This window comes from Elaeis guineensis, chromosome 5 (assembly GCF_000442705.2).
Source record: "Elaeis guineensis isolate ETL-2024a chromosome 5, EG11, whole genome shotgun sequence".
NCBI lineage: Eukaryota > Viridiplantae > Streptophyta > Magnoliopsida > Arecales > Arecaceae > Elaeis > Elaeis guineensis.
The window spans coordinates 45,036,157-45,166,729 of NC_025997.2; the positions used below are offsets into that span (position 1 = coordinate 45,036,157).

Here is a 130,573-nt window from a genome sequence, read left to right on the forward strand (position 1 = left end):
AATCAGAGTTTGTAGGGTTGACTTGTATCTGAAAAATAAATTTCTAATTTGGATAAGCTAGGGTCAGAGACATCATACGTTGTATTTATTTGAATATATTTAGTGGATTAAAATTTCTAAGTATAAGCTTGGGGAGTGGATGTAAGTGCAAGGTTGGCACCGAACCATTATAAACCCTCTTGTTTGTGTTGCTTGCTCTTTCTTTATTTGCTCTATAGTGTTGTCTCTTTTCTTTTTAATTAAGCTCTTACATATTACTTGCTTCACCCACTCCACTTCATTTAAAATATCAAGAACACATCTTGTAACTCTAACTTTTTTTCACTTATAAATTTTTAAAAATCTAATTCACCCCCCCACTTGGGTTGCATAGCTGGGTAAGACTAATCAACCTTTAAAGTTGGTTCTGTAATGACTTAATACGTTAGGTTAGATGGCCAAATGGGCTATTGAACTTAGTGAGTTTGACATCCATTACCAACCTCGATTTTTACTAAAAGCTCAAATATTAGCTGACTTCATTATGAAATGTACCATCCCTGATGAAGAGCCAATCTCAGAAAGTCCAAAAGAGATAATTAAAGATTTTTATTGGGTATTACATGTTGATGAAGCCTCAAATTCTAAAGAAAGCAGAGCCGATTTAATTTTAGTCAATCCTGAAGGTGTTGTCACTAAATATGTTCGAATATTCAATTTCAATACTTCAAACAATGGTGCTGAATATATGAAGCAATAACTGTCGGACTCAAAATGATAAAAGAACTTGAAATAAAAAGACTCAAAGTTTTAAGCGACTCGCAACTTATCATCGAACAAGAATGAGGTCAATTTAAAGCTAAAGATTTTATAATATCTCAATATTTATAGAATATAAAAGAATTATCAAAAGACTTTGAAGACTTGGAGGTTATACAAATTTCAAGATAAAAAAATATCCGATCTGATGCTTTATCTCATCTAGCCACATTGGGTTTTTTCAAACTTAGATTCTTATCAACTATCTCGAAAAACCTAGCATCGAAGCTCTCCTAATCATGCAAATTAACTATGAGCCTAGCTGGATTGATCCATTGATTGATTATATTACCAAAAGAATTCTATTGATAGATCCTATTGAAGCAAGGAGAATTAAGAGCAAGCTCCATGGTATATTTTATAGAGAGATCAATTCTATTGATAGATCCTATTGTTGGGTAGTAAGAGGTCACATTCATTTCCTCTACTTTAGTGTTTATGACCATCAGAAGCTGACTATGCTCTTCGAGAAGCCCATGAAGAAATTTATGGTAATCACTTGGGGGCAAGTCATTTATATACAAAGTCATCCAACAAGGCTATTACTGCCCAACAATCCAAAAAGATGTAACTGATTTTGTTAATAAATGTGATTAATGCCAGATGTACGCCAATATTCAATATCGGCCTACAGCCAAACTCATTCCCATTATTGCACCTTAGCCTTTTGCTATATGCATGGGGAATGGATATTCTTGGATCTTTTCCAATGACGACATGATAAAAAAACTTTTTAGTGGTAGTCATTGATTATTTTACTAAATGGATAGAAGCAAAACCTTCGGTATAAATCGTCAAAAAGAAGATGCAAGACTTTATCTGGAAATCAATTATTTGTCGCTTTAGTTTATCTCGGATCATTATCACTAATAATGGGCAATAATTTGACAATATGAAGTTCAAAGAATTCTATTTCGAGCTTCATATAGACCATAGCTTATCTCAGTGGGACATCCATAGTCAAATGGAGAAGTCAGAGTTACTAATCGGACCATCCTTCAAGATCTAAAAAAAAGCTCATTGAAGCAAAAGAACTTTGGGTAGATAAACTCTATAGTGTTCTCTAGGCTTATAGAACTACACCTCGAGAGTCAACAGGGGAAACACCTTTCAAACTCACTTTTAGGGCAGAAACTATAATTCTTGTTGAGATTGACCTACCATCAACTAGAGTGGAGAATTTTTACAAGGAAAGTAACTCAGGTTGTCTAAGAACTAATCTAAATTTATTTGAAGAAATTCGAGAAAAAGCTTGGATCCACATGGCAACTTAAACAAAGGATGGCCAGATATTATAATACTCTGATAAAACTAAAGCTTTTGCATAAAGGAGACCTTGTTCTCTGTCGAGCTAAAGTTTCAAAGCCTGTAGAACATGGGAAGCTTGCTCCCAATTGAAAAGGATCCTACTGAGTTACTGAAATAGTCCATCTAGGAGCATATAGAATTGAGAACTTGGATGAATCAATTATGCCATGCACTTGGAATGCCAAAAATTTCAAATTGTATTATAAATGAGTCTGTAATGAAGCCTTCAATCTTGGCCTAAAGGAGGCTAAATTCTTACGATCAAATTAGGGCATCCAAAAGAATAATCCTTCATCCAAATGAGGATGATATGAAGATCTCATCCAAATGAGATCGATTAAAAGCAATCAAACAAGGATGATATGAAGATCTCATCCAAAGGAGATCGATATAAACCGATCAAACAAGGTTGATATGAAAGATTTCATCCAAATGAGATCAGTGAAAATCGATGAAACGAGGATGATGATATGAAGAACTTTATCCAAACAAGATGCAAAAAAATCAATCAAATGAGAATAATATATATAATATATCCATCTAAATGAGATCATGCTGTTTGGCCAAACGAGAATAGTATAAAAAAAATCTATCCAAACAAGATCACGCTGTCTGACCAAATAAGGATGGTATAAAAAATTTCATCCAAACGAGGTTATGATGTCTGATCAAACGAAGATGAAATGATGACAACTTGTCTAAACGAGGTAATGAAGTCCTGCCAAATGAGGACAAGAAAGTTTATCCAAATGAGGTCAGAAAAAATCTGGCTTTGGCTAGAAAAATCCCAACCAAACCAAAACAACTCAATATGAGACACCCGATCTCTAGATTGGACCTCACAGATACTCAATATGAGACATCTGATCTTTATACTGGATCTCATGATGTGAGACACATGATCTCTAAATTAGATCTCATGGATACTCAATGTGAGACATCGAATGTTCGGATTGGACCTCATGACATGAGACACCCGATCTTCAGATTGGACCACATGGATACTCAATGAGAGATATCCAATCTCCGGATTGGACCTCATAATATGAGATACCTGATCTCTAGATTGGACTTTACAGTTATTTAATGTAAGATATCCAATCTTTGGATTGGATCTCATGGATCTTTAATATGAAATGCCTGATCTGCAGGCTGAACCTTACAAAACATCAAATTGATGAGTTTTGGCTTAAATTCTTAGACAATATACCCTTAAAAAGGAAGAAGATGAGACATTGCATATTGAAATTGCATCTGATTCAAAAAAAGATCGATCTACACATTTCAACATCGAGCAAGGGGTACTTCTTAAACCTCTACTATAAATACTTGATTTGTTGATATTGGTTTATTACTAATCAATTTAATTCCCAAAGTTAGATCATCTTGTGTTCTAATATTTGCTTATTACACTAAGCCACATCAGCTTTATGATTGACCCGACGAAGGTCAAATGATATTCATTATGTATACAACTTGAAAATTTTTCAAGTCTTATATAGGACAATTAATCCAGATCAAGTTGGGCAAGATCAAATAAAAAAAAAGAAGAAAGAAAGAAAAAAAAACACATGTAATTGGAAAAAAAAATTATTAATAATGAAGTGTATTACAGAAAGCCCACATCAGGTTGATACATAAATTCACAAAAAAAAAGAGGAGATACAAAATTCAGGCATTAGCCTGCGGACCATTGGAAAGAGGAGTTGGATCCTTGGAAGCCTTGGCTGAAGGGGACTCGATCAAAATAATTTCAACCACAAAGACCTCGGTAGCTACTTGATAGGCCACTTCGGTCAGCAATTGAGGAGCCACTTCGGTCAGCAGGCTGAGGAGCTATCTTAGCAATAGTAACTTTATCTTTTTTCTGATCTAATTTTGAATCAAAATTTTTGATATGATAAATCTTATTTTGATATGATATTCTCTATATTTTTTTGATCTGGTTTTGATTAGATTATCAGATCGAAATCAACCCCTAAAAATGATCTATTAAAAATCTATTTTAACAGAATTTTCTATGCAGATTTTTGTTCTGATTTAAAATATGATTATGCATAGATTTAAATCTATTTTGATAGATTTTTCTAGATGTATTTTAATTAAAGAATTATTGTTTGAATCAAGCTCAGATCTGAATATATTTGATAGAGTTTCAGATCTAATTTGAGTAAAGTATCTGCATATATTTGATTATATCTCAAACCAAAATTTTTTTATACAATCATACATATATTTTGAATAGATTTATTTATTTTTTTAGATCTAAAATTAATGATTCATGTAATGATATGATTAAAGTTCAGATCTAAAAATTTAATATTATAGTAATGATCTAATTAGATTAGATAAAAATTCTGCATGTTATCATACTATGAATATGATATGAACCAAAATTTTTCTTTTACATATGTAATATGTAGTATTGAATTGTTCTTAGTAGTCAAGTACTCGAAATTGAGTTGATCACCATGACTATCCAGTCATAAGAAGAAGTGGGGATTAATTTTTTTTTCTTATCCAATGAACGAATTTTTCTTATGACGTATAGGGGTGCCTATGTGATATATCTCATGTAGGAGAAAGGCAAAAAGAAACTCTAAAATTATTCTAATCATAAATAATTTTAGATTAGATTTAAAAGTTTTATAATTTATTTTTGTTAATTTATGCAAAATACTTAGATCTGAAAATTAGTTTCATAATCTAAAATTAATGACATATGATGTAAAGTTTTGCATGAAAACTTTTGTAAAATAGTTTTACAAGTTGAAATTATTTCAATACCAAATTTTATATACTTAATTATGAATTAAGATATAATAATAAAAAAATTTAGATTTAAAAATTGAAGATCTTAAGATACCTCATAAATTAAGAGACTATGGGTTAGCTTGAATTAGGTCATCTAACTAGATTAGACCTAAGGTTTGTAACAAATATGGATCAAATAGAGAAATTGATTAAATCTAATCAATAGTTGAATTAGATTAGGTTAAGATTTTTTTAGATCAACCTCAATAGTTATAGCTTGATCAAGTCTATATTTTTAACCATACCAAATAGACCTGATTGTGGCTCAATGGTCGAGCTTGAGTCTTTTGACTGATCAAATCGAAACTAATCGATCAATTAATATCTAAGTTAAGTTTGACAGTTCGATCGATAATTTTTAATTGGGGGCATGCTTATCTGGCCTATATGATGTCTAAAAAAAGCATTGACTATCCTCTCATCGATCTCACTTATCTGACCAATTTGGTAGATTATGTTAAGATTAAGTCACTAAATGATTCGAGTTGGCCCATGCCATTAAGGTTAATCAATGTAACTGATTCAAGTATTCTTGAGCTAGCTTGTTTCTAATCCTCTTTGATGACTTAATGAAGTTAGTGGAAGAATCATTGAAATGGTGGTTAACCTCTTCACTTTATTCTTAAACCAATTAATTAAATTTTCTAAATTATTAGGTCCATAAAATGACACAGTTATAGGGATAACTAGTTCATAGCCTTCTATTAAGGTACATGATAATGGGTCTAGTATTCTAAATAAACATTGAAGGTGCAAATATTTGATGTTTATTGAGTATTGAAATTATTATTCACCATATGACGGCCTTATTTTATTTTTTAGGTCAATGGTCAGGTTAGCTGAGCAAACTCGGGTTTGGGCATTTATTTTTTAGATGCACTGGGTATGGTCATACTAATGGTTCGACCTAATCAAAATTTTCAGTGGAGGCACAAATACCCGCTGAAGAGATGCCTGGGGTAAAATATATTACTAAAAATTATTTTAAAAAATAATTGGTTAAAAATCTATCCATAGATACACAGGAGTTGGCCAAACAAACTCAGACCCATGTGCAGTCTATGTGGATTCTAGTATCTACTAAAGAATTAATATAATTCTTCAAATTAGAGGTGAAGGCTACTAATTTGTATAAAATAGTGGAAGAATCTTTAGACTAAAGTCTAGATCTTTGGAATTAAATAATTCATATACTAATAGATCTTCTATTTTTTTTCACAAATGGCTACCACTTTATCGCTCCGCTTACTATGGGACAGTGACAAGCTCATCGGACCTAATTTCGATAGTTGGTATCGAAAGCTCAAGATTGTCTTGGAGCACGAAAGGATCTTGTATGCACTTATAAATCTGACATCTGAGGAGCCTGTCCTGAACACTCATGATGTAGTTAGAGATACTTATCAGAAGTGACTCAATGACTAAATCATGATGCATTGCATCAAGCGGGCAGCTATGAACAATGAGTTCAGTTATAAATTTGAGGATGCTCAGTCAGAGAAAGTTCTTCAAATATTGAATGAGTCCTTTGGTACTCCTGATGATGTTAAGAGGCACAAAATATCTTGTGCTATCCTTAACGTATTGATGAGGGAAGGAGCGCCAGTCACTGATTATGTATTGTATATGATCGAGTAGATCGAGCGCCTGAGCAAACTTAGATTTTTCTTACATGAGCAGCTAGAGAAAGATACGATCCTGAATTCTTTACCCAAGATCTATCTACCCTTTCTTAGTCATTATAGAATGACTAAGCTGACAGTAAACTACCATAGTTTGCTAGGATTACTGCAGACCTTTGAGAAGGATAACCAGCTTCAAAAGGAGCTGATGAATATGTTGGGTGGTTCTTCTTCTGGGTGTCATCCCTTTAAGAAAGGAAAGAAGAAGAACACGAAGAAGATGCAGTGTGTTGGGGCTCCAAAGTCTAGTCAGAACAAGAAGTCAAAGGTTGACAAGAGCTAGGCAGAGTGCTTCTTCTGTAAGAAGTTGAGGCACTGGAAGAGAAATTATCCTCAGTATATAGCCTCCCTTGATCCCAACAAGCCGAATAAGAGAAAGCAGTAATCTATTGCAGGACAAGATACTTATATGATAACTTCTTATAATTTCTCTGTGTGTGATACTACTATCTAGATATTAGATATCGAAAGTCCAATTAACATTTGTAATTCATTGTAGAGACTTCAGGTAAGTAGAAAATTCAGAGATGATGAACGGTTCCTGAATATTGGAGATGGGAGCCTTGTTCCAATTCTTGCTCTAAAAACTATTCAACTTATTTTTGAGTCTAGGGTTATCATATTAGATGATTGCCATTATTGTCCTTCTTTTTTGATGAATGTCATCTCTATAGGCCCTTTGGCCAAAGTTGGTTTCAACTTTTTAATAAAGGATGAATTTTGTGATATCATTTTGAATGGTACTATAATTTTGTGTGGACAATTAAAATATGGTATATACCCACTATCACAGCCTGTTAGTATAATGTACACATCTAATAAATATCCTAAAGTAGATAATGTTAGCGATGCTTATCTTTAGCATTGTAGGCTAGGTCATGTGGATAAGAACAGGGTGGACAGGTTAACTAAAGAGAGAATCTTCGATATTGATGATTGTGAATTGTTCCCAACCTGTGAATCTTATCTTCTTGGTAAGATGACAAAGTCACCTTTTAAAGAAAAAATTGAGCGAGCTGCTAATATTCTAAGTCTAGTATATAGTGATGTATGTGGATCCATGAGCATAAATGCCAGAGATGGGTATAATTACTTCATTACTTTCACTGACGATCTATCTAGATATGGGTACATCTATCTTATGAAGCATAAATCTGAATTATTTGAAGTGTTCAAATGATTCTGTAATAAAGTAGAAAAATAAACTAGAAAGAGTATTAAAACTCTTCAGTCAGACCGAGGAAGTGAATACCTTTTCAATGAATTTCTGACATATCTAGAAGAGAATGAGATTCTCTCACAATGGACTCTTTTAGGGATATCACAAATAATGGGGTGTCAAAAAAGAAAAATTGAATACTATTAGACATGATTCGATCTATGATGGGCTTTGAGGCTATACCAATCCCCTTTTGGGGATACACTTTAGAAACTGCATGCTATATACTGAATAGGGTTCCAAGCAAGTCTATAAATAAAACTCTATATGAGATATGGATAAAATGTAAGCCAACACTCTCACACCTTAGGGTTTGGGGATGTCCAGCTTATGTCAAATATTTAAAGATAGATATGCTTGGACCCAGATCCGATAAGTATTTATTTATAGGGTATCCAAAGGAACTAAAAGGGCACTATTTCTACTCCGCTGAAGAAAAAAGGTGTACGTCAGTAATAGGGCAGTCTTTTTAGAAAGAGAGTTCCTTAGAGAAGGAATTAATGCCACTAAGATCGAATTTGGTAAAGTTCATTAGGTAAAAAATCAGACACCTCTGAGTAAGAATACAATACCAAATTTGATTGAGGAATCAAATTCGGAGCCTATCATAGAGGCACCATTAAGGAGAGTCGATAGAATACCACATCAACTAGATAGATACAATGATTTTTTGATCTGAGATAGTGATCCTGTCAAATTAGATAAGAATGATGAGGATCCGATCACCTATATGGATGCCATGAAGAGGTCTGATTCTGAGAAATGGCTAAAAGCTATGAAATCTGAAATGGAGTCTATGGAGATCAATGATGTATAGACACTTGTTGATCCATCTGAAGAGATTAAACTCATAGGTTGTAAATGGATCTTCGAAAAGAAAAGAGAAGCGAACAGAAAGATAGAGACTTATAAAGCCTATCTAGTTGTCAAGGGATATCATCAATATTATGGTATTAACTATGATGAGATATTTTTTTCTGTTACAATATTCAAATCTATTCAGGTTATGCTCGCTATAGTGGCATACCTAGATTATGAGATCTGATAAATAGATGTCAAAACTGCTTTTCTTAATGGAGAGTTGGAAGAAAAAATGTATATGATATAACTTGAATGGTTTGAAAGGAAAATGGATAGTTCAAAGTATGTATTTTTAAAATTTTACAGTAAAATATAAAAAATTAAACACTTTAATCTTCTAAACATACCTTGAATCAGATTTAAATAATCAATTAAGGATCTATGATATAAAAAAATTATATATAAAATATAATATAAAATAGAAAACTGCATCGATCACATCGATGCCTTGAATATGATCTAACCTTTAGATAATATCGATTGAGTTCAGAACTCATCACCTTTTCATAGATCAATAATCTCCACTACTTGTAGACATGGTATGAAGCTCTCACTGATGTCAAGTAGCCACACAGATCGTCCGACCCCTACAGATCATCCACTCGAAGCCCTTATCGGATCTTCCGTCATAGGAGTGCTAGCTCGCGTCGAAGGCTCTAGATGGCTGATTCAAGCTCCTTCCTTCGGATCTATTGGACTCTTTTGAATCAGAAGATGAAGCTTTACAAGGAGGTAGTGGTGTGGGAGATTGAACAAGACTCACTCTTGTATTTTTTTTTCTTACAAAATCTAGAGTTGAAACCCTAGGCCCTACACCTCACACCTGAGAAGAAGAACACTTCCTCTGCTTCTCATGCATGGAAGTCCAACCCAGTCTCAACTTTCACACCCCAACTCTCAGGTTTCTCACACTAAAAATCACTTCTAATCTCACATAAAACTGATCCCTTCTTAAGGGTGGCGTGCTATGGAAGATAAGGATAAAGAAAAGATAGTTCCGATTTAATTTCAAACATTGGTTGATCCTTATCATCAATTCAAATCAAATTTAAATTAAATTTTGAACTAAACTTTATCCTCATCTTATGAACTTAGAGAGAGGTTGACCAATATTAAAATGGTATAAAAAATCTCATGCAAAAATACTTTATGCATGGAGAAAAGTGATGGCGTGAAGAGAAGAGTCCAACTCAATTTGAACTTTAGGTTTTCATTCAAATTCAAATCTATTTGAACTCAAATTTAAACCAACCAATTTTTAATTCTAAAAGAATCAGATGTAGATGTAGAAAAGCTTCCAAGCATAAGAAAAGTTTACATAAAAAAATTTTCTTGCATGAAGAATATGAGGGCACAGAGAAAGGAGGCACAAGGGATTTAAATTCGAATTATTTTCTCATCTAATTAGATTCTTAACCCAACCAAATTAGGTTAGATCCAATTAGATCACTAAACCTAATATAATTAGATAGTAAATAGTCTCAATTAAATTATAATCAAATCAAAAATTAATCAAGCTCAAGTTCTGATCAAATCAATAATTGAACATCCTTAGCGATTAGATCATCTCATAACCTAATCGGGTCAAATCAAATTGAATCCAATTTAATTAGATTTATTCCAAACCTCAATGCTCAATCAAATTGAGCTAATTAGTAATCCAATTACTAATCAATCCTCTTATAATTTATCAATAACTAATGAATTGATTTATTATAACTTTTTTACAGGATTAATCATCAATCGAATTGATTGTTTTATCCTAGAATGATTCTTAATCATCGATCAACTATATGATCAGTCAGAAATTTTTTTTGAGTATGACCCCATAGGTTTGAACCTAAGTCGATAGTATAGGAACAATCTTCCTATACCAATCAAAGTGACCATCTAGCAATGATACTCGACGTCCGGATAGGTCAAAAGATTGCGAAGCATCATTCAAGAACCTATTGGCATATGGTTACCGTATAATTTATTGTTTTGACCCAAATGCTCAAGATGACCTAGAATTTAACTGTCAATCCTGATATGATCATCCATATTATATTTTAATTTTCAAAATTTATCATAAGGATTACCATGATCGAAGTTTTATTGAATTGAAACACACTGATATATTAACTCCTACTTATTCGGAGGGGTCAATTCCATCTTGACTCACACATCGACTTCTCAAGTACTTGACTGTGCTCAGAAATCTTTCATCACTGAATTAAAAATTTGAGTAGTTTGACATCAAAACATAGTGAGTTGCTTGCAAGTCACTATGGTGATCTCAGGTCGGAGAGATACTTATACTCATATCCTTCGTGAGCTACTCTTGATAGTAGAGTGCTCAGTAGTTAGACACGTTTAGTAAAATGTACTCCTATATCTCACTTGCATGCCATGTCAGTGTCTCCACACTTCTTGATTAAAAGAATAACCAATGTACATGGCACAATGACCTTTACTTGATATAGCTATCATCTTAATAATAGTATATTATTTGATCATGAACTTAAGGTTTAAGAACTAAACGTATATCCTCCTATATCAAATCAAATAGTCTTAAAGATTTCATCACATTATAGGGTTCAAAATAAAATATACACAACGATGCAAAAATCAAATAATATTTATTAATTTAATAATTTATATACAATTACAATAATAAGCTCAACCATCAACAGACTGACGATTAGCTTTGGGATATAATTTTCAATAGCTCTCACTTGGACTAAAGCCAATCAGTATAGTATTGTATACCTATCTTTGATTTATAGTCTTCGAACTCTTTGACATCGAGGGTTTTAGTAAATGGATCGATCAGGTTCTCCTTTTCATCGATCTTCTGAAGCTCGATGTCACCTCGATCCATGTTGCCCAGCTATGCTACCCAAGAGAGGGGGTGAATTGGGTTTCTAAAAATTTAAACTTAACTTACAACTTATGAAGAATATTTAACAATAGCAAGATAAGTAAGGAGAGTGTAATTGATGCACGGGTAATGGTTGGATGCAAGAATGTAAGAGAATAAAGAAGTTTAAAAGGAGAGCAATTAAGCACAACACAAATAAGAGGATTTATAGTGGTTCGGTGCCAACCTTGCTCCTACATCCACTCTCCAAGCTCTTACTTGAGAATTCCAATCCACTAAACTATATTCAACCTGAATACACTCATCGAAACCTCCGACTCTAGCTATTCCAAGCTAGAACACTTGTTTTCCGAGTACAAGCCAATCCAATACAATCCGATTCAAGGTTCGGATCAACCTTTCCACGTTTTGAAACCCTTCCAAAACAAAAAATAATGACTCAAAAAGAGTATTACAGTTAACAGTACAGAAATACAAATGAAGCTCCTTTAATGAGCAAATAATGCTTTAAATACACTTTACACAATTAGAAGGAAGCTCTTCTTGATTTCCTCAAGGTGGTTGGAGACTTTAATGAACTCTTGAGGAGTTGGTGAACTTGAAATAAAAACTTCTTGAACTCTTTTTTTTTTGTGGGCTCTTGCTTAGGGTTGACAAGAATGCTTGAAGAACCTTTTTCAAAATCTTTCTCTCTATCTCTCCTTTTGATTCTCTCCTTTAAGTCCCTTTATATAACTTCAAATAATGGTGGAGAGTAATCTGGGCTGAAATAGAGCCGTTGGAGCACATTAAATGAGCATTAAATGCAATTGAAACAGGTTAAAAACTAGCCGTTGCGAAACTTTTCCATCACAGGGGTCGACTCATAGGGTCAACTCATGCTCATGGGTCGACTCATAGGGTCGACCTCTGTGGAACAGAACAGAAAATGACTGTTCTGTAATTTTGGCCTACGAAGCAGCAAAGGTCGACTCATAGGGTCGACTCATGCCAAGGGATCGACCCATGGGGTCGACTCACAGAGAGTGCTAGCCAAAATTTTAGCGTACCGTTCAGCCCTTTAAGCTATGAGTCGACTCAAAAATAAAAATCTGATTTTCTTACAAAATACACTTTCAAAAATATTGAAATTTCTTCCAATAGATTGTACGTCTTCAGTTCTTGCTCTTGAGGCTTCTGAATCAGGTCTTGACAAAATTATGATTTTATCCCTAAAATGTAATAACTCTTTTTTCAAGTCAAAATCATTAGTAATCTCCTCAAATACTTTGTAATCATCAAAATCAATTCAAGAAGCAATAATCTTCTCCTTTTTGATGATGATAAAATATTTGAGCAAAAGCATATAGAAATCATTGAACATGAATTTCAAATTTATAAAGATGCATCACTTAGTTATTATAGCCAAGTATTGGAACGAAATGCATCATAATCAGTTTAAAGAGAAATTTAAAATTTGCTTATAAGTGCATTTGCTTGGAAAGAAAGAACAAAAAAAAGCATGTGACATATGTACCCATTTGCTTAACAATTTACTTAATGTTCAATCTTTATTGCTCTTATTGCTCAACCTCAATCTCGATGCTCTACTCTCCCTTTTTGATGGCATCAATTGAGATTCTTTGCTTTCCCCTTTTTTTGAATATATTTTCTCTATTCCTTCCTTTTGATGGGATCAATTTTACATCTTTAGCTTCCTTCTTTGTTGTTTGTTTCTTTATTGCTTATTGTTTTACTCTCCCTCAATATAGCAATCGTAAAAGATATATCACTTTGCTCATTGAAAAGATATTGCCATTCAAGTATTTCAAAATTTAAAAGTAACTCCATTTGATCAGAGATATTCATTGAAAGTTAAAGTATATATATATATATATATCCAAAAGATGAGTGAGTACAAAGATGTTTCAATACATAAATGTTGACTTAGAGTACAAAAGACATGGATAGAAACTATCCAAGACTCAATCAGTCAATATTGCATTACATGGCCTACAAGATAGATCCTAGACAAAAACTAAAGAAAAGACAACTACACTAGATCTAATAGATATCATGACTGGATGGATCGGAGTCTGATGAATCAGAGATGGGGTGAGGAGATGAAGGATCATATCCATGAGCTCGACCTCGACCACGTCTGCCTCTACCACGGGAAGAGGTGCCAGCACGAGTGGAGGGGTGAGAAGATCCTGAAGGCTGAGAAGCAAAGGACTGAGCTACAAGAGAGAGTCTGATGGTGTCCAGAAGGTTCAAAGCTGTCGAAATAGATTGTAGCAGTGCAGTGAACTGAGTGGAAGCATGCTCACTAGAGCCCCTGATCTCTCTCCTCAGAAAGTCAAAACCACTCTCTAAGACTCCTCACAGTCTGGCTGCCTCCGCAGATAGGTCTGAGCATCAGTGATGTCCTCATGTGGCTGTGGATGGGCTAGAGCTAGCACTTGCCTCTGCAAGTCAAATACTCTGCCAGTCAGTCTCACTATACAACCCTCAAGCTGCTCGATGCATACTGACTGATCAAAAATCATCTGGAACATAGTGGAGATGTGGGGGATCAGTGTCTGATCAGATACATCATGAGATGTCGATCTCTAAGCAAAAACTGAAGTACCCAACTGACGTGAAAGTATGGAGGCTACATGCTGAGATATCATCTCTATCTGATCATTGGCCAATCTGATCTCTGAAGGATGTGCTCTACTGTCCGACTGCTGAACTAAAGTGTGCCTCCTCACAGACTCTAATGACCCAGCCTCGTGGTCAGAAACAAACTGAATATCTGGAGATACAGCCCTGTAATTACGGAGAGGTGATGATGGTCCTTCCTCCTCTGCTCTATCCTCAACTCTCTCTTCCACACCTTTTGTCCAACCACCATCAGTCTTGAAAAATCTCATGTGGTGCAGAGTATGGAGGTTGATAGTGTCGGAGTGAGATAGCCTAGCTACTGCCTCCCCCTCAAAGCTAACTCCAAACCTCCTAAATACTAAAGTGAGAGCCATACCGAAAGGCAAATGTGCCTTGGACCTATTCAAGGTCTCTCTCATAGCCTCAATCATCAATGTCGGGAGGTTCAAGGGGGTTTGAGTAATAATATGATACATAATGCAGATGTCCCGACCAGAGAGGAGATCATGTCTACCACTTCTAGGAAAAAATAACTTAGTTACCATTTGGTGTAGCAGCCTCATCTCAATGGAAAGAATCTTAGCTTCTAATTTGTTTAGGCTTCCAGTGAAGGTTCTTCCTAGAATAACATTTATTCCCTCCTCTTTAATTGGGAGTTCCATGTTTGTGTATCCCTCACAGGGTAAGTGAAGAATTTCCCCCAAGAGCATAGGATCTAGGCTAATTTCTATACCCTTTACTGTAGATTTTATTATTTCATTGCTGTATCCCAAATTCAGATAAAATTCTCTAACAAGATCCACATAGGTATTTTCTTTTAGGGAGCAGTAGAATTTCCAAACTTGGTCCTTAATTTTTGATCTGATAGAAAACTCTTCCTTTTCAAAAAATCTAAAATCAATATTTTTGTCGGGCTCTACCTTCCTATCGGAAAGGGGCACCTTACTGGGGCTGATTGGAGACTGAGTTATAGCTGGAGCAGATGCAGGAGCAGGGTTTGAAGCAGAAGTGATCTCGGTTGCTTGTCTCTTCCGACGCACACTTTCTTCCAACCCGCGAACTGATTTCCTCCTCTGTGGAAGCTTCATCTTCGGAGCCATTTGCATAAGCAGAGCTAGCAAGGAACTTAGGAGAGCAAATGTAGGAAGAGATAAAGGGTTTTTAGGGGAAGGATAAGGATTTTGGAGAAGAGGAGTGTCGATTTGGAGAAGATGGGTAGAGTCTAGGGTAAGCTCGACTTGCTCCAAATAGAGAAGGAGAAAAGGGAGGAGCTTGGTTCCAAAAGGATGATTTAGAGGGTGAGAGATGGTGGGAGAAGAGTTTTGGGAAAAAACTTGGGTTTGAGAAAGAAGAGAGGGAGTCTTTTGGCTTGGTGGAAGGAAGAAGATGAAGAGTTGGGTCGGCTCAAGGGAGGTTTTCCAACAAAAAGAAAGCGCCCGAAGGATTTAGTCAATATTACAAGTTTACCTTAGGATCGACCCTGAGGGTCGACTCATGGCATAGAGAAATTTAGAAAAATGATGAAACAGTTTTGAAAAAATTTGAAATATTAAGAGAAGGATGTTTATCCAAAAATTGATCATGAGAATATTTATTTTAGACTTTTGAGCTCAAAAGAAAAGATGAGAATTAAGCTAAAAGAATTTTTGGCATTGATATCTTGGAATTAGAGAGACACCTAAGCAGATGGATCAAGGATTCTTAGTTCTCTCCTAATTTCACAAAATCTATCTTTAATTAAGGTCTTGATAAAGATGTCAGCTAATTATTTTTCAGTACAAACATAGTCAAGAATTATATCTTTATTTTGGACATATTCTCTTATGAAATGATGCCTGATTTCAATATGTTTTGACCTAGAATGTTAAATTGGATTTTTAGTGAGATTTATAGCACTAGTGTTATCACATCTTATGGGAGGTTCATTAAGTTTGATACCAAAATCTTCGAGTTGTTGCTTAATCCATAAGATTTGAGCACAACAACTTCTGGCTGCAATGTATTCAGCCTCGACTGTAGACAGAGCTACCGAATTTTATTTCTTGCTAAACCAAGAGATTAGGTTAACTCCAAGAAATTGGTTTCGTTAGTACTTTTTCTATCTAATTTACATCCAGTAAAATCGGCATTTGAATATCCTATTAAGTCAATTAATGAGTTCTTAGAATACCATAATCCTAGAGTTTGTGTACCATTTAAATATCTAAGGATTCTTTTAACTGCATTCAAGTGTGATTCTTTTGGATTTGATTGAAAACGAGCACATAGGCAAACACTAAATATAATATCAGGTTTACTAGCAGTTAAATATAATAGAGAACCAATCATGTCTCTATAAAATTTTAAGTCTATACTTTTACCTTCTTCGTCCTTGTCAAGCTTACATGATGAGCTCATGGGTGTGCCAATTACTTTGGAGTTCTCCATTCCAAATTTTTTGAGTAATTCTCTTGTGTACTTGGTTTGAGTGATGGAGATTCCTTCCTTCATTTGTTTGATTTGAAGTCCAAGAAAGAATGTGAGTTCTCCCATCATGCTCATCTCGAACTCTCTCTGTATGAGCTTTGCAAAATCTTGACAAAGAGTTTCATTAGTAGACCCAAAAATAATGTCATCGACATATATTTGTATAACTAATATATCATCTTGATTTTTTTTAATGAAAAGAGTTGTATCTACATTTTCTCTTGAAAAACTATTATTGAGTAAAAATTTGCTTAGCCTTTCATACCGAGCCCTGGGTGCTTGTTTCAAACCATATAAAGCTTTATTTAATTTAAAAACATGATTAGGAAAAGCATGATTTTCAAAACCTGAGAGTTGTTCTACATAAACTTCTTCAACAATATATCCATTCAAAAAGGCACTTTTGACATCCATTTAGAATAATTTAAATTTCATAAAGCAAGCATAAGCAAGTAGAAGTCTAATTGCCTCTAATCTAGCAACAGGTGCAAAAGTCTCATCAAAATCAATTCTTTCTTCTTGATTATAACCTTTTGCAACTAATCTTGCTTTATTTCTTATTACATTTTCATGTTCATCCAATTTATTCCTATATACCCATTTTGTGTCAATTATTGAGTAGTTTTTAGGTCTTAATACTAAGATCCATACATTATTTTTTTCAAATTGATTAAGTTCTTCTTACATTGCATTAATCCAATTATAATCTTTTTCAGCTTCGTCTATAGTTTTAGGTTCAAGATGAGAGATAAAAGCAAAATGATTGAGTGCATCTTTAAGTGAGGAACGAGTTCTTACACCATGTGTAGGATCACCAATGATTAGTTTCTTGGGGTGATTGTGATCATACCTCCATTCCTTGGGTAGATTATTGGTACCTTGAGGTTGTTCTTGTCGTTCTTCACCTTCCTCATTTTGTTTGTCTTCAAGTTTTTCATCATCTTGAATTGTTGAATCTTTTAGATTGATCTCCTTTATTCCTTCTATAAGAGGATCTGCATCATCAAAACCTTCATTCTTTCTTGAAGAAAAATCGTTAGTTTCATCAAAGACAACATGAATTGACTCCTCTACTACTAAGGTTCTTTTGTTGAAAACTCTAAAAGCTTTACTAGAAGAGGAGTAACCAAGAAAAATTGCTTTATCAGATTTTGTATCAAATTTTTTTAGTCTTTCTTTACCGTTATTTAACACAAAGTGTCGGCATCTAAAAATATGAAAATATGCAATATTTAGTTTTCTTTCTTTCCAAAGCTCATAGAGAGTTTTCTTTAAAATTTATCTAATTAAAGCATGATTTAATATGTAGCATGCTGTGTTAATTACTTCCGTCCAAAAGTATCTTGGAAGGTTGCTTTCACATAGCATGGTACGGACCATTTCTTCAAAGGTTCTATTTTTTCTTTCTACTACCCCATTTTGTTGGGATGTCCTAGGTGCCGAAAAATTATGGCCAATTCCTTTTTTATTATAAAATTTTTCAAAATCTTGATTTTTAAATTTGGTTCCATGATCACTTCGAATATTTTGAATTGAAAAACCTTTCTTATTTGTGACTTTTCGATAAAATTTAGATAAAACTTGAAAAATTTTATCCTTGTGTGCCAAAAAAAAAACCCATATAAAATGAGAGAAATCATCAATAATTATAAAATCATATCATTTTCCTCCTAGACTAGTAGTTCTAATAGGTCCAAATAAATCCATATGCAATAATTTTAATGGCCTAGTAGTTGAAACAATATTTTTAGATTTGAATGAAACTCTTATTTGTTTATCTAGTTGGCATGCATCACAAATTCTATCCTTTTCAAAGTTTAATTTGTGTAAACCAATAACTAATTATTTCTTAATGAGTTTTGAAAGTGAATGCATGCTAACATGTGTAAGCCTACGATGCCAAAGCCAACTAGTCTCATTAATCTTGGCATTTAAGGATACTAGACATTGCATGTTTATTTTGGATAGATCATTCAAATCTACCATATAAACATTGCCATGTCTATGCCCAACAAATTTAATGCCTTCATTAACAGGACTAGTTATAATGCAAACAGAAGATTCAAAAATAACTTTGTATCATTTATCACAAAATTGACTGATGCTTAATAAATTATATTTTAAACCATCTACTAATAAAATATTTTTAATATACTTGGAGGGAGTGATACCAATGTTATCTATACCGATGATCTTTCCTTTGCCATTGTCTCCAAAGGTGACCATCCCTCCATTTTTAGCATCAAGTGTGATGAATTGAGATTCATCACTAGTCATGTGTCTCGAGCATCCGCTATCAAGATACCATTTTCGGTTTGCTCCTTGGGATGCTAGACACACTTGCAAGCAAAAGTCAAGTTTTTACTTTAGGTACCCAAGCTTTCTTGGGTCCTTTTTGGTTAGTCACAATGGTTCCTTTTGGAACCCATATTTTTTTTGCATTAGAATTTAAAAATTTGTTAGAGAGACAAGTGTATGACTTGTGACCTATTTTACCACATTTAAAGCAAGTAATATTTGAGAACTTATTGTTTGAAGAGTTTACATAGATATTTTTTAAAAACTTTTGTTTCTTCAAGAGGTTGTAACCAAGACTAGCCTTATCATAAACAGCCTTTTGATTTTCAAGAATCATATTCAGTTTATTAGAACTTAAGGTAAATTTTTCAACTATTGATTTTAACTGGGCAATTTCATTCTTTAAGTTCAAATTTTTTGGAAGCAAGATAGATTTTTCATTTGAAATGTTCTCATTTTGTGTTAGTAAAGATTGATTCTTTGATTTTAACTCTTTATTCTTTACCCCTAGCTTCTTTAGTTCATCAATTAAATCATAAAAAGCTTCATGAAGTTCTTCAAAGGTAAAGTCAAGAGGAGTATCAGAATTTATCTCATTTTCATGTGCCATAAGGCACAAGTTGGCTTGTTCATTTGAGTCTTCTTCTTCGAAGCTTGACTCATCACTTCCACTCCAAGTAGCCATCATGGCCTTCTTCTTGTACTTCTTGGGACCCTTCTTCAATTATGAGCATTCAGACTTAAAATATCCCAATTTTTTATATTCGTAGCAAATAAGGAGTTGGTCTTTGTCCTTTTCTTTGCTATATTCTCCTTTTGTGGGTGGCCTCTTCCTCATTCCTTATTTTCTTTTCTTCAAAAATTTCTTAAACCTTCTAGTAATGAGAGCCATTTCTTCATCTTGCTTTTCATTTTTCGTATCATCAGTTTTTTCATCAAGTTGAGCCGTGGATTTGAGGATGATTATCCTCTTCTTTTTGACTTCTTCTTCTTGATGTTGTTTCATGCTCAGCTCATATGTCATCAGTGATCCTAGAAGCTCTTTCAAGGATAGGATGTTTAGATCCTTGGCTTCTTGGATAGCGGTCACTTTGGCTTCTCAAGTTCTTGGTAAGGACCTAAGAATCTTCCTCACGAGGTCACTGTTAGAATAAGACTTATCAAGACTTTTTAAATTATTTATAATATCAGTAAAGCGAGTAAATATTTCAGTTATAGATTCATCATGCTTCATTTTAAAAAGTTTATATTTATACACGAGCATGTTAATTTTGGATTCTTTCACTTGATTAGTTCCTTCATGAGTTACTTCTAATCTATCTCATATTTTCTTAGCAGACATGCAAGTTGAAATATGATTGAATTCATTAGCATCTAGGGCACAATACAAGACATTCATGGCTTTAGCATTTAGTTGAGCCATTTTCTTATCAACCTCATCCCATTCTTTTTCGGATTTGGTTGATTCCATACCGTCAATAATTTTAGTGGGTGTGTGTAGTCTGTTTACTATGATACTCCACATATCATAGTCAAGTGCTTGAATGAAGATTTTCATCCGAGCTTTTCAATAGGTATAGTTTGACCCATTGAAAAGTGAAGATCGGTTAGTGGACTACCCCTTGACTAGAGAAGTGCCAACTTGAGTTGCCATAGATCTTTAGCTCTTTGATTGGTTAAATAAAAGTAGGGCTAGAGCATCGGGCTCTGATACCACTTGTTGCCCAGCTATGCAACCCAAGAGGGGGGGATGAATTGGGTTTCTAAAAATTTAAACTTAACTTACAACTTATGAAGAATATTTAACAATAGCAAGATAAGTAAGGAGAGTGTAATTGATGCACGGGTAACGGTTGGATGCAAGAATGCAAGAGAATAAAGAAGTTTAAAAGGAGAGCAATTAAGCACAATACAAACAAGAAGATTTATAGTGGTTCGGTGCCAACCTTGTACCTACATCCACTCTCCAAGCTTCTACTTGAGAATTTCAATCCATTAAACTGTATTCAACCTGAATACACTCGTCGGAACCTCCGACTCTAGCTATTCCAAGCTAGAATATTTATTTCTCGGATACAAACCAACCCAATACAATCCAATTCAAGGTTTGGATCAACCTTCTCACATTTTGGAACCCTTCCAAAATAAAAAATAATGAATCAAAAAGAGTATTACAGTTAACAGCACAGAAATACAAATGAAGCTCTTTTAATGAGCAAATAATATTTTAAATACACTTTACACAATTAGAAGGAAGCTCTTCTTGATTTCCTCAAGGTGGTTGGAGACTTTAATGAACTCTTGAGGAGTTGGTGAACTTGAAATAAAAGCTTCTTGAACTACTTTTTTTTTGTGGGCTCTTGCTTAGGGTTGACAAGAATGCTTGAAGAACCTTTTTCAAAATCTTTCTCTCTATCTCTCCTTTTGATTCCCTCCTTTAAGTCCCTTTATATAACTTCAAATAATGGTGGAGAGTAATCTGGGCTGAAATAGAGCCATTAGAGCATATTAAATGAGCATTAAATACAATTGAAACGGGTTAAAAACTAACCGTTACGAAACTTTTCCGTCATAGGGGTCGACTCATAGGGTTGACTCATGCTCATGGGTCGACTCATAGGGTCGACCTCTGTGAAACAGAACAGAAAATGACTGTTCTGTAATTTTAGCCTGCGAAGCAGCAGAGGTCGACTCATAGGGTCGACTCATGCCAAGGGGTCGACCCATGGGGTCGACTCATAGAGAGTGCCAGCCAAAATTTTAGCGTACCGTTCAGCCCTTTAAGCCATGGGTCGACTCATGAGGTCGACTCAAATTGATGGAAAGAAGAGATGGCACCATCCTCTCTTTTTGGAAGGTCCAAGGCACGCCAACCTCTTGGAATGGAATGAGGAACAGTAAGGGGCCCACCCCTTCTTCTTGGTTTGGCATGGAAGGAGAGAGAGAGAGAGGGGCCATGCCCCTCTTTTTTACATGAAAACCCTAGAAAGGGTGCCAAGGGTTGGTGCCCCAACTACCTACCTCTCTTAATGAGGGGCTCCCACTCAGTCTGCCTATTTTGACTGGGGTGCCCCATGTGCTTGCCAAAATAGGTGAAGATTCTATCAATTAAGTCTGATTTTAATGAAAAATAATCAAATTAAAAAGATAGAAATCTTTATGAGATAAGGACTAGTCTTTTTAGGTTGATTGGTTCTTGATTTGGAATCAGAAAAGGGTTTATATAAAGAGATAGTCTCTTAGGGTTTGTAAGAATTATTTTTATTGATTAAAAATCAGATATCTCTTCCTTTCCATGCCTCACCCTCTCTCCCTCTTCTCTTTTCCATGCCCAAAGGTTGGGCGTCCATCATCCACATGCTTGAGTTGAGAAGAGTCTCTTCTACAGTAAGGAATGAGGAGAAAAAGGCTGCAGTTCAAGGGTTGAGGTTGCAGTCAAGGTATTATTGATCAAGGTTCAAAGAGGCAAAGATCTTACTTGGAGAAAAATGATCTACCATAAGAAGAAGGATTCAAAGTTGATCCCAGTGGATACCTGTAGAGGTCGGTGTGTGGCTCAAGGACCTTCGGATCTAAGATCATCGATAGCGATGAATTTTAACCCATGTAAAGATATTGATATTTGATCTCATCTTTATTTTTATTTTTAAATTATATGCATGTCTTTATCCCTGGGCTCAGGTAGGATTAGATATAATCTAATGCATGTGGGGTTAAAGGGTTTAATCCAGTTCTTTTCCACTACTATTCAAAAATTTTTGAAACTTATGCATGAATCCTACCTGATTTTCTAATAGTTCTATAGAGTAGTAGTTGATTAATTTATTTTCTTTGATTGCTCTCACGACAGGAGCACATCAGTCTTTCTCCCTCAAGCTACAATGGGAAGGTGACTAATTGAGGGGTGAGGCAAGGGCAGGGTGGAGGGTACGTCGAGAAGTTGACTCTGAGCTCCTGGGGCACGACCGATGACTATGTCAAAAGGAAACCATCCAAGGTGGTAGCTTTGGGGATTAAGGCCACTCTGCCACTTGCTGGAGTTGCTGCACCATGCAGGTCAACATTTGGATCTACTCTAATGGTTGGGGATCAATCGTGGCATGAGGTTGCTGTTGTCTAGAAAGATAACAATCCAAGAAGGAGGATGAATTGGATTGATTAAAAATCTTAACTAAATTATGAAATCTAAAATAAATTTTTATTTTGAATTAATGTAACTTATGTGATTGTAAAGTGAATGCAAAGTACTACAGCTGAATCAAGATATTAAAACAACAAAGCAAGAACTAAAGAAAGCAAGACAATAAAGCAAGGAAGAAACAAAACACAATACAAATATAAGATAATTTATAGTGGTTTGGTCAAACCCCACACCTACGTCCACTCTCCAAGAGCACCTTGAAAATTCCATAATAATCTTCCTGATTACAGTATATTTATTTTATCCAGGATCACAAACAAATTCAGTTGATTTTTTGAGATCATCAACTAAAATCTATACACCGATTATTTTCTGGATCCAGTTGGTTTTACAGACTTACCAACCAAAACCTATAATATCCAATTTTGGATTTGGATGGACCCTCAAAGAAAATTATAAAAAAATAAAAAATACAAGATATAGAATTTTAGTGCAAAAGAAAATAAAAATTTTGAACTCTTTTTGGCTCAAAGAAAGTCGATGAAGAGTTGCTTTTTTGAGGCTTGACTTCTCTTTTTTAATACTTGAGATGATATAGTTAAAGATGGAGAAGATTAATCTTGAAAGCTTGCTGAATTCTGTACACAAATTTCATTCTTTTTCCTCTCCTCAAATGTATTCAATGATGCTCACTCAAAAGAATATTTTTTCCTATTTAATCTCCTTTAATCTCCCTTCTCAAATATTTCTTTAGCCTTTAATAGTCTTGGAGTTGGCTAGAGAAGTAGTTTTGATCGTTAGAGCACTTCGAATAGCCGTTAGAAGTGTATAGAAAATGAGCCGTTAGTGCTGTCAGAGATCCTTGAGTCAACTCGAGCAGTTCTTGAGTTAACTCGAGATTGAGTCGACTCGAAGTTTTCTTGAGTCGACTAAAGATCAATGCCAAAATCTAAATTTATGTCAAAATTGACTCAACTCCTCCTGGAGTCGACTCAAAACCTTTCAACTTCATTTTTTTCATATTTTTACCTCTCAAACTTAAATTTTTTGACTCCAATACTTTCAAATGATATTTGCTTCTTTCAATTTTATTTTTTGCATAATGAGCCATCCAAATTTATGAGAATATATTTTTTTAGGTGCTTTGGCTTAGCATCTTGAGAGGATTTCTTTTATAGATAATTTTTTTATTATGAATATCTAATAAATTCTATATCCATCCTTAAAATATATTATTAGTAGCATAATTACTCAACCATTTGTAATCATCAAAATCAATCATAGAATCAATAATCTCTCCCTTTTTTTTGATGATAAAATTTTGAGTATATGTGCAATAAAATATATAATATATTTCAAATAAATTATCAATATAAATTATGAAGTAGATAAATAAATAGTTGTAGACATAAACTTTATGAAAGTTTTAGTTCATCTTAAATTTAGATTTTAATTATTTGATACATGATGCATCCAAAATATACACTCATTTCATGTGATTGTCTTAATGCAAACAAATGAGCATTTCAAGCATGTAATCAACTCAAGCATATACTCAACATAACTTTTTCCCTTTTTGATAGCATTAAAAAGCACATAGAGGGGTTTTAAAGCGAATCATCAACATCAAGTAGAAAGCCAATTAAATTCAAAAAAATTGCATCAAATTCAGATTTTGTAACTTCATTTTTTGTTTGAACAAAATATACTCAAAACACTTCTCCTCTTTTTGAAATTTAACTTAAACTTACCTTTCAAATTCAATTTAAGGCTTCTCCCCTTTTTTGAAAGAATTAAAGGTTTGTATTAGATTGTGATTAAGGAAAATAATTCAAATCAAGCTTGGCCATTTTCAAAAAATACAATTTCTATAATGCATTTTTCTTTTCTCAAAACCATAGATTTAAAAATACTTCTCAAATTCAGTTAAAAAATATATTTGAGCTTAAGAAAAATTCAAGAGAGATTGATCTTTGCAAGCATTAAATATATGTAAAAGACATGCTTAGTTTTTTTTTTTTTTACATTCATTTCTTTCTTTGCTTGAAAAGCATCAATCATTTCAATTTTGAAAGGGGATTAATTTTTGTTGTTTGTCTCAAATGATATTATATCAAGAATGTATCAAAGCAAAATATGGTATAAAAAAAAATAAATTTGAGATAAAATATTCTTTTTTTGTCAAAAGATAAAGTAATAGAGTACAAAGCAATAATATGTTGTCTAATACTACTTATAAAAATTATGATACCAATTAATTATGATGGTACAATCAAATCATGCAAAGTATAAATAAAAAGTCACATAAATGCTCAAATCGAAGATGGATAAATCAAGTAATATATAAGCAATTTCTCTTCAAGTTTAAAAAGAGTTTCTCCTCCTGATTTAAATAGTTATTGTCAGAAAATTTATTTTTCTTAATTCTTTTCTTTTTTTCTTTCAAATTGTGCACATTCATTAAAAAAATAAGCATTACAAGACAATATGTTTCTTCCCCTTAGTTTTATGGACAAGGCACATATTCCATCAAACAAGTATTCAAGTGTAAACATCAAATAGAAAATCACACGTTGAATTTTCACAAAGATCAACTTTTTACTAATTTTCATAATATGATTATAAGAAGTGATTAATACATCAGTATATTCAAAATGCATGAGGGCTACAAGTACCAGAAAGATGGATTGCTAAGGATACTAATACTCTATGAAAAGAGAACTATTTTTTCTATAGAAATCACAAATCGTCTCTCCAGATCTAAGAGTCAACTCTTCAATATAGAAATAGTTCAAGGAGTTTTGATCCAAGAAAAATTGGCTCAAAAAGAATGGGATCAATGGCAAATTAAATTAATAATCAAAATTGGTATTTAAATCAGAATAAGTGAATCAATTTGGAGGATCAAGAATTAATTAGTTGGGGGTATGATAATCAATCAAATCAAATAAGATTAAGTCAAGGAGAAACTAGATGAAGGCTCTAAAATTTAGATTTAACTAGGAGATTTTCAAATCCTTAAAAGTCAAGCTACAATGCAATGCAAGTCTATAACATTAAGCATGCAATCTTTTTATGAATTGATGACTTATCTTGATGTTCCTTGAATCAAGCTATTTTTTAGATATTTTAATTATTACATGTCTTATGAAAATGTAAAAAAAATTACAAGATTTGCACCCACATGATTTCATATGTCATCAAGCTCATTTTAATTTTAGTTTCTCTAGTAACATCATGATATGAGGAGCATGCAGAATTTAAAATAAAACATATGCTCATAATAATCCATATGATACTAGGATTAAGAGAACATATGTATCAATATATTCAAACAAATAATGAAAATCATCACAATATCACACATATATACAAAGCATCAAAATCAATCATTCCAGCAAAATAAATTCAGCAAACAATGATGGTATGGTATAAGAAAGATTTAGCTTTTACCAAGCATCATCACCTATCCACTTTAAGTCCTAAGCATCCCTTTTTAAGAATTTACTTCTTTTATACCTTTGGATGCTTGGCATACCTACAAAATCACTTCTTAATTTTTGGTATCTAAACCATCTTGGGTCCAATAGAGTTAGTACACATAGTTTCTTTCAGAACTTAAATTTATCTAATCAAAGTATGATCATGTCTTTTAATACTACATTATGAATTTTATGGTCTATTTTGTTACATTTGAAATAAACTATAGAGTGATTTTCATGTGAAGCTCTTGTAAACATATTTTTAATAAGTTGCTATTTTCTTGAAAAATTAAAACCAATCCCTGCTTTATTCAAAACAGTCTTTTGATTATTCAGTATTAATTAAAAATTTTGAGAACTAAGGATAAACTTTTCAACTATAGATTTTAAAACTTCAATTTTTTTTCTTAATCTTTTATTTTCTTCAACTAAGAAATTTTCAGATTTTACATAATTTTCTTTTTCATCAGTCAAAGATTTTTTTTTCTTCAAAAGTTCATCTTTTTCTATTACGAGTTACTCTTTTCTTTAGCTAAAAATTGATTTAACTTTTTAAACTCTTTATTTTTTAATATTATCTTTTTGTATTCATCCATTAACTCATTGAAGGCTTCAAATAATTTTTCAAATATAAAGTTAGAAGAGTTTTTAATGTTTACCTCATCGTTGTGAGCCATGGGATAAGAATTTATAATACATTCTTTCTCTTTCTCATTTTTCTTTTCTTTACCTTGCTCTCCCTTAATCAATGCTTTCTTTCTTCTTTATTTCTTCTTCTTCTTTTCATCCTCATAAGCTATGAGGAATAAGTTGGAGAGAGCTTCCTTATCTTCTTCTTAATTTTTTTTTTGGTTTGCTCCCTCATAGTTGCTTCTAATTTTTTTCAAATTTATTTTGCTGAAATGCAAGAAAAAGTTATGTTAAATTTATTTATATCCAAAAAGCAATAAAGCAAATTCATGACCTTAGCATTCAAATAGATTATTTCTTTATCATCAATCAATGCATTAGATATGTGTGAGCCATTGATTATAATCTTTCATAAATTATAATCATGTACTTGTATAAAAATCTTCATTCTAGCTTTTTAATAGATATAATTAGAATCATTAAAAAATAAAAGTTTATCCATAGAATGACCTTTAATATGAAAAGGTTTAATTTTGATTGTCATGATCTTTAACTCAAGACGGCTAGAACAAGAAATAATATTAGAGCATCCGTTCTGATACCAATTGTTGCTTAGAAAGATAGCAACCCAAGATGAAGAGTGAATTAGGTTGATTAAAAATTTTAACTAAATTTTAAAATCTAAAATAATTTTATTCTTTGAATTAATGTAACTTATATGATTGTGAAATGAATGAAAAATGCTACAACGGAATCAAAATATTGTAGTAACAAAGCAAGAACTAAAAGTAAGTATAGAAAGTAAGACAACAAAATAAGGAAGAAACAAAGCACAACACAAATGTAAGATAATTTATAGTGATTCGGTACAATCCCATATCTATGTCCACTCTTTAAAAGTTTTTTGAGAATTTCACTATAATCTCTCCGATTACAGCATGTTTGTTTTATCCAAAATCACAAACAAACTCAGTTGATTTTTCAAAATCACCAACTAAAACTTATATACCGATTATTTTTCAAGATCATAACAATCCGGTTGGTTTTATAGGCTTACAACCAAAATTTATAATATCCAATTTCGAGTTTGGACGGACATAACTCTAAGTCTCTTTTATCCCAAAGAAACTTGTAAAAAAAATAAAAAATACAAGATGTCAGCACAAAAAAAAAAAAATAAAACTCTTTTTGACTCGAAGAAAGTCAATGAAGAGTTGCTCTTTTAAGACTTAACTTCTTTTTTTTGATACTTGAGAGGATGTGGTAGATGATGGAGAAGATTGATCTTGAAAGCTTGTTGAATTCTGTGCATAAATTTTTCTCTTTTTTCTCTTCTCAAAGGTATTCAATGATGCTCACTTAAAAGAATATTTTTTTCTCTTTCATTCTCTTTAATCTTGCTTCCCAAATATTTTTCTAGGCTTTAATAGTCTTAGAGTTGGCTAGAGAAAGAGTTTTAACCGTTGGAGCACTTGGAATAGCTATTAGATCCAAAAACTAGCCGTTAGAAGTGTATAAAAAACTAGCCGTTAGTACTGTCAGGGACCTTTGAGTCGACTCAAGCAGTTCTTGAGTCGACTCAAGATTTTTTTAAGTTAACCAAGATTTTCTTGTGTCAACTCAAGATCTATGTCAAAATCTAAATTTATGCCAGAGTTGATTCAACTCCTCCTAGAGTCGACTCAAGACCTTCTAACTTCATTTTTTTTAATATTTTTATCTTTTAAATTAAAATTTTTTGGTTCCAATACTTTCAAATAATATTTGCTTCTTACAAGGCTATTTTCTTCATGGTGAGCCATCCAAATTTGTGAGAACTTATTCTTTTAAGTGCTTTGACATGACATCTCGAGAAGATTTCTTTCATGCATAATTTTTTCATTGTGAGTATCTAAAAAATTCTATATTCATCCTTGAAACATATGATTAGTAATATAATTACTCAATATTTTATAATCATAAAAATCAATCATAGGGTTAACAGTTGCGCAATGGCAGGTTCTCAGGCAGTGCCACTTTGGGTGTGGCGAGGATCATCGGTGGGAAGTGACGGAGTTGTGTGCTCTTGTTCTCGCCATGCTCTCTTTTCTCTTTGATTAGATTGGTGGTCTTTCTTCTAGCACCAATCTGTTGCTGCAAGACTCCAGTTCAATGCTGATGTGGCTAGGGTTGGGCATTGTTTGGAGATCGAGACACCAAACAGGGAACCTACAAGAGAAGTCTGGTCTCGTCAGTGTTTCTCTGATAGAAAAATCCATCGATGCTTAAGTCAATCAGAACTTGAGACTAGTAGAGAAAAGAGAGTGTGAAAAGGAGAGGGAGTGAGAGCACATCAGACATTCTCTAGAGTTGAGCTCACTTGAGGGTCCCCTTATTATCTCTTTTTATATGAAGGCAATGCGATAAGTTGTCACACCTAAATTCAATAAGCCATTCAATTCCTAATCCTCTAGGTTGCTAGGCCATGATCTGATAGGACATTGGGTGAGAAATCTGCCCATTAACTTGAGGGATAGGTTGTTGGTCATAGGTATCAATAGTGAGTTGTGTCTATGAATAAAGTTTGCTAGTCGTGGATGCTAGTCACAGGTTATACCCACATTCTACAAGTTTTTGAGAGATTTCAGGACTCATTGACATGGCCAAATAGGTCGACGGCCCAAGGTTGGGGGAGAACCAAGGCTCTACCTTGAGTGTATTAGCATCGCATGGTTTGTTGAGCACCATTCCTTATCGTCGAATGAGTCCCAACCTTGAGGTCAGTAAATGTCCGATCTGGAGATCAAGCGAATGTCAATGACGTATGGTGGCTTCATTATGATTTCTTGGATCTTCTTTCGATCTTTGAGGCTGCCCTATTTGAGGTGAGTGCTCAATTATAATCCAACAAGAGGATGTTGGGTTGGGCAATGGATAACCTCCAAACAATTATGTATATGAATATTTGAAAGATATTGAGGGCTTATATTTTGAAAATGAATTGATTATGTTTTTATATTGATTGATGGTAAATTATATTTTAATAGTTATATTCTATATTATCACATGAATTATCTAATCAATATATTCATTACTTACTAAACTGCCAAACTCGTTATTCTCTCTTTCCTTTTTAGATTCAGATATTTAGTTGTGGATATGGATACTGCTTTGGGAGTGAGATTAGAAATGAGATTTGATGATATCAATATAATTTATATTTATATTTATTACTTTATTTTATAGGACTATTATTTTAGGTTTAATGGATATAAGACTTCTAAATTTTATTTATCAATTGAATTTGTTGGTTAATTAAATTTTGGCATTTAGTTATATAAATTCTCTGTTGTTTGTTGGTGATATCATGATGAGATATATTACATGCTTGTGGAGAGAGTTTTTCATGAATATACGGTGGTTGTTGTGACCCCTAGCTCACGATCTCAAATCAGAGGTATGATAATTAATATAGTTTCAGAGCATAAATGAAAAAATTATGATATATAGAATCAGACTTGAGTGTAAGTGGTAGACATTAGAGATATTAAATGATAATTTATATTGATTGTGATATAATTTAAAAAATTTATATTTGACACCAGTGTGTTGATAGATTTGAATCAACGTGTGCAGCGATACACTAAGAGTCTGAATTATTTTCAAACTAATCAAAATAACAATTTGATTTAAAAGATATTATAATGAGAGACTTGATTACGAAATTAGATGATGACTATAACTTGAGAAAATAGTCTTAAATTTTTGAAGATTTGTGTAAGAAAAGATTTTCGAGATGAAATTCTTTTTGTAGAAGAGAGGATGTGATTTGGGCAAGCTACTACCGTCGCGACAATACATCACTAGAGGCAAGGGGTGTGGTCGTCTTGATAAGAAGATTTCTAAAGTGGGATATTGCAATATGACCTATAAATTTTGAGTAGAAATTTTTAAAATTATTTAGATTAATTGGAGTATATGCAAGATAAGTAATGAATGATTCACCTTCTCTATATTTTTTTATTTATATAATTTTACTTTGAATATCAAACAAATTATTAGTTGATTTATATAATTAATGAATTTTATGAAAATATATTTTGAATAAAATTTGATATGAAATTTTGAAGTAATATTTTTTAGACTATTACTATAATTATTTACTGATCTGATGTCGTTTATGCATATTTTGATTTAATTATAAAATATATATTACTCTGCGAAAAATATTTTAATACGAATCGGATTTGGACTCTCAACCGACTATATTTTAAATCCGCTAATTGGGAGTTATACATTGGCACTCTGATTATTACTGAGCTTATGATTTTATTTCTAGCTCGACCACGAGCGTAATTATGGTATTTCGATCCAACCACAAGATATAAATATAGTATTTTGGTCTGACCTCATGATATAAGTGGGATATTCTAGCCCGGTCACAAAGTATAAGTGTGGCATTCCGACCCAATGTGGCCATAGTTAAAAGATTGATGAGTTGGATGGAATTTATTTTGAATTAGATTATTAATATATGATTAATTTTTGAATAAAAATTATGATTATATATGAATATTTGAAAGATATTGGGATTACTGGACTTATGTTTTCAAAATGAATTGATTATGCTTCTACACTGATTAATGATGAACTATATTCTGACTATTGTGTCCTATATTATCACATGAATTATTTAGTCAATATATTTATTATTTACTGGACTATTAAGCTCATTATTTTTTCATTTTCAGATTCAAATACTTAGTTATAGATATAGATTCTACTTTAGGAGTGAGGTTATAAGCGAGATTTTATGGTATCAATATAACTTATATTGGATTTATTATTCTATTTTATGGGACTATTATTTGAGGTTCAATGGATATAAGACTTTGGAATTTTATTTATGAGATGGATTTGTTAGTTAATAGAATTTTAGCTTTAGTTATTTAAATTATTTCCACTATTTGCTTGGTGATATCACAATGAAATGTCTTGCATGCTTGTAGGGACAGTTCTCCATAAGCCTATGACAGTTGCCGCAACACCTAGCTTACGATCCATGACAGTCAAGCATTGTTGATCCCCTCCATGGAAGGAGGAAGTTGACAGTTAATCAGTGGGCATTTTCCATGCAAGGTCACCAGGACCGATTTAGTGGCATTATTGTTGTAACAGCTGGATTTTAGCTTCCACATGTTTCAGTTCTCATAGCACAGCTGAAAGAAGCTTGGAAATGAATCATGTTGGCGACTGTGGTCGATAATGCCACACACAGCTACTTTAGATTGAAGGAGGTTCTTCCATGGTTGCTCAAACCATACAAAAGGTTCTCACCGTCCATGTCTACTAGATGTTTGGCAGATCACGGGTTCTCTGATGACTTCCACTGCTTGACATATTCTACACGAAGTTAATAAGGCAACAATTTGGCTCGTTCACAAAGCAATGAGCAATTATGACAATTTTATAGATTCGGACAGAGAGGGTTAGTCTGATATAAGCGATGCCTAAATAGCCCAACCCATGAATCCAGCAGACAATTCACCCTTGGATTTTCCCAAAAGCCCTTGGGGCCTATTTGAAAGTTGGGCCCAAAATCTTATGAAATTCATAGCCCAGCCACCCAAATAGAGAATCATCTTTGAATGGGCTGACCCAAATCCTATATGGTAAAAAAAATGATCGACCATGATATGTTGAGATCATTTTTTTTTTCTCCAATGAAATTCAGACCAACCCACTCAAAAAGATAGTCCTGGATAATTATTAAATAGGCCGAGACTAGCCTATAAGTCTGAATTTTTGATAGTTAGGCCACAAATCCTATAAGATTTTGAGCCTAATCATTCAATCTGAATTTTTGATAGTTAGGCCACAAATCTTATAAGATTTTAAGCCTAATCATTCAAACTAACCCTTACGGCCTCTTTGGATGATTGGATCAAAAATTCTATGAAATTCGTGACCAATCATAAAAAATATTGGATTATAAATAAACTAGACCCTATATTTATAAGCATTTCAGATCATTTTTAAGTAGACTGATCCGAATTCTAGGAAAAAAAATAAAGAACTTGCTGGATACTTGTAAACAAATAGCCTAACCTACTTATAGTCCATTATTTTTTATGCTTGAATCATGAATTCCATATCATCTTGAGCCCTATCGTCTTGAGCCCAACCTATCATCTTGAGCCCAACCATCCAAACAGATCCTTGAAACTTATTTGGATGGTTGGACCCAAAATTCTATGAGATTCATGATCTAACCATAAAAAATTTCAAATTATAAGTAGACCAAATCCTATATTTATAAATACCTAGAATCATTTTTGAACGAGCTAACCGAATCCTATAGAAAGAAAAAATGATCTACTTATAAACAAATAATCCATTCAAAAAATGATTCTGCATACTTATAAACAAATAGCCTAACCTACTTATAGTCCATTATTTTTTATGCTTGGATTACGAATCCTATAAAATTTTAGATCCAATCATCCAAACATGTCCTTAGAGAGATAGTTTCTCCGTAGTTTTCTAGTTTTCAAGATTACTAGGTCTGATGTAATAGTCGCTTTACCTGAGATATTCCCCTTAGCTTTTCATTAATCAGAATGGAATGTTTATTACGTTTCTTCTTACTTCCCCTCCATACCATTGGAGCTTCTAGCTAGTGAAATGAACCTCTTAACATTGTTGCCTTAGTGTTAAAAATTGAATCAAGAACTTCATTCCAACAATCATGATGATAGTTGGAATTTGACAATTACAATGGTGAGAAGCATAGCTATGACATTAGAAGCTCCAATTGTCCAAGAGTAAGGAGAAATCAGAAGCAATGCAATAAATAGTGGTATATTAAAGGAAAGCTGAGATCCTGTTTTAAAAACATTTATCTTTATATGCAATTGAGCTATAAAGAAAGGGGCTACACGCAGTCCAGATAATAATAATAATAATAACTTTTATAAAATATATCATATTTTCCGATAGCAATCTCTGGATCTTTGTCCTGACAACGCTTTCCGCGAATCATTAAGAGACAAAGCATTATCACCTTCTAGGGAACGAGATCACTACCAAACTAGTTCTTGCACATGCATTGTCTATCTGCTATTGTCACAGCTACAACTGGCATTTCCCGACAGTCACGATTGAGAGCCGAGAGCGACCACTACCAAAATTTAGTCAAGTGTACATTTTATCAAGCATTTTTTTTTTTTCGTTTCAAAATATGCCTGTATGAACTTGTCAGACACCAGCAGGAAAAACGGCCTATAGCACTACAAATTTTCCGATGTTTTCAATATTCAAATTGGAAATCTGGTTGGTCGCACATCCTACATCTCCAAATGGTCCCAATCAAGTTGTCTGTCCTCAAAAGTATCTTCTGGTTGTTGAAGCCGGTTACGAGCCAATCTGCTCATCACTGCAAGACCTGAAAGTAACAAACATCGCATGAAAAATGCCAGTAACTGTAGTATCTAACATGTATCACAATCCACCAAGTGGACCGGTTAATGTTTCGCTTCAATTAGTAATATATATAGTGCGTCTGAAAGGATGGTTCAAACATGATTGACATGTATCCCACAGATGCTGCAAACTTTAACAGAAATGTTGCAGTCCTCTATGAATTTCCACATGAAACCTACTTGTGTGAGCTTACATGAATATTCATGCACACGGACATACTTAAAAGTAATCTACACATCAACCAGACCTGGTATCAGGTCTAATGGAGTGATGTTGAATATAATGCAGGCTTACAGATAAGTCATAAAAAAATGGGCTGCTATTTAGATCTGGTTCATGCAAATGTCTCCCTAACAAGTGCAGTAATTGAGAAAATTTACCTTCAACCATTTTGTAGAGAGATGACCACCATCTTTCTTTAGGGATCTCGTAGTGATCCAATGTCTCTTCAATTTCGTTATTATGCTTCCCTTCCAAAACACTCTGGAGTGTGACAACAGCTTCTCTTGTTCTCCTAAGTATGCTGTTCTCATCATCAGTCTGTAGTTGTTGAAGGTCATTTTGTGAAGATGTGAGGCTGACCGCAAGTGCAAATTGTGCTGCAGCTGCCCAGCGGGAAGAAGCCAACCATCTCCTTAGACCTTCCTGCTTCTGGGTATCCTCCCTCCTCGATCTGTTCTCAGCATCCGCAAATACTAAACTCTGTTGATTTTTTTTCCAATGAAGAGAATAGATACAGATTAGAATATGCAATAAATAAGCAAAACAATTGAAAATATGAAGGCAGAAACCTTACAATAAATGCTTCATTAACATAGATACAGAAGATAATAATGAAAATTACCAAACTCAGTTAATTATAATTTCTCAGGCATTAGAATACATGCTAACAGTTATTTAAATATATGATAAAATCAAAATGGTTCAGTGGCATCAAATAAGAGAATAAGTAAAGTCAGCCCTGCTTGCTCTCTCCATCTCTCTGTGTATGTGCATGCACGTGCTCACGGAAGAGCATGCATGCGTGCTGTGTCATGTGTGTGTTGGAGAGAGACATCTTAACAAGGTGAAAGCGGGCAAGTTGTTTACTTTTAGTCTTAAAAGGTACCATTCTAATAATATCTTTTTTAAGAATTTGCCTTTAGTTGTAACAACTACATAAAAGTTGGAACATGACACCAAGAAAGCACCAAATGCCTAATAGCAATAATGGAGACCTAGCCCCTCAAAGGAATCACCTAAGCCCAAACTTTAATGAGACTAGGCTGCACATCTCGTTCAATGTCGATGTGCATGAGACTTTTTTAGTGTTGTTTGGGATGGGGGTTCATGTTCAATGGTGGTATGTGTTTCTTTTTTTCGTTAATCTGTCAAGTTATTGGTCTAAAGGTAACATTAATAAGAGGAAAAAGTCCATTAAAGATAAGTCCAACAAGATTTATGCCAGAATATTGTGATAAGTAAAATTGCTTCAGGTGAATAGGAAAAACCCGTGTATTACACAAGCAGACATGTTATGCATTATGTGTATGTGATCAGAGAATGGAGATAGCATGCATGAATCTTGTTGATGATGAGAACTAGTGGACCAAATGCTAACCAGACACCTGAATGATTGAAAGAGTGGATCAGAAATCCAGATATCATGAGTAGATATCCTTCAACAAGATAACTAGTACAAGATGAGATAAGGTATGTATCTGTTATGGTAGTTTGCCATTGTAAGAAGTTCAACAACCATCTTCGTGAGCTTAAGTAGAGTTTTTGGACAATTATGTCATAGCTAATCAGTTTTACAGTTTTCACTAAATGGCATTTTAATGAGGTTGCAAAAATGACAGTGCTCATTATCAAAATTGCATTCTATTATCTAACTTTTTCTAGTATAAGCCTAGAATAATTTGTATACATAAAAATATTTGTTATTTGCCTTACTCGGCACACTAAATTTCTCGAATGTGATATTTTACACAAATAAGAAGAATTTGATACAAAACAGAGTTACTTCAAACTGTCTCCAGGAAACCATCATTTCATGCTAAAAACTGCAAAGCCTAGGGTTGTGAGTTTCGAAACATTATGAACTTTCAGATGTCCTTCTAATGCTGGATACAATGCCTAAAAAATGACAAATGGCCATATGAAGGACTTAGAATAGCTGTTTAGGAGTACTTTCTGACCTACCCTTCCAGCTCTACTATTCTGGTGCATTGTTTCAGTAGGTTACATGATACAGCCAAAGCTGTTGGAACCTAGGAAATATTTCAGACCTTGCATGAGCTTCAACTGGAATCAGATGAAACCCAATAAATACAACAGGGCCTTGGTTCATATGGAAGAATCTAGAAAAGCTATTAGAATTAGAATTTTAAGGGAAGATGTAATGAGATTTTTCTTCACTTTTTAGGTTGTGCTTTCTGATAAGTAGCTAATTACTCCATCCTCCAAAATGGAGATAATAATGCTCAATAAAAGGGGATTTTTAAGTTGGAAGAAAATGTTATAGATTTACTTTATCTTCCTCTTCCTCTCTTTGCTCTCTAACTTCAATATTTTTAATTTGGAAGAGGATGTTATTTAAGTTGGAATATGTTGTTTAGTGTTATTCTTCTTCTTTGCTTTTCATATTTCCCTCCAACGCTGCCAGCATAACCAAGCCAGCTGACTGCACAAATCTTTCAATGATCAGTCATCAGATTCAGAGTAGTCATGATACCAGCAAAATTGGCCATTGGAGTAATTAAAAAGGGATACTGTGAATGGCAGATTCCTACTTCTTAACATCTAGACTCTCATGCCCTTTAATAGCTATTTCCCTTTTGTTTCACTTTCCAGGATGCATCAAAACTGTTACCAGATCTGACAGATTTTTTGGCTAAAATCAGTGCAAATGGCCCTAATAGCCACCTCTTTCTCTCATTACAATCCCCATGAATAAATTTCCCAGTTATCTTCAACCATAGGAAGTCCAGATATCCTGTTATTTCACTCCTTTTCTCACTTCTATCCTTGCTGTCCCAAAGAAGCGCAAGTTCATATGATTTAATCGTTCAAGCAATGCCTCCTTTTCACCTATAACATTAAACTGCAGTTTTAGAGACCACATTATTATTTGGATATAGGTCAGAAGTACAACAATGGCTTAATGTTAATAAAGTTGAATAATAGGAAAATACCTATAAACATGATAAAATATGGGGGACTTAATATAGACCTGTAATAATTTTATGACATCATTTACTGCAAATAATGATGAATTCTCAATTTGGTATGTTGCTATTATTATAAAAAGTTTTACTCATTAAAATTTATACATCGATCGTCAATTTAATAACAACATTTGAAGTTAAGAGTATAAATATAAAATTTTGGAAAATAGCTAACAAAACACACCAAGTTATAAACTATGAGATGTATGATGTAGGTACTTTTTTATGCTTAATATAAATCAAGTATTCTTAACAAAGCATGCTTAAGGAAAAGAAATACATTTCATCCAACACACTTGGAACGAGCATAACTAGTATTTATTTTCCAGCTTCTTATTTCATTTTTCGTAGAGAATTGAACACTTCTAAATTGCCAAATTTTCAAACTTTGGTTACGCATAATGGATCATACGTACATGCGCACATGCAAACACAGACATACATGCATTGCATATGCATATGTAAATGTATGTGTATAAGTAACCTACAACAATAGACAGATTTCAATTTGTTATGAAGTCACTCCTTAGAATCCAAATAATCGAACTAGTCAGTGGAAATCAATAATCTGTACCTCTGCAGTTTAATTTAGGGTTTGGAATTAACGGGTCTGTGAATAAACAAATGAAACAAACAATTTTTGTAGCATGCAGGTCAGCCATGCTATGTTATTTGGAGAACAAACAGTAACAAGGGATCCTCCACCCACATTTTTTGACAAAAACATTTCTTTTCTATTTCATTACTGAAGGGGCATCACCGTGTAATGTAACCAAAATTTTATTTTATTTTCTTCCTTCAATCTATATTTTGAGTAAGAACAGATATAAAAAGGGGGCCCAGTGCACAAGGCTCCCTTCATTGTGACGCCTGGGGAGGGTCAGAGTATGCAGCCTTACCCCAGCATGCCGAGAGGGTATTTTCATGTTTCAAGCCCATGATTTCCAGTTCACATTGTAGCAAACTTACCATCGCACTATGGCACCATCGTGAATAAGAACAGATGTGAACTAGTAAAATGAAAGAAATCAAAAAAAATAAATAAATAAACAAACAAAAGAAAACTATAATTTAAGGCAAAAATTATTATGTTAGAAAGGAGTAAGAAAGAAGATTAGTCTCCTAAGCTGCTACTTAAATCATATATCTAGTAAATCATGGAAAATTAGGTATAAAACCATGTATGGAGAAGATATCAGTATCCAAAAATATCATTTTTCAGAAAATAATAAAGGAATATAAAGGAAATGCATTCTGATGGTACCCGTAAATATTGAGCATTGGCAGCTCCAGTACTTTGAACCATCTTGGAGAAAGCACTATTCTCATTTAATAGAAGTCTCTCTGGAGTGTCAAATTCCGATACCTGCAGAAATAGTCAATGAATATGGAAAAATATGCCAAATCATAATCTTTAAAAAATTTTACTCTTGAGTAAACAAAACCAGACTCATGAAAACTCATGCACCAAACAAGGAAACTCATTTACATGTTAACAAGCAAATATAGTTACAGACCTACAGGTTTCATACACATAATAGGCAAGCACAATGAGTACACAAAACAACGCATTCTATTGGGAAAGTTATCAAGCAGATCTGACCTGATGACATTCAGCATTTTAATGTGTATTCTTGAAATTTGATTGCATGTGGCTTCATTATTTCCTCATAAGGACAGAATTCATAGTTAACTATTTAGCATTTTTTAACAAGTGACTAAAAGAAAAGGGCATCCAGTGCCAAACGCTCCAAGCAAACAGTCAAATGTACCCAGCCTTAACCCTTCATACAGCAATGCTCTTTCCGTGTTTCAAACCCATGACACCCAGGTCACAATTAAGCAACCTTACCATTGCACCATGGCCTGCCCTCTTATCACAAACAACTTGTTCAAACAAATAATCGCTTCACATACTTGCCAACAAGATAATAGATAAAAAAACAAGTTTGTGTATCAAATTTTCACAATTTTGTAAGTGGAAGCTTTAAGGCGTATGATTTTTCCTGAAAAACAATCAGCAATATTAGGACTTGATATTCATGTTGCTTAGTACGTACAGATGATGTATCACCTTTGGACACCAGTTAGAACCATAGACTGTCATTGGATGACCAAACCAGTTCTTAAGAAGAAAGGTTGTTCCAGAAAAGCATGGACATGAAAATACTAAGGTTAAAATATAATAAAACAAGCTATGATATGGTCAAACAGCATGGTGTCATGGATATAGGAATTCTGATTTGCACAAAAACGCCTACCCAAACTTTTCATTAAGAAACACAAAAGTGGGATTTTCGATGCTCCAAGTTTAAAATAACCAGACAAAATAACAGGTGTACACATCAACATACATGAATATGCATGTAGTATATATAGAATCATGAGAGCATTCTGATGCCACGAGACGACATAGTTCATGCTACAAACACATCAGACATTACAACATAGATTTGCATGTCCAATAAGTCAACCACAAGGGTTAAAGTCAAGTACATTAGAGAAAGGTTGAGAATTGCACTCATGGAGAATTAATACATTCATACCGTCCAAGATGGTATGTGCAGGTGCAATGATGAAAGGCGGCCCTCATTAGGAGAACAATTTGAAGCAGTTTCAAGGATAAAAAAATGTGAAGAGAGGGCCTCATATGAATGAACTCATGAGGAAGGATTTGGAAAAGCTAACAATGTCAAAGTATGCGCTGGTGGAATAAATGGTGAAGAAGAATCTACATAGCCAACCTCAAAGAGTTGGGCATTAATCCGTCTGGTATGGCTGACATAATCCAAATAAAGCAATAATGCCCTTTGTACAAGATTCTGTGTGTGTGCGCGTGCATGCATGTGTGTATGTTTGGTGTCTAGACAGCATATACTTACACATCTCCCACATGGCTTAGACCTAGCTTTCTAAGCCTGAGGTGTCTATAAGCCCACCAACTCCATTGTTTGCCAAAAAATAAATGTCAACCCCTGGTCTACCAAAGTATCCAAGTCTCAGTTTATATAGACGCTACAGAGCATCGCAAAAAGAGTTATAAAGTCAATTTTGTAGTCCTAAACGAGGAAACTACTCAAAAGCATGTTAAATTGCCCCAAGCACACAATATAAACATATGCAACTAATATGTCCAACCCAAAAGAAAGAGAACTTGGATGGAGACATGCCGTTACTACAGCTAAATGATTACATAGCAAAAAACTGTAATTTAAGTAATACCTGACCGGCATTAAGGAGTAGAAGACGGTCGCAATCAATGATAGTATTCAAACGGTGTGCTATGATGAGCATTGTACAAGACTTGAATTCCTCTCTGATTGTCTTTTGGATAAGTGCATCAGTTCTAACATCCACAGCTGCTGTTGCTTCATCGAGAACAAGAATTTTTGATCTCCGCAGCAATGCACGAGCAAGACTTAGCAGTTGCCTTTGTCCGACGCTAAAATTTTCCCCTGCCTCAGAAACCTTGGGAAATTGGAAGGTCCAAGAATTAAGTCAATACCTTATTTACAATTAACTTGATGAACAAAGAAGAAACTCAATTATCTGTATCAATGCATATTAAGCATGTCAATCTATCTTTAAAGATATAATTGACTAAAACAAATAGACTTCAGAAAGAGCCTAATTACTTAATCACCAACAAAAAAGAAAAAAATATTATAATTAGCAAATGAATGTATTCTGCATTTTTTTTATCGTCCAATAGGCACCAGCAGAATAAAATCAAAACAATATAATTCAAATATTTACATGTTAAACCAATAAAGGTTCTGACATCATTAAATATTGTATGTTGTCCTTATATTGTAAAAATATACATTTTGCTTTATGATTCCACAACTTCATATAATAAATAGCTTAGTGAACAATTGAAAGCTTTTTTTGCTTTCTTTTTATGCCAAAATTTCCACATCACATCAACAAAAAAAATTGCAATATTCATGCCACATAAAGATGTGCATTACCATATCGGACATAATTTATGAAAAGATGTGAAGGAAAAAGAAAGAGGGATAATGAAGCCAACGCAAATGTATGTTATTCAACCAGATAAAAGACTGCTAAAACAACAAAAGCTGGCATTTCAATACCTCCGCATCAAGCCCCAGTGGATTCCTCCGGATGACATCTTTTAAATGTGCCCTCTCCAAGGCCTCCCAAAGATCTGCATCATTGTGCTCACTGAAAGGATCCAGATTAAATCGCACAGTTCCTGGAAACATATGTGGGCAACAGAATGAAAATTTGGAAAGGTAGGCCTAAAGAATACAATAAGGAACACTGATGGAACTCAAGTGTTCCCCATTTGTTCTTTAAAAAATGGGTTAACTTTGCATCTGACCGTCTAGCAAACTAGAGGTGACAGGAACTTAAGAATCGGCAGCATCATCCAGAGCAATTTACCCATAACTTCCAACAGCTATTATAAAAGTGTACTTTTAGGTTGACATAAACAACTATCTTATGTTTTTTCATAGTGACTGATGATCCAAATAGCCAATCATATCCAAAAACAAAAATCATTAGGCTATTTAAGTCAACAGGCTTGGAATATCAAAAACCCAAAGTGATCTGCCATATGAACAATTCAGTAATCTTTCCTTGAAAAAACATTTCTACAGTGTGCAGTCTGTAGAAATGGGGGGAACAAAATATTATTTTCCTATAATTTTGCATATGTAATTTAGAAATACATGAGTTTCTGTGTCCCAGCAGTTAAAATAGATGTTGTGCTCTGGATATATGAGATAATAGTGGAAACATCTTGGTTTTATTAATCCAAAAATGCAGATAAAAAAACCAACTTGGAAGAACTAACCAGCCTCACTTTAACTTCACAATCACCTAAGAACTTTCATAGCGATAGTTAAGTTTAACAACACAAAGACAAATCAAGTAACCTAACATATCTGTGATGTTTAGAAGAAACAAGGTATCACTACTCTCACAGGATATCCAGAACTTTTCTTATTCTATGCAAATAGAGCATATCAGAAACTATATGTTCTGTAGAAGAAGTCAAAATCATATGTAAAAGTCTCCCAAATAAAAAGGTAGACATAGCTAGACAAGACAATGATGCACTGGTTCTTTCAGTATGAAAAATAATGTTCAGAACTTTCCTATTACAACATCTTAACAAGAAGTGCTATTTGTCTTCAACTCGATATGCTATATGGATACTGGAAATAACATACCTGAAAATAGAACAGGCACCTGCGGTATTATCCCTAGGACTTTCCGCAAATCCCAAAGACCAAATTTTGAAACATCACAATCATCAACGAATATTTTTCCTCCTTCCAACTCCACCATCCGAAACAAGGCATTAATCATGCTAGACTTTCCAGCCCCAGTCCTACCAACTATTCCAACCTTCTCACTTGCTTCAATCGTGAATGATATGCCATGAAGGACAGGAGGAAGTTCTGGGCGGTACCGAAGAACGACATCTTGAAATTTTATAGTTCCAGATGATGGCCAACCCGGAGGTGGTCTATTGTTTTCAATAATAGTAGGAGCTTCAGAAGGCAATTCTATATATGTTCCAACTCGCTCGACGGCATTTAAACTATTTTCAGCAAGACTTGCAAGTCGCAGAACAGCAGTCAGTAGGTTGGTAATATTCAAAGCATAAGTAAGGAGCAGACCCATTGTTGATGCAAAAGCCTTCTGATTTTCTGCACGTTGGTTTTGCATAACAGCAAAGGTTGCTGTAAACCAGATCATGATGCCTCCCAGTGTTTCTAAACGAATGGCAAGCCATCGGTTTGCGCTCATATTCACAAGAGTAAATCTAACATTGTTGTCCATTGATTTACCATTAATGTTGGCCATTCTATCATATGCTTTATATGCACGGATAGTTGAAAGACCATTCAATGCTTCTCCAAATTGGGCATAGACAGGAGATCTGGTTATGGAATCCAAACGCTTAACTTCACGGGCAGTACTCTGCAAAAGCAAAACCACCACTGTCAACTTCTAGAAACAAAGTAAACTGCAACTATGTAGAATTGACCAAATTGGCTACGTCTGGCGATTAAACATTTACATGAGATGTCAAAGTAGTCAGTATGCAATAGAACTATTCTATCTTCCTGTATAAAGGTTCTAAATACCAGTGGGACAACAGGGTGGCCCACCATCGCTAAGTGTCAGGATGGGGCATCTTCCAAAATATTGGGGCAGGACAAGTGGGGAAATAGACCAAGATGGGATGGGCCAATTCACCATCCCGAATGTTGGGATAAAGGGCAGGCACCTTCCCCAGTGTGGGCACAGGGTGAACCAGGAAATGGACCAGGATGGAATGAGGGCATTCACCATCCCGAATGTTGGGATAAAAGGTCATCTTGCATCAATGCATTCCATGGAAAAACAGGGATGGTCCTCTCCCATGGTAATGCCTGTAGAATACTGTAATTTGAGGCTGGTTACCGCCATGATATAAACCAATATACAAAGTCATCAAAATAACAAATTAACAATCAATATTAACTGTCTTTACAAAACATAAGAAGTAAGGACTAAGTAAAATAAACATAAACTGAAAAATGTAGACAAGAGTAAACACCCACTAGTGATTAGTGATCTGAATTCCCAATACTAAGCTTTGCTGTGGCATATGTAAGAAGATTGCCTTCTACTTGGGCTCCACATTGAAAGATAAAGGTCTATCTCAGTACACATCCATTCTATGTGATGCATCATGCAAATCATAAGGTGGTAAAGTTTTTGAATTTGCCCAAATTTTTAGTTGGAGATTTCAAGAAGCCCAAGATAAAATAAATCCAAATGTTTTTACATTAATAAAATCATTCAACTGTTGCAAGTAGACTGAAGGATTCATAGCACAAAGTACTATAATTTCAGATTCCATAAAGTTCAAGACTGGGAATATGCAGAAACTAAACCTTTTATTTTTTTTATTAATCACCACACTCAACTGTTGCAAGGAGACCAAAGGATTCATATGGTAAAGTACCTTTCTTATGATCATTATGCTTTCTAAACTCTTAAAACAATATATGACAGGTAATAAACATTTTCTGTTAATATTGTGAGTCAGTCCCACTAGACATATGATATTCTTCGCACCAAATAGAACACCAAGCTCACAAGTGGAGCGCAATTAGGTTCATGACATGATAGGTCAACTCCCTCCGCTGACCAAGGGGCCCCTATCATCGACTAATTTGTTAGAGAACCACAATTTGCAGCTCCATTGCCTCCATAAATTCACAAATTCTAGAAAAAGCAGGTTGGTTCTCATTCAAACAATGAGTTTTCCTACCAAATAGAGAGAAATTTCTGGTACTTTATGTGTAGGAATGATGAAAAATACCAGATAAAATGATAAACCTCCATTCCAAGGAAGGGTTAAAAGGAGAGGATAGTTGGCACTCGGTAAGAATAAACCACACAGCAAGTCCACACTCTACTATAAGGAGTTGCTTATGACGGACAACAACAACATGCAAAAGGGAGCTCGCGCTCTCTCACTTCCTAGCTAATGTTGTTAAAGGTGTTACAGGTACTCACCTACATGCTCAGGCAACGTAAGAAAGCCCTGGAATGCCTCAAAAATCCCTAGGCAATGCAAGTTTAATAAGACAACACTCAAGCACTTGAGTTGAGACAAAGCAAGAGGCATTCGTACAAGTGCCTCTGCAATGTCTAGCATTATTTTTCCTATCTTGTTTTCTTTTAGAACTTTGTTAGTTTAAGGGTTATTTGAGTCTTATCAATGAAGGACTACTTTTGGATGTCCAATGATTACTTTGTTATATTATGTGTTGTTTAGAAACATCAAACTTGTTTTGGAAAGTGTATTTCATTATCATGTTTGAATTTTAAAGCCAATTTAGTGTCCAATGGTTTATTTTTGACTGTTGCTTGACAACATGTCATGGGAAAGGATATTTCAACCTAGCATTTTTGAAGGAGGTGAAACATGATATTTAATGTTGAAGGCAGTTATATGCTGAAATATGCTTTGGTAACATAGAGATCTCACTCAAAATGTCAACTAATATGTTGCAATAACATTGATCCTTTTGAATTGCTCTTGTGAAGTATGCGTCACAATAAGGCAAAGTGAATGCTACAAGCCACCTGAGTGATTTTTTTCAGTGAGATTTTTGAGTTACCAAAGCATTGCTATTATGATTTAAGGAATGGAAACTTGAGCAATTGACCCTATAATGTTTGTATTGTTAACATTTATTTCCAATGCATTTATTGAACTTTCACTGATTATCATCTTGCCTTCTTCATATGAGGGCCTTTTTGGCACCTAGCACCTTAGGCAATATAGTGGTCCTATCTCCTTACAGGCATCTTTTGCTTTTGACAACATTGTTCCTAGCATCAATGGCACCCATCTAGTCATGAAGTGGACTTGTCCACCATACCCACATTTAATGGCTACATCTTTATCATGCCAAGATCATGCTCTGCTAAATTATGCTCCCCACTATTTCAAGCGAGCATGTTGACCACATGTTCACGTCTTGTTGCTTGGATCTCCTTCAAGTCCATTTAATTATTGACATGCAGCCCATGCCCTTCACCACATATTGAGCAACACATCAAAGTTCACTGTCTCGATACTGGAAGTCATACCGGTACCATTCTATTACAATACCGATATGCGTTACAGTATGAAACAATGAGGCATACCGAGTGTCGGTACACTATGATATTGCATACCGGTGCGATATGGTATGCCCAGTACGGCAAACCTTGCAACACATCATTTATTTTTAAGATAAAAATATATGATTGAGGAGGTTTGAGTATAGGCGGATACAACTTCACAAGGGTGGGTGCATGATCCACCAATGTTTGTCCAGGTTTCTAATGACAGAACTACCATCATGCAACTTGGTGCAATACATATCGACTCAAATCCTTAATTTTGTTTCAAATAACAATATAATGATAAAGTAAGATTAAGCGACCTTGTCCACTTGCGACAAGGCTATAAATAATTCCCCCCAATGATTTGATAACTGAAATGAACCAAATACTCTAATACAGATAATTCAATAGCTGATAGCTTATTTAGTTGGGATTGACCATAATATGGCCCACATCCAAATCCATAAACCAATGAATAATTCAGAATGACTAATTTGCATAAATACATGGATATGTTTTATGTTTATGTATTAAATGAAATTTCACAAATGTCAACCATATTAGCACTTTGTATGATAATCTTCATACATATTATCTTTTAACTTTAGATATGTTAAGAACAAAACATAGAATCATAATGAATATCATAATGAGTTGTCAAGATCATGACTACTATGGTAAGCATGATCTCAAAGATTTCAAGATCAGAATATCACGGTTATTATGGTCAGAATACCATAATAGCATGATCAGAATATCATTGCTATTATGGTCAGAATATCATGGCTATTATGGTCAGAATATCATAGCTATTATGGTCATAAATATTATGGCTATTATGGTAGTGATTACTATAGAGATTTTAGGATCAAATTTATCATACTTATTTGATTATTGACACAATTGTATAGCTTCCATATGTGTTTGGATACAATTGTAAAGCTACCATAGCAGCTATTCCCTTTTAGTCTATTTAAAGAGTTGTATTCATGAAAATGAAAATGAAAAATACAAAATCATCTTTTCCATTAACATGGCATCAAAGCCAAAACCCTAACCAAAGCAAGCAGCCGCCACCCCCTTTCTCTGTCCAGCCACCATCTTCTTTCCACCTCCCATCATCTCCTAACTCTTTCGGCCCCTGCCGACCACCAGATCTACCCCAGAATCAGATCTGCAGATTTGTCATACCACCATCCAGATCTGTCCTTTTACAGCCTACTACTTGTGTCTTTATGTGTTTACTAGTTTGTGCCTTTCAGTGCAGATTTCTTCCAATGATTGTAGAGTTTGTTTTAATGGGATGTAGGTTGTATGATAATAACCTATAGATTAGAAGTCTCTAATAGGGATGATTGGGCTGATCCCAGGTTATTTGTGGTAGCATGATGCAAGTTGTGGAGGTGTGAGGGTGTAGTTTGTTGTGGTATTGTTTAGTGAAGTGGTGTCCTCACACCAGAAATTAATTGATATGATGCTAGCTAGTGATGGATCCAATTTTGTGGAATGACGTTTTCTTATCAAGGTCAATGTTGGAGGACTTGGCAAGAAAGAACACCTTATTGAGTTATGTCTCGAGGAAAAAAAGGAAGCCAAACTATGGTTGGCTGAAGATAAGAGACTATTTTCTCAGATTGTCAATTGCATTGACAGAAAGATGGCTCTCTCAATGCAGCATATTATTATGGTGAAAGAGTTATAGGAGTTATTGCATCAGTGTTTTTCTGGGACTAGAAATATGAGAAGGTTATATAGTTTGACTCAAAAGGTGAGTCGTCCAAGTCAGAATGAGCGAAGTATCATGGAGTATTACTATGAGTATAAATGAGACACGGAAGATTTTTGTACGGCAATGCCGATCTCCACTGATGTAGCTATGATGGAGCAGCATGAGAGACTTTGTATTTGGTTGGTTGTCTGGATTGGATACAGAGTACGAGGTGATTCGATCACAGTTGTTGGCCAACAAGGATGTAGATTCCTTGTTCAATGTTGTCACTACTGTACTTAGCGCAGTCTGGGAGAGTACCTTAGGTGCTAAGGACATGTCTAATAAATCTGCCCTTGTATCTCAGAATAATGGTGGTGGTGGTGGATATAGAGGGAGAGATGGAGGACGTGGAGGTAGAGGACGACGTAAAGGTAGAAGATACGGTGGTTGCGGGAGCCAGAGGGTGTGCTATAACTGTGGAGAACCAGGACATTCTCATCATCAGTGTCCTAAACCTCCACAGGCACAGTAGATGCAGCCTCAGTATCAGGCATCTAGATTTACTCATGCTGTATCACATCCTATTGATTTAGCTACTCATCACCCAGAGGGTCGCACCGTAGTCATGTCTGATGAGGAGTTTGCAAGGTACACTCAGTTTCAGCAATCTCAACAGTCGACATCCTCCTCTAAAGCTACTCTAGTCAATACAGATAACCCCATCGCCTACCTTTCATCCTCATCCCAATACTGGGTCATTGACTCAGATGCCACCGACCACATGACAGATGATCAAGGTATCTTATCCCATTATAAATAGTCTGATGAGTGCTTTAATGTAACACTAGCAGATGGATCCACTACCAAAGTCTTAGGTAGTAGAGATACATCCATTACCTCTTCGCTACCCTTGTCTTCTGTATTATATCTTCCTAAATTTTTTTTTAACTTGATGTCTGTTAGCCAAATCACTAAAGTCTTAAATTGTTGTGTTATATTTTTTCCTAGCTACTATTTGTTTCAGGATCTATCGACTCGGAAGATCCTTGGTAAGGGAAGCGAGTCAAATGGGTTGTATCTGCTGGATGAGGTTGCTACTACTATCCCATCTGGTATTGCATCTACCGTCAGGTCTGATATCTCTCCATTCCAACTTCATTGTCGTCATGGTCATCCATCCCTAGAAGTCTTGAAAAAAATGTCCTGAGTTAAGTTCAGTACTAGTTTGTCTTGTGAGTCGTGTGAGTTTGCTAAACACCATCGGGTGTCATATCCTCCAAGAGTGAATAAACGAGCCTTGTCTCCTTTTGATCTTGTTCACTCTGATATCTGGGATCCATATCCTATTACTTTCAAGTCTGGCTTTCGATATTTTGTAACTTTTATTGATGATTATTCAAAAAGTACTTGATTATATCTAATGAAATCTCGATCTAAGTTGTTTTATACTTTCTCTACTTTTTGTTTCGAGGTTCGTACTCAGTATAATTACAATGTTCATATTCTTCATAGTGATAATGCTAAGAAATATTTTTCTGACCAATTTAACACCTATATGACACAGAATGGTATTATTCATGAAACATCATGTGTTGTTACCCCTCAATAAAATGGAATAGCTGAGAGGAAGAACCGTCATCTTATAGAAGTTGCTAGAACCTTAATGTTTCAAATGAGAGTACTTAAAATGTTTTGGACAGATGCAGTTCATACGGCTACATTTCTTATAAACCGCATGCCGTCCTCTGTTCTTAAAGGTCGTGCAACTTATACAGTTTCGTTCTCCACTCGATCATTGTTTTTCATTCCTTCAAGACATTTGGCTGCACTTATTTTATACAGGATATGAGATCCCAGGTTAGCAAGTTTGACCCTCGATCACTAAAGTGTCTTTTTTGGGTACTCCCATACACAAAAAGGATACCGGTGTTATTTTTCTGTGTTAGATCGATATCTTGTGTATCGAGATCTCACCTTCTTTGAATCGTGTCCCTTTTTTGCTAGTCCCTCTCCTTCTACTTCTGAGATGAATTCTATGGAGGCCTTTCTAATCTACACAGTCAATTATCTCACTCCTACAGCTTCATCTGATCCACCTCGTCCTCCCATTACTTATGTCGACACCCGCTGTGATAAACCTCCCCATTCAGTTGTTGCAAATCCTCAACCAACAGATCCACCAGTGGCTATCTCATCCCTACCGGCTTCCACATCGTCTGATTCTAATCTTGATCTACCTATTGCTCTCAAGAAAGATAAATGCAATTGTACCCATCCTATTTCATCCTTTGTTTCCTATAACCATTTATCACAGTCAACCCGCTCCTTTGTTATCTCTTTTGATTCTATGACTACTCCTAAGACATTAGATGAGGCGTTGTCACACAATGGCTGGAGGACAGCTATAGAGGAAGAAATGTCGGCTCTTGAGGTTAATGGCACTTGGGACCTGATTTCTCTCGCATCAAGTAAGCGTACTATTGGGTGTAAGTGGGTATATGTGGTGAAGATGAAGGCTGATGGTTCTGTTGATAGATTGAAAACTCGTTTAGTAGCTAAAAGATATGCCCAGACTTATGGTGTGGATTATACTGATACTGTCTCTCCTGTGACTAAGATGACATCTATTCGCATATTTATTTCCTTAGCTGCAACTTATTGTCGGCCTTTGTATCATTTAGATGTCAAGAATGCATTTTTTCATGATGATTTGCAGCAAGAAGTGTATATGGAGCAACCCCCTGAGTTTGTTGCTCAGGAGGAGTATGGTAAGGTGTGCAAATTAAAAAAATCATTATATGGATTGAAGTAGTCTCCCAGAGCTTGATTTGGTAGATTCAGTAATGTGATGATAAAGTTGGGCATGAAGAGAAGTTCATGTGATCATACTATTTTTTCAAAATATACTAACAGTGGTTGCATTTTGTTGATTGTGTATGTTGATGATATTATGATTACAGAGGGCGACGCACAGGATATTTCTTCACGAAAGGAGTTTCTTCAAGCAAATTTTCAAACAAAAGATTTGGAACAACTGAAATACTTCCTTTGGATTGAACTAGCTTACTCAAAGAAAGGCATATTTCTTTCTCAAAGAAAGTATGTTCCAAATTTTTTGACAGATAGGATCTAAATGTCAAACTTGTAGTAGATGAGGGGGAGATGTTTACTGAACCAGAGAAATACAGAAGACTTGAAAAACTCAAATACCTCACAATCACTCGACCAGACATTGCATTTTCTGTGTATTGAGTCAGTTCATGACAGCACCCACTATTGTACATTGGAATGCCTTAATCCGTATAGTGAGATACTTGAAAGGAACCCCAGGAAAGGATATTGTGTATAGAGATCATGGTGGTATACAGATTGAGTTCACTAATGCTGATTGGGCAGGTTCGTCTAATTATAGAAAGTCTACAACAGGATACTGTGTATTTATGGGAAGAAATTTAATATCTTGGAAGAGTAAGAAGTAAAATATAGTCTCTTGATCAAGTGCAGAATCAGAATATCGGATCATGACACAGACAACATGTGAATTGATGTGGATTCGACATCTTCTAGAAGAGATTGATCTTATAGATTCTTCTCCTATGAAGCTGTTGTGTGATCATCAGGCAGCTATGCATATTACATCAAATCCAGTGTTTCATGAGAGGACGAAGCACATCGAAGTTGATTGTCACTTTGTGAGGGAGAAGATTCAGCAAAAGCTCATTTCCACCAGTTACACACTCAGAGGATCAACTGATCGATTTGTTTACAAAGAGTCTTACCCGAACTAGGATTGATTACATTTGACAAGCTGGGCATGATTAATATCTATGCTCCAACTTGAGGAAAAGTGTTAAGAATAAAATATAGAATCATGGTGAATATCATAATGAGTTGTCAAGATCATGACTACTATAGTAAGTATGATCTCAAAAATTCCAAGATCAAAATATCATGATTATTATGGTCAGAATATCATGACAATTCTCAAAGATTCCAAGATCAGAATATCATGGCTATTATGGTCAGAATATCATAGCTATTATGGTCATAAATATCTTGGCTATTATGGTAGTGATTACTATAGAGATTCCAGGATCAATTTACCATACTTATTTGATTATTAGACATAATTGTATAGTTTCCATATGTTTGGATACAATTGTAAAGCTACCATAATAGCTATTCCCTTTTAGTTTATTTAAAGAGTTGTATTCATGAAGATGAAAATGAGAAATACAAAATTATCTTTTCCATTAACAAGATATAAACCTACGTCACATGATTTTTGGTACAGGTGTTGGGTGTGCTTACGTGCATAGATTTCAAATCCATCCTATTTACAAATCTTAGGATTAAGAGACTAGTAACAAGTCGAGAAGATAGTGAAGTGCCCAAGCATTTTTACGCCTATTGTCTTCATTCTTCGCTAAAAAATCCCACAAAAGTCAAAAAAAACCATGATTTCGAAAGTCAAAGACAAGATCTAACCCTATTTTAAGGTATTCTCCCTCTCCCCTTCTTTATTTCTTCCTTGTTTTTTCTTTTTAGGCAGAATTGGGAAGGCCATGTCAAAATTTTTTATTTTGGTAAGATTTCATGATATATTGTAAATCTGTAGATGATATACATAATGACATTAAAATCATTAATTTTTATTAAATTTATAATTTTTAAATTAAAAATATATTTTCATGAAATAGAAAAAATATTTTTCTAAATTTTTGATATTTAAAATTATTTTTAATTTAAAAATTATTAAAAATATATAATTAATATAAAAAATATGAAAAATTAATACCATCTATAGACAATTCAAAAGTATTTTTTGAAGTAGAAAACATACTTTTCATCATAGTAAAATTTTATCATTTTTAAATAATTAATAAACTAACATGTGCTCAACAAACCTGCAATAATGGATCTATCAAGGAATGATTTGAAGCATGACATGTAAGATTCACTATCTTAGTATTGGATCTTGTACCAGTACCATGCTATTACGATGTCGATATGCCGTCTGATATGACATGACCAAGCATAGCGAGTGTTGGTACCTATGAGACTGCGCATAAGTTTGGTACCAATATAGTATGGTGTGCCTAGTACCATACAATACCAACCGATACGACAGATCTTGATGACATTGGTTGGGATTATGGGTAGATGCTCTTGGATTGGCACCACTAGATATATCATTGGTGCAACATAGAGTTTAAGAGATAAGGATTAACCAAGTTGAAGCAGCATCTAGTTGGCGGTTATCTCGATGTATCCATGTGCTGAAAATAGCCACAAAAGATTCGACAACTAATAAAGAAGCACTTTGCTAATTTCAGATTAACAAAGAGGGTTGCCCAAAACAGGGTAGAGGTGGATCGTCAAGCACTAGGGCGATCTTTCTATCACTCCAAAGAGTTAGAGACCTCCATTGTAGGTGATGAGGCACAGATCCAGCTACTTTCTAGATGATCCTGCATAACCAAAGACAATGGATGAGGTGGCCAAGCGCCCTCACAATACCAATCAAACTCTGATTTTGGGACCGACAGGGTAGATCCAAAGTTCAAAAGGATTTCCTCAGTTAGGAAGGCTATTAGTAGAGGCAGTGGTCGTATTGCAAATATGCTAGGGACTTTTGGCAACAAGAAGTCTTCCATAGACACTCTATCAAGAGCAATATCTATGATCTAGATCCACATGTTTTCACTAGCAAGGATTCGAGTAGCCGAAAATTGACACCATGCTGAAGAAAGGTAAGAAGGATATGTGGTGAGTTATTGCATCCTAATTCCACTTCAGCCACATCCAAGCAAATATTGCAAATAACACAATATAAGTCTACCATTTCCTCCATACAGGCTATCAGTCCAAGTGTGAATCCTCCAAAACCGAAGAATATCTATAATAAGCTCCTTGACCACAATAAAGAGCTACGGAAGTAGATCGACTCATACCAAAGTATGTGGCCCACATATACACTAATGGTAATGTGTGATGGCTGGATCAGTCCTAATAGGTGGAGCATCATCAACTTCTTAACATACTATGATATGAAGACTTTCCTTTAGAAGTCAATTCATGTTTCAAATTAGATACATGACGCCACATACATTCTCAGATTGATGGAGGTGATTGACCAGATAGGAGAGGAGAATGTTGTGCGGGTCTTCACTAATAACGAGCTACCATATAAGGCCATCGAAGAGACCTTGATGGAGCGACGACCACATTTTCTAGACCTAATGCGCTGCATAATGTACTGACCTCATGTTAGTGGAGATTAGGAAGATTCGTAGGATGCAACAAACAATGAAGATAGTCCAGTTAATCACTAGATTTATTTATAACTATACATGAGTCCTATAATTGATGAGGATAAGGTTCGCCGACTCGAAACCGAACCCCGTGCCAATTGACGGTATGGATCGGTATGACCATGTACTAGACCATATCATATCCAAACGACACGAAAACCAAAGCAGAGAAAAGGGAGAACCGAAGAGGAAAAGAGAGAGGGGAGAGGGAGAGGAAAGGAAGGGAGGCTGGTGAAGATGCCGATGGTGGCCACCAAAGGGCCACCAAGACCTCCGGAGCTCCGCCCTCTATAAGAGAAGAATAGAGAGAGGAAAGAAGGGGAGGGAGAGGAGCGAACAAAGAGGAAGGCGGCAGGGAGGCCACCAGAGGGCTATCGAGACCTCCAGACGGCAAAAATTGACCCCACGATGAAATAAGGGCGATCTACCCCCTGTTTCATAATTTTTTTTATTTTGGACTTCACTGTGAAGCCGAAAAATAAAAAAACTCATGCAACATGGGTGAGTCGTCCTTATTTCAACCCCATAGACACCGTGGGATCGATTTTCGTCATTTGAGGGCCTCGATGGTCCTCCGATGGCCTCTCCGCTGCCTTCCCCTCCATCCGCTCCTCTTCTCCCCCTCTCTCCATCTCTCTCTATTCTTCTCTCACAGAGGAGAGAAGAGCCCCAGAGGCCTCGATAGACCACCGCTGGCCATCGCCAGCCTTTTCCTCTCCCCTCTCTCGCTTCCTCTCTTTTCGTCTTCCTCGCTCTATTTTTGCTGGCATTTTGAACCAATGCCCAAACCGCACCAACAAGCGCCAATACGATTTGGCATGCCTCGAACCGTCCTGTTTTGAATGAGGAAATAAACAGGAGGAGATCTTAAGACCATCCCACAGTTTGCTACTAACTACATTGCACTTGATAGCCTTTGTTGGGTATAAAATACCCTCCAGCCGAAGTTCGTGATGGGAGTGACCCTCCGGGGACCCAACTGACTCTCGACCTCCAACAACATCTCTTCCAACCTCCTGGGTGGCCAAGCCTCCGCCACACTCCCAAGTTTTGCCGACGGACAGGACCCCGCCAGCATCGACCGGATTCTTCGCGACATCCGGACTCCTACGGGAGCCGGACCTCGCCCATGACTTCATCCGCAGGCTCCTCCCGGGCTCCTACGGGAGCCGGACTCCGTCCACGACTCCAGCTGCAGGTAAACTTCGTCCGGACTCCTACGGGAGCCGAACTCCGCCCACGACTCCAGCTGCAGGTAAACTTCGTCCGGACTCCTATAGGAGCCGGACTTCGTCCCTGACTCTAATTGCAGGTAAACTTCGTCCGGACTCCCACGGGAGCCGGACCTCGCCCATGACTTCACCCGCAGGCTCCTCCCGGGCTCCTACGGGAGCCGGACTCCGCCCACGACTCCAGCTGCAGGTAAACTTCGTCCGGACTCCTACGGGAGCCGGACTCCACCCACGACCCCAGCTGCAGGTAAACTTCGTCCGGACTCCTACGGGAGCCAGACTTCGTCCCTGACTCTAATTGCAGGTAAACTTCGTCCGGACTCCTACGGGAGCCGGACCACGCCCATGACTTCACCCGCAGGCTCCTCCCGGGCTCTTACGGGAGTCGGACTCCGCCCACGACTCCAGCTGCAGGTAAACTTCGTCCGGACTCCTACAGGAGCCAGACTTCGTTCCGGACTCCAATTGCAGGTAGACTTCGTCCGGGCTCCTACGGGAGCCGGACTTCACTACCAATTCCAATTTGCAGGTAGACTTCGCCCGAACTCCTACGGGAGCCAGACCTCGTCTCCAGCCCCAGCTGTGGGAAGACTCCGTCCGGGCTCCTGTGGGGGCCAGACTTCATCCCCGACTTCAACTGAAAGAAGACTCCGTTCGGGCTCCTGCGAGAACCGGACTCCAGGCTCCTCTCAGACGGATAGTTAGCCACCTCTCTCCAGCTACAGACTTCAACCGAACTTCAGCCGACAAGTCTAGACTCCTCGGCAGGCCGTAGTAACGGCCGCGATTCTGCTCCACTCCCTTCGACGAATCCTACGCGGCTCCATTACTCCCTACGGCGGATCCTACACGGCTCCATTACTCCCTACGGCGGATCCTATGCGGCTCCATTACTCCCGGGCAGGCCGCAGTAACGGCCACAGTACTGCTCCACTTCCTGCGATGGATACCGCGCGATTCTTCCACCCCCTGGCAAGTCGCGACAACGGACGCCGCTCCACTCCCTGCGGCAGACTCCACGTGGCGCGCTTCGATGATAGCCACGGGTCTATTCCACTACTCTTCGCAACAAACTCCGCCTGATCCTGGGCAGCCCACGACCAGACGGTTACAGATGTCGCTATCAGCTTACAGCCCCCTACGCCTATAAAAGGGGACCCCAGATACATTATTCTATAAGCTCTCGTTTTTACCTAAAAACTCTGCTAAAATTTTTGTTCGAGCACTCCATTCTTGTTGAGGCAGAGAACTGACTTGAGCGTCGGAGGGTCTTGCCGGAGCAACCCCACCTCCGGTTTAGACTTCTTTTGCAGGTCCCGGCGGCGACAGCGACTCCCTCGACTCCAGCTTCTCCGACGCAAGCGGATTTTTGCACCAACAGGATTGGCGCTAGAGGAAGGGGTTGAACCTTCGCAGTACCCTTGTTCTTAAAGGAGCGCTCAACGGAACCGCCTCTGGTCATCTTCTCCGACATCCGCTCCTTCCCCCCACTGGATCCGCGCCCGATGTCTTCTCGCGAAGCGTCCACAAGGCGACCCACGGCCCCCGCGGCCATGTCTCGAGTCCCGATCTCGTCTCTGGTTTCCCAGGCCCCACGTCCTCCGGCAATGGTCGCCAGCATGGAGCGGTCGGACGATCAGTCTCCGACGGATTTCGCCAACACCATCTCAGGAGGATCCCGGCAACAAGCAACCGACGCACTGGCCGTACTCCCCAAGCGACAAAAGATTGAGGAGTCCATAACCTTTACTGAAGAAGACGCTCAGGGAGTTCAATTCCCTCACAACGACGCGGTTGTAGTTTCCTTGAATATAGCAAATTACGACGTCCGCCGCGTCCTTGTCGACAATGGAAGTTCGGCCGACATTTTGTTCTACGACGCTTTTTCAAGAATGTCCATCCTTGACGGCCATTTGAGGCCGATTAGCTCACCTCTGGTAGGGTTTACTAGTGACGCTGTTCCGACGGAGGGAATAATAACTTTGGCTGTGGCCGCAAGTCGATATCCAAGGCAATCCAGGACTGGTGAATTTCCTGGTGGTAAAGACACCGTCAGCCTACAACGCAATCCTCGGCCGACCCGGCCTCAATGCTCTCCGAGCCATCGTATCAACCTACCATTTGAAGTTGAAATTCTCCACCAATCAGGGGATCGGAGAAGTCCGAGGGGACCAAGCCCTGGCCAGACACTGCTACAACATAGCTTTGCGAAGAAGCGACCAATCTGACCCCTGTCCGGTCGATGGACTGGATGCTTGCGACGACCTCACTGAAGAGAGACGTTCCAATTGAAGATCTGGTACCGATCCCTTTGAACGACGGGAACGTGGAGCATGTAGCGATGATTGGCTCCAACCTGGGGGAAGAGGTGCGGACGCGTCTCATCGATTTTCTCCGAAAGAATGCGGACGTTTTCGCTTGGGTTCCAGCAGACATGCCGGGGATTGACACGGAAGTCATGGAGCACCGCCTGGCCGTCGATCCAAAGCATCGACTGACGAAAGAAAAAATCCGAGGTCACGCACCAGAGAGGCAGAAGGCGATAGCCGAGGAAGTGGACAAGCTCCTTAAAGCCGGGTTCATTAGGGAAGTCAATTATCCTGATTGGATTTCCAACGTCGTCTTAGTCAAAAAAGCAAACGGCAAGTGGAGGATGTGTATAGACTTCAAAAAGTTGAATAAGGCCTGCCCAAAGGACAGCTACTCCCTTCCCAGAATCGATAACTGGTGGACGCGACCTCGGGCCATGAGCTCCTCATCTTCATGGATGCATTCTCCGGCTATAATCAAATCAGGATGGCATCAGAAGACGAAGAAAAGACCGCTTTCATTACTAACCGTGGCCTTTACTGTTACAGGGTCATGCCTTTCGGCCTCAAAAATGCAGGCGCAACCTACCAGCGGTTGGTGAACAAAATCTTCAAGAAGCAAATCGGCCGCAATATGGAGGTCTACGTGGACGACATGCTCGTAAAAAGCAAATCCTCCGTGGACCATGTCGCCGACCTCGAAGAGACCTTCGGCGCTCTCCGAAAATATAAAATGAAGTTGAACCCGACTAAATGCGCTTTCGGAGTAACCTCGGGAAAGTTCCTGGGCTTCATGGTATCGGGGTGCGGGATTGAGGCCAATCCAGAAAAAATTCGCGCCATCCAGGAGATGGCCGCCCCAAAGTCGATAAAAGAGGTTCAGCGCCTTACAGGGAGGGTGGCGGCCCTGAATCGCTTCGTCGCAAGATCGGCCGAACGGTGCTTGCCCTTCTTTCAAACCCTCAAGCAGCCAAAGAACTTCTGTTGGACCTTTGAGTGCCAACAGACGTTCGAAGAACTAAAGAGCTACCTCGGCTCACCCCCGCTGTTGGCGAAGCCGGAGCCCGGGGAGGAACTGCTTTTATACCTAGCGGTCTCTCCCATGGCTCTCGCGGCAGTCCTCGTCAAAGAAGAAGCGAAAGTCCAACGGCCGATCTACTACGTCAGTCGCGCGCTGAGAGACGCCGAGACCAGGTATACTAAATTAGAAAAACTGATTTACGCTTTGTTGATTGCAGCCCGGAGGCTCCGACCCTACTTTCAAGGGCACACCGTAACACTGCTCACCGACCAGCCGATCAAGGCGGTTTTGCACCGGACGGACACCTCCGGGAGGATGGCAAAATAGGAGATCGAGCTCACAGAATTCGACATCAACTATCGATCCAGGCCAGCAGTGAAGGCTCAAATATTGGCAGATTTCGTAGTGGAGTGTACTATCCCAGAAGAGGCCGAACTTGAACTAGGCGAAGGGGACGGCCTGAAACCCCGACCGAACTCCCCCAAAGAAGAAGCGGATCCTCCTGATCGCTCTTGGGCCCTCTATGTGGATGGGTCTTCCAACATGTCAGGCGCAGGTGCAGGCCTAATCTTGATCAGTCCGGAGAGAATCGTCACGGAGTACGCTTTACGTTTTGGGTTCCCCGCAACGAATAACGGAGCGGAGTATGAAGCTCTGATTGCGGGACTGAGGATCGCCAAAGAGCTGGGAGTTGATCGACTCCGGATCCACAGCGACTCTCAACTAGTGGTGGGACAAGTCAACGAAAATTACGAAGTGCGGGAGGACAGCATGGCTAAATACCTTGAAAGGGTAAAGGAGCTCGTTCCCGCCTTCGACAGCTTCAACATCAGACAGATTGCGAGGCTGGAAAATACCAAGGCTGACCTTCTCTCCAAGCTGGCAACGCTGGCTCCAGTCGAATTACCCAAAGGTGTTCTCTTTGAAGTACTCAAGTGCCCGAGTACGGAAGAATCACAGCCCGTTATGGAAATTGACCGCGAGCCCAGCTAGATCGACCCACTGATAACATATCTCAGAGACGGGGTTCTCCCCCAGGATGCGAAAGAAGCTCGGAAGCTCCGAAATCAAGCCTCCCGATACATCCTTTATGAGGGCAAATTGTACAAGAGATCATACTCTTTGCCCCTCTTAAAATGTCTCCGACCTTCAGAAGCTGACTACGCCTTGTGGGAGGTGCATGAAGGAATCTGTGGAAACCATTTGGGGGCTAGATCTTTATCCCACAAGTTGCTCCGCCAAGGATATTACTGGCCGACAATGCATCAGGATTCGATTGAATATGTCAGAAAGTGTGATCGATGCCAGAGATATGCCAATATCCAGAGACAGCCCGCCACCGAGCTTACACCCTTGAGTGCCCCATGGCCTTTTGCACAGTGGGGGATGGACATCCTTAGCCCCTTTCCCATGACGTCGGGGCAAAAGAAGTTCCTCCTTGTAGCGATCGACTACTTCACCAAATGGGTTGAAGCCGAACTACTAGCAAAAATCACAGAAGCAAAAGTGCAAGATTTCGTCTGAAAGTCGATCGTATGCAGGTTCGGTCTGCCTAGGACCCTAATCACTGATAATGGGCGGCAATTCGCGGGAGCAAGATTCGCCGAATTCTGTGAAGATCTAAACATCTCCCACAACTTCACATCAGTAGCCCATCCTCAGGCGAACGGCGAAGCTGAGGTGACTAATAGAACCCTTCTGCAGGGGATTAAGACAAGGCTCGAAAAGGCAAAGGGAACTTGGGCGGACGAACTTTATCATGTGCTATGGGCGTATCGAACTACTCAAAGACTGCCCATAGGGGAGACTCCCTTTGCTTTAGCCTTCGGTACGGAGGCCGTCATCCCAATTAAGCTTAAACTCCCGTCGGCACGAGTCGTGGCATTCGACGAACATCAAAATTCGCAAGGTCTTAAAGCCAACCTCGACCTGCTGGAAGAAAGACGGGAGATAGCTCAGGTTCGAATGGCAGCCTACAGACAGAAAGTCGCTCGCTATTACAACTCCCGGGTCAGGAACAAAGTCTTTAGAGCAAGAGATCTAGTGCTTCGACGAGCCGCTGTCTCGCAACCTCAGGATCAAGGGAAACTCGCCCCGAACTGGGAAGGCCCGTATGAGGTCAAGGAAGTAGTCCGGCCCGGAACTTATTATCTTAAGGAGCTCGGAGGAGCCGACCTCCCGCGACCATGGAGCTCGGAGAACTTACGGATGTACTACCAATAACTTCATTTTAATTAAAAGTTATATATCTATATGTCTTTGGCACTATCCTACATTTACAGGACAATCCAAACGAATTGTATCAGAAACCTCATCTCGACAAAGTCGAAGACCCGGTTCCCTTTAGACCGGATGGGGGGAGAGGCCCTGCAATGCCCATATGCGCCCCCACAGCCCTGTTAGGGACAAGAGGAGAACCTCGCCCTAACTTGAGCAAAGTCGAAGGCCCGACTCCCTTTAGACCGGATGGGGGGAGAGGCCCTGCAACGCCCATATGCGCCCCCACAGCCCTGTTAGGGACAGAAGGAGAACCTCGCCCTAACTTGAGCAAAGTCGAAGGCCCGATTCTCTTTAGACCGAATGGAGGGAGAGGCCCTGCAACGTCCATATGCGCCCCCACAGCCCTGTTAGGGATAGGAGGAGAACCTCGCCCTAACTTAAGCAAAGTCTAAGGCCCGATTCTCTTTAGACCGGATGGGGGGAGAGGCCCTGCAACGCCCATATGCGCCCCCACAGCCCTGTTAGGGACAGGAGGAGAACCTCGCCCTAACTTGAGCAAAGTCGAAGGTCTGGTTCCCTTTAGACAGGATGGGGGGAGGGGCCCAGCGCGCCCATGTGTGCCCCTACAGCTGTGTTAGGGACAAGAGGCGAATCTCACCCTAACCAGAGCTGAACCTCGTTACGACAGAAATAGGAAAAGAACCTCGCCCCGACATCAAGGTCTGGTCATTCAAGACCAGATGAGAAAAAGGAGGACCTTCCCCAGCGGCCCCTTCGTGATAAAACTCCGTCCGGACTCCTGCGGGAGCCGGACTTCGCCCTCGACTCTGATCATAAGAAGACTCCATCCGGACTCCTACGAGAACCGGACTCCATATCCGACCTCAACTGCAGGCAAGCTCCGTCCGGGCTCTTACGGGAGCCGGACTCCTCCAACTTCGGCTGTAGGCAAACTCCGTCCGGACTCCTACGGGAGCCGAGCTTCGTCCTCAACTTCAACTGCTGGTAAGCTTCGTCCGGACTCCTACGGGAGCTGGACTTCGCCCCTGACTTTAATTGCAGAAAGACTCCGCCCGGACCCCTACGAGAGCCGGGTCTCATCCCCGACTCCGACTGCAGACAGACCTCGGGCGGACTCCGCCCACAACTCCGACTACCGGTAGACTCCGCCCGGACTCCTACGGGAGCCGGGCTCCATCACCAACTTCAACTGCTGGTAAGCTTCGTCCGGACTCCTACGAGAGCCGGACTTCGTCCCTGACCTTGATTGCAGGCGGATTTCGACCGGACTCCTATGGAGGCCAGATCTCGTCCCCGACTCCAGCCACAGGCAGACTTCGCCCGGACTCCTACAGGAGCCGGGCTCCGTCCTCGACCCCGACTGCGGAAAGGCTTCGCCCGGGTTCCTACGGGGGCTGGGCTCCGCCCGCGACTTCACCTACGGGTAAACTTTGTCCGAACTCCTACGGGAGCCGGACTTCGCCCCGACTTCGCTCACGGGAGCCGAACTCCCGTAGCCCCACCAAGAGCGGAGGGAAAAATTCAAAAAAAAAAAAGAAGAGAAGAGGAAAGAGAGGAAAAAGAAGAGGTAAAGAGAAGGGAATACAACCGCAACAATGGTAAAGAAAGCAAGTTCGGCAGACAACAATTCGACGCAATGCGCAAACGAGGTAACAAAATCTCCTTCTCATTCCTTGATGTACGTTACAAGTCTCGGAGGGCCAAAAAAATAAAACATTATTACAAGACTTGAAAGGGACACATCGGAGGCTACTTCGGGATGTAGACTTCTCTTCCCGGTTCTATCCTTCCCAGCAGCATTTTCCAGCACGTGTGACAAGCCTCTCGGCTCTCGCCCCCCGTCTCGTTTCGCTCCACCTCCGAAATCCCAACCCTAGGGGGAAAAGGATGGGATAGATTCCAGGGGGCAGCAAGGGCAATGGCAGCGGCGACGACGACCTGTTTCAAGAAGAACCAGAGTTACCCCGGAGGCAGCAATGGCGCCGGAGATATGCGCCATCATCGGATGCTCCATGACAACCACCGTCCTAGGCGTTCTGGCAAGGTCGGCATGCGCTATTTCCACCGTCCCCGCAGCAAGTTCTGCTGCCCCGCCGTCGGCACCGACCGCTTCTGGTCCCTCGGCCCCGACGGCATCAAGGATCCCGCCACGGCTTGTGACGAAAACTCTGCCCCCTTGACCGGTGTTGCCCCGTTCGGCTACTCCGAGGTTCTCGGGCGGAACGTCCTCACTGGTTGTCCCCGTTATTAAATCCCTGTTGTTGAAGGAATTCTCCCTTGAACCCTCTTTAAGAAGGCGGGAACCCTCAGCGGCAGTTCGACGATCGGAGAATTCGCAGACTGCCGTTCTACTCCTTATACCCTTCTTAGCCTGCGGCATCATCTGGAGATTGGCCTCCGGAGCGGAGGCCCGTGCAGGGGGACCCCGTGGAGAGATCCGAGGGACTGGAAGCAGCGGAGAGCCGGCGGAGAGGGCAAGGACCAGCGCGAGGGACGCTCGGAGCCGGAAGGGGCACCGATGGAGTGGCTGAGTGGCTAAGCTCTCAGGCGAAGGAAAGTTGTCGTCCCTCAGGCGAAGTGAAGCCTCTGGAGGAGGGGTGGGGGCTTAAATAGGCGACGGAGCCTGGCGCAATTATGGTGGCAGGTGTCCCTAGGCCAACCAATGCTCGCCGTGTGTCCCACTCACCGCGACCTAGGGTTGACCGTTCGCAGACTTTCATGGCGTGACACTTGGGATCACGCCCTGGTGGGGGTTCCGAAAAAACCCTTCGGGTCACCTTAATCGGGAAAAAGGCTTCAGCACGCGCATTAAATGCCAAAATATCTGAGAACGATCGCGCGCGGACATCGAGGGAAGAACTTCGGCCGTGACAATCTTTCTGTACTTCATTCGGAATTCGAACTCGGAAGTAGGGGGACTGGTGTTGGATAAAAAATACCCCCCAACTGAAGTTCGTGATGGGAGTGACCCTCCGAGGACCCAACTGACTCTCGACCTCCAACATCTCTTCCAACCTCCTGGGTGGCCGAGCCTCCGCCACACTCTCAAGTTTTGCCGACGGACAGGACCCCGCCAGCGTCGACCGGATTCTTCGCGACGTCCGGACTCCTACGGGAGCCGGACCTCGCCCATGACTTCACCCGCAGGCTCCTCCCGGGCTCCTACGGGAGCCGGACTCCGCCCACGACTCCAGCTGTAGGTAAACTTCGTTCGGACTCCGCCCACGACTCCAGCTGCAGGTAAACTTCGTCCGGACTCCTACGGGAGCCGGACTTCGTCCCTGACTCTAATTGCAGGTAAACTTCGTCCGGACTCCTACGGGAGCCGGACCTCGCCCATCACTTCACCCGCAGTCTCCTCCCGGGCTCTTACGGGAGCCGGACTCCGCCCACGACTCCAGCTGCAGGTAAACTTCGTCCGGACTCCTACGGGAGCCGGACTCCACCCACGACCCCAGCTGCAGGTAAACTTCGTCCGAACTCCTACGGGAGCCAGACTTCGTCCCTGACTCTAATTGCGGTAAACTTCGTCCGGACTCCTACGGGAGCCGGACCTCGCCCATGACTTCACCCGCAGGCTCCTCCCGGGCTCCTACGGGAGTCGGACTCCGCCCACGACTCCAGCTGCAGGTAAACTTCGTCCGGACTCCTACGGGAGCCGGACTTCGTCCCTGACTCCAATTGCAGGTAGACTTCGTCCGGGCTCCTACGGGAGCCGGACTTCACTACCAATTCCAAATTGCAGGTAGACTTCGTCCGAACTCCTACGGGAGCCAGACCTCGTCTCCAGCCCCAGCTGCGGAAAGACTCCGTCCGAGCTCCTGTGGGGGCCAGACTTCATTCCCGACTTCAACTGAAAGAAGACTCCGTCCGAACTCCTGCGAGAGCCGGACTCCAGGCTCCTCTCAGATGGATAGTTAGCCACCTCTCTCCAGTTACAGACTTCAACCGAACTTCAACCGACAAGTCTAGACTCCTCGGCAGGCCGTAGTAACGGCCGCGATTCTGCTCCACTCCCTTCGGCGAATCCTACGCGGCTCCATTACTCCCTATGGCGGATCCTACGTGGCTCCATTACTCCCGGGCAGGCCGCAGTAACGGCCACAGTACTGCTCCACTTCCTGCGATGGATACCGCGCGATTCTTCCACCCCCTGGCAAGTCGCGACAACGGACGCCGCTCCACTCCCTGCGACAGACTCCACGTAGCGCGCTTCGATGATAGCCACAGGTCTATTCCACTACTCTTCGCAACAAACTCCGCCTGACCCTGGGCAGCCCACGACCAGACAGTTACAGATGTCGCTATCAGCTTACAGCCTCCTACGCCTATAAAAGGGGACCCCAGATACGTTATTCTATAAGCTCTCGTTTTTACCTAGAAACTCTGCTAAAATTTCCGTTCGAGCACTCCATTCTTGTTGAGGCAGAAAACTGACTTGAGCGTCGGAGGGTCTTGCCGGAGCAACCCCACCTCCGGTTTAGACTTCTTTTGCAGGTCCCGGCGGCGACTGCGACTCCCTCGACTCCAGCTTCTCCGGCGCAAGCGAATTTTTGCACCAACAGCCTCCTTGAGAGAAAAGCCTACATTAGATGTTTGTCAGTATTGAGTGGCAGGAAAGTAAATATGCAAAGATTGACCCTATATTTGAACCATCCTATTACAATGCGGTACATGGTACGATATGGTAAGGCTCGATATACCGTGTCGATACGATGCGGCACCACATATTGATACGATACAATACGTCCTGTACAGTATGGTACCAACTATGGCAAATCTTGATGCAAAGAGCTTGATGATGAGGTAGATATTTTGGCAGCAAGCTGAAAAAAATGGTAAAAGCTATCAAGCCATTATATGAAGTGCTTCAAGTCGTAGACATTGAGAGGTTCCCTCAAGCTTCCTGTATCATATAATGGAGAAGGCAAAGACTCAAATCAAGAAGGCAGATCCAAAGCAAGACTAGCAGTACATCGATATCGAGCAGTGGGACTCCAATAGGGGTAGAAAGTTGCATCTAGTAGGTAAGCAAGAATATTGAATTTTTGACTATTTTTGTATTTGTAAATATTATACTAAATTAATTGCAATCTCTGTTGGCAGCTTACTACCCGATCTCGAGGTTTCAATACACTATACCTGAAATTGATATGGACAAGAAGCTTCTGGCCATCCTGCACAATGTGAATTACAAAATAGAGCCTGATCCAAAAGTTATGGCTCTATGTCTACAAGAAGTTAACTTAAGCGACATGCATAAGTTAACTCATCTTCAATGCATTAACATATTATAACATGCCTCTTTTCTACAAATGAAAATGTTTGAGGACCCCGACAACTTTGGAGTCTTAGCAGTAAGAAATCTATGAATCCAGGTTGGTTACATATCAACTATAACTATTACCTAATATTTTATAATTACTAATATGATACTATCTTATATGTAATTCTTTTCAAATGCTTGGATATAATATTTTTTTATGCTTTTGTAGCTGAATGGTGGATTTATTTTTGGTCTATCAACGAAAATCTTAGGCAGCTAACCATCCAAATCCTCCCAGATAGTCTCCTCGAGTGGCTATGAGCACAATTTGGTCACCTTTATCCTTATCCATAGCAAGCAGAAGAATTATCTAACACAAATGCCTCAACAACATCATATATGCCCACTACAATTTGGTATTAAGACTGAACTGCAATGAAGAGGAAGTGAAGCTAAAATACATAGATCCACTCCATAATGATGTTGTTCAAAATGAGAAGGATCCCATGATCTGATGGCTTGTGGCCAACAGCAAAGCTCAATGAGCCAAGATCGCCTTCACGACCAACCAGTTTCATAACCACGGAGGCTACGATGGAAACTAAGCAATGGACAAAAAGTAACATTCCATGCTTCATCCAGCCAATCAGCCAAAAGGGTTAGTAGGGAGTCGATAGTCATAAAGCTCCATGTTTCAGACATCCTCCTAGGGATATGACAGAAAAATGCTTAAACGACGGCACCATGCTACCTACTCCACTCAGATAGAAGGGCACTGTCCATCCTCTTAACGTAACCGAGCAGAGAGACATACAAAGGGAAAGCAAGCAGCTACTCAATGCAGCTCTGCAGCCTCAATGGAAATAGTAGAGGAGTCCCTTCACTCAAACTCAAAGACCAAGGAGAGCAGCGATAATTGTTTAGATGAACATAGACTTGATGGTCAGGGAGAGAATGGACATGAGACCATTGTTTATTAGACATAGCCCTAGACTGGTCTTCAATTCACCGATGAGTCCCAACTTACGTATGCCACACAAGATAGGGATCACAGTGCATGAGCTAGTAAAGCCCCCAAGAATATAATTGCACACAAGAAACGAGCTCCTGAAGATCGTTCAGAAAGACACAATGCAACTACAAATAACTTCACATATGGAGTAGGATCCATAAAAGTATCAGATTCCAAGTTGTATGCTGGATCCTATTACCCATAGCCATAGATAGCCTACAACCCATACGGATATGGATATAGTGTGTCTGAAGCATCATCTTCCAGTGGCTACTATCTTACGTAGCTTAGAGTACCTAATAAATCGGCTTTTACTACTAGCATTTTCAGATGAGCATCTCGACAACTGTATTATCAAATAGACAATGCTTCCTAGAGTCAGAACTTTACTACGAGATCCGAGACCTATTATGACTCGGGACGCTTATTTTATACAATGACCATAGGGGATTACAAAGCCATGTAGTTTAAGGGTGGTTAGATGTGCCCCATGATTATATTAATGATTTTACAAGAGACATCAATACTTACTAAATTTTAAATGTTGGTATATATGTTGTACTTTAACTACATCTAATTGATTGTATATTTTGTATCTCACTAATTTTCTTTACAAATATTCTGCTTGATCTATTTTAATTGCATTTAATAATATAATAATAGTCTATTTAGGATCAAGAAGCATTATTTAAGGTGTATCGGATGATAAAAACATCAAATTAGGATCTTAACCCTAATAAAACCAAGAAAAGATATTAAAAAACATCAAATTATAGTTAAAATCATTCAAACAAAATAAAAAACATTGATTACATCTCATTAAATATTAAAAAATAAAAATAAAAAAGATGTACCGATCTGATGACCAGGACACCATGGTATACCATGTCAATATGGTAACAAACCATGGCTAACCGGCACGGGTACCAATACCGGTTCAACATACCTTAATCCAAAAGATGTTTTGTTTAGCTTTAGTTGATGTTGCACATTCTAGACACACTCGTCTCCTATTATATACACGATTATGCATACTTTATTCACAAGTTAGGGATTGAAAATATATTTCAAACAAAACCAAGAACTGGGAATAAATATTTTGTCAGCTATCAACACTCCTCAATAATTAATTATACATATAATAAGGACTAGAACTTAATCTGTCCAATTTAAATATATACAATCACAATTCGCAACTGTTCGTCTACTGCCTCTTTTTAACCCATATGCACCACACAGTATCAAGCCACTCCTTAACCCCGCACTCTTTCCCCTTTCCCTTTATTATATCCATTGGGCTACACCATGACCTCCATCTTCTCTGAATATGTCAACCACCAATCTCCTCCATTATTCATCTACTAGCTACCTAGTCTACCCAACCGAGTAGTATCCACCTTAAAACATCATTCCAAGGGTATGCCCTGCAACCCTTCCTCAAACTTCTCTCCCCTATCCCCCTTCCCTCCATTTCCTTGGCCTCTCAGATTTGTTCAAGACATCTGCCTCTTTCTTCCCCTTCTCTATTTTTGCTCTTGATTTAACAAAAGGATATAGTATACAACTAAACATTTTATAGGATTGTTTGGCAAAGAAAGAACACATTAAAGAAAATATCAACTAAAATAATAAATTATTTATTCAATGTTCAATGACAAATGAGGATCAAAACTGAATCTAATAAAGAAGTTGAAAGTTGAAACCAAATCCAATCTCAATTATCTTCTTCAGATATTGCTTTGATCTGCCTCATTTCCACCCAAAGATTAGAATCCCTAATTAGGATGTAAAGGACACAAAAAGAATGACCAGAAAAACAAGGCTAAACTAAAATCAACATAGTGCTGCTAAAGTAAGATCAAATATCAAAACAAGATTTGCAGTCTAAGTACCGGACCCTGTATTGTTTGATTACAGATATGGGTCAAGTGGGGTTGGTACAGCACACCCCCGTACTGACACATGGTAGATAGTACAGCGCCGGATGTGAGACAGCATCTCTATTGTGGGTCAGTTCGGTACCCTGTCAAGCCCTTATGCCATAAGGCAACTTATTGGATCAACACAGTTGGGCAGTATAGTTCCGTACAAAAACCTTGTTTTGGAACACCCTTCATGTTATACAAAAGCCTTCTTTTTCTTCTTGCAAGCAATTTAATCTAAGAAGTTAAAAATGAAGCACCAACTTGCAAGTAAACAATGATAAATTGAAGTGGGCACTTAACACCTGATCATTGGATTGACTGGCATTTTTTATTTTTAGTCCTGACATAGCATGTTGTATTTAGTCTGGCCTACGGTCAGGCCTATTTTTGCACATCATTGTACCTATTTTCCACACAGTTACACATGGCTGAGGGATAAAATATAACACAGCCATACAAATCAAGGGCTAGGAGTAGTTTTTTAGTCAACAGTGACTAAACATAAATGGCAGTCAATCCAGAGGGCAGACCTCAATTTTCCCATTTGGGAACTGGATGAAAAATACAATTTGGTTAAGTTGTGATGGATTCGTTAGTATATCATAACTAGATTGTAACAATGTCACAGCAAGGCAGGTCTAATAAGGAAACCTTATCAGATTCAAATTAGACCAATAAAGTTAAAAGGATAAGAAAGCTGGGAAACAAAGGTGAAAATATATTTAAAAATAATGTATATTAGAACAATCAAAATGTAGGTAAGCAAGCTGATTCAATGTAAAATCAACCATCTCATAGAATGACCAATCAGTAGAACAGAGAAATTTAGGATCTGCATATACAGAGCATAAAATAATGGAAAATTGAGAATGTTACTATGGTAACATGTGGTAAATATTAGAGGAAAGCCTCACATAAGGCTCTCATATTTCTGGAAGGATAAGAAAACATATGGACAGAAAAAAAAAAACATTCAAAAGCATCTGTACATTTTATTAATAAATTGCTTAAACTAAGAATCTATAATTTTTAAGAAAAGGTGGCCAGGTAGGACTCAGAAATCCAGCTGAACAACGTATGTATATTGTTTTCCATCATCACAGCTGAAGTTGATGATAGGAAAACATAGTCAGCCATCATTAAGTGCAGAACTGCAAAACCTAGTTTATCTGGGGGTTTCCCCATGCTTTGCATATCAAACAACTTGAGATGTCAAAAGAATCACATATCCCTAGAACAAAAAGTTCAGAAATGCACTTCTTAACTCTAATAACCAGTACTCTTGGTATTACAAGAAGAAAGACCCTGATATGTCATAACATGTCAGGCATTTAGCAACCAGCAGCAACAGTGTCATGTAATACTGACTGGGCACACTAATCTAAGAAACATTGTATATATCAGAAGAAAAAAATGTCTGTTGAACAGGTTAACAAGCAAATGAATAGTGTTGCATCTTTATCATAAATTAACAAAAAAAGGGGACCTTCTAGTTGAAATGAAATATTGTACCTGATAGTACAAATAGGCTGCATAGAACAAGATCAGAAGTGGCAGTATGGCCCAGAGAGATATGGTGCTCACAATGCCTATGAGAACAAATGTCGAACAGAGCTGCGAGAATTGTGCCATAAACATATTTACAAAGACAGCAACGTTGCGATCAATATCACCTAAATCTTTTGCAAATCTATTGATTATCCGTCCAAGTGGATTGGTATGGAAGAAAACCATTGGAGCTCTTAAGATAGAGTGAAGCATGGCTTCATGCAGCCTCTTAGCAGCATAGAGACTTGAGATGATCAACCAATAAGAGTTTGTTAATGTCACAAGTACCTAAAAGAGTCAAAACACGAGATTTTTTTCAGAGTAACAGCCAGAAAGCTTTTATATGCTGCTGAAACTGCATCCTATCTGAAACTGTTGACAAGTTTTTCTAACAAGAACTCAAAACAGTATGAGTTCAACAACTTGTATAATACCTGCCCAAAAGAAATAACCGCATATATCATATTGTAGAAACCAGACCCATGGCTCTTTGGGGAGCTCTGATCCGTCCAGACACTCAACCATGTGCTACTTGAGACCCTGAGAACTTCAGTCAAGATATAGCAAAAAAAGAGTACGATAACCACCCAGAGTCCACCCAATGCATTTTTGTATCTGGCAAAAAGCAGTATCAAGTGAATAATCTTATGTAACAACATCAACCACATAAAATCTAAAATGGCAGAACAGAGAAATATACAATATAACACGTGATCAACATATGAAAGAGTCCTGGTGTAAAATAGTTTGCTAATAATTATAAATATTTCCAGCTAAATTTTAATGCTCCATTCAAAGGCAGAATTCATAAATTAGAAAACATTTTAACATACAGTACTAAATATTCAAAAGAATTCCACATTCCCAAGCATAAGCCAGGCAACATCAATTTCAGAAATTTTTTAGATGAATTAACAAGAAGCCTAATACATTGACATTTACAAAATATGGTGACGGCAGCAGCAGCAGCAGCGAAACATACACGCATCAAGAGGAGATTGGCTGTGGAGCATAACTCAGGCAAAGGCTCCACTTGCAGTTTTGGGCAAGAAACTGTGATCAAATGTCAACCTAACACCAACCCTCCTAGTTTAGCCAGCAATTCCTGGCTTATGTTAGTTGGACAGGTGGGTGAGTTAATGGGTGGGGTTCGGGACCATGCACAATAGTAGTGTACCTGCACATGAATGTTTGTTGACAGCACAGATGATAAAATACAATGTTATATACGCAAATATAACTTGGTGGAGATCCATAGCAATAACCTCAATCAAACTGATGATTTGGTCAAATGCCAAAAACTTGCAAAACCAGCAAGTAGTCAAGATAAAACTATTTTAAAGTGTTATTACTTTGAAAATGAAAAGGGAGATCTCTTTTGTTGGAAGGACGTATGCTAGAATTTCTACAAGGATGTTCCAAGGCAACATGGTTGAACAAATTTAAGAAGTCAACTCAGTGGGTGCAGCCAAAGCTTCAAGATCTAAAGCTTTCATGATTCAAATAGAAAATCTCAGAACATGCTATGCACATGATTATTCTTATATCATCCTCAGCACGAAGAATGCATGCAAGCATGGTAGGGATAGCTGTGATCTTCCAATTTTATTAATTCATTTTGCTATTCTTATTATTTGACACATACACACTAGCTTTTGGACATGTACTTCCCTTGTTTCTCATTAGGAGTAAGAATTGGATTATGTATGCATATATTTTATATAATATGCAGATTTTTAAAGCAGGGTGGGGACACACAGATTAACAAATGCATATCAGTGCAGAGTTTTCATTTAATAGTATAACAGAAATGTTGTTAAGAAATTCTACTAAGAGAAAAAACAATTATAGTTCTTACACTTAAAATTGAGACATTAGCAACATTTTTTACCTTGCAAGTACCCTCAAGCTGACAACACCAGTTTCTCGTTCCTCCTGTTTGATAAGAACAGACTTTCCCTCTTTTAGTTTTGATTTTTTCTCACTCTTCAACGGGCCACTCTCTGTCTTTATCATGTCACCATTTTCAGCAGATTTTGTGGTCTCTTGACCAAGGCCTTCAGCTTGTTCCTCTTCTGTCTGTTCCTCCATTTTCCCAGCATTTTCCATTAATTTCTGAAAGAGCACTCCATTACTACTAAGTTCTTCATAGGTACCCTCCTCTTTCACCATACCTTCATGAACCAGGATAATCCAGTCCACATTTCTCAGAAAATGTAGCTGATTGGTGACAAGCACTCTGGTTTTATGTCTCAGTTGATCCTTGATACAATTATCAAAAACCTGGATAAACAATAGATCATGCAGATCAAAATAAAGCAAATGAAACATTAATGCAGAACTTCCAAGGTAAGGAAGCAATTTTGAAGCACTAAAGCAGAGGGGAGCACTGGTGACATGCCGCTATGATACCTTGTATGGCACAAGGTAAATACCTAGGGGAATGGGCCTACTATACCATAGTGCAGTCAGTTCTTCAAACCTTGTAAGCAGGTTTATATGCCAATAAATGATAAGAGGACTCAGATGTAAGGATCTGGGTTCATTTGAAAGACTGCCGGAAATTTTTGTTGTTTGTTCAGTTTCATGTAAGGAAGATAAAGGTGAACTTTAAACTCAATTTCTGCACTCCATGCACAAGTTATTTCATACTCAATTTGAAAAATAATCTCTTTACACACCATCAACCCTAATTCAAAGGATCCAATATAATGAACCTAATTGATCTGGATCCTCCACAAGATGCTCCTCACAGCAACTGCAAATGCTAGTTTACTTGAACTTGACAGGAACAGGAAATAGGAATACTAGGAATTCTTGTTCTGGCAACATAGCCATATGTGTGCATGCTTGTTCAGATCTGCACTACTTGCATTTGTGAGGTGATTCAGTCGTGAGAATATTTTCCCAAATCAACTTTTCATAAGAATGGGAAATATCCAAAGTCAGGATAAGCTCAAGCAAATATTTCTGCAAGGTGAGCACTATTTAACAAAGTACAAAAAATTAGTTCTATGGAAATACTAGACAAAATTGTGCATTGTCCTATACCCTCAAGCAGATCTGCAGACTTCTTAACAACTGGTGTGTTCACATTGTTGCATATTCCATGATTTATTATTCTAGAGCGACCAATCATAGATGATTTAAAGGATAACATACAAACGGTTGCTGTAAAAGCTTTAGAAAAGCAGAAAAAAAATTATTTCACATAAATACTAGAAAAAAATAGCGCATATTCTTTTATCATTTGGCAGCTCCACAGGTTTTTAAGAATGAGTGGTATCAGTTTGTTCACATATTCTGCTTGACTTGAATGTAGAGTTAAAATCCATTTGTAACGAAACTTTGGAATTGTCCATCCATCTGGGTCAGCTTTATGCTCTCATAAGTCCAATTACCGACTCCCAACTTGACATCAATCAACTAAATTGGGGCCTACTTCCTAGCAACAGCAACCCCAAGTGAGAGAGTGGTTTGCCATAAAACCTAAAAAGCCTGTTGGCTAGTATGAAGAATTATTTTTTTTGTTGACCCTCGCAGGGCATCAATGTCATCTAAAAGCTAAGTTGTGCTTTTGGCACAGGTTGCCACCAATATGCAAAGCTCAATCTATGTTGGGTAATCAAACAAGTGACGCGGGATCTGAGCCATGTTTCTCTTATACAGGGAAGAAACAATTCAAGGCAAGAATAATCAGAGATATGACAAACATATAACTCATAACAACTGGGACTGAGATTACCTGCCGACCGACATGAGCATCTAGTGCACTCAAAGGATCATCAAATATATATACATCTGAGTCCGAGTATACTGCCCTTGCCATGGAAACTCTTTGCTTTTGCCCACCACTAATATTCACTCCCCTTTCTCCAATCTCTGTGAGATCACCTCCCTGATATCACATGTGAAAGATGGAAAAATTGACACTCAACAAAAAACAAAAACTGATAACAGTTCAACCATAAATGTAATTCACGAAAATTTATAAGCAAATAAAACGAGGGTGTGACTAGATAAATCTAAGAAGCAGATATATTGTCAACATCTGCAACTTGTATACTCACTGGAAGCAAATCAATGTCATGTTGTAATGCTGTTACTTCAATTGTCCTCTCATAGCGTGATGGTTGAAAGGGAGATCCAAACAATATGTTGTCACGTACCTATGTTGCACAGAGAAAAGTGTCAACAATAATTACCGAATGTTACTTTGATGAAGAAGAGACACTTAGAGAAACTTGAGCTCACAGTAGCATTGAAAATCCATGAAACTTGAGGTACATAGGCAACAGTTCCTCGAATTTCAACAAATGTGTTTGTTTCTGGCAGTGGTTGTAATTCGCCAAGCATTGCTGATATTAGAGATGTTTTTCCTTCCCCCGTGCTTCCAACAATTGCAACTAAGCTACCAACTGGTATATCCAAATTGATATTTGATAATGTGGGCCTCTCTGCCTGCAATGGCTTGCAACGTCACATATCCAGTAGTTTCCAGTAAAAGAAAAGATGTACATCTTAAAAGGCAGATATTCAAGCAAAAGAATGACAGATGAAATTCTGCCCGTACAAAACTACCAAGGAATTATTCTAACTAGCTGATTATTTACTTTTAAACAACATAAAAGTTTGAAGCTCATCAATGCATTTTCATTTTGAAAGCTGGCAAGGAAATGGACTCTGCATGCAAGCAAAAGAGACATACCCACAAACAACTACCAAGCAAACTTACAAGGAGCAGAATCAATCTTGTTTATCAGCACCACAAAAGGGTTAAATCTAGCATGCTTTTTCTTTTTTTCTTTTTTTGGTGGTTTTGTTTTGTGGGGGGGGGGGGTGGTGCACTGGCTGTTGATAGGGATCTCAATGTTCTTTTACAATTTTATGTTTCCCTAGAAGAAATTTGTAGGAAAGGAGGTGTAGTAGGTGTCAAGCAACAAAGGGAGAACTAGACACAAATTTGTAGTAAAAGCTGAAACTTTGTCAGCCTTTAGAGAACGAAATAAAATAACAAAGGATCAAACCTTCACCAACCAAGGGTCAGTTCAGTATGCGCAAACCCAAGGACTGCATTGATAAAGGTTATTGATGGGTACCCACCCATTGGTATGCCCTAACATCCTTTGTCCAGGCTTTTTTGGCCTCCCAACATTGCTTTAGGATTTCTTATCATATTTTGTAGTTCAAATGCTATGTTTTTACAAGGTGGATGTAAGTATCAAGCTTACTACCCTAGTTATGGTTTCCTATCTATGTTGAAGTCAGAAATATGCATATTTATCACAGAAATGATGTATCAACTACCTGAATTACAGAAAAAACATATCGATGTTAAGATTAGCTTTTGCAAAACAATTAGATTACTAGAGATGATAAATCTACATAGAAGGGGCATACTAACAATTACAACAATTGATTGATGTACACTAAAAGGATCTAGAAATTTTAGAGATTTTTTATAGAAGGGGTAGAAGTGCAAATATAATTACCTAACACTAAAAGTATAATTTTTTGAAATTAAAAAATTTAATATATTCACAAGTAAATCATAAATTGCTATTAAATTCAAAGAACAAATAGAAAATTGTAATTGCAAACCAAATATGATATCTAACTCAAAAAACAGTACATAATTAGCTTGGACTTCATGTATATTTTTTAAATTATAAAGGTTTTGAATATTTTATAAAAATTAATTCAGTAATGAACTTTAAAGTTTAAATTATCATAAAATTATCTTAAATTGATAGCTTTGGTAGATCAGCTCTATACATACATCATTAAAAAACAATGCAAATGTAAGTATTTCGTGGGGTTAATTTTAAATTTATTTAACTTGGGGTCAATGCAGCACACCTATATTCACATCATTATTTGTGAAAATTTGGTAGCATGCGCACATCACAAGTGCAAACATGCTACCAATTTTTTTCAAAATTTTACAAATTTATTATTTAAAAAAAACAAAAAAAAATCTATCAAATTGTAGAATAAACCATTACCTACATCATATCAAAAAGTGCATCCAAACAAACATTGTTTGATTGGATTAATTCCAGATTGAACAGATTTTTTTAGTCTACGTTCTAGGGCCACCCCAAAACAAGGTGATGACTGCTTGCAAAGTATAATAAAGTTTGCATTCCTTGTCAGCTAAAAAGTTCTTTTGGGAAAAAAGTATTTGTTAAGAAGGTCATGGCATCATATATGCTCTTCAAGGACTAATGCCAAGAAGAACCCATCACGAGAAAGAGTGTCCAAAATGGCTAAAATGAATAAAAAGGTGAAATATGAAGATAAACCTTTGACTCCCAAGAAAAATATCCATTCTTAATTGAGATGGCCGGAAGCTTTGGGTCGATTGGTGGATTCAGCGTCAGTACTCTCTCTTCTGATAAGAACAACTCCTCTAGACGTTTCAATGATACATTTGCATTCACAACCTGCCAAAAATGAACAAATAAATAAAGCATAGTTAGACTCCTACATGATTGCTAGAATAACTGCAAGTGCGTTATGCACCAAAACTAAGCAGATATGCCTGAAGCAAACTATTTTTAAAGCTTCTAAATGCTATGGTCAACCAGAATTCCAACAATTCATAAAGTACCAAGGCAATAGACACCTGGCATCCGTGCTCTAGTGTCTACTGCAGTTTTATGATGTTGTAGTTCCTAAATGGTGAAGATAGATAATGCAAAGGCCACAAAAAAGCACGTATTAACAAGGACCAAGCTCACACCAGGAAAAGCATTGATATGTTTAAAGGACTTGTCAGACAAAAGGTAGCAATAATACCATCAAAAAGTTATTTCTATTTCATAAATAGCCACATAATTATTTGCTTTATAAGTAGTAATAATAATATGCCGATTCATATATATAGGATAAAAAAGATTTGTGTGACACTGCGTTACTTCGACTCATTAGTCCGAGCCCAAAAAGATAAGTCACAGTATCAATGAGTCAACTTGTGTAAGACTCGTTATGTACACACTGGACATGCAAATTCCATCTCTTGCATCATCATAAAGAGTCTGATTCTTTCCACTCAAAATCTGAATTGTAAATTGACAAATTAGACAAGGATAAAGGAAAATGCAGTGAGGCTAGCAAGGGGGGGAGGGGCAAAGATAGGTTTTCCGCTAGCACGACTTCTTGGTCAAGGTCAGGGATGGTGATCAATCTGGTAATATGGCTGGTTTGTAAGGATTGGAATGGGCCTACATGCTAAAAGAGACAAGAAAGCAAAAGGAGAGGGAGAGAAAGGAGGAAGCTAGGAAAGAATGAGGGGAGGGAGAAAAAAGGGGAAGCATAGATAATGGGAAAATCAATTTGGACATCAGCAAGTGTTGTGCTGCTTGTAGTCCCGCTCGGCCTGCTCAAGCCCAGTCTTTCAGGTGGGCTTAGGCCAAACAAATTAGCCCCAGCAGGCTAGCCGGGGCTTTGGAAAATAGACCCATTTAACAACCAGGCTAGGCTCGTTCTTGGGGATTAAAGCCCAACCCATGCCCGACCCGGCCCAAATTTTTATTTTTCTTGTATTATTTGGTTACATTTGATATATTTGTAGATTTAATTGATGATTATTATTGATATGTGAACTTAATGGGATAAGAGAAATGTTTTAGTTTGTTGGCAATGTTTGATTATGCAAACTTAGTATTTTTTTAAAATATTTTTAAGTACTATAGTAATTTTCTAAGATTAAAAAAAATCATAAAGCCCGAGGCTCAGCCCAAAGCCCAAGTAAGGGCAGCTTGGGCTTGGAAGAGAGGCTTGAAGGCCTAGTCGGGCCATATGCGGCTCTAAGTAAATTGTGTTGACCTTTATTCTATATTTGATTAGAGTCATGGGAGGGTAGATGGATGGGATTGAAAAGATGGATGGCCTCCATCCATCGTTTGATTCAAAAAATTACAGGAAGGATAGATGAAAAAAGAAGGATTGCCCACCGACTTAGGCTCACCAATTCGCATGCTCCCAAATTGAGAGAATGAAGGATGAATGGAGCATTGAAGGATGGACTTTTGCATTGACAAAATTATTCCTCATTTTTTTTGATAAAACTATAATACTTTTTCACTTTTTCATTCATATTATCTATATATATTTTTAATATATACTATTAAATTTTATTAATCATTATTTTAATTTTAGTATATGATTTCCAGAATTATAATTAAATAATGAGATTACCATCGATTTCTCTATTTATGTTTGCTATTTTTTAATTAACTATTTGTATAATATTAATTAACTATTTGAACTAAATTATAAATTAATTAGTTATTTATATAATTAATTCATTAATAATTAATTTACAAAATCATGTATTAAATTAAATATTTATATAATTTTTTATATAATTATAGATTATAAAGATTATAAGTTTATATATTGTTTAATTTTTTAATATAAATAAGTGTTATAAATTGATGATGATAATATTTTTATCAAAGAATAGTTTAGTAAAAATGCTATACAAATATCATCCATCGTTCCTCTAATTCCTCCTATTCCAAACAAAGGAATGAATCATTTTCACTCATTCTTCCATGTTTCACCAAACATATGAGACAATGGATTCTTCCATCCATCCTTCAATCCATCTTTCATACCAAACAGAGGGTTACGCAAAACCCAGCCTGGCCCGACCTATGCACAAGTCTAGCCAGTAGTAGTCAGGCTTCTTAAATTTTGACTTGTTATCAACTAAAAAATCTCAATGACATATTAATTAAGCAGATGCGATGCTTCCAAAATATTTTATTTTGAATTAAAAAATATTATATATCAGCTATGTAATATATATATATATTATTTTATTTGTTACTAATAATCTTTTCGGGTACAACCATCAAATCTATTGTTGTTGGGAACAGATCCTATTGCTTCTGAAGCAATCCAAATGACAATTAAATTGAAAACTATTTGTCTCGATAATAACCTAGTTTTCTATAAAGTACCATGGGAAAGGTACTCTTAACCTACCTCATTGAAATCTCGAAGGCAATCTTGGCTTTTAAAATGGAAAAACTCTTCTTTTTCCAAAGCAATTTAATGCCATAAATTCTTATGTCTAAGAAATCCCTTCCTTCTTTTTACAACATTTAATAATTCATATCCTCATGTCTTGTCATATCTTCTAAAGATTATTTTATTTCTATAAACAAATAAAATAATCGCACATGCTATTAGCCACCTAGAACATGATATGATAATACCAACATTTTTATAATATAAGATATAAATAATTAATAGGAAGTTGAAAATTGAAACCAAGATTGTAATCATCATGGTAATATACTTCATTTGCCTACTACTAAATTTGGAGTTTAGGCTTAAGAACAGAAATATCTATGTCATGCCAATAATAAAGAAGATAGAGCACTTCAATAATTTTAGTTTCTCTACGACAAATTTATTAAATTTATTTATAAATATTTTCCATGTATCCTCCAATCTCATGTTTTTTCTCTTGCTGAACCAGACACTTTGGGGGCATATTCTTGTTTGATTCTTGTGTCCATGTCATGCAACATCTTGCTTCCAGGATAACTGGTAAATTCCACAACCCATTAACATGACGATAAAAGGATTCATGTACTTTATAAACAGAAAGCAAATCAAAATCTAACATCATGATTTTTAAGGTTTGATGCAACATGGAAAAGGGAATATCATATTGACAAACATTGGAATCATGGTTTCAGACAGAACACAATCCAACAAATGAATAAGGACTATCAATGTCAATCAACAATCAACATCATCAATTTCAGTACCACTGGCATGCTAGTCAGTGGCCAGGCAGCAAGAACCACGCCATGCAGGAAAGAAGGGAAAAAACATTGCAAATCCCTTTTCTAATAACAAATTTTTAAAAAAAAAAATGATTCAGTGGGTGCTGTGCCGATGCTGTGCCAATTCAATGTGGGCTCAAAATAGTGCATGCCAGCTGGCATGAAGCCATGAACTAGCACAGATAAGCACAGAAACTTTTCACAAATATTATGGATGGCAGCATAGTGCTGACTATAGTAGGTAGAAACATTGCATCACTCGGGATGGTTGGAATTCATCAGAGGAGAGAGAGGTTATAAATTCTAAAAGTTAGATATTGAGTTCTAACCAGCCAATTAGATCCAAGGGAAGCCAAGTCATGGTTTATTAAGAAGGCCCCATAACAAGGATCCAATGACTTGGCTCATGAGGCACTGGAACTGCATTAGTTTTTAAATTCAACGTTAATACAAACCTTTGTAATATAGGAGTATTTGATGTTCCTTATTTGGCAAGAAGTTTTTGATTAGGTGCATTTGACATGGTAGAAGCCATGTATTTGGAGGATATCCTAGATACTGATAGTTTATTTTCAAAATCTAGAACTATAGAAGACAGCCAGATGTCAAATGTAAGAGCAGGACAGTTTTACTTTGAATTATTGATCACTAAGTATATAAGAATCACAAGTTTACAACTGACTGGTTATGAGATGAAAACTATCCGTAAGTATGTTTTGGATTGTTTTAACAATGTTATGAGCAAGGTTTTACATCCGAACGGGACAGGGCGTCCCGGCTGTCCCAGCCCATTCCTCTGAGAAAACGCAACCACGATGGGGTCGAGACTCCGAAATCGATCCATGTAGGGAGAGAAGAAGAAACGGGAAAGAAAGAAACAAAGATGAAGAAAGAAAAAAGGTGAAAGGAAAGAAGAAGAAAAAAATTGAAAGAAAGAAAGGGAGGAAGAAGAAAAAAAAGGAAAGAAGAGAGTAAAGAAAGAGAAAAAAGAAGAAAAAGAAAAAAGAAAAGAACTGATAAGAAAAGAAAAGAAAAACGAAAGGAAGATAGAAAAAAAGAAGAAATGAAGGAAAGAAAGAAAAAAATAAGGGGAGAGACGCATCAGATATTTATTGGGACAGTTGTCAAGATAGGATGGGACAGCGGGGCATCCCGTTTCATGGAGATACTGGGATACTTCTATCCCACGGGATTTAAAACTTCAGTTATGAATTTTTAATATAAGAAAATTTAGTGTCAAAAAGTCCAATTTAGTATGAGTAGCATTGGGGGAGTCCTCGTGCTGTTAGTTACTGTGATGAAGTGGAGTAAGGATCTTCAAATATGGGGATCATGAGGATCTGAACATTGTTGATGTGACAAAGTGGAGTAAGGATCTTCAAATATGGGGATCCATGAAGATCGGAACATTGTGAGTTAACAGGACTCATCTTTGCACTCAGATCAAATAGGCCAGCCACACAATACTTGGCAGCGAGAAATTAAAATTGGGAATGGAGGTGGAGTCCTTACTATGAGTACTCCAATCTTTTGAAGAAAAATAAAATTTTTGCAAGTATTCCTTATTAGCTCTTCTTGTTACCATCTACTTCTTTCACAATTGGTTTTCCTACCATGCGCTGCATCACAAATTCATCGGTATCGGGAACTAGAATGGGAGAAAACCCAGCCAAAATCATGTGAGGGTGGGACAAATGAGACAAACATGGAACCAAGTGACATACTAAGCTATTGAGAAAGGTTACTTAAACTGCAGATCATTTGAAGCTAGCGGTTTCACAAAATATGCATATCTGACATAACGGAAAGAAATCATCCCAAAATTCACTGGCAGGAAAGGTTCTTCAGTTGCACCTTGTTATGTGGTATTCTGCAATTGCTAATCCAATAATATCTTCCTTACAAGACTGAGTTTCCTTGCTCATAATGAAAGTTACTAGGTACAAAAAGCCAAAAGTCAATCAATCATTTGAGAGATATGGTGCCAATCTAGCTAAGCCCAACTAGCGAGCTCATGTCAGACATACAGACAGACAGATTATATATATATATATATATATATATAAGGTCAGCCTGCAAAAACCCCTTAAAAGCCCAGATTGTGGAAAATATAAATGTATAATTACTAAATTCAATTTCTCAATAACAAGAACTCATATTATTTCAAGCTTCAAGCAACCAAAAATAGTTTGCTATAGTTTTATAATCGCAGAAACAGTCCAACTGGGTTTATCATAATCTTTTTTCCAAGAAAAACACAACAAAGAAATGAGGAGAGAGTACTATACCTGAGTTACCACATTAGGGAGCATGAACAGTGGAAACCTTAACACTGAAAATAGTGAAAGTGATGTAAATGCTTTTGCGGGTGTCAGATCCCCTCCAAGTAAAGAGTACATCCCAAATGACACAACTGTAACAACAACTGGTATGCTGTTCAGCATAAAAGTATTCAACTGCAAAACATAGCAGTAAGCCATAAACAGTATGGTAACTATATTGTTCAAAAAAACAAAAAGAAAAAGAAATAAGCGATAAGATCAACATTGCCAAGTTTTGATTCTATCATTCCATTACAAGCATTAAAAACAATATCTTTAGGCTTACTGCTGCTAATAGCTGAGCCCTACGGAACCATGAAAGCTCATCATTGCGAATGCTCAGCACTTTTGAATGGAAACTTTGCTCCCATGCATAACATCTGCAGCATAAAAAAATTAAGAGCAATCACTCACTCCAAAATTAAGTTAAAAAAACAAATGCAGAGCAGGTCACAGTCAAATTGCAGCATACTTCACAGTATCCATTGCAGCCAATATCTCATTCATAAGACCAATGCGCTTGTCAGTACGTTGCAGGGCCTCCTTTGACAGTTTCTGCATCTTGCTTATTACAAATGTCTGATGCCACAAAAAGAACCAAAAATCAGAAACTAAAAGAATATAATTCAGGGTTGTTCATAAATATGAAGAACTGAAACAATATAATGTAGGTTGTCTATAAATCTGTAGGAAATTGTATTCAGAGACTGAGGATAATTGTCTAGAAAAAGAAAATGGCTCGTTACTGATCATTCTAAATATATGACAAGGTGCAGACTCAAGATAGTAAGGTTAACCAAACCAGCCAGTTCGAGGCATACCAAACTAGACCAGTGGGTTACCGACATGGTTTGAGACTTCGATTTGGCATATAAGGCTCATCCAGTCTAGTCGTTTCATCTCCCCTCTACCTCGCTGCATTCACTATGAATCGGAATGTCTTGCTCTACTACACTTCGCCCCTAAAACCCTAATCCCCTCCATCAAGGCCCATCAAGTAAATCTCCCTCTCCCTACCACTCGTCCCCTAGATGATGACGATGAGGGCTATTCGAGGCCTCTCCATCCCTTCCTCTCCCTCTGTCCCTCTCTCCCTCTCTCTCTCTCTCCACCTTGATGACAATGATGAGGGTTGTTTAAGCCCTCCCTCTCTCTCTCTTTTTCTTCTTCTCTCTCTTTCTCCCTCTCCCCATCCCTCTCCAGCACTCCCTATTTCAGTACATGCCGGAACGGCATGATATGGACTTAGACCATACTGAACCGATCGCCAACCTATACGATCTCCAATACCAGTTCGATGAACCTTGCTAGAATATAAATATCAGTTACCTACCTTCTCATTCTAGCATAACACTATTAATTATTTCTTACTTGTATAAAATCAGGATTTGGTCCATGTGTTTAAGTTAAAATCTCAAATAAATATAAAGAAATTGGCAAACAAAAGCAAGACAAAATGAACTCAAAATTGAATCCTATGAAAATGAAAAAAGTTCCTCTTGAGAACAAGGTTCAACATATCAAGTGTTAAACCCATATCAACCAAGGGTGTGCATGGCATGCACTATCTTATGCCTGATATCGACAAAGGGTATCAATAAATATACTTTGATACCACCGTTATGCCCTTGGTATAGCCTATTTTAGCCACCGATTTTTGTCTTTTCTTATTTTTAGAGTAAATTACAGAAATCCTCTTGAAATTTACATTCATTACACTTACACCCAATGGTTTATATCTCATGCGATGGGGGTGTCCCGATATCTTTATGGAATAAGATGTCCCGCTATCCCCTCTCGTCCTAGTGGTACTCTCGATCATGCATCGCAATAAATATGGTCCATCTCTCACTCCTTTTCTTTCTTTCTTTCTTTTTTCTTCTTTCTTTCCATCTTTTCTTTCTTTTTCTTCTACCTTCCTTTCTTTCTTTCCTTACCTTTTCTTTATATTATCGCTTCCTTTATTTATTTTTTCTTTTTCCTCTTCTTTCTCTTTCCTTTCTTCCTTCTTTCCTTACTTCCTTTTTCTTATCCCTTCCTTTCCTTTCTTTTTCTTCTTTTCCTTTCACTTTTTCCTTTTCCTCATCTTTCCTCCCTTTCTTTCTTTCCTCCTTCTTATTCTCTCCCCCTTGGATGGATTTCGGAGTCGAGATCACATCCCAGGCCCATTTTCTCGTAGAAATGTGATGGGACAGTTGTGACACCCCCCGTCTCATCAGAACTTAAAACCTTGCTTACACGCAATTGTTTATAAAACCCACACTTACACCCAATTAAATTAACGGCATTAGTGAAACTGTTTACCTCATGTGAAAAGTCAAAAATGCTCTTGGGAGGGGAGGATGCACACATTTTCTGTTCTGATGTCCTTGGGTGGTTGTTATGTCATTTAAGGTTATTTTGGCCATTTTTGAATTTTTTTCTGATATGGTATTTGGGTCCCATTTAAGGTGAACAGTTTGACTAACATTCTAAGTTATGGGTAAGCATAGGTTTCTTTAAACAAAGGGATTTAAGTGTAATTGATTCCTAATCTCAAGGGGGTCTTGTAATTTACTCTATGTTTTATTATCTTAATGCTATGGTTTGCTCAAAGTAGTGTAGTTCAGACATAAAATGGTATAGCTTGGAAATACAACATAAAATCATATTACTTGCTTAAAATTAACAATCGATTTTGGTGCCCCAAACTCCATTTTGAAACCAATACCATAGACTGGTGTGTTAATTCGGTGATGAAGACCATTGATCCATCAACAACACAACACTCCCCCCTCCTAAAGAGGAAAAAACTTTATTTCAATTAAGCAGTAATTTATTCTCCAATTTATTCTTTTCTTTTTCTTTTCTTCTTTTCTTCTTTTCTTTGTTTCCTCTTTCTTCTTCTTCTCCTGCATGGATGGGTTTCGGAATATTGTCCCCATCTCAATCCTGTTTTATCAAAGGAATAGAACAAGATGACCAAGACACCTCCAGCCCCACCAAGATTTAAACAATTGCCAAGGATCACCTAAAATGGACTAAACAAGAATGAAAGTGGCTCATATATGTTCCCAAGGTATAGTTAAATTTATCCATTGAAGAAAATATATTTAAAATATTTTGTAAGAGATATTCCAAATAGATACACAAATTTAAGTATGCCTATCTACTCAATGGAACTATTATACTTTTCCATAAAAGACAATATTAAAAAAAAAAATCTTGAAAACATTAAATGGCATTTTGTAAACAAGGGCTTTGGTGCTGGCAAGATGATGATGATGATGGTGCTGAAAACGGGGATCAGTCTTAGTAATGAACTATCAACTTAATGAATTATGTGAGGTATACCCTTTTCGAATTCAAGCTTATACTAAGACAGTAAGTATTTTAAGGTCTAGTTCTAGAAAGGTAGTAGAACCTAAAGTACTTGGTTTGATGATGGGCAGGAATCAAGTAAGAATTCAGAAGAAATGACCAAACCATGCCTGACAACAACCCTACAAGATTGACACCACCTCTTTCCTTTACATCAGCACAATGTTTAAAGGCAAGAAGATATATGAGATTAATGAACAAAAAACAGCATAAAGAAAATGAAATCACTAAATAGAGAATTACCTGTAAGGGGAACATGAGAACCAGCATTAATGAGCCAACAAGTGATGCAACACCTAGCTGTTTGTACAGCAGAACAAGAGCTATGGTAATACGAAAAGGAGCTGACCATACATTGTGAAGCTGTTGGCAAACTTGCTGCACAAAGAGAATGACAAAGTAAAATATCAATTGTGCATTTAAGTATATGCCTCGACATAAAATCATAGTGTAGACCAATAGTTTATTATGTGTCTCATAGATTCTAGAATAGCATTAACATCATATTGAGGGGTCCACGATCACAAATACTAATAAAGTTGATTATTTATGGAAAATACTACGAAAACTAAAAGTGAATTATATATAATAGTGGCCACCTAGCGCCTAGGTGCTTAATTCAGCTGGGCTGCCAAGGCCAAGCCCACTCAAACCTTGTTCCTTTAAGATTACTTTTTCCACCTTCTTTCCCTATTTAAACCCCCATATTGAAAATGAAAGAGGGCATTGAAGCTACTACCAACCTTATAGCAACTAGCGGGCTTATCAACAACTATAGATAGGTCAATCAACAGCCTTGACCAGCAACAATGGTTATAGTGGCCAACACTAGTGCCAAGTTTGTGCATATTTTTTCCTTCTTCGTTAGATCAATCTTTATCTTCTTCTTCTCTTTCTACTTTTCTTTCCCTTTTTCTTCTACTCCTATCCATTCTTCATCTGACCATCCTTTTCCTTTGTCCAATAATATTTTCCTCTTGTTCTGCTTGCTCATCATCCTTGATGGTAATTGGTTGTGGTCTTGCATCCCGCTAGCTACTACTTCCTACCCTCCTCTTGCTTCTTGCTCGGTCTTGCAACCTGTTGTTGCTGTAGAGGTAGCAATATTGTTGCTACTCTCTTCTTGTGGATTTTGGTCTTTGAACTTTTTAAGCATGAAACATAGGTTTTATGATGCCAATATTGGTGAAACAAGATTATATAGATGATACATTTACTTGCTTATTGATGCATATGGTTGTAAATGCTTCAAGGCCTTTCTCCCTTAAGTGGCGACCTAAGCGCCTAGGTGCCTGCCTAGGCCATAATAGGGGGTCCACTGCTTGGCCTCGCCTAGGTAATTTGACAACCTTGGCCCAGGCAAATATGTTAGATATGGTGGTCCTTGTTAACCTATATTATAGCAAATCATGCTGATCAGTTGCATATATTGTATGCTATAAATCTTCAAGACTGATATGCACCTTACTCATGATATAGCAAATAACTAAACTTAGGAAAGGGGTGAGAAGTCATGCATCGCTGGTCAAACATTTATTCATGAGTAGCTAATATGGAATAAGATAAAACATTTGATTTATGCATAAGTATTTGGGAGTAAAGTGGGAAAATGCCTGAAGTGTTTCTGCATCAGTTGTCATCAAATTTGTTATCTTCCCTGATGCAAATTTCCTGCGACCCTCATGTGATAGTCTCAGTGACTTGCGAAACACAGCTGCAACCTGCAACAAAGATGAATTTACCATGTAAATCAATAATAGCAATCACAGGTTACATCCACAGGATTCATAAAAGGGGTTAAATGGAACTCAATGATTTATTTATTACTTGCATTAATTTATATCTGCTTAAAGCATCCAAGACTTCTTAATCAACATGGTACAAGTGATAAACCAAAGGATTTGACAAACCAAAAGGAGAAGGGGAAGAATCATTATTTGAGCAGCAATCTGCACACTAGCACATGACCACTTTTTTAACTTCCATGCTCACCATTCAAGTAATGATCAATGAAGGGAACAAGATGTAATCAAGAGAAAACACATTATCTATAAATTCAGTCAAAAAAAAATAAGGAGTTTAAGTGACACTATGACTATAAATTAAGAAGTTGGGCATATATCAGTGTGAAAGAAGGTTTGCTGCACATTTGATGTTTTAGATCAATTTATGAGGCTATAGGAAGGGCTAGCATCTTCCTACAGGGATACCTTTTCATAGTTTTATTGAGAATACAGATTTTCAAAAGCATGGTGTGAGGCCAAATTCAGTAGTAAAGAAAATCTAAATAACATTTGAATCAAAATTTGTTAAAATATTGATTTTTCTTTCTTCAAGTAATATAATTCAGGATTTCTTGCATCTATATCCTTAATGCAATATTATTATGCCACCTCACAACAAATGATGATGTCTTCATAATTGTATAGTCAATGCATCTTTCTCGCACCAAAAACTTATAAATAATCCACCTTGACTTTTGAAAGTGAGTGTTTTCCAAATAAAGTGAAGTTTGATGCTGTATGGAACATATATATCTATCATGTCCTTCATTTTCATGGAAATTTTCATGCTTTGCACAGGTGGGTTGGGAATTATAGATTTTAGGTATGACGTCAATCAATGCACTACATGTCATGCTGTCATACACTTATGGCACAAATTTTTTGTAACATTAAAATGAACACACACCAAGACAGGCACCTCAAGTCTTGATTTCAAAACAGTGTAGGGTGACTTGGACAAAATAGAGATAGAGATAAGCTCTTAAAATGTTATGGGATCTTCACATTCCAATAAAGAAAAATTGCACTAATGTAACCGTATGACAAGACATGTCATGATCTTATCTGTTGGATAGCAAAGAGCAAAAAGGTGCATATGGGAGGGGAAGAAAACATATCTTCATATCTTTGCGAGTGCACAAAGTCTTCTAACAGCAAATGAGGTCAGGAAACTTTAAAAAAAAAAAATCTAGAGACTAGAACATGAGAACAAAACAGAGATACACGTTCAAATATTAGTTGTGGTGATACTTTAATCATTTTTAATATTTAGAATACAAAGAAATCTCATACACTCTATCAAGCTGTAACAAATTATCAAAGAGTTGGATTCAATTATTTCCTGACATAATCTAAGTATGGAAATGCAGTAGAATGGCACTAATATAATATCCTGTGTATATAGAATTGTTAGCAAACTTGGATCCTTGTTCTACATGGATAACTTATTCTCATACTACCTGCTGATCTAATATTAGCTATTTCCAAAAAAGACATTTTGCTTCTAAATGATTACTCAGAGTTGGAGGAGTTTGACAATGTAGTCTTTCTTGGCGGACAAGTAAATCCTGAAGCCACTTCAGAAAAAGTAGGTTAACCGTACGTGCACATATTGGGGAGCCAATGGAATTGGAAGGTAATGCACTGGATTTCATTAATTCTCCTATAAAAGGATTTAAGAGTTGCAAGCAATGAGAACCTAATTCTAGCATGGTATAACCAAGATCTTCCACTTTTCCTGGTTCTTTTTTATAGGATCAATGTAGGCAAATGCCTCTGCTAGCATCAGTCAGTTGATGCAGATAAGAAATGCTTGAAGCATAAAACTTCATTGAAGTCCCCAAGAATGTTTAATATCCCATCATCTGTATTCAATTGTGGCTATAAAAACTCTGCTGAAGTTCATCACCACGCATCTGTCTTCTATATGGATCAGTAGGTGAATTATAGTTTAAATGTGTATCATAATGCTTGTCTGGTATAGTATGAAGTGTAGTAAGCCTCTTCCATTTCGAACAATGTCAATTTGCTGCTTCAGCAGCAACCAAGTGAATTACCTGCTCTTTTACTATTATCACTGCTGACAAAAAATTAAACTCTTCTTTGTGACTTCAGAAAACATGATGTTACAGTAGGATTATGAACAAAGATTGCATCAGATAGGCAATGAGTAAGAGAAGAAGATTCCTCTGATTATTACAATAAATTGAATGAGGCTTTGCTTTTATCATGACAAAACACTAAAGCAATGAGCTAACTAATGTACTTGATGTCTTAAAATATAATTATAGACAGAAAAATACTACGAAACCAAAAACATACCAAGGTAGACCTCAGTCTGAAGCCAACACGCATAACATTCTGAAAGTACTGTGCTTCAACTAGCACTCCCAATGCCTGATCAGCAAAATTTTAGTCAGAAAAAAAACCCTAACTTCAAAAAATTCTACAATATGTCTGCAAAATTGAAGACATCTGAAGCTTAAAATAAGTATAACAACCAAGTACAGTTCATCTCAACTGCAATATCAGCATCCCAAGTGCTTCAAAAATATTGGAAAAGGATTGTTGGCCCTCAGCATATGATAAGTGTTACAGATTTACATTATCACAGCACTATTTCCTGAAACCTAGTGTATACATTTGGCTAAAATAATCCCTAAATGTGATGAAACAACTGTGGCAATTTGAAATTTAGGTTCAAAAGCAGGACTGGTAATTTGATAGCAAAAATCTCTTCTCGTGCAACTTACTTTATAAACACTATCTATATTTGCATAATGATATGTTATATTTGCAAGAGAAAAACCCAGCAAGAGTACTGAGATCACTCTGTAGATGAAGAAAAAAGGGAGGGGATTATCAGATGAAGCACCTGGATGTCTACTTCACCTCCACAATTTTTTGTATTAAACATCACAATTTTGCTTTTATCTATTTCAAGTTCCCATGGCATTAAAATGCTGAATTGCTAGTCCCTACCATGAGGCAATTTAGCTTGATGCTATTTTTTTCCTGTTTTTCACTATCACATTTGCTGGTAGCTAAAACAGTTTGATGGTTTGATCCAAGATTTCAAAAACCGGTATCGAGGCCCATACCGATTTCTGATCGATAGGTACGGTACTATATCATATCGTACTGACAATAAAAAAATTCAAAAAAATTCTATCCAACGGCCAAAAAAAAAAGAAAGAAAATCAAGCCGAACCGAACGAACCAATATCGTACCGCATCGTACCGGATCAAACAGCCCGGTATCAGATGGTTCGGGCCGATACCGAACCGACCGGTTCGATCCGGTTCAGATCATTTTTCAAAAAATCGATTTACACCAAACGAGTTCCCCATCGGAATAGTACGGTACAGGGTGTACCATCCGATTCGGATTGGTACGGACTACCATGATTTGATCCAAGGTTTGCTAAACCAATACTGAAGGTTGTACCAGTCAGTAACTGGTTCAGTATGGTATATGTCCATATCATATCATGCCGAGATGTACCTATTGGGATAAGTCAATCAACCCCCGATTCAGGTCAACCAACTACCAACTTCGACTCAACAACAGCCGACCGACCGGACATACAACTCCAACTCTACATCAGCTGAATATGCAGTTCCGACTCTTCATCGACCAACTGAGCGAACCGCACCGACCTATTGCCAGTTGACCGACTAATGATTCGACTACTACTGATCGATAGCGGACGACTTAGATCATCGGCATAATAGAACCACTAGCCGACGGTTGCTTATGGATTCTACTGACATATGGTCAGCTAATCTGCTCAACATACCATAACCGTCACGAATAGTTACCGGCCGCATATCACGGCGTGATCAGTGGGAATTAACGATTCACTACACGATTATGGTCTGATGATTTAGCACCATAAAACACGGGACCACGTCTGACGGTTATGAAAACCTCATCTATAAAAGGGGGTAAGAGAAACAAGGCTAGTAGTAAGCCAACTCAGGACCAAAACTCTGATATTGCTTACATTCAACTCCTATCCACCAACTTTCCTCTCTAACTTAGGCATTGGAGGGTCCCTGTCGGACACAAATCCAATCTGCATGGACGTTGTTTTGCAGGTATTCGTTCCCGACGACAGACGACGGGGAGTTGGCCGCAACAGATTGGCGCGTCGGGAAGGGGGCAGCAATCGTATTCACTATGACGAAAATCAGGGCCCAGCATTCTACTACAACCGGGTCGACGAGACACTCTTCCCATCGAGAAGAGGTTCCTCTTCCTCCTCCAATAACAGAGCCTAGTTCTTCACGTCCTGTGATCACCACGGACGTCCAGATCGCTGCACTCGTGCAGCAGATGAATGTCCTCACGAAAGCAGTCAAAAACCTCCAACAGCAACAAACCCAGCAGCAACAACCATCGGTGGAGCAACCGGTGGCACAATCGGTGCCGTCTAGGCACAGCCGCCATCATCCACGGCGATCAACGTCTCCTTCTCCGGAACGACTATCTCGGCTTCTCCGCCGAGACGAACAACGACATTCTCGGCACTCTCAACGTGCCACTCATCATTCCCGACGTTCCCCCTCTCCTTCCCATCTCAATAGTATTAGGAAGGGGAAACGACCGCGAACGCCCTTCGTGTCTCCTTCAAACTCATCGCGTGGTTCTACCCTCGGAGTTTTCCAACGGCGATTCGATGGTTATGAACTTAAATTTCAGAAGATCAATCGCCAACTCGCTCAGCTTCAAGTGGAAGGTCGGAAGTCCTCCAACGACTACGACTTCCACACCGCCCAGCCGCTTTCTCGACACGTCTTGGACCAACCGAACCCATCTCGGTTCAAGATGCCTCAGGTGGAGCCATACGACGGATCCACCGATTCGATCGACCATCTTGAGAGCTACAAGGCTCTCATGACGATTCAGGGGACGACCGACGCCTTCTTATGCATCAACTTTCCAGTAACTCTTCGGAAAGTTGCTCGAGCCTGATACTCCGGGCTTCAGTCAGGAAGCATATATTCTTTCGAGCAGCTAAAATATTTTTTCGTGACTCACTTCAGCACCAGTCAAAGGCCGCCACGAACTTCTAATAGTCTCTTCTCGATTAAGCAGCGAGAGACTGAAATACTTCGAGATTTCGTGGCTCGTTTTAATGCGGCCACGCTTGAGGTCAAAGACCTCAATGAAAACATGACTATCTCGATCATGAAAAGAGGTCTAAGGGGATCTCGATTCACATATTCTTTGGATAAAACTCTCCATTGGACTTATGTCGAACTTCTGAAGCGTGCATACAAATATATGCGCGCAGACAAAGGAGCTTCTGACCGGCGCCAGACAAAAGGCAAAAGTCAGAAGAAGAAGAAACAGAAGAAAGGAGCTCCGGTCGAATCAAGTCGGCCACTGTCCAATAAGTGAGCTTCACCCCGACGACGGAGTCCAAGGCCGGGTTACGACAGGTATAACTACTATACTCCTCTTTCCGCTCCTCATGCACAGATCCTTATAAAGATCGAAGGAGCGGAATATCTACGACACCCCCCACCGATAAAAGCATTACCGAGAAGCCACGACCGGAGGAAGTATTATCGGTTCCATCGTGATCACGATCATGATACCGAACAATGCATCTAGCTCAGAGATGAAATAGAAGTCCTGATTCGACGAGGCTACCTCGAGAAATACTGAAGAAATCCGCCGACTCAACCTCCTGTTGATCGACGACATCAACTGCAAATCGAGGAAGCTGTAAATAATCAACCGATTGCAGGGGTGATCAACATGATCTCCGGACGACTGGATGGGAGGGGCAACTTCTCAAGATGAGTCGACAAAGCGACGACGACTCGACAATGTAATAACTTTTTCGAAAGAAGATGTTCGAAAAATTTGGACTCCCCATGATGATGCTGTTGTTGTTTCGACAACAATAGCGAACTATGATGTAAAAAGAATCCTTGTAGATAATGGAAGTTCAACTGATATTTTGTTTTATTCGACTTTCTCCCGAATGCGACTGCCGACTGACCGACTCAGAAGAGTCTCGACGCCACTGATCGGCTTCACAGGAGATGCTGTCATAGTAGAGAAAGAAATTTCTCTCCCCTTAACTGCTGGGACCAAACCATAACGGAGTACTATTTTCATAATGTTCACGGTGGTTCGAGTATCTTCGGCTTATAATGCCATAATCGGACAACCTGGGCTTAATGCTCTGAGAGCAATGATTTCGACATACCATTTGTTAATCCGATTTTCGATAAGATATAGAGTCGGAGAGATGTGTAGAGATCAACAACTCGCCCGACGTTGCTTCCTTGTCTCCACCCAAAATAATAAACCTGAAGACTCTTTGCCTGTTGACAAATTGGATCAAAGAAAAAATTAGGAGAAAGGTGAACCAATTGAACAGCTGATTTCCATCCCGTTAAAAGAAGATCCCGAGAAAACGATCCGAATTGTATCACAATTACCCGACTCAGAGCGGCAACAACTAATAAAATTGCTCAGAGCCAACGCCAGCATTTTTGCTTGGTCGGCTACCGACATGCCTGAGATTCCTTCAGAAATAATAACTCACCGACTTAACATCAACCCAAATGTTAAGCCGGTGAGACAGAAGAAGCGACCTTTTGCTCCTGAAAGACAAAAGGTCATTGATGAAGAAGTCGAAAAACTCCTCGCAACAGGCTTCATCAGAAAAGCTACATATCCCGACTGGCTTGCCAATATGGTAATCAAAGTATGCTGAACCAGTACCGCTGGCCGTTTCAGCCGACCGACGGTACGGTTCGATATGATTTCATACCGTACAGAACCGACGATCCAAACCGAAAGAAAAAAAGAGAGAAATAGAGAGAGAGAAAGAGGAAGAAAAAAAGAGAGAGAGGAAAGAGCCGGTGGGGCCGACGGACGGCCTCCGACTGACCGCCGTAGCCGTCGGAGGGCACAGTCCACGCGCGCGGCGCCACAGGCGTGAAACAGGGGCATCGCCCCTGTTTCGCAATTTTTTTTAAAAAACATGGTTTTAAGTGAATTCGGCAAACAATTTGCCAGCTTCACATTTTTATTTTTTTTTTTTTTAAATTCTTAAATCAGTAACCCAGTTGCTGACTTCATAAGTTTAAAACAAAAAAAAAAAAATCGAAACAGACATCGTCTGTTTCGAAAAAGAAGGGGGGCCTCCGTCCGCTCGATCGCCCTCAGGCCGTCGGGTCGGCTCGCCGACCATCGGGAGCCTCGCAACGGAGGCACCGTCCGATAGGTTCCCCGCCCCCTTTCGAGCGCTCTCTCTTTCTTTTTTGCTCTCTTGAAAGCCCTATCGGGCGATACGAGACTCGGAAGCCCTCCGACGGCCGCAGCCGGCCTCCGACGGCTCCCACCTCCCTCCCTCCCCTCTCTCTCTTTCTCACTTTCCGTTCTTTTTTCTTCGATACTGCCGGTGTACCGATTTTATTGACCAAATCATGCCAGTTCCCCGTTGGTCCGGTACGAGATGGGGTGTACCGATCGGTTCGGCACGGTATGGCAAACTTTGATGGTAATAGTAAGAAAAGCCAATGGAAAGTGGAGGATCTACATCGATTATACTGATCTGAATGTATCTTGTCCGACGGACAGCTTCCCATTGCCAAAGATTGACTAATTGGTTGATGCGACTTCTAGCCACCGACTTCTGAGTTTCATGAATGCCTTCGCTGGATATAATCAAATTCGCATGGCACCAGAAGATGAAGAGCACACGGCTTTTATGACTGATAAAGGCATATACTGCTACAAAATAATGCCTTTCGATCTGAAAAATACCGACGCTACCTATCAATGGCTCGTCAACAAGATCTTCAAGACACAGATCGAACGAAACATGAAAGTATATGTGGACGACATGCTGGTGAAGAGTCCTCAAACTTCAGATCATGTTCGGGACCTGGAGGAAGCTTTCGACACACTCTGACGACATCAGATGAAATTAAACCCGACTAAGTGTACATTTGAGGTAACCTTCAAAAAATTTCTCGGATTTCTTGTTTCACAATGAGAAATCGAGGCTAATTCCGAAAAAATCAAAGCCATTATCAACATGAAGCACCCGAGTTCAAAGAAAAAGATACAGCAACTCAACGGAAGAATTATCACACTCAGCCGATTTATTTCTATGTCGGCCAAGAGATGCTTGCCATTCTTTAAAACTTTGCGGCAGATGAAGAATTTCTCATGATTGGATGAATGCCAACAATCCTTCGAAGACATAAAACAATACTTGGCTTCTCCATCTCTGCTCACAAAATCAAGAATCGAAGAGACATTGTACCTCTACTTGGCAACTTCAGCAGAAGCAATTAGTTCGATGCTCGTCCAGAAGGATGAGAACCGAATCCATCGACCAATCTACTATACCAGTAAAGTACTTGACAATACCAAAGTCTGATACTTAAGGGCGGAAAAAATGATATACACCCTAATCATATCGACACAACAACTTCGTCCGTATTTTCAAGCCTATCCGATTGTAGTTCTGACAAATCAGCCGCTGAAGGCAATCCTACATCGACCTGACATGTCAAGTCGAATGGCAAAGTGAGCAGTGAAGCTTGGTGAGTTCGATATTCAATATCACCCACGATCGTCCATGAAGGTGCAAGTCCTAACCGATTTTGTCGCCGAATGTACTATATTCGACAATAAGCCAGAAGATACAGATGACAACACAATAAAAAAAACTACGACTACCAAACCCGACTTAAAGTCGACCTGGGTGCTGCACATTGATGGGGCATCTAATGTGCAAGGTAGTGGAGCTGGCCTCATACTCACGAATTCCGAAGGGGTAGTCACCGAGTACGCCCTCCGGTTCAACTTTAAAATCTCAAATAATCAAAGCCGAATATGAAGCACTTTTGGCCGGCTTGAAGATAGCCAAGGAGCTTGAGATTTACAGTTTGAAGGTCTTCACCGACTCACAACGGATCGCTGGACAGGTCAAAGGTAAATTTGAGGCCCGCGACCCCATTATGATGAAGTACCTTCAAAAGGTGAAAGATTTTACGGCAAGCTTGAAATATTTCGAGATCTTTCACATTTTTATAATCGAAAATGCTCGAGCCGACATACTTTCACGACTGACTACTACTGCTTTCAACTCGTTGGATCGGATATTTGTTGAATGCCTCGAACAGCCGAGTATTGATAAAGTCGAGGAGGTATTGCAACTCACTATCGAACCAAGCTGGATGGATCCGATCGTTCAATACCTGACCGATGGGACCCTTACTGCAGACTCCTCAGAGGCTAAACGACTCCGATGGACGGCCTCTCAATATGTAATAATGAATAGTTATCTTTACAAAAAGTCGTTCTCTCTCCCCTTGCTGAAGTGTTTAGGACCTACAGATGCCGACTATGCACTTAGAGAAGTGCATGAAGGGATTTGCGGAAATCAATTGGGGGGCAAGTCTCTAACTTATAAAGTTCTGTGACAAGGATATTATTGGCCCACCATGAAAAAAGACGCAGCTGAACTCGTCCAAAGGTGTGAATCATGTCAAAAGTATGCAAATATACAACATCAACCGACTAGTCAGCTGACGTCGATTATAGCACCATGGCCCTTCGTACAATAAGGGATTGACATACTTGGTCATTTTCCTCCGGCATCTGATCAGAGAAAATTCATAGTGATAGCCATCGACTATTTTACCAAATGGATAAAAGCCGAACTTCTGGTGCAAATCACTGAAAGCAAGATGGAAGACTTCATTCAGAAATTCATCATTTACAGATTCGGTTTGTCACACATCATCATCATCAACAATGATCGAAATTTGACAACCAAAATTTCAGACAGTTTTGTGCGAAGTTTCATATTACGCACAAACTCACGTTGGTCAGCCATCCACAGTCAAATGGTGAGGTGGAAGTAACCAACCGGACAATCCTACACGGGCTAAAAACCCGACTGAATGAAGTCAAAGACCTCTAGTAAACGAATTATATCCGATCTTATGGGCGTATCAAACGACTCCCCGCATACCGACTGGGGAATCCCCCTTCAACCTAACTTATGGGACAGAAGCAATGATACCACTTGAGATTGGATTACCATCAACAAGAGTGGAGGCAATATAGTGAGCCAAGCAACTCCAAATGTCGGAGAGCCAACTTAGATCTCCTTCCAGAACTCCGACAGCAAGCTCAGGTTCGGATGGCTGCATATCGACAAAGGATAGCCCGATATTACAATGCCAAAGTCAAGCCGAAGATCTTTCGACCAGGAGATTTGGTCTTAAGAAAAGCAGAAGTCACAAAACCCTTGGATCAAGAAAAATTATCTCTGAACTGGGAAGGACCTTACAAAATATCCGAAACTCTTAGATCGGGCGCATATCGGCTAGAAACTCTCGAAGAGTCGGCGATTCTCCGAACATAGAATTCCGACAATCTGAAGATGTATTATCAATAAAGTCGTCGATATGTACATTATTTAAAATACAATCAGAATTTCAGAATCGCAAGCCTTTGACAAGTTTTATCAAATACTGGCTATATGTCAGCTTCCATTGCCAAAGCCAAACTATCTACTATACTTTGACACAATTTATCTCAGCCTCCACTATAAAAATCGAAGAATCAACTGCTTCGGTGACGACTGTATTTCGATTGTCATGCAAAAACCGACATACCGAATGCAATCTCAACCGACATCGACTATACAGACTTTCATCGCAAAAGCCGAATCATCGATTATACTTCGATTCTCAATGTTGGCTCTCCATTGTAAAAGCTGACTATCGTCGAAAGACTAATATACCAACTTAGTCCTAACTAAGCAGAACGAAAAATGCCAAAACGACCAAGTCGGATTGGAATTATACCGGCTAGGCTACGACTAGTCGAGGGATATTCGGCTTGCCACCGATTATCAGATAATTCGACGTACAAGCCCGACCAAATGTCGGGCACGGGATATTCGACCTATAATCGTTATCCTAATTTCTATTAAGTACGTCAAAATGACTATGCGACTGATGGACATTCTACAAGTCCTATCGAATGATCGGGTCACCGATTAATGTTCGGTGGTTATTCTAAATTGCAAGCATTATGAACAAGTAAAACAAGAGCCTAAACTTAGAAGGAGAATACTTTCATTCACTGTCAAAAAAGGAGTTACAAAATTGGACCGAAGTCCGACTACAAATATCAAATTACAGGAAAAAAAAGAATACACCGACTAAGCTTCATTATCGTTCCTATTCCTTTGCTCGGGTGTAGCATCGTCGACTTGAACGATTTCAGGCCCAGTCGGTGCTTCTTCTTGAGTCGGAGCAGCTTCTTCTTCAGCAACTCCGTCTTCCAAACTTGGAGGGACGATGCTGCTCAAGTCGAGGCTCGGATATAATTTTTCGACCGCATCTCGACCGTCTTCATACCCGACACAGTACGAAGCGAAGCTATTCTCGAGGATCTCTTCTCTGTATTCTTCCGAACCTCGAAAATCCTCGACTGCCCGACCCAGTGCTTCTCTTGCCAACTCCGCTTCCGTCTTGGCCAAATCAACATCGGCTCGAGCAGAGGACAATTCTTCTTCAGCCAGTGCCAACCTTTCCAGGCTGGCCCGATGACGTCCATGTTCGGCTTCGAGTTCTTTGATGCATCTGTTTCGCTCTCGTCGAAACCGACGGATAGAATGCTTCTTGCTCTTGACCTGTGACTCAAGAGCCGAAATAGCCCCATGAGCCGACTTAAGTTCGACCCCCGAGGATGCCAAGTCGTCAGTTAGTCGGAAAACCTTCTCCTGAAGTTTGGCTTCCCGCTCTACCGTCGACTTAAGTTGTTCAAGTGCAGCCGCTTTCTCAGCATCGACGGCTACCACCTTATTCTTCCACCCACTACGGATGTCGACGAACTTCGTGTAGCCGGCCTCCAGATCAGACATATCGTGGATCAACTGCAGATAGAGGATAAGTCGGGTTAAAAAAAAATTACCAAAGAGACTTACCCCGATGATTGTTGGATAAAAGGACGAAAATATCTCGACCACCGATCGTTTCCTCCGACGCTCCCGATCAGCCGGAAGAAGAGTCGCCTGGCACAGTCGCTTGGCCAATACATAATTAACCAGAATCGATTCATCGACAGGCACTTAAAGGTCGAAGTGCACCGCATAGCCCTCCGATGCCGCATCATCCACCGACGCCACCAGAGCTTTCCCTCGGTCTGTTGTCGACAGCCCCATGTTTGAAAGCGAGGAGAAGCTTGAGCTTGACTGCACCCCAACTGAAGAAGCAACTGGCACAACCACAAATTGTTTGGGCTCTCTTGCCTCGGTCCGAACCTCCTCAGGTGGTGGGACTATCGATGTTTTGGTAGTTTTCCTCGCCGCCCTTTCCTCGGACGATGCAGTAGAGAGCACTGTCGAAGCTGACAGTGCCAAGATTGGTTCGGAAATCGATGACGATGGGGCATCGGGTTCCACGACCGACATTGAAATGCCGACTGGAGCTGGTGCTTGATGCCTCTTTGACGGTCGCGAAGGCCCGACCTCAGATGCTGTCCTCTTCTTGGCAGCGTGCTGACGAATGTCGGCATTCGACACTCGCACCCTCTGCTGCATGGTTGCAATTACAACAGAGATCAGTACAATTCAGCAAGTAAAAGGAAAGTCAGAAATAACCGACCAATTATACTATACCTAAATGAGGAACCGAACTAAGGCCGGTGTCATAAAAGGCCTGTTCGGTTACAAGATCTTTCTGTTTCGGGACTAACATGTCTTTCAGCCGGTGAAAGTCCTCCTGGTCGTTGATCTCTACTCGACTGTTGTCGTTGGGACCGATTCGTGAATCGCCCCAACGAGAAGGAAAACCCCAAGGAAGAGAAGAAGCAAAGAAAAACTGGTTCTTCCATCCATGAATGGACGATGGAAGACCAATAATAAAAGAAAGACCTTTTCGGGAGTTGAAAAACCACCACCCTCGGACCTTCGGATGAGGTCGGAGGACGAAAAAAGCTCGAAAAAGAGAAGGGCGGGGCATGGTCGGTAACATCCGACACAATAAACCAAAGCTAATTATCAGTCGGACCGAGTTCGGTGCCAGCTGAACCGAGCAAAGTCCGTAATAATCCAAAATATTCCGAACAAATTTCGAAATCGAAAATCAAAAATCCATCCGAAGATCTTCGTCGTAGAAGGCCACTTGGCCCAAAGGTGAGTTATTCACCCGTCTATCGGCCCTAGGGACGAAAAATTGAAACTGCTCCGGGATACAAAACTACTCTCGGAGCCATTCAACGTTCGGTTTCGAAAGTGAAGAGGCCTCCACATCCGGACTCGACTGGGATTCATCAGTCGAATTCTCCGACCAATCTTTCCGAGAAGGAAAAGCCCTAGCCATGAGAACAACTCTGAAGAAGACAGAGACTTTAGAAGAAAGAACTCAAAATAAAGTCAAAATTGACCTGAAAGTTGGGAACGATAACCTTGGGCGTTGGGGCAACAATCTGACAAAGTCCCAGCACCAAAAATAGTGAAGAGTGAAAATTTGGCTAAGAGTGACCCTATATATAGGATCCCTCAACGGTCGAGATGAAGGCAGTCAAATCGAAGATCTACCAGATGACGACACATGACAACATCTGGACCGATCATTGATCGGATGGTTCGACGCACCTGCCCCAGATTGAGCCACGTCACCTCTATCCACGTAAATAATTCCGACCCAATAATATTCGAACACGTTGAACAAATCTACTTGTCAGAATCATATCATCAGATGCCGAATCGACTTTCCGAAACGATGTCTGACACTGACAACTGATATCAAATCGTCCGATCAATGTGACAGACGACTGTACCTGCCAATACGATAAAATAGCCAATCATCCGTATCTCGAAGAAAACAGCATCAAAATCAGGATTCGATGTGACAAAAAATAACTCTCTTCGTCCAACGTGACAAACTGTGGTAATATACACGTCGACTCACCTTGGACTTGGGAGTGGGGGGCAACTGTTAGGATAAGTCAATCAACCCCCGACTCAGGTCAACCGACTACCGACTTCGACTCAACAACAGCTGACCGACCGGACATACAACTCCGACTCTACATCAGCTGAATATACGGTTCCAACTCTTTATCGACCAACTAAGCGAACTGCACCAACCTATTGCCGGCTGACCGACTAATTATTCGACAATTATCGATCGACAGCGGATGACTTAGACCATCGACATAACAGAACTACTAGCCGATGGTTGCTCATGAATTTTACCGACATATGGTCGGTTCTACCGACATATGATCGGCTAATTTGCTTAACATACCATAACCGTCACGAACGGTTATCGACCGCATATCACGGCACGATCAGTGAGAATTAACGATTCACTATGCGATTATGACCCGATAATTTAGCGCCATAAAACACAGGATCACGTCCGACGGTTACGAAAACCTCATCTATAAAAGGGAGTAAGAGAAACAGGACTGGTAAGCCAACTCAGGGTCAAAACTCTGCTATTGCTTACATTCAACTCCTGTTCACCAACTTTCCTCTCTGACTTGAGCATTGGAGGGTCCCCGTCGGATACAAATCCGATCTGCGTGGATGCTATTTTGCAGGTGTTCGTTCTCGACGACAGACGACGGAGAGTTGGCCGCAACAGTACCCAAATAGGGAGATATGGGGAGAGAAAAAAGGAAGAAAAAAAAAGAGGGGGATAGAGAGGGAGGGAGGAGAGAGAAAGGGAGGGACGTGGGAAGAGAGGCAGAGGGGCTTACCTGGATGTTGGTGGGCATCGATGGGCATTGAAGAGGGCCCAATGAGCAACCAAGCAAGCGGAATGAGCAATTGAACGAACAAGAGTAGTGACCGGACAAGCGGAACAAGCGATAGAGCTTTGAAGCTCCGATCATGGCGAATTGGGAGGGAGGAGGGAGGGGAGAGGGGGGGAGAGAGAGAGGAAGAGGGAGAGAAGACCTCGGAGGGCATCGAGAAGGTGGAAGGGGCTTGCAAGGCTTTAAAGGGGCCAAACCGACCTCGCAGCCCAAACAATTCATGTTCTTGACCAGTTCGGTTTGGTATAGCTCAAACAGCCCTATTCAGGTTGAGTCGGCATTCAGCCTTTCTTGGTTTGATCCCTTCTGATTTTAACCATACTGAAATTTGAGAACCTTCTTCCTTCACTTTGGTTGGTGTTAATTTTCATCAAATATATCTGGACATACAACCCATGGGAATGAGTACCTAGGAGGCTTATAAAAGAATCTTCTTGTGCCCTCGATTTTACTACTGCCTTCACAAAAATGAATGCATCATTACTAGCTCGAGATTTAATATGCTTGCTCCTCTCTTTGTTGTTTCTAGATGAAAGACATAATCATTTCAACTTATATCATCAATTTTACACTGTCTATGATTCTTGCAAAGTGCGTGCTATGTGACTAGTGTAATTATTTTTGGTTTAAATGAACACCATTGATTGTGCATTTAATTTGTTCTTCTTATTAGCTTGTCACTTCCTGTTGAACAGTAAGATATCTACAATGCAAAGCATCCACGTCCTTCGTCTCTTTTAAAGAACACCATTGATCTCCAAGAATGACAAGCAATTGAACATTTTCCCTTCTCAACCACAAAAGTCAATCATCCTATAACAGTTTATATCAGCTCATATTACTGCACAGATCGTATTGTAATTGTCTTCATTCTAACATGAGTGCATTTAATCATATTGTTCCTTATGATAATCAGAATGCTTTCAATGCTAGAAATTCAGTTTTTAAAAGCTTAAGCAAATTAAGTTATAATTTTCTATATAGCTCATACACATCTTTAAGAACTCAAGCGACTGCATCCATTAAATATCTACAGGCAAAACATCATTTGTCATTGAACCTATGTGAGTCTTAAGGATTCTTAAAGACACTAATTTGCACGTACTTTTATTCAAGATTTTAAATCCCGTGGGTGGGGCTATCCAGATTTTTTCATAGAACGGGATGCGCCACTGTCCCGCCCATCCCGACACTTGGGCAGAGGATGTCCCAAGACGTTTCGATTGCGGTACTCCGACACTAGCAGGATGACCCTATCCCAACATATAGGATGGTACCTTGTCCTGGTGTCCCACCGGATGCTAAGCTGGGACTCGAATCCTTTTATTATTCATACACTCATACATCGTATGCACATTTATCACTCTTAAACTAAATTGGTGGGATAGAGCTCATTGTAATTGTATTCTTGAAATTCTGCTTGATTGCACCTAAACTTTCAATTAGAATAAGTCAGTCTTAGTGTCATAAAAGTTTATTGTTGACACACGAATAGCTAATTTATATCAAGATTCGCCGAATCATCCCAAACTTGATAGTTTAGGATGTCCTGAACCACATCGACGGCATTCAATTTAGAAAGCTTGTGAAAACGAAGGGTGGGAGGAGGCAAGAGAGGAAGAGAGAGAAAGAAAGGAGAGGAAAAGAGAGGAAAAGGTTGTCGGTGGCCTATCGAAATTGCATAATCTCCACCTGAGTCCAAATAGACAAAGAGAGAGAGAGAGAGAGAGAGAGAAATGGAAGGAGGGGGGCTGCGGGGAGGCCGACGGTGTCCAGAGGGCCAGAATCCCCCCGCATGGCTTCTATTGGTTCGAAACAGAGGCAATAGCCTCTACTTCGATCGGGCTATTTTTTTTTCGATTCACAATGAAGCCGGCAACATTGTTTCAAACCAGTGTAGTTAGAAAAAAAATAGCCCGATCAAAATAAAGGCTATTGCCCCTGTTTTGAACCAATGGAAGCCAGAGGGATTCCGACCCTCCAACAGCCACCACCGGCCTCCCAACAACCCCTCCTTCCGTTTCTCTCCCTCCCTCTCTCTCTTCCTCCATGGTTTGATCATTCGAGGGCCTCCACAGCCCTCCGGTAGCCACCACCACCGTCTCCTCCGGCCTCCCTTTCCTTCCCTCCCTCCCTCCTCTCTCTCTCTTCCTTTCCGATTCTCCCTCTCCCCCACTTTCGTTCCCGTATTGGTTGGGGCCTAGTATGGTCTGGTACGGAGGCAAACCGATCCGTACCGTTGACCGACCGGCACGAGGTCTGGTTCCAAGTCAGTGAACCTTAATTTATATCATAGTAATCTCTTAAATATTTCTAAATTAGAAAGGTAAAAAATGCCATTTCATAGAAATTATACATTCTCTTGAGATTTTATTTTCTGTGAATAGGTTTCCCACATATACAGTAATTTTTAGCAAAATATGAACAATGGTAAAGGTCAAGAAATTTAAAAATACTTAGAAATATTTCAGCAAGCAGTACTACAAGTATGGAAGCAACTGATGTATCATGAGATATGCTGTACTACCTCCTAAATATATGTCTTTCCATTTATCCAGTAAAATTCAATAACATAGTGAAGATATTGAGAGTATAAAAGATTTAAAAAGCACATGGAAGAAGAGATTAGAAATGACATAAACTTTAAGCTGCAAACGTTTAATCTGAAAATATGGTTCCATACCACTCCAGCAAAAATTGCGAAGGCATATATGTAGCCGTTCCAAGATGGATCTTCTTCTTGCATAGACTGCATTTTATAACAACTATTTAGAAAAAGATTCACCACACCAGATGGACAAATCTAGCATAGTTACATATATTAAAACTGCATATTTGCATAGATTTACCAAATAAACTTATTATCAATACAAGAATTACAAATACAAAACTGGTTTTCAATATGGAGGACACAATCAAAAACTTTAATAGTATCTCCTTCCAAAAATGTCCAACCTGTGATCTTATGTTCTAATTTGCAAAGCTGAAGCACAAAAACTATTATTAAGCTTTGTACTAGCTACATTACCAAATATTCTCATACAGAGAAACTATTGCCAATGAAAACTTGGCAGATATCACTACTTTGTTGAAAAGACCGTCATCTAAAGCACCTAAATATCCTACAGCAAAGATGCTTCTGTGATACAAAGGGTGCATTCATCAATACATGTTCCGCACTAATCTGGTCTATGTCCTGAAGCATGTACTTTGCCCGCCATATATGGGGACAGTATATGGAGTACAAACCCCTGTATCATGAAATAATTGTCCTCGCCAATGTGCCTACCTGCCATTTGACACAGACAGGAGCAAACTAACACAATTAGGTGCTTTTTTTTTTTTCTTTTTCATTTATCATGTGATTGGGAATGTGTGGCAGCATAGCATGACAAGATTATGTACTGCCATGTGGCAGTCCTTGAGAAGCATGCTCATGGAATGCAATACAAGATACCATGGTGTGCTACGTACTACTGTGTATCATACAGCATCATTATAGGCATGCCATATTTTATTGGTGTAATGCATCAAATGGCAGCCTTTTGTACTTTGGCAATGGTGCAGACCACAAAGCATAGCTCAACCCATCCCAAATATGATGGCAGATTCAACTTCTCTGTTCCACTAAAATTTGTCCAAATGCATTTACACTGTTAGACTATGAAATAAGCAAGAAGAGGTTTAAGGGGCCTTTAGATTTTTCCTTCTAAAATGGACACATTTTTTTGTAATCAATATCAAAATAGTTCTTGATAGACGAAGATGTTTTCTCTTCAACAAATCTATATATGTGCAGGAACTGTTGCAAGATCCAGGTTATTTGGATGGAGAAATGAATTGTCACCCCAAATTTGAAATCTCATCCATTTGGATTGCTATTTTGATATGAAATCAAATTGAGGCAGTGGTCTATAAACTATTTATGCATGTTGAGATTCTCAAACAAGAAAAACAAATCATCCCATCAGAATTTAATATAGAAGTTAATAAGATGCAGAAAAATTAGCAATTAATACACTGCTTATGCATGTAAGCAGCTAATGTCTTAGGCACATTTTAATAGCCATATAATTGTTAACGTACCAAAATAAAATTAAAACATATAATCAAAAAAATAGTTTAACTTCTGGGCTGATCAACATCGTATTACATCCCATAAGTCGAACTTTTGTATTAGTTAACATTTTATCCATTATAATTGCTTATCAAAGATAGAAACCAGAGAGAGGAGGGGGAGGGCAGGGGGAAGAAAAGATGGGATATCTTGCATATATATTACATGACAATGCTAAAGAGGATATGGTACCATTAATAGCATGCCTATTTACTCATGAAACCAAAATATAAAGCTAAAAGGTATTAACAAAAAACATAAAAATAACTTCTCTGCCACACTTTACATCAAAAAGGTTGCATAAATCTAGAACTTTAGGATATATATTGCAACATGCAAAACATGCAATCGACCTACCTCTCATCACTAGAGGATGTTCACAAGAGTACACACTATATACATAATGATGTTTTCTACTGATAGCAAGTTCGCAATAGCTCGGGTTGAGGACATACGTGAGAATGCAGGCATGTGCTCATACCACATTGGTTGTGCACTTGGGAGATCTTGGGTGAAGAATCCAAAACTGCACGTTCTGATTAGCCTTTTTGAGTGAAATCCTACGTCATTACCAATGGTATCAAAGCTTACCCTGCCCATGGCCATATGAAGCAAGTGACAATACGGGTTCTCTTAGGGCTAATCATGAATCGATCATGGTGTTTGTGATTGGATTTGACTAGATTTGGACCCTTAGCTTGGTAATGATGTCATGGCTTAAATGGGAAAAGTATGCGAGAACCCGTGTGGGTACGTATTTAGACCCTCATTGGTCTTGCATTGGGGAGATCTCGAGAACTTATACAAGGTTAAGGAACCCAAAAGCTAGTATTGTAATAATAGGTAAGGTGGAGTGCATACAATGAGTTCATTATCCAAATAATATTAAAAAAAAATTATTTACAAAACTAATGCATATTTAAATTTATTTACAAAACTAATGCAAATCCATAAAATGCCATTTGAAATGGCATTTTTTTAGTGAAAAACATCATTTCAAATGGCGTTTTATGGGCCCACGTCACCTCCTCCCCCATCCCCCGTGGACCAAAAAAAAAAATTTCAAAATTGCCATTTGAAATGGCGTTTTTGAAAGCACCATTTGAAATGGCATTTTCAAGGACGCCATTTCAAATGACGTTTTCAAAGCAAAAAAAAAAAAAGAGAAAAAAATAAAAATGACATTTTTAATTTTAAATGACGTTTTCAAAGCCCTTCAATGATCCAAAAAAAAAAAAGAGAAAAATACCAGTGTCTTACCGACCTGTATCGGTCCATACCGCACCGTACGTAGCAGTTCGTGCCCGTACCGTACCGAGATGTACCAATGCGGTCCGGTTCATCTCATTTGCCAAAAAATCGGTCTGAACCTTGCTGGTTCCCCACCGATACGGTACGATACAGGCCGTACCGACCGATTTGGGTCGGTACGGAATACCATGCATCCAGCTGTAGCCCTAGTAGATTTGGATCCGACACAATCGTCCCATCATGGTGAGGACGAGGATTCCAAGTTGCATCCATACCAAAAAAAAATAATTGTACGGATGTTTTAGAATATGTACATTAATAAAAAATGGACCTATGAGATCATGCAAAATTTTTAAAAATCATTGACTTAATGGATGTGTCGGACCCAAATCTACTAGGACTACAGCTGGATGCATGGTATTCCGTACCGACACAAACCGGTCGATACGATCCGTATCGTACCGTATCGGTGGAGAACCAATAAGATTCAGACCGATTTTTCGGCAAATGAGATGAACCAGACCGCACTAATACATCTCGGTATGATACGGGCACAAACTGCTACGTACGGTGCGGTATGAGCCGGTACAGATCGGTAAGGCACCGATATTTTTCTCTTTTTTTTTCTTTTTTTTGGGACCATTGAAAGGCTTTGAAAACGTCATTTAAAATTAAAAAGATCATTTTTATTTTTTTCTTCTTTTTCTTTTTTTGCTTTGAAAACGCCATTTCAAATGGCGATTTTGAATTTTTTTTTTTTTGTGGTCCACGGGGGATGAGGGAGGAGGTGACGTGGACCCATAAAATGCCATTTGAAATGGCGTTTTCCACCAAAAAAATGTCATTTCAAATGGCATTTTATAGATTTACATTAGTTTTGTAAATAAGTTCAAACATGCATTAATTTTGTAAATAATTTTTTTTTAATATTATTTGGGTAATGTACTCTGCATACAATATTCTTTAAAGTTTAAATTAAAATAAAAGAAAAAACTTGTACCTTGTATCATAAAAATCTTTAACAAAACTTAAATAAGGGACTTAAGGTGATATTGATATCATCAACACCTCACTCATGGTTTAAATATTCCAAACTAATTATAAATGGTTTCATCAAAAAGCATGAGCCTTTCAACAAAATTCTAAAAGGAGGCCAATATAGGGAAATACCTTTGTATAAGTTGATAGCTGAAATTTTTCCAACAAAATGTATCCTTTTGGATGAAACTTTGGACCGTGCCACATTGAAATTCCATTCCCGCAAACCGAAAGAGAGTGGATCTTCCTTTCCCACCTCCTCAACTAGACTCTAACTTGAGGAAGGCTTTGAATGGTTGCATCTTAGATGCATGTGCATATATTATGACTAATAATGGAGATCTCTGAACCCGCTAATTGACTTTCTAGGTTTCACATAAAGCCCCTCACTTCCTAAAGTTTCTCTAGTCTAAAATTCAGCACCAATTCTTTAAGAGTTGATGTGCCATCAATCAATCATAAGAGTTGCTTAATCCTAACTTGCAGATTTGTTGAGTTGGGGTTACATATCCATATTCATCATTATAGAAGGTGAAAGCCTGGACCATCTAGCCTCCCCCCGCACCCACCCAACCAGCCTCCTTGCTTAGGTGCTACATAGGCCGATAGCCTCTCCATGCAAGCCAGCTACTTAGTTGTTGCCTAGGAAACTCGATAAGACCAGCATTGGCCAAGGTAGTTCATGTAGATCAAATATGGATTACTTTTGTGGCAAGCTGGGACTTTTATGTGGGTGAGTTATAACCCTCATCATTCTTACTGGTGCCCAAATGTCTTACTTCCAGCTTATGTCTTAACCGTTTCAATAATTCCTAATTAATTATTTATTTCCAGCTTTATGTTGCTTGTTTATTATTTGGTAGAATAGAGATGATTATTCAAGTAACTTGACTGAATTATTAAGATTTCTCCATTTTGGAAAGATCAGTAATATAATCTATGACTGTAAGAAAATATTTTAATTTTTTTACTAGTTAATATCATCCTGAAAAAAAATAGGTCCTCAAATAACTTTAAGAGTATTACCTTGCTCATCCTTTCTTACCAAATCTAATTAATTATATCCAACTTTGCGCTATAGGGTTACTAAAATGCCTATCACAACTGCTGTTTAAAACATTGATCAATGACCACAAGCAGTCCCTTTTTAATGGGTAAAGGTGTGGATAACAACATATTCATCAATTAAATTTCACTTACCATTGAATATGTCCAAGAAAAGAAAAATCACTTGATGGACATTTTCATAATGAACAGGCATATCCAAAAGAAAATTTTCTGATGACATTTTGTTGAAGACACTAATCTTTCATCCTGTCCCTTATATCATCAGCTGATTCTAGCTCTATGTTGGCTACTTTTCATGGCCAATTTACAAATTATCATGTCGCATATGTCACTACTTGTTGTAGATGCTATATTCACTGCTTGTTCTAGATGCTATATACAATTTGTACATGCTTAACATTACTATAGTAATGGCATCGAATATCTCAAGCACATGAAATCAAATTAAATCCTCAAGGATATCCAAACTTCGCCCTCTAATATGGTCGTTTCATGACACTCATTGCCATTATAGCCTTCATTAAGGAATCCACCATCCGTTATACTTTGGAGAGCAAATTACAATCTTACAAATCATTTTATTAACCGGTACATAAACTTCTACTGTTGTCACACATACTAGATCAAACACATTTTAACCACTAAAATGTGCAAATACACAGGTCACAATAACTCTCCTGAACAAATTTCTAGCATTATATGACTTCTCAAAAAAATAGCAGAGCATTCAATTTCATTATTAATCCTCCTACATCTGATCTGAATTGCAGGCATTGTTATCCTACCACTTGCCCACCTTCCTAATAACATTATTAGCTAACTTTGTCACTGCCCTTACTAGCCATGGTTACAAAGCCCTCATTACCTCATGGTCTTGTCCTCCACAGGTTCATAAGATATAAAACAAATTACAGCAGATGGTAACTTTGAATGACCTATACATGGTTGTTCAATTTACCTCATTCCTTTTCTTGGCTCACTACAAGTACTACTTTGCACACTAGCTGAAATGCAATGGTACTTGACCTTACTTCTGGCCGGGGCTTTGATCATCTAGATTCCAAGTCAAAGTATAACTAATAAGCCATCCCTTACATTAAGGGCCTGTTTGGTTGTGGGGGGGTTCGACTCTGAAATGGGAAGGGGAATGAGTGACTTTCATTCCAACCATTTGGTTGGGGTGAGTTCCATTCTCATTCTGATTCCGGAAGAGAATGGGAATGCCTACTCCCTCAAAACCTAATCCCTAGTCTTCCCTAGGATTTAAATTCCATTCTGATTCCGATTCCAATTCTGGTCACCAATCAAACACGTTGAGGGATATGACCATTCCAATCCATTCCGATTCCAATTGCGAACCAAATGCATCCTAAAAGTATTAGTCATGTCATCTACAACAAAAGTAGGAGTGTGCACAAGTGGGGATGGGTCAGATTGGAGCTAAATTTGAAACCAAACCGATTTAAATCGATTTTCTAAAACCAAAACCGAACCAACCATCTATAAAAACTACTTGAAACCAAACAGTTCGGTTCGATTCAACTTATTGGGTTGATATTCTATTTTATATATAAATATACATATATAAGAAAAAAAATAAAATATATATATAGAGATATATATAGGTCGGGTCGGGTTGGGTTGGTTTGAATATATATATATATATTTGTACATATACACATGATTCGGGTTGTATCAGGTTAGGTCAGTTTGAATCGGATTTTTAAAACCTCAGACTGAAACCGAACCGAATTTTTCGGTTTTATGCTTTCTCAAACGAAAACCAAACCAAATTCAAAAAAAACCAATATAAACCAAATTGAAAAGACCGATTCAGATCGTGTTTGCGGTTCGACCCCTTTTCTTGCGCACCCCTAAACAAAAGCATGCATCACTGGCCATAGATATTAAAAAGTACAAAGTACAACTAGTAAACAGTCTTTTCCACAGTGACTAGGTCATCTAAATGAACAAAATATGTTGCAAATTTTTGACATTTTGCACCTCCTTTAGAAAAAACTTCACAAAAGTGTAAAAGCAAGAAAACAAGATCATGCAGGATAACTGCATAAAAGTAAAGGAAACATTTTCTGTGCAAATACTGCAAGACTGTAAGCAACTTCCACACAAATCTACATCCATCAAAAATTAAATTCTGATTTTCATTTCAAACCAAACGATTGTTCAGTCTGGAAAAGATGGCGTCTTTACATTTGAAAAAACTTTATAGAAAAATTTGAAAGTTTTGACCATTACATGTCTCAAAAAGATAGACAAAGAAAATGAGGAGCAGGAAAAAGCAGTGTCTTATACATATGCAGTTGTCACCAGGAGAGAAATTTACCTGTAAGAGTTGGTTCAGTACTAGTGGGCCCACAAATTGAGAAGCATCATTACCAATCTGCAAGGTGAGTTGCAAGGTGAAGAAACAAATTATTCATGAGAAAATATGAAAATATGAAAAAACTGACTATGGGAGTAGTAAATAGATAATAACATATTCTTCACTGAATGGATAGTTACAATTTCTAAAGCTCCATATGAAGAGTTAAAATGTCTAAATGGAAAAGAATCCAGAAATGCAACCCCTTTATAATCAAGAATAGATTTATCCTCCGGAGCATCTGCACACTGGTGTGAGGTTTTATCAGACAAACATGTTCATAAAAATTGTAATGTGTATTTGTTAGTAACCATTTCACTACATGTCCCAAAGTGATAAACCAACAAGGCAATCTTCAAGCATGCGTACCATGAGAAAATCTTGGATGGGTAACAATGATGAAACAAATGAACCATCCAGAGAATAGCACATTACATGTAAGTACCATTTTCATGTCCTTTCATGTATCTTACTAAAACAATACATGACGATCCCATGTAATTATGTAAATCAGCATTGCTGATATACAACAGAACTAGATACAACTAGGAGATATTTCAGAAAAACCAAAAGCCCTTCTTGGGTGTTTTGTTGATTCAGTCCACCATATATGCATAAGTTTCTTAATGAGATCTCAGAATATTGGTTTCATTCCATCCTTCATAATTTGTACTGGAGCGGCCCCAGAAATACATCTACTTTGAACAATCTCGGTCTAACTTGTGAGCAAAGAATACAGCAGAAAATATCTTGAACGAGCTTTTGCACGTGCATTAAACAACTAAATTAACTGATTCCAGAAAACAGATACCACCAAACTGTTGTAGCCATGTTGATTTCCAGTATGTTCACAATCTTTATCTTCAACTTATTAAAAATCAAATAATTAAAAAAAAAAAAAAGACCTACTAAAACTGCGAATATTAGTATTTCTTACCTTGAAAATTCCTCCCAGCCAAAATCTGCAGACAAATTAGGAATGCAACTGAATCTCTCAGATAGTTGATTTAATCATGTGAAGTATTTTAGAAAAAGAAATTGAATGAAACATTTTGTCTCCAGGACCTATGGAAGAAAATAGCAATTATCAGCTCAGCTCATACCTTCCCCCCAGGCTGCGATGCAGTGCTCTCAAAAGCCATGGTTTGGGTCTCTTGGATTCCTCAGCCCAGCATTTCTGGAACCTGAAACAAAATGATGTTACAAAGATTATGCAATTTACATATTGGTGATCCAAGAGGAAACTAATGAAGGAGATGACAGAAAAGAATACTTGTCATTCAATGTCTCTGTCTGATCCCATGTATCTAATTTCCAGACATCCTTCTCAGTGATAGGCCTTTTATAGCCTTGTTGCATGAGGGGAGTCACCCATGAAAAAAATGTTTCTAACAAAAAACATCACAGCAAATATCCAAGATGAATGTACCAGTTAGAGCAATGCAAGTTTATCTTCCTGTCTTTCATAATGGTCAATGTTATATAGCATTTAATTGTATTTGTCATGGTACCCACTGGAAAATATATTGGCATGCCTCTCGGGACAAATCTGCTCTCCCCCAGGAAGTGCTTCATAAACGGTGTTATCAACAAACACCTCATTTCTAATTGGAGTATATCCTGGGTAAGGGTCCAAACTGGGAACATACACCAGCAGCAGAATTCCAAACAAAATCTGCATTAAGAAAACAATATCCTTCACGAAGTTTTGCATGCTTTGAAATAGATACAGAAGAAGTTTGACCAAGATGCTGTACCAATCAAAGGGCATGACATTCTGAACAAAGACATCCAGAATGCAGGTATGAAATTCATGAAATGTGACGAGTGAACATTGACTTCTAAGGCACACAAATCATGATGACTAATTTAAGTATCAGTAAGATATACACAAGATAAAAAAAACAAACCTGGCACGCTATCTCACTAATATACAAATAAAACGTTGACCTGCACAGACAAACATAGATATCAATAACGTTTCCCTTCCACTTAAATGCATAAAAACTGGTATTGAATAAGAGAAGGCATGCATATTGCAACTTAAATGCATAAAAACTGTAATTGCATAAATGAAAGTGTGCATTTTGCCATTACATGTGAACTACACTGGTCCAAATTTAACAAAAGATGGCATCTAAATATTGGAATGAGACATAAGCATTCCATATGATTTATTGGGCTGTTTCAGATCCATGAACAGATGATATTACAAATCATGATGATATCAATGCTTCATGGATTTATCATGGACATGGGATAGACTTCTCAAATCTACATGGACTTGTCTTCACCTGATGTTAAAATACTATTGCATGCTGTTGCATAAAAGCACATGCATGCACACATATACATTTACTAAGAGCTTTCTAATTTTTCATTTTCAACAATTCAAACATGTTAAAATACTATTGCATGCTGTTGCATTAAAGCACATGCACGCACACATATACATTAACTACTAAGAGCTTTCTAATTTTCATTTTCAACAATTCAAACAAATTCTAGATTTTCGATGATTATATCAACTTGTCACATGATAATTGTCAAGATAATAGCTGCTATGAAGCAGATATGGTAAAGCAGTTGCATGTAACTAAATGTAACCAAGTATCTTACCTGTCATAGTACTCTCTCACCGAGAGAACAAGATTGAACATAGAAATTTCCCCGATCAGAACATAGATGACTGCAAACCGGACATACCACCGGAACTCGTGGATGTAGATTTTAGTTTCTACTCCAATAACAATAAACATACAACACCAAGAAGCAGCCTCGACAAGCAGTGAAACTATCTGTAAAGGAGGATGGTGATAGCAGATATCAACAATAAAGTATGCAGCTAAATATACATGTCAAACTGCAAAACAAAACCAATACAGTAAAAGCTCTTTTCGTAGACATAAGAATTTTGAAAGAGAGTGAAGGGAAAAAAAATGCATCCATAGTAAATTTTTCAGGTCTATCTCTCACATAGGTTGGAAAAGATGGGGTTCAAGCGAGTGTGCTTCCAGACTTGTCAATTTAGACTCTAATTTAATGTTTGATCATTGCATACTAATTCAACAGCTACAGCATGTTTAAATTTTAGAAATCTTTTTCAAATCTCATCTATGGTTCAGTTTAAAGGCCTCTTATGGCAAATTGCAAACTACAACCAATGTGACTTTCAAGGTCGTGATAATTTATAAGAATCAGTTGCAAACGCAGGGCCAAATTCACAAAAGCTCGCTGTTAGGTACATTTTCACAGATTTATGATAAAAAAAAGTAGAATACTAAGTAATTCGGTGAACCAAACTCATGGCTTCAGATATGAACATTTACCAACCAAGTAAAAAGCAACTCTATCAATTCAAGAGATAACACTACGAGTAAATTAAATTTAACTCACCTCAAAAGGGGCAAGACTGTTTTGTCCATCCAGATTCGTTATTGACATACCCATGACCAGCCTAAACAAAGGCTCTGCAGTGCAGTACGCGGCCAGAAACCCCAACATGTAATTGTAAGTCCGGGACCTCAGACAGAATCTCCGAACAGTGAGATCTTTCTTGGTCCTCCATATCCGATAAACACAGGCGGCCAAGAGAACCAAATGGGAGATGCAAACCACCAGGGTCTCAGTGCCGCAGGGCGTGTATGCTCCAAAAGCATTCTCCACGACCTTCGTCCAGACCCCGTCCTCCACCGGCCGGCAGTACCAGACCAGCGGCTTGAAACCCATAGCTGAAGACACCAACCTACAAATCACTTCACCACTAACACTTCATTCCGTCTCTGCCTCGCACTCGCTTCTCCACGCTCAGAGAGCTTTTTAGCGAGCAATCTCTCCCTACAAATAAAAAAATTAGGAAAGATTGGTAAGAAAAAAACCCCTAAAGCTCCAATTATATAACTGTACTAACTCAGCGTACGGTAAATATGTACTAAGTTTCTCAGTTTTTCATTGGAAAAAAAATCGACCTTTTAGAAACCTTTTGCTTCAAAAAAAAAAATCCACTAGAAACCGTACCGAAACCACACAAACTCGATGTCTTATATATAAATGCAATCCTTAACCCCAAAGACAGAAAACAAAACAAAACAAAAGAAACGATAAACAAATATCGAATCCAAATATCAAATAAAAAACATAAATTCCAATCCGATTTCTGTTTTATCTACCTTTGGATCAGAGAACGAGTTGGATTTCACTTCCGGTCCCTCTTCCGATAAGAACACGGAGCAACTCCAACAAAAACTGGATCCAGACACAAAACCGAACCATCTCGATCAAAACGAGAGAGAGTGTGAGACAGAGGGGGAGAAGAGAAGAGCTACCTGTGGTGGTAGAGAAGAGAGAGAACCTCCGCTGTGGTCCACGCGCAACCAACGAAAGACCCAGCCCTTTTCTCCTCGCCTTTTGTCTTTCTTTTATTCCCGCTTTCGCTCTCGCCTTTGCGATCTATCCTCTCGTCATCGTAGGATTGGGATCGGGGGGAGCCAAAAATAAATCCAAAAGAATCGATCCAGATTCCAGCCGTCAGCGCTTACGAGATGATTGATAAATTTATATCTAAGGCTACGAACGAATAAATTTACATTTAGGGCTGCGAATGGGTCGCCCCGTCATTGCAAAAAAAAAATCAAAAAACAAAGAAAACAAAAAGAAACAAGAGTTTGTGACCGGGGGTGCAGGGGGTTCGGATTGTGTCATGATCCGAGCCGATGCCAATCTGATTCTTTCCCCCCAAGTCAGATGCAGTCTAATCTTATGTTTTTCGACTTGATCTGATCCAGCCTAGTATGTCATTTAAATTTAATTTAAATCAAAAAAAAATAATCATGATCCAATTTGAATCCAATCCAGTATAATCAAAAATCTATAATATAAATCTCTTATTTTGTTTTAAATATTTTTTTAATCTATTATATGAATTTTTGATTAAGCTAATTTTTCTTTTCCATCTCAACAACCATATCTCTCCTCTCCTACTTTTTATTATATTATATTTAAAATTCACATTTTATCATAATTTAAAAATATAAAAATAATTAATTATTTAAACTAAATTAAAAATTTTATTTAAATTATTTATTTTTAATTTTATATAAATTTTAATTAATTATATTTAATTATTAATAATTATATTTTAATTATTAAAAAATAATAATATGTTTGACTCATCATAAACTCAATCCAGTCCAAAACAAAATATTTTGAATTGAGACATATTTATAGATCTAAATTATTTTGACCGATCAAATAGCTAATAGTTTTAATTTTGATTTTAAATATAAAATCTGATCCAGTCGTCATGGAGAATGATTAGACCGAACCAGTTTGAAACTTTTTTGCAGCCCTAATTATAACGAAAATGAATGTTGTTATGATTTTGTGGATCCATATTAATCTCGATAGGATGGTACAATCTACAAAGCAGATACGTTGTTTATGGGTATTGATGGACGGTGGATGTTATCTATGCATTATGGGGATATTTTCAGAAGGGGTGATGTAGAGCAAATTGGTCTTGGCTGGTTGGCGAGAAAATTTTGTCCCGTCCTCCACCTTTCGGGAGCCGTCACCATTATTTATTCGATGATCAGCACAAAGACGTCGGACACGGCACAGGAAGCGCCATCGGTTATGCCGTGTGGCCCACTGCCCATGCCATTTCAGCAGGCCTCTCAGTGGGCCCCACCATTTCAGTGGCCCCCCTCGTCAGTTGGTGTGCGATTTCAGTGGGCCCTCATCAGCGTGGGGTGCGAAAACCTCTCAGCAGTGAGCGTTCGAATGTGGGTCCCACTCAGTGTGAAAACCTCTCATCAGCGAGGGGTGTTGTAACAATTGGCTGGTTTTGTCTTCCGGGCTTCGTTGCGGTGTTCGGTGGGTCCACTCGACCAAGTTTGACCTGAACGCAGTCAAGAACGTGCTTTTGCGATTAACAGCCCCAACGCCGTACGCTGGAATATGGGGTGGGGCTGATAATTTTCGACGCGATCTATTACGCATATGAGACAGATTTAAATTTAAAATAAATAAATTTAAATTATAAAAAAATTGAACCGCCTGTGACATAGTAAATTCATGTCTTAAATAAATTGATTAGCATAATCTATTTTGATCCATTTTGATTAAATAAATTAATAAATTATACGATATATTTAAATATATTTAATATATTTATTATTTGAGAGTAAATAAAAAAATTAAAAAATTATAACCCTAACTTAAAACAAACAATGGTGAAATTCAAAACTATGAATTAACATAACAAGTAACTAAATTATTTTTATATTATTTTAATTATTTGATTAAATTTTTATTATTTTAGTTAAATTTTGTAAATAATTCAAATAGTTAAACGGATCATTAGATGGGTCATATATCCATTTAATCCGTTAATACGATTATTAATCGTATTAGATGGGTCGTGTCATGTCAATCCGTATATATTCGTGTCGTATTCATGTTCCACAGATCGACCCATTTAATTAAACAGATCGTGTTCAGGTTGAGTTAATCTATGTTATATTTCAAAATCAACACGATCCATTTACGACCCGTGAACACAAATTGTCAACCCTAATATGAGACACGCTGTGCATCCTGAGAGCATTTGGGGAGTGGTTATTTGCTTCCACCCAACTTAAAATTGCATATATTTGAAGATCTTCATGGAGAATAGCTTGTATATTATAGAATTTTGTCTCTTTGGATGATCATCCTTAATGTTGAGAGGTGATATATCATTCGTGCTGAAGACATGAATCAATGGACGATCTGTGATGAAGTATGCAAGATCGTCGCCACAGTATCGATCGGAGATATATGAGTATAATCCCAATGATAGATATATCATCTCAGAACTATGAAAAAAATATACTAAAGAAAATCATTTGGTACATAATGCAGCAGTGGAGGATTTCACTTTAAACCTCACCGATCCTCACCTTCTGACTGGCCCTTTCGAATGGAGAATCCTGGTAGAAAATCCTACCAATCTCGTTTTGGCTACCGATCCTAACTTTGACTGCCAACCCTAGCTTCGGCCGTCAATGTTAACTTCGATCGCTAATCTAAGCTTTGACTATCGATTTTAGCTTCGATCGTAAATCCTTAGCCACTAATATCAGAGCGACATACGGACATTGGGCATCGATCCAAGAAAGATCCCGACTCCAGCATCATCTTTGACCAAAGGATCCCTCGTCGATCCTCACCTCTGATCGTAGGCTGCATTCCCTTCAACTGTTGCTAGCTACCATAATTGGAAAGGTCGATCCCCATATGGTCCCGTCAGGTCATGTCAATGTCTGATCACGCCACTCCAATGTCTGATCACGCCACTCCTGGCTTGCAACTCAGGCCAAACACGACCGAGACTGGTCGATCAAATTCTCCGACCTTCAAAAGCAGCTGCAAGATGCTGAGGCGAACTACAACGCCTATCGGGTCGGTTGGTACGGGCAGGTAGAGGACTACCGAAGGAAGCTCAAGACGGCGACCGACGAAGTTGCTCGCCTTCAGAGATAGTTATCTGAGAGAGCCCAGTCTACCTCTACACAAGGCTCCGACGAGCTCCACTCCTTGAGGGGGACCATGGCAGAACTGTCTATGGCCCTTGGACGGGAGGAGGCCGAACTGCAGCGACTGAAGATTCAGCTGGTCCACGAGCAGCAGGCGGTCAAAGATACCGAGACGGAGTCCGAGGTCCTGAGGAAGAGGCTTCGAGAGTCGGAGGACGAAGGCCGATGGTTCCACCAGATGTATCGGGAGATGATGCTAAGAAAGATGGAACTGGAAGAAGAAGTCAAAAATTTAAAGCAATCCCTAATAAGGACTGAAACCGAGAGCTCGAAGTCGGAAGAAGCTAAGCTTCCTTAAAGCCCCCTCTTTTTTTTTATCTTTCATCCTTCCATGTATTCTTTTTTCTTTTCTTGTCGTTTCTCTTTTTTGGCCTTCAAGGCTTTGTAATGTACACTTCACTAATGAAATGAAAAGAAAAATTTTCATTATCTTGTCCATTCTTGTATTAAGTTATCATTTGCCGAACTCTTTTTGTCTATTTCTCCTCGGCCTGTGTTGAGTTTCCTCTTAGCGACTGAGGGTTTTTGATAGGAGTATCCTTCCTTGTTGAGACGAGGTCCTTGTGTCTTTGATGTAGTTCATTTTTCGCTTATCGCTGGAGTAGTTTGTCGTCTTTCCTTTTTATCTCCCTTTTTCTTTTTATTTGGACGAGGGTTTTCCCTCTGCTCTTAGCGGGGTTGTGGGGATGTAGAGGAGCCGCTGAGGAGGCTTTTCTCCTCATCCGATCTTGATCGATCGGATTTTTGTTTGTGTTAGGATGAGATTTTCCTCCTATCCCTGACATAGTCAATTTCAGCTCATGCTAGGACGAGGTCCTCCTCCTGTTCCTAACAAGACTGTGGGGACACATAAGGGTCATTGCAAGGGCCTCTCCCCCATCCGATCTTTAAGTAATCGGATCTTCGACTTTGCTTATGTTAGGATGAGGTTCTCCTCCTGTTTCTAACAAGACGGTGGGGGCACATAAGGACCGTTGCAAGGGCCTCTCCCCTCATCGGTCTTTAAGTAACTGGGCTTTCAACTTTGCTCATGTTAAGACGAGGTTCTCCTCCTGTTCCTAACAAGGTGGTGGGGGCACATAAGGGCTGCTGCAAGGGCCTCTCCCTCCATCCGATCTTTAAGTAACCAGACCTTCGACTTTGCTCATGTTAGGACGAGGTTCTCCTCCTATTCCTAACAAGACTGTGGAGGCACATAAGGGCCACTGCAAGGGCCTCTCCCCCCATCCGGTCTTTAAATAACCGGACCTTCAGCCTTGCTCATGTTAGGATAAGATTTTCCTCCTGTTCCTAACACGCTTAATTTCGATTGTATGAGGGAGTTACTTCCTGTCGTTATAAGCTCATGCTAAAAGAAAAAATATGCAAATATGAAACTTTTATTTAAGGCAAAGCTATTGGTAATACATTCGCAGATTTTTCGAATTCCATGATCGCGGAAGGTCTGCTCCTCCGAGCTCTTTTAGATAGTATGTTCCGATCCGGACTGCCTCCTTGACTTCATACGGGCCTTTCCAGTTCGGGGCAAGTTTCTCTTGATTCTGAAGTTGTGAGACAGCGGCTCGTCGAAGTACCAGGTCCCCCACTCTGAAGGCTTTGCTTTTGACCCGAAAATTATAGTAGCAGGCTACTTTCTGCTTGTAAGCCGTTATCCGAACTAGAGCTGTCTCCCACTTTTCTTCTAACAAGTCGAGGTTGGCCTTGAGATCCTGTGGGTTGCGCTGTTCGTCGAATGCCACGACTCGCACCGACGGAAGCTTGAGTTCAATCAAGATCACGACTTCTATCCCGAAGGCTAAGGCAAAGGGGGTCTCTCCTGTGGGCAATCTCTGAGTAGTTCGGTATGCCCATAACACATGATAAAGCTCATCTGCCCAAGTTCTCTTTGCTTTTTCAAGTCTCGCCTTGATTCTTTGTAACAGAGTCTTGTTAGTCACCTCGACCTCGCATTTGCCTGCGGATGGGCTACCGAAGTGAAGTTATAGGAGATATTTAGGTCCTCACAAAATTCAGCAAACCTTGCTCCAGCAAATTACCGTCCATTATCAGTAATGAGGGTTCTGGATAAGCCAAACCTGCAAACAATTGATTTCCAGATGAAGTCCTGCACTTTAGCTTCTGTGATTTTTGTCAAAGGTTCAGCTTCGACCCACTTGGTGAAATAGTCTATTACCATCAGGAGAAACTTTCGCTGCCCGGATGCCATGGAAAAAGATCCGAGGATATCCATCCCTCATTGCGTAAATGGCCATGGGGTACTCAATGATGTAAGTTCGGAGGCAGGTTGCCTTTGGACATTTGCATATCTCTGACACCGATCACACCTTCTGACATATTCGACGGAGTCGTGGTATATGGTAGGCCAGTAATAGCCTTATCGGAGTAGTTTGTGGGATAAAGATCTACCCCTCAGGTGACTTCCACAGACTCCCTCATGTACCTCCCTCAAGGCGAAGTCGGCTTTAGAAGGCCGGAGATATTTCAGGAGGGGCAAAGAATATGACCTCTTGTACAGCTTGCCTTCGTAAATGATATATCGGGAGGCCTGGTTCCTAAGCTTTCAAGCTTCTTTTGCATCAGGAGGAAGAATTCCATCCTTGAGGTATGCAACCAGTGGGTCGATCCAGCTAGATTCATGGCTGATCTCCATCACAAGCTGTGATTCTTCCATACTCGGGTGCTTCAGAGCTTCGAAGAAGACTTCCTTAGGCAGTTCAGCCAGAGCTAGTGTAGCCAACTTGGAGAGAAGGTCAGTCCTGGTATTTTCTGCTCCTGGGATCTGTCTGATGTCGAAGCCATCGAAGGTAGGGATGATCTCCATTACCTTTTCGAGATACTTGGCCATACTGTCCTCCCGAGCTTCATAATTTTCGCTGACCTACCCCACTACTAATTGAGAGTCACTGTAGGCTTGAAGCCGATCTACTTCTAACTCTTTGGCAATCTTCAGTCCTACAATCAGAGCTTCATATTCTGCTCCGTTATTTGTCGCAGGAAATTCAAAGCGCAGCGCATACTCCGCGATAATTCCATCTGGATTGATCAAGATCAGGCCCGCACCTATGCTTGACATGTTGGAGGAACCGTCCATGTAGAGGGTCCAAAAACCATCAGGGAGATCTGTTCTTTCTTCAGGGGAGTTTGGCTGGAGTCCTGGGTTATCGGCTTCATCTCGTCCAAGTTCGGCCACTTTCGGGATAGTGCATTCCACTATGAAGTCTGCTAATATCTGAGCTTTTATCGCCGGCCGAGGTCGATAGTCGATGTCGAACTCTGTGAGCTCGACTGCCCATTTCGCTATCCTTCTAGAGGCATCCGCTCGATACAGAACCACCTTGATTGGCTGGTCGGTGAGCAGTGTTATGGTGTGTCCTTGAAAGAAAGGTCTGAGCCTTCAAGCTGCAATCAATAAGACGTAAGTTAGTTTCTCTAACTTAGTATACCTGGTTTCGGCATCTTTCAATACTTGGCTTATGTAGTAGATCGGCCGCTGAATTTTTACTTCTTCCTTAATCAGAACTGCTGCGAGAGCCACAGGAGAGACCGTCAGGTACAGGAATAACTCCTCTCCAGGTTCGGGCTTTGCCAATAGTGGAGATGAGCCAAGATAGTTCTTCAGTTCTTTGAATACTTGCTGACATTCAGTGGTCCAACAGAAGTTCTTCGGCTGCTTGAGAGTCTGAAAGAAAGGTAGGCACCACTCGATCGATCTTGAGACGAAGCGATTTAGAGCCGCTACTCTCCCACTAAGGCACTGAACTTCCTTTATTGACCTCGAGGCGGTCATTTCCTGGATGGCACGAATCTTTTCTGGATTTGCTTCAATCCTGCGCCCTGATACCATAAAGTCCAGAAATTTTTCTGAGGTTACTCCAAAAGTGCACTTGGCTGGGTTCAGCTTCATCTTGTACTTTCGGAGGGTGCTGAAGGTCTCCTCAAGGTCAGCGACGTGGTTCATCAAGGATTTACTTTTTACGAGTATATCATCCACGTAGACCTCCATGTTGTGGCCGATCTGCTCTTTAAAGATTTTGTTTACCAGCTGTTGATAGGTCATCCCTGCATTTTTGAGGCCAAAAGGCATGACCCTGTAACAATAAAGGCCACGGTTAGTAATAAAAATAATTTTTTCTTCGTCCTCTGGTGCCATCCTAATTTGATTGTAGCCGGAGAATGCATCCATGAAAATGAGAAGCTTTTGGCCCAAGGTTGCATCCACAATTGGTTGATTCTGGACAGAGGGTAACTGTCCTTCGGACAGGCTTTATTCAGCTTTTTGAAGTCTATACACATCCTCCACTTACCGTTCGCCTTCTTAACCAGGATCACATTGGAGATCCAGCTCGGATAGTTGACCTCTCTGATGAACCTAACTTTCAGGAGTTTATCAACTTCCTCAGCTATTGCCATTTATCTTTTCGATGCATGACTTCAAATTTTTTCCTTCATCGATCGATGTTTGGGATCAACAGCCAGACGGTGTTCCATAACTTCAGCATCGATCCCTGGCATGTCTGTCAGAGCTCAAGTGAAGACATCCGCATTCTTTTGTAGAAAATTGATAAGCTGTGTCCGCACCTCTTTCTTCAAGTTGGAGCCGATCTTCACCACGTGCTCTTCATTCCCATCATTCAAAGAAATTGAGACAAGATCTTCTATTGGCTCACCCCGTTCTTCAGTCAGATCGTCGCGGGTATCCAATCCATCAACCGGACAGGGGTCAGGCTGACCGTTTCTTTGTAGGACTATGTTATAGCAATGTCTTGCCAGGACTTGATCTCCTCTGACTTCTCCGACCCCCTGGCTAGTAGGAAATTTCAATTTCAAATGGTAGATCGATACTACAGCTCGGAGGGCGTTGAGGTCAGATCGGCCGAGTATTGCGTTGTAGGCAGACAACGCCCTCACTATCAGAAAATCCACTTGCGCTCTAGATTGTTTCGGATACCGACCTGTAACTACAGTCAAAGTTATTACTTCCTCCACTGGCACAACATCGCCAGCAAACCCTATCAACGGAGAGCTAATCGGCCCCAACCGACCATTGGGGATGGATATTTTTGAGAATGCATCATAAAACAAAATATCAGCTGAGCTTCTACTATCAACAAGAATGTGGCGTACATCATAATCAGCAACATTTAAAGAAACTACAACCGCATCATTATGGGAGAATTGAATCTCCCGAGCATCTTCTTTAGTAAAGGTTACAGATCCTTCAGTTCTCTGCCGCTTAAGCAGTCCAGCCGATCCACTGGCCGCTCTCCTCTGGGGCCCTCCAGAGATGGTGTTGATGATCCTGATTGGAGGCCGATCTTCAGGTTGCTCCTCCCTCCTTGGTGGCTCCGATTGCGGCAGGGCCCTCAACCGATCCTCCCTACCTTCAGGCCGGCGTCGAATAAATCTGTCGAGGCGATCCCGCCTAATGAGCTCCTCGATTTTGTCTCGGAGCTGAATACACTCCTGCGTGTCGTGGCCATGGTCACGATGATAGAGGCAGAATTTATTTGGGTTGCGTTTCTCGGGGTGCGAGCGCATCCTTTCCGATCTCGGCAGCTGCTCCCTGACCTCCATCAGCACTTGGACTTTTGGAGCATTGAGAGGGACGTAGCTGTGGAATCTTCCTGGGGGAGAGCTCCGTCGAACTCTGCGGTCCGGACTCTTCTACTTATGAGCTCGGGGAGGAGTCCGTACACGCCTATATCCGGGAGGAGTTCGAGAACGTGACTGAGCTTCATTTGGCCCTTTTTCAGCTGTGGGCTTGTTGGAGCCACCCGCCTGCCGCTCCTTCGCAGCCTCCTCGTCCTTCAGCTTGAAGGCTTCCTCTGCTCGGGCATATCCTTCGGCCCAAGCTAGCAAATCAGTGAAGTCCCTGGGATACTTCTTTTTTAGGAAAAATAGAAGATCATTCTTTTGAAGACCGCTCTTTAGGGCGGCCATTGCAACCGATTGGTCCAAGTTCTGGACCTCCAATGCAGCGACGTTAAATCAGTTGACATAGGTTCGGATGGATTCTCCCTCCTTCTGCTTGATGTTGATAAGAGACTCCGAACCTCTCCGGGGACGCCGGTTGCTAACAAAATGAGCCACAAACTGGTGACTCATCTGATCAAAGGAGAAGATAGTACCCAGCTTCAGCATCGAGTACCAGTTTCTTGCTGCTCTCTTCAAGGTAGATGGGAAAGCTCGACACAGGATGGTGTCTGGCGTGCCATGGAGCAGCATCATTGTCCGGAAGACCTCTAGGTGGTCAATCGAATCCGAGGTCCCGTCGTAGCTTTCGAATTGGGGGAGCTTGAAGTTTGGCGGGATCGATTCCTACATGATCATTTGAGAGAAAGGAGGGTCAGTACAGATGTCCTCACCATAAACAGGGGGAGCATGGCGGAGCTCTTCGATCCGTCGGTTCATCTCCTGGAGCCTTTGATCCAGGAGGTCCTCTCGACTACGAGTCTCGAGGGTCTTCTGGCAGAATGGAGGTAGGGATCCTCCGGGGGTGGAATCATGATCAGACTGAGAGCTCTCCACCCTCAGCTTCTCCTTTCCGGGAAAGACAAGGCGACTGGCCCAAGTGGCCCGTCCTATTGTCGGATTTTGGAACTCCAGCGACACTCCTTCCAGCCGCACTGACGCCTGCGGCTATTGCTGCTGCTGCTGCATGGCCTGCACTGTTTCGGTGAGGCCTCTGACCTGCTGAACCAGTAGGTCGAATTGCTCCATGCTGACTGTCGTTGTCGGAGGAGGAGGAGAGGCTGGAAAATTAGAGACGAGGCCGGAGCTTGCGGAGCTCACTGAGATCTGGCCGCAGAGGACGTGGATCGTCTGGTGGATGCCCTTCGGGGAGGCATCAGGTGGAGATCTAGAAGGAGAATGAGAAGAAGATGTCAGAGAAGATGACCGGAGACAGTCCCGTTGAGCACTCCTTTAAGAATAAGGGTACTGCGAAGACACAGTATCTTTCCTCTAGCGCCAATTCTGTTGGTGCAGAATTTCACTGAAGCCGGAGAAGCTGGAGTTGAGATGACCGCGGCCGCCACCGGGACCTGCAAGGAAAGTCTAAATCGGAGTTGATGGTGCTCCAGCAAGATCCTCCGATGCTCAAGTCAGTACTCTGCTTCAACAGAAATGGAGTGCTCGAGTGGAAATTTTAGCAGAATTTCGAGATAGAGTTTAGAGCTTAGAGAAGAACGTATCTGGGGGCCCTTTTTATAGACAGACAGAGAGCGTAACTGATTGACAATGACGTCTGTAACCGCCTTGTAGTGGGCCGTTCAGAGCCACGCGGAGTTTATTACGGAGAGTAGTGGCGTCAGGGGCCGTTCAGGGCCACGTGGAGTTTGTTACAGAGAGTGGAGTGGTGTTCGTTGTTGCGACTTGTCAGAGAGTGGTGGAGCCACGTAGAATCCATTGCAGAGAGTGGAGTAGGGTAGTGGCCATTGTCGTGACTTGGCAGAGAGTGGTGGAGCCATGCGGAACCCGTTACAGAGTGTGGGGTAGGGTAGCAGCCATTATCGTGACTTGCCAGAGAGTTCGGATCTGTTGGCTGGGGCTCGGCTGGGATGTCTGATGGAGTGGAATGGTTCTCTATCTCGTCGATCTAGGAGAAGCTCGGATATTTTCGAGGTTGTGATGGGTCTACTATTGTTGAGTGCCTAGAGCACTGATACTGCAGGCGGGAACCATCTGCTGTAAAAGCTCGGACAGAGATTTTCTGTTGGGAAAGTCCGATTTCATGAAGAATCTGGCAGAGAGTCGGTCGGTGGTGGACTTCAGATGACGTTGAGGAGATTCGTCCGCTGGAGGAGTCTGGGGATCCTATGGAAGTCTGGATGGCGTTGTTGAAGTCCGGCTGACGCTATTGAAGATTAATGGCTGGGGAGGTTCAGCAGACACCGAAGACGATTGGCTGTTGTAGAAATCCAGCTGCTGGAGCCCGTCTGTTATAGAAGCTCGTCCGGAATCCATCCGCTATGGAAGTTTGGACGGAGTCCGATTCTTGCACGGAGTCCGATTATTGTAGAAGGCTGAAAGGAGGCCGCTTATTGTAGAAGCTCGATCGAAGATCGATTGTCGTGGAAGCTCGAAGTAGTGACCTGGTCGGTGGAGCCTGTCCCATTGTAGAAGCTCGTCTGGAATTCGAAGTAAATATCCGAAGTAAACCGTCTGTAGTAGGAGTTCGGAGTAGACTACTTGCTGTAGAAGTTCGGCTTTCGTAGGAGCTCAGGTGGAATTCGGAAGGCGGTCGACCGTTGTAGAAACTTGGATGGACTCTGGTTACTGTAAAAATCTCGTTGTCGGAGAAGCTCGGATATTGACGAAGTTCGGAAGAAGTTCGGAGTAGGGTCGTCCGTGGTCGGAAGAAGTCTGGAAGGGATTCAGAGAATAGTTGATTACTGTAGAAGATCGGCTGATAGCGAAGCCCAAAGAGCTTTTGGAGTGGTCCGGTAGATGAATGGAAAAGCTCATTGTCGGAGAAGTCCGAATGGTCGAGGGAGTTCAGAAAGACGTCACACAAGGTCGAAAGTCGGTAAAGTCCTGGAAGGATCGGCCTTTTGCAGACTTCGACTGGGGGTATTTTATACCCAACACATACATACATACATACGTACATATATATATACATATACATATATACATACATACATACATACATATATATATATATATTTATATATATATATATATATACATATATACATATATACATACATATATAGATACATACATACATATATATATATACATATATACATATATATATATATATACATATATACATATAGACATACATATATATATATGTATGTATATATGTATATATGTATGTATATATGTATATATGTATATATGTATATATATATATGTATTATATATATATATATATGTATTATATATATATATATATGTATGTATATATATATATATATGTATGTATATATATAATATATATATTATATATGTATTATATATATATATATATGTATGTATATATATATATATATATGTATGTATATATATATATATATATGTATGTATATATATATATATATATATATATGTATGTATATATATATGTATATATATATATTATATATATATATATATATATATATATATATATATATATATATATGTCTGGATGCATGCATGCATGCATGCATGTATGTACATATATATATATATATGTATATATGTATATATATATATATATATATATATATGTCTGGATGCATGCATGCATGCATGCATGTATGTATGTACATATATATATATGTATATATGTATATATGTATATATATATATATATACATATATACATATATACATATATATATATGTACATACATACATGCATGCATGCATGCATGCATCCAGACATATATATATATATATATATATATATATATATATATATATTATATATATATATATATATACACATATATACATATATATATATATATGTACATACATGCATGCATGCATGCATGCATCCAGACATATATATATATATATATATATATATATATATATATATATATATATATATATATTTGTACTTTTGTCGATCCAACGTCAACAATTCATCTATCATTTTTCTATTAATAATACTTTTTCATCACGTGGATGGATGATAGCATGGTATTTTTGTTCCGAAAATTTAATTGATGAAACCAGAGCTTTTATCCAATACAAAATTTAATAATTATATTCAAATCATAACAAATTATCTATATTTTTGAATTGACTGCAGCATAAAAAGAAACATCATTCAAACCTGCTTCGATATTCTCTTATCTCATGTATTTTTGTGGTTGTGTAAAAGCTAGATGCAGACACACGACGATAAACAGATTTTTTCTGCAAATACAAAGCAGATGAAGTGCTATTGAAATTATTAATTCAATTATAATGATATATTTGAAGATAAAAAAATTTTTATATAT

At 38.7% G+C, this 130,573-nt stretch overlaps 1 protein-coding gene across 2 annotated transcripts; it reads right to left on the bottom strand.

Annotated features, from left to right (window-relative positions):
- Positions 1-34,248: 34,248 nt before the first annotated feature.
- On the bottom strand, positions 34,249-117,513 carry LOC105033279 (ABC transporter C family member 2). 2 transcript variants are annotated; one of them, XM_010908014.4, is made up of 29 exons: positions 117,375-117,513; positions 116,446-116,886; positions 115,669-115,847; positions 114,960-114,999; positions 114,565-114,724; positions 114,323-114,437; positions 114,153-114,233; positions 113,987-114,011; positions 113,011-113,067; positions 105,876-105,941; positions 90,688-90,762; positions 88,195-88,302; positions 86,825-86,959; positions 83,694-83,800; positions 83,508-83,601; positions 83,189-83,356; positions 77,397-77,537; positions 75,346-75,552; positions 75,162-75,260; positions 74,837-74,989; positions 72,983-73,374; positions 71,526-71,706; positions 71,056-71,379; positions 43,065-43,821; positions 41,958-42,079; positions 41,083-41,328; positions 39,125-39,226; positions 35,032-35,353; positions 34,249-34,613 (listed from the first exon to the last, which is right to left on the bottom strand). In XM_010908014.4, the coding sequence occupies exons 2-29, from the start codon at positions 116,776-116,778 to the stop codon at positions 34,516-34,518; spliced, it is 4,887 nt and encodes a 1,628-aa protein (XP_010906316.1). In that variant the 5' UTR covers positions 116,779-116,886; positions 117,375-117,513; the 3' UTR covers positions 34,249-34,515. The 2 variants fall into 2 exon arrangements, with proteins under 2 accessions (XP_010906316.1, XP_010906317.1); XM_010908015.3 differs by having other exon boundaries at positions 117,219-117,381.
- Between the last annotated feature and the right edge of the window lie 13,060 nt (positions 117,514-130,573).

Bases quoted from the DNA above. Each gene is read 5' to 3' on its own strand.
- LOC105033279 (XM_010908014.4), bottom strand. From the start codon at position 116,778: ATGGGTTTCAAGCCGCTGGTCTGGTACTGCCGGCCGGTGGAGGACGGG. The intron at 86,960-88,194 runs GCATTTTCCCAC...CTCTTTGTGCAG, and splicing joins CTGATGCAGAAACACTTCAG to CAAGTTTGCCAACAGCTTCA. The intron at 83,602-83,693 runs GTATGCTGCAAT...TTTATGCTGCAG, and splicing joins GCTGCAATGGATACTGTGAA to ATGTTATGCATGGGAGCAAA.